Here is a 110590-nt window from a genome sequence, read left to right as displayed (position 1 = left end):
TTATTAGAATCCATTAATCCTAAGTGGAGGTATGAACCTACATGACTCTATAGACAGAGCCAGGGCTCTCTTCAGAGCTGCCTTATAGGAGGAGCTCAATAAATGGTGGCTGATGATGATGATGACAAAATAGATGGAAGATGTTTGTGTTGACACAAGAGGGAAGGTTGGGTTGAAGATATTTATCAGGTTGCAACCAATAAAACATCAGAAAGCATGATCACAAAGGACTACAATTGCTTGTGCTAGAGTATTTAGTACTGGAGTACTAGATTTAGAATGGGAACTAGGAGAAAGAAGTGGGAAGGGGCAAAGACTGAATGAGGCTGAAGTTTGGGGTAGTAGCCAACACAACCTTGCCACATGATAGGGTCAGTGAATGTTTGCAGATCTGATGTTATGGAGAAGCAAATTAGAGAAGAGGGAGAGACTTGGCAAGCAGAAATAAAAACACTCTACCATTTTATCTGAGTAATACGGTACAAAGGTCTTGGACTTGGGTCCAACTTCTCTGGGAGGGCCTTTATACTAGTGCTAAGCAGAAGAGCTTCATTTTATTTGTGTTTATTGTGGCTGTCAGCTTGATCGGGAAATTCTGTTGAAGGTAATTTCTTTTTTCTGATTCTTTTCTAACACTCATTATTGTTGTTAGACCTTTAAATGAATTCACCAATGTTTAGGTTTTCTTAAAGCAATAGTTGTAGGTCAAGTCTAAAATGTAGGTCAAGGCTAAAATGAGTTCTCTTGAACTAAAAGGTCATGAACCAGGAGGAGGTTTTTCACAGTTATGTTCAAATGAGTCCCTCCATCCCCACAATCTTAAACTTCTATAATCAGGAAATGTTGGATGCTTTACTACAATTATGCTACCTATTTAGCTGTAAAAATCTGCTTCCAGAACGCAGGGCTGCCCTTAGATTTTGGGGTTTTTTTGTATGGAGTCCTAAAAAAAAATAGTCAAACTAAAGTTTGCTCTCTTTTTCATGGCTTCCTCTGCACAGTTTCCTAATACCTAAAAACCTTTCCCAATGATCAGTGAATTTTAACTATGAGTATCCAAATCAGTCAGTTGATCAACAAGAAAAATAGCCTGCAGTAGAGATAGTAGAGAGTTGGCAATATGAGGACCAAGGTTCAAATATCACCTCTGACACTTAATTGGTGTCTAGGCAACTCACTTCATTTCTCTGGGTCTTAGCTTCTTCATCTGTAAAATGAGTTAGATTTAATGACCTCTGAAGACCCTCCCAGCTCTAAATCTGTGATCCTGTAATCAATTCCAAGTCTTATGTTGCTGAAAACAAAGATGGCTCTTTCACACTTTTGTCTCCTGGGATGGTAGGAAAGGAGGGCAGTGGATAGAACCCTACCTTTGGAATCTGGGCCCAGCTACTTAATACTTATGAGACACTGGTGAAGCCATTTCATCCTTCGAGACCTCCGTTTTCTCATGTGTAAAATGAGAGGGTTGACTAGATGAGTTTTGACATCTTTCCTGCTCCAAATTTATGATCTTATCTATTTTGCTATATCCTAGGACGAAGGAGTTTGGCATTCATTCCTTCAATAAACATCTATTAAGTCCCTACTCTGTGCCAGACACTATACTAGGCTCTGGGCATACAAAAAAAAAGGCAAAAGATAGTCCTTGTTCTCAAGGAGTTTACAATGTAGTGGGCAAGACAACATGCAAACAAATATATACAAAGCAAGCTCTGTACAAGATAAATAAGAAATAATTAACAAAGGGAAAATACTAGAATTAAGGATTCTTAATTCTAGAATTAAGAATTAGAAAAGACTTACTGTAGAAAATGCGGTCTTAGTTGGGACTTAAAGCCATGGAGGGCAATGAGTATGGAACTTACCTTGACTTTTGCAGGGAAAAACAAAATGATCAACAAATTTGGAAATGCTGTCAAGTTACCTAAGGGAAAAGAATGCAGGGGAAGTAACCAGACCATATACCCTGTGTGGTAATGTTACCCAAAGGAAACACTGGGGAGAGAAAAGAAGTGGTGAATATTGGGGAGAAAACCATCTCTTCATGTTCTCCAGATTCCATCTGGATTGCATGACTAGTTGTTCCCCAGCCTGCAAATTCTCACCTGTCTGCCTTCCTCCAGGTTGCTGGTCCCCACACCTGTCTGGAATTCACTTTCTCCCCAGCCCTGTTTGCTCAGAGAGCTGCATCTTCCTTAAAGTTGAGCTCCAGGGGCCAAATGGCCAGGAACTTTTCCCCCACCCTCACCATTCCTTCCTCTAGTCATGCTGAGGGTTCCTTCCCCTTATTTACATGGTACATCCTCCAGTAATGTAACTGTAAACTTCTTCACCCCAGGTGCTGGAGGGTACAGTGGAAAGAATCTGGATGTAAATTCTGCTTCCAACCTGGGTCACTGGTTGTTGTCTTGAGCAAGCCAATGAGTCTTTCTAGGCGACAGGTTCCTCCTCTGTACAATGATAGGGCTGGAGGACAGAGCCTTGGAGGTAGCATGACTCTGTGGTCAATTCCTTGAATATACAAATTAAATATGAATTAATACACTTAATAATAAACTAAGACACGCCTACTAAACAGAGTTAGTGTTTTTGGTGTTTAGTAGGTCTGTGTTAAACTGAAATAGGTTTTGTGGCTCTATAGCGACTGTAATATAATCCTCAACAAATGTGTCTAATTTTGGTAAATCTGACTTGGTGTCCAAAACTCTTTAAGAATGGAAAGTATTAAGAACAAGGCCCTAGATAGGGAGTGGTGTACCTCAGAGGCAGACCTTGCAGAGCTGCTGATTTTCCCTGAAGGGAACCCTAAGCATGGCATCTCTTGGATCTGCTTAAATTGTTTACTACTGAGGTCCCCTTTTTTACTTCTCATTTCTAGCATACTTTGTCATGGGATGTATCTTTTCTTTGAGGCCAACCAGCTCAGTAGATCTAAATACCAATTTTGCATTTTCTCTGAGAGAGAACTCAATTTCATTCATTCCTTTTCACAAACCCATAAGCTGCTCTGTGCCACCTTTAGGACTGGGGTCTTCCCTGTCTATAGTTGATTAAGATCACTTTCTGGGGCTCTGTTTCCTTCTCTGTGAAGTAGGGGTTTAAGACTAGATTATCTAAAGTTCCGTTCAAACTCATTTGGCAGGCCTTTATCAAGTGCTTCCTGTGTGTCTTTGTTTCAAGTACTGGAGACCGCAGACTAAAATGAAACAATCCCTACCCTTAAGGAGCTTATATTCCAGTGGGAAAAACAAGATGTCCCCAGATAACTGGGAGAATCAGGAAAGGTTTCTTGTAGGAGGGGGGCTCCGTGTAAGAGGATGAGCCTGGAAGGGGCTGAGTCGTTCCAAGAGGCAGACGGTTGGAGAGGGCTTGGCATAAGGGACGGAGTCAGGAGACGGAATATTGTATATGGGAAACATCAAGTCATTCGGTTTGGTTGCAAGGGAGCCAGGGGAAGTGTTGCCTAATGAGGAAGTTTCCGTTTATACCCCGTTGGGCTCCAAGCCTTTCTCCAAACCGTGCTCAGAAGTGCGTGTACAGCAGGGCTTGGATGGGGAAAGCCTAGCTGCAGAGACCCCACTAAAGCAGGCGGCCCAGCTCCGGCCGGGGTTCTGCAGTGGGGCCCTGGAGGCCGGCGAGCCTGGGGAGCCGGACCCCGCAGGAGGTGTAACTGACAGGTCACGTGGAGGGTCCTCCCTCCCCTGCCCGACCTCGGAGGGAATGACCAGGAGTTCGACTTTGGACTTAGGCTGTTAGGTCTAGAGCCAGATCTAGCATCTGGCGCTCCTCTTACAAATGAGGAAACTGAGGCACAAACAGGCGGGACTTGCCCAGGTTACAGCAGAGGCTGGATTGGAACCGGGTCTTCTTGCTTCAAGAGCCGGTGCCCTTAGGGAATGCCCTTCCTCCCTCCCCCCGTGAGGGAGCTGGAGCGCCCACGGGAGGGGAAATTCCAAGGGACACATCCAGCAGGCAGAGGGTGACGCGTCCCTCGGATATTCAAATCTCAGAGGCGGATGGGGCCAACCCAGAGCTAGGAGGAGGAGGCAGGCTCTGGGCCGAGCCTCAAGTGACGTCAGAGCCCCACTCCCCCCACCCCCAGCTCTGGACACAGGCGGCGACCGGCGGAGGGCGGGGAGGCTGGGCGGGGACTCGCTCGAGCACGTGGCCTCCACAAGCCAATAGGAAGGCGGGGTGGGGGCCCGCCCCTCGGGCTTGGGCTCCGGGCCTGACGGTGACTGGCGCCCAGGAGCCGCGGAGCCCGCCCTTCCCTCTCACCTGCGGCCTCGGGCCCCACCCCCTCAAGGTCTGTCCACGGAGTTTGAGGCTGAGCGTGGGGGAAGAAGGCGGAGAAGGGGCCGGAGAAGGGCCGCCCCGCCCCAGGCCCAGCCTCGCTCCTGACGCCGGCCTCTCCGGGGGCCTGCCGTCCGGTTCTGGTCTCGTGCAGGGCGACGCCATGGAGCAGCTGGTATCGCGCGTCCGGGCGGCCTTCCAGACGGGCCGCTCGAGGCCACTGTCGTTCCGCCTGCAGCAGCTGCGGGCCCTGCAGAGGATGGTGCAGGAGTGCCAGAAGGAGATCCTGGGGGCGCTGGCCCAGGACCTGCACAAGGTACGCGAGCTGGGGGGTGGGGGGACCGGGGCCGGACTGGGCGGGCCCAGGAGCGGCGCAGTGGAGGAAGCCCCGCCCTCCTCCCTCTCCCCCGTCCCCGCCCCCCTCCGCCCCCTCCTTCTCCCCCTCCCCCGCTCCCGCCCCCCTCCGCCCCCTCCCCCGCTCCCGCCCCTCTCAGCCCCCTCCTTCTCCCCCTCCCCCGCTCCCGCCCCCCTCCGCCCCCTCCTTCTCCCCCTCCCCCGCTCCCGCCCCCCTCCGCCCCCTCCTTCTTCCCCTCCCCCGCTCCCGCCCCCTTCCGCCCCCTCCTTCTCCCCCTCCCCCGCTCCCGTCCCTCTCAGCCCCCTCCTTCTCCCCCTCCCCTCCCCCCCAGCTCTGCGGTGCACTGATTTCCGGCCCGGCTTCCCACCCCCGTCCAGGAGACGGAACCTTCCCTTCTCGGACCGTCATTGGTTCACTTCTAGGGGAAGAGAGGAAGGAAAACTGTCCTGGGATGGAGGGGAGGCCCAGGACGAGGAGTTGGACCGATCGATCCCAAGGCCGTGACACCCCCCCCATTCCCCCACCCCCGCTCCCATCCCCACTGGGGGCTGCCCCTTCATCACGTCTCCCTTAGGAGACCAGGCTAGGGCTGGGCCTGGGGAGAGGGTACCAAAGGAATAAATGGTAAGGGCCTTTGGAGAGCTGTGCTGTGGTGTACTGGATAGAGAGCTGGCCAGGGAAGACCCGGGTTCAACTCTCACCTCCCCAGCATCCTGGCTAGGTGACCCGGAGCAAGGCGCAGCGCTAGAAGACTAAAAGCTGTAGAGGGAGTTCCCTAATCAGTCCTTGTCCCTAGGAGGGGGAAGGGAGGGAGGGGTCCAGATCCACAGAGAACCTGCCTTGGACCCAGTTACACTTTAGTAGGTGGAGAGAAAAGGAGAGCTATGAAAAAAAGTTATCAAGTATAAGTTATGGGCAAGTGAAGACTGAAAGTTCAAAGGGTGCTCAAATCCAGTGGATTTCAGGCCTTTTGCCCCAGTTAAATTTTTGGCAAGTTTGTATAAGTGATTGGTGTGAGTAGGAGGGAGATTAGAGGGATTTCAAGGTCGGATAAATTTGCTACGGCTGGAATGGAATTTAGCAGGGGTTTATGGAACTATAAAAAGTTGCACAGTGGGAACTGTCAAACAGAGTGTATTTCCTGTCAGAGACTTAAAGCTGCCTGTCACTTTAGATTAACTGTGATTCTGTACTGTGATAGAGTGAATTCAACGCATATAGTCAAGAAGTTGTCAATGTTCTTGGAGAGCTTGACCATGTGCTGGACAATCTCCCTGAGTGGATTACCCCAGAGCCAGTTAAAAAGAATTTCCTGACAATGATGGATGAGGCCTATGTCCACTCAGAGCCTCTTGGAGTGGTGTTGATTATTGGGGCTTGGAACTACCCCTTTGTCCTAAGTATCCAGCCATTAATAGGAGCCATCGCAGCAGGTATGGTGTAATCTTTAACTTTTTTTATACTTACTTTCTCAAATTAATTTGCAGATTAAAGATAGAAGTTATAAATCATTTTCAATGAAGTCAAATTGAATCATTTCTTTCTAGTGAATGGTCATTCATGTTTGCCAGCCACTTAGTCTTTACTTTTCATAAACATTATTTAATGATGATAGAGACTTTAATTAGATCTAGTGACTTTCTTAGAAAGCTCTTGGGGAATCCACACACTGATTCAGACCAATGGGATTTATAAAGGCCTCAAAGGTCAGTCCACAGATTAAGAGTAAACCGAATGGGATTGTGGCCAGTTGGCTAGAATCAGAGGCCTTGAGCAAATCAATTCTGTTGTTTTTGGTATACTAGTTATCATATTAGACATTGCACTATACTCCCAAAGTACTGATTAATCAACACCAGGAACTTTTTAGTTCATTTACATGGTATCTTAACAGACAATTTACTGATTTAGTGTCAGTCAAACCTGTTTGTGTGTTTGGTGTTGCTTGAAAATTCCAGGGCAGGGAGGAAGTTCAAGATCATGGAGAATAGTTTCAGAAAAGAAAATTAGGCAAGAGATGTTCACTAATATCCCTTATATCTCTGACAGGCTGAATCTACAGAGTGAGTTAATTGGAAATTTATGAAAACTTGTTCCCAGTGAACATTTTAAAAAATGATGAAAAGGCTTGAGGAGCAGAAAATAAGTTACCTGTTTTAGAAGTACTCACTGCTGCTCCAGAAACTTCTCTTTGTAGCCATGTTAGAAATGTTATCTATACAGTCAGATTAGGCAGAGAAAAGAGCTGAAATCGAATAAGTGAACCCACAGCTGAAGGCAAGCATAGGAAGCTGGTTATTTTGAAGGGAGTAGTCAGCATGTGGCAAGGAGAATTAGAGTTTTTCCCAGAGAGGTGCTAGGGGAGAAGGAACTAGAACATCCCCTTCTCATATCCCTCCTCTGGAACCCCTAACCAAGTCTATATTTACCCTGCAGTCATCCAGGGTTGGGAGGGATCTAGAAAGTAGAAGGGTGAAAGTCATCAAGATTTTCTCAAGGATTTATACCATTTCAGAAAGTGAATTAGAGTGGAGTATCAGTTACCAAAAAGTCAGCTGGAGTGCCTGGGTCCCCCAATTCAACATTGGACTAATAGCTGTTGAAGTGATTCAGGGAGTAGATATGATTCTTTCATGTTTTGTATTGCCCAGGAAATGCTGTCATAGTCAAGCCATCAGAATTAAGTGAAAAGACAGCTACTCTCTTGGCCAAGATCCTCCCTCAGTATTTAGACAAAGTGAGTATTCCTTGTTTTTATTTTTAACGCAGATTTTAAAATGTTTATTTTTAGGTTTTATTAGTGTTTTAAGAAAATTATCATCACCTCACTGAAACCCTCCCCCTCTTGCCTCATAATAAATAGAGTTAAGCAGAATAAATCGGTGCATTTTTAGGCCTGGCCAGTGTTTTTCTCATTCTGTGTCTGAGGTGGGATGATCATTTCACTATGAGCCCACTGAAATCATCATTGGTCTCTGGGTCCCTGATCAACCATCAGGGTTCTGAAGTCTTTTGTGTTTCTCTTAACACTATTGTGGTCCCCATGTAAATTGTTCTTCTGGTGCCGCGTACTTTCCTCTGCATCGTATCAGCAGATATTTACTCATTCGATTTGTGTATGATGGCAAAAACAAATTTGTACCTCCCTTAAGCCTCAGCATGCATTTAAACAGAGAAACTGTCCAGAGCTGGACAAGAGCCTAGGCTGTGGAGGGGTACAGCTTCTGGACTCAGTAGTCTGACAGTTTACCCCTTTCCTTTCTGTAAGGCTGCTGGATGTTCTTGATTTGAGAATGTCATGGCACCATTTTGTCATTATTCCCTTAGAATATGTTGTGGCCCAATAGCAAACGCCTTGTAAGCACCCAAAGGAATAATCCTTAAGGAGACATCATTCTAATAAGAGAGATGACATGGACATATGTAAAGGCACAGAGAGTATATACAAACTGAATACAAAGTAACCTTGAGAGGGAGGATGCTAGCCACTCCAGGGATCAGGAAAGACTTCAGGTAGAAAAGGGGCACTAAACATGGCGTCTGCAAGCTGAATTTGTACAAGAGATTTTGCTAACTCCTTTCCAATAGAATTGGTTCCCTCTGCAATCCTATGTATTTTATGATAAGCTTTTTCCAAATATTATTCTTTTTTCTTTTTTTAAATTAATTTGTTTTAAGCTTTCTACAATCACTTCCATAAGTCTTAGATTTTCTCTCCCTCCCTCCCATGCAATCTTATATGGGTTACACATACATTCTTATTAAACACTTCTTAAATATTAAAAATGACATTAGTCATTTCAAATATTATTCTGAAGAGGGTTCTATAGCTTTCACCAAACTGCCAAAGGGGACCCCTGACTCACAAAAATGGTCAAGAATACCAGATGGTGCTCAAGTGGTACTTGGGTTGCGTTTTTGAAACAAGCAGAGATTCCCTGTCAGAAGTGAGACGGGAGAGCATTCCAGATTCAGAAGACCATAGATTTGCTTGGAAGGGAGGAATATATAAGAAGAGTAGAAAAGACCCAGGACAGACTTTTGAGGTGCTGCCGCATCGAGGGGCCAAGATGTGTTTCATGATCAAGCAAAGGAGAATGAGAAGGTATCGTCTGACAGGTGGTGGAACCAGTAGAGCACATTGTTATGAAAACTCATCCAGGGTCAGAGGGAGAGTAGTTAACAGTGACAAATGCTGCAGAAAGGTCAAGAAAAATCAGTCTTGTGGTTCATTCCATTGGTTATAATTCTTCTTTGCAACATGACTAATGTGAAAGTATGTTTAATGTGAGTGTATATGTAGAGTCTATCTCAGAACCTGTAGCAGATTGCATGCCATTTTGGGGAGCCAGGGAGGAGAGAGAGGGGAAAAAATTTGAAACTCAAAAGCTTGTGAAACTGAATGTTGTAAACTAAAAACAAAGAAATTTTAAAAAAGAAGAATCAGAGTTTATATGAAAACATCAAATTTGTCACTTGGGTTAGGGAGCATGGGTAACTTTGAAGAGGGCAGCATCCTTTGAAGAGTGAAGTCAGAAGCCATGTGGCCGAGGGTTTAGGAGAGAGTGAGAACAAGTAGAGGCATTGAGTGTTAGCTTTTTCAAGGAGAAATCTATGCCAATATGTATATTTTTCTGTCTGCACACACACACACATACACACACACACACACACACACACACACACACACACACACTTCTGTTTTTATACACACATACATCCTGAACATAAACAAGATGATAGCCTAGAAGAATAAGAGGATCTAGGACTGGTACGGGCTCTGCTCTGCCTTTGTTGTTAAGCGTCCAGAAGACTTGGGTGTGTTTGTAGGCAGCAGTTGAGAAGGAACCAGCAGATAAATAAGAGAGGGAGTGATTAATGAATGGAAAGCATTCTGGAGGAGCTGGGAGGAAAGAGGATTAAAGGTATTTGTAGAAGAGGAAGGTTCATATCTTCAACAGAGATTGCATTCAAGATGGCGTGGGAGGGAGAAGCAAAATCTCAGCAAAGGAGAAAGTAAGATCCTCAGGGAAAGAGCTGCTGGGGGAGGCTTCAAAAGAGGCTTGGAACAGTGTTTGAGAAGAGTGATCGAGGCAGTCAGGGATAAAAGTCTTGCCTTGATGCAGAGAAGACTCAGTTGAGATTAGATAATAGAAAGTAGCACTTGCCTGATTTTGTGCAGCTCTTTAGCAGTAGTGGAGTGGAGGGAGGCAGAGAATAACGAATGGTCTTAGCTAGGCTTGGGGTTGGGCAGAACATAATTCCAGATCTTTTCAGATTTCTTTAGTTTACTGATCAGCTTTGCTGATTTTTTTGGTTGTTGTTTAGTTGTTTCAGGTGTGTCTGACTCTTTGTTATTCCATTTGGGATTTTCTTGGCAAAGACACTACCGTGGTTTGTCATTTCCTTCTCCAACTCATTTTACAGGAAATTGAGTCAAGCAGGATGAAAGTGACATGCCCAGGGTCACACAGCTAGGAAGTGTCTGAGGCCAGATTTCCCTTTCACTTTTTTACTTCCCCTTTTTTTTTTCTTGAAAAAATATCTGTTACATGGGATGGCTTTCTGAGAGAAGGAAGGATACTGGGAGAAACTGGCCATGTAAAAAACAAAAGATATCAATAAAAATTCATTTTAAGAATTAAAAAAAAGGAAAGGGAGTGGAAAACTTCCCCAATCTGATCAGGCCAAGGCTGGATTTTCATCTGGCTCTTAGAAATGCCCCTAATGCTCCTTTGGTGGTGCTGCCGTGCAGAGACCAGGGTTGGTGAGTCCCTCTGGTTCTGTCATTGGGAACCAGCTTACCTCAGACTCTGTAGAGCTGATGCCTTTTAAAGAGCTACCATAGATAAGAGACCTTTCAAAGGGTAGGAATTTGACCGACAGTAACTCTTTAAAGTCCATAGGACGAGTGATAGGATTCTGTGGGGTCAAACCCTGTTAACTTCACCTTTTCCCTACTGGCCATTACTTCCTATCTCCTTTCCCCATGGGTCCTGCTGGCTTTGACCTTTGACTTTTTCCCTCCTCTTTCCCTAAATCAATCATAAAACAGGAATTTAGTGCTGATTATACTTTATGGAATAGAGTTTACTGGTTATTTTAAAAGCAGGAAAGTTAAATATCTGGTCTCTTTCTTGAATGGTGCAAAGCATCATTAGTGAGATGTTTTTGCTTTGGGTGTGCATGTTAGGAGTCCATATCCTTATCCCTGGCCTAGAATACCACTAGTTTGGCCTTGTACCTTGCCAGCCTTTCCTTTACCGTTCTCTGCCTTTTAGAGCTTCAGAGTTATTATCACTTATCTGGAGAATAACTAAAATGTTTTTTTTTCCTTCCCATGAGGATAGTTCCTAATGGACCTGCAGGGTACCACTCATGGGATTTTTCTTCCTTATAGCTCTGTAGCTGCAGTAGTATCCACACTGATTTTTATTTTTGGAAATAGCTTTAAAAAAAAATCTTGCACTTAATTAGTGCTATTCTCTAGTATTTTGTGTTTGTTTTTAAATTTTTTCCAGAGTTTTCCAAAGCACAGCTTTTGGTTTTGTTTTTGTTTTACAATTTTTTGCTGATTAACAAGTATTTTTTTTTTTTCCCTCCCAAGCCCAGCTTAGGGATATATAACAATTGCCATGCAGTCCACTTTTGCCAGTTCTATGTAGGCTTTACTGCCACCCCAAACCTCCATAGGACACCTGCCATGGAATAGACCACTGGCCCCTGAGCTGAAGTGGCATTTTCTGTGCTTTGACCTAGGCCAGGTTTTAAAACATGGTTCCCTTATAAGAATGACTTATTTGCTCCGTGTCTTTGCAGAAGGCATCAGGTATTCCAGGACCATGATGTCTGAATTTCTGGGCCTTACTGAATTTCTTAAAACAGGTCCCCAGAAATACCAGCCTCTCCCTGGCAATGTTTGCTGCCAGCTTAAGAATCTTCTGCCATAGTAAACTCAGCCTTTACAGAGCCAGAAGTAGCCAGTCAGTGCCATCGGATGGGTGCTTATGCAACTGAAATATTTTGAGTGTCTGGAATAAGGTCTAGATCTCCTCTTGTGACAGGTCCACATCTTCCTCTTCTCTGGAATTGGAGCCTCTGTCTCGGTGGCCAAGAACAGTTGGACCCAGATCTTAGTACTCTGGTCCAGGGTGTTTCCTACTCGCCTGTCTTGAATCTTTGTTGTCAGTAGCAAGGGGATAGCATAGTCTGTCTCCTTAGAATTGTCTTTGCAGCAGTGAAACTTGAAACATTTTTAAAGCCTAGTAGAAAAGGAAGATGTCTTTAAGAATGGATGTGGGAAGCTTATGATCATTTGGTAACCCAGTCTTGTTCTCGCTCATCTCTTCCTCTAAGGAACTATACTGCGTTATTAATGGTGGTGTTAAGGAGACCACGGAACTTCTGAAGCAAAGATTTGACCATATTCTCTATACTGGAAGTACTGGAGTCGGGAGGATTGTCATGGAAGCTGCTGCCAAACATTTGACCCCTGTGACTCTGGAGCTCGGAGGGAAGAGTCCATGTTACATTGATAAAGATTGTAATCTTGATATTGCGTGCAGGTAAGGGTGCCATTCATATTTATTTTCTGTCAAGGGAAGTTTACTCCTCTCTCTGCAACACATACTTTGACCTTAGGGCCACTGATCTTGGAATGTCACTGCTTAGCTTTGAATATTTCAGTGCATGAAGAGAGTCCAGAGTTCAAAAAAGTTTAGATGTTTTTCTAGTTTTTTGAAATTATATATCATCTAGATACTCATTCATAGGGGATGGTCCACCCTTTACCTGAAAAAGAACCTCTGATAGATGGCCATGGAGTCTCCACGTGAAGCCTTCTATTAAAGGGGAATATACTTCTTCCTGAAACATAACATTCAGAAACTTAAATCTGTTTCTGTCCCATTTCTGCCCTTTGTCCTTAGGACTAAGCATAGCATGTCTGATTGCTCACGTGTGGCTTCTCTCTTGACCTGAAGGATGCCTGTCATGTTTCCTTTGGCTCTTCATAGGGTATGATTTCAAGACCCTTTAGCATCTCACTTGGTCTCCTCTGGACGCTCTGCAGGGTGCCCAGGTTCTTTTTTTCCTCCCTCTTTTTATTAGTTATTTATTTTTTAGCATCCTTTTTTTAAAATTTTGAGTTCTATATTCCCTCATTCTCTTCCATCCCTTCTCCACCTATTGAGAAAGCAAGAAAGGTGATACCAATTATACATGTGAAATCATGCAAAATATATTTCCATGTTAGCCAGGTTGCAAGAAAAGGAAAAAAGAGAAGAAAAATAAAGTGAAAAAATTATGCTTCATTCTGCCCTGAGACTCTATCAGTTCTTTCTCTGGAGGTGGATGGATATTTGCATCATACGTACCTCGGAATTGTCTTGGATCACTGTATTGCATTCGCAGTTGATCATCTTACAATATTGCTGTTACTAGGCACAGTGATCTGTTGTGCTCACTTCACTTTCCATCACTTCATATACGTCTTCCCATGTTTTTCATGTCTTCTAGTACAATAGTACTCCATCACAGTCATATAGGCACCCCCTCAATTTCCAATTCATTGCCACTCAAAAGAGTTGTTATAAATATTTTTGTATAGAAAGGTCCTTTTACTTTTTCTTGGATCTCTTTGGGATTTACTAGTAATATTGTTGGGTCAGTTGTTGGGCACAGTCTTAAAGCCCTTTGGGCATAGTTCCAAATTACTCTCCAGAATGGTTGGATCAGTTCACAGCTCCATCAACAGTGCTTTAGAGTCCCAGTTTTCCCACATCCCCTCCAACATCTGTCATTTGTCCCTTTTGTTATACTAGCCATTCTGATAGTTATGAGGTGGTACCTCAGAGTTGTTTTAATTTGCATTTCTCTACTCAATAGTGATTTAGAGCATTTTTTTTTATTTCTTCTTCCGAAAGCTGCCTGTTCATCTCCTTTGACAGTTTATCAATTGGGGAATGATGACTTAGTGTTATAAATTTGACTCAATTCTCTATATATTTAAGAAGTAAGGTCTTTGTCAGAGACACATGCTGTAAAAAATTTTCCCCCACGTTCCTACTCTCCTTTTCATCTTGGCTGCATTTGCTTCTACAAAATCTTTTTAATTTAATGTAATCAGAATTATCCATTTTAATTCCTGTGATTCTCTTTATCTCTTGTTTGGTCATAAATTCTTTCCTTATCCATAGATCTAATAGGTAAATTTTTCCATGTTGCCCCAATTTGCTTATGATATCACCCTTTATGTCTAAATCATATACTCATTTTGCCCTTATCTTTGATTTTGGTCTATTCCTGGTTTCTGCCGAACTGCTTTCCAATTTTTCCAGCAGTTTTTGTCAAATAGTGACAAAAACTTATCCCAAAAGCTTGGATCTTTGAGTTTATCGAATGCTAAATTATTATGGTCATTTATGACTGTGTATCATATACCTAATCTATTCCACTAATGCACCACTCTATTTCTTAGTCACTACTAGACTGTTTTGATGATTACCAGTTTATGGTCTGGTCTGCTAAGCTACCTTTTTTTTTCATTGTTTCCCTTGATATTCTTCCAGATGAATTTTGTCATATCTTCTAGCTCTATAAAATAATTTTTTGATATTTTGTTTGGTATAGCACTACATAAATAAATTAATTTAGGTAAAATTATCATTTTTATTTTTATTGACTTAGCATACTCATGAGCAATTGATGTCTCCAGTTGTTTAGATCTGACTTTATTTGTATGAAAAGTGTTTTGTAATTGTGTTCATATAGTTCCTGGGTTTGTAGAACCCCCAAGTATTTTATATTGTCTGCTGAAATGGAATTTTTCTTTCTATCTCTTGCTGCTGGACTTTGTTGGTAATGTATAGAAATGTTGATGACTTAAGTGGGCTTATGTATTATACTTATGTATTTTATACCCTACAACTTTGCTAAAGTTATTGTTTCAACTAGTTTTTTAGTTGATTCTCCAGGTTTTTCTAAGTATACCATCATATAATCTGCAAAGCGTGATAGTGATTTGCCTATGTTAACTCCTTCAGTTTCTTTTTCTTGTCTGATTTCTATAGCTGGTATTTCTAGTACAATATTGAGTAATAGTTGTGATAATCCTTGCTTCAGCTCTGATCTTATTGGGAAAGCTTCTGGCTTATCCCCATTACAGAGAGTGCTTGCTGATGATTTTAGATATTTTAGACATATCATTTTAAGGAAAGCTCCATTTATTCCTACACTTTCTTTTTATTAGGAATGAGTTTTGTATGTTGTCAGATGTTTTTTCTGCATTTGAAATAATCATATGATTTCTGTTGGTTTTGTATTGATATGGCCAATTATGCTGATAGTTTTCCTAATATTCAACCAGCCCTCCATTCCTGGCAAAAATTTCATGTGGTCATAGTATATGATCCTTGTGATACAGTGCTATCTCCTTGTAAGTATTCTAATTCAAATTTTTGGTCCACACTGTAATTTTCTTTCTCTGTTTTTATTCTTCCTGGTTTAGGGATCAGCACCGTATTTATATCATAAAAAGGAATTTGGTAGTACTCATTTTTTGCCTTTTTTCCCAAATAGTTTATATAGTATTAGAATTAGAATTAATTATTCTTTAAATGTTTAGTAGAGTTCACTTGTGAATCCATATGGTCTTGGGGATTCTTTCTTAAGGAGCTGATTTATGTCTTGTTCAGTTTCTTTTTCTAAGATAGGGTTATTTAAATATTCTATTTCTTCTGTTAATCTGGGCATTTTATATTCTTGTAGATATTCATTTCACTTAAATTGTCAGGTTTATTGGCATATAATTAGGCAAAATAACTTCTAATAATTGCTTTAGTTTCCTCTTCATTGGTGATGCATTCACCTTTTTTCATTTTTGGTATTAGTAATTTGGTTTTCTTTCTTTTTAAAAATCAAATTAGCCAGCAATTTATCTCTTTTATTGTTTTTTCCCCTAAAAATCACCTTCTAGTTTTATTTATTAGTTTAATGGTTTTTTTTAACTTTCAGTTTTATTAATCTCTCTTTTGACTTTCACTATTTCCAATCTGGTATTTAATTGGGGATTTTTTTCTAGTTTTTTTAATTGCATGCCCTTGCCCAGGTTCTAAAATGCGGTACCTAGAACTAAACACAATATTTGACAGAGATGTGGTTTGATCCCAGCAGAATACAACAGGGATATTACCTCCTGTGTTTTGGGTGTTATGCCTCTCATTATAGCTTATACTCAAGTCTCAGTGCCATTTTAAACCTTAATAACTTAAAACAAAAGGCAGGTTTGTCATATTTGGATACCACACAAAGCTAGGAAGGAGAGCAAACATGCTGTCAAGAAAAGCCCACATCCAAAGAGGTTTGGACAGGCTAGAATGATGAACTAATTTAATCAGTTAATCTTTAACACCCACACTTTTGGGGCATCCTTTGTAGTCTAAGATAACATTAACTGTGTGACCCACTATGTTCTTCTGGCATTTCACACTGAATAGGCAGTCTGCTAGTCCTGTTTCTCTTCCCACCAGATCTTTTTCAGGTGTAGAGGACATGGATTGTCTTTTGTCTTTCTTTGTATCCGCAGATCTTAGCATAGTACCTGGCTTATAGTAGGTGCATAGTAAATATTTGTTGATGGACTCTCTCTCATACTGTTTTTATGGAGTTGATTTTTGAACCTCATTATAATAATATCTATTAATAAATTAGTCCATCATTCTAGTTTGTCCCTCTTTTGGATGCTGTCTTTTTCCACTAGTATTTATTCTCCTTCTTAGCTTTGAATGATCTGCAAGTTTGATAAGAATGCTATCTTCTTGAAGTCATTAGTCAAATTGTTAAGTAGAACAAAAGCCAAGACAGATCCCTGAGTCACTGGACTGGAGACTTCTTACCATGTTGACATCAATCTATTGACTTTGGGTCCAGTCATTCAGTGAGATCTGAATTCACTTAACTCTACTACTCTCTCACCCATGTCTCTATCTTGTCCATAAGAAACACAGGAAAACTTTATCAGATACTTTTCTGGAATTTGGTTTTACTTTGTCTACAGTGTTACTCAGATCTGTGAGTCCAATGACCCTGGCACAAAAATGGAAATCAGGTTTTGTAGACTGGCTGCCTAACACTCCTTTCTCAGTCCCACTCCTGACTCTCTGGACTTCAGCACCATGTCTCAGTTACCTTACTGGAAGATCCCTTCTGCCCCATAGCCCCTCCTCTTCCCGTTGGGAAGTTCCTTTTGGAACCTCTGTTTTGAGGAAGTCATAGCCAACCATCCTGGCCCTGATGGGATTCTCTTGACTTTGCCAGCATTGTCCTGGATGCAGACCTCATCCCTCATCCCTGCTGCATCTCAGTTTCTATCCCATTCCCTCTCCCTCTTATTAAAATGAAACCTCCTCAAGGACTTTCTCCTAGTGTTTGTATTCTCTGCTCTCAGCACAGTGCTTGGTGCATAATAAGCACTTAATGACCTATTCTTGATAAAATCAGGTCAGCTTTTGGTGATTACTTTGCTTTTTAGATGTTCACACACTATTAGTTTACTAATATGTGCGAGGAATTTCCCAGGAGTTGATGCCAAGTTCATTGACCTCTAGTTCCCAGACTCTGCTTTAGCTAGATTTGTAGAAAATTGAAACATTTGACTTCTTCAAATAACTTGGCACTTCTGGTTTCCTAACTCTTTTGGAGTTAACTGACAGTGACTCAGCCAGCACCACCTAACCAGTGATTTGCCCTGGGATGTAGCTTAGACCTGACTCTATCTAGCTTAAGGAGCTATATTGGGATTTCAACTCCCTTTTGCCCTGTTAAGCCCCTTTTGTCTTCCTCCAGAGGTTCCCAAACTTATTTGACCTGCTCTCCCTTTTAAAAAAAACCACAACTACTCAGTGGTCCCTGGGGTTAGGTTAGAGGTTAACACTTATTTTTGTCAGTCTCCTGACTGATCCTAGTCAGGTCAGGTCCAGAACAGTTCCCCTCATCACCTCCTCCATATTCCTTTTTATTGAACCATATCCCATCCCACTGTAATATCTATCATGATTAATAAAAATTAATTCCTCCCTCTATTGATGTATGTTTAAATTCTCTTCCTCTCTGTCTCCCCCCTACATACACACACACACACGCACACACGCACACACGCACACACACTCATACCCCTACCCACCTGCTGACAAACATTCTTATCATATATCTGTACAGGGTTGCCTTTCCTTAAAATCCTAAAGATCTCCTAGGATTCCTGCTTGATAATTGTGCATTTTTCTGGGACATTTAGAATTTTCATTTGATCTCATGTCCAAAGGAATCAGGTGGTTGATCCTTGATGCTGATGGCTTGAAGTGGAGGTAGAGAAAGAACATTTGATAGTTCTAGCTTGAGTCTTACTATGAGGTAAGATCAGCAGTTGATTGCATTGACTGGTGGGATACTTAGCCTGATCTAATTAGTTTAGGAGTACCATTTGTAAGGCAGTCTTCTTTCCTGTGGCATTTCTGTTCCCTTAAACATTAAACAAAATAATAACAATAATATCCTGTGAAATTCTGTGTCCTGTTCTGATTTCTTTTTCTATTACGTATTTTATTGGGTTTTGTTACACTTGTTATCTTTCTGTAGTCATAGGCAGTATTTCTGATCATGCTTTTCTCACTGCATCATTTCATTATAAATCTTTACAAATTTCTATGTATTCTTCATATTTGTCATTTCTTGTGGCACACAGTAATATTCCATTATGCTGATAAACCATAATTCAGCCACACCTGAGTCATGGGCATATCCCTACATCTTTTAAATGAATATTGAGAAGCCACAATTCCTAATTGAATAAATGTTCTTCTCTGGTGCACCCTTTTCCCCCTTGATTTTTCACTTAAATAATCACTCTCTTCTCTAGTTGGTCTGGAATAGTAAAGTACTTTGAACAAGCGAAAGAAGTGTGCCTTTAATGTGTAGCATTTGGATTGTTGCCTTCCATTGTTGTTCTGGATTCTTTGGAAAATTTTCCTGCTTTAACCTATTTCCTGGCATTTCATAAAGGTAGAAGTGGGCCCCTTATTGTATAAGGATGACTTAGAGTGTAGATTCTTTTGTTTTCCTGTGTCCCTTTTTCCAGGCTAGTAAAGTAACCATTTGGGGCATGGTTTGACTGTCTAATCTGAAGTCGTGTTTTTGCTTTCTCCTCACCACAAAAAGCATCCCTTTGTTCACTTCTGTCTCTCCAAAGATTTCCAGAGGTGCAGGTCAGTTTCTATAGAAGAGCAGACCAAGTAGGATCAGACCACGCCCCCACAATCTGGGCCTGATGTGTGAGGCCCAGAGAGGGCATCCTTCTGGGATGCTGACCCTGCTGCACCTGAAGGAGCTTGGAGAGAACAGGTTTGCATCATTGTAGTGTAGTTCTGTTGCCTTTGGGGCTAAAAAAGCCATTTCTCTGCGGCTTCATGTCGTGTCCTGCCCACCTGCCAAAGTAAAACCACAGCATGCTGTCCTGTGTAGGGAGTGAAGGAGGAACCCGAGGAGAAGCAAAAGCTTGATTTCCAGGCCAGTGCTCACCAGGGCAGCAAGTTTGTATGAAAAGAATGACTAGGGAAAGTCATCTCATTAGTTTCTTCCTTACTGGAAGAGCTAGAGGTATGTGAGCATCCGTGTACGATATGCATATCCAAATATGAATTACCTGGCTCATAGCCACCCATTGGTTTGGACTATCCTCAGACTAGGTAAGATATGTGGTAGTCACATTCGACCCCATGTAGGCACCCTGTGAGTCACTTTGTGGACTTTTCTATGTTATCTGGACTCTGAAGCCAGCTCTCTAGACCATCTCTCTGATTCTCATTATTCAATTAAAAATAACATTTGCTAACAAGAGGCATCATGGTGGAGAGCAGTGGTGTCAACCTCAAATAGAAATGGGGACCCTTAAGCTGTTACTTGTAGGCCACAGATTAACTTAGCAGACTCAGCAGTGTTGTGGTACACACGGGCTCACGTGTTTGAGACCTATGGTATAGTGGATAGAGAGCTGACTTCTAAGCTAGGAAGACCTGGGTTTAAGTCTTGCCTCCCACACTTATTGCTTGTGCAACCCTGAGAAAGTCTCTTTAACTCCTCGGTACAGATTGCAGAGAATGCGCTGCATTCCATGGCAAAAAACCTGAATGTTTATTAGAAGAATTCATGTGAAAGGGGATGATATAGGTTTCCCAGTAGCTAGTTACTTGAACCTTCACCTTAGCACTATAACTTGATTCTGAATTTCCACCCGAACAAGCTGTTAACTTTGTGGATTTGGGTTTGTTTTTGTTCTTTGGGAGGGTGGGGAATGTAGTTTGGAGTCTAGACTTGAGATTTCATTATAAACTAATGAAAGTACACTTACCCTGAAAACATTGATGTAGACTGGCCATTTATCTATAACATTTCTATGGCCTTAGAAAGTTGCCTAGGATACTGAGATGTTGAATGGTTTTCCCATGATGAAATACATAGGTAGGACTTGAACCCAGGTCTTCCAGATTCTACAGTCACCTTTTTATCCACTTACTGTGCTACTTCCCTATCTATTCTTCTGTCTTCCCATCCCCATTTTCTCTTATTCTTTTTCTCTTTATTAATAGATCTTGTTCTTAGATAACAGATATTTCTCAACTAAAATCACCCTACCAACTCCCAACAAAGTATATTTCCTGAAAAAGTTAAAGGGTTAATTTTCAATGGAAATAAATATGTTATCTTTCCAGTTCCAGTAATATAGTTCTAATATTGACTTGTAGTTCAGTGGCTCCTAGTGTTTTTTGTTTCTTAAACCCCTTTCAACAACAATAAAAGGTTGTGAATTCCCAGGGTAATTCAATATGCCACTTCTAAAATTCTTTACACTCACATATTGCTTAATGAGCCCTTAAAGAATTTTTAGATAGCACCCCTTGGACCACTGTCAAGAACCCCTCAAATGGGAACCACCATTAGTTGATCAGTTGCCTTCCCTCCCCCTCCATGTTTGCCTTCTGTGCATATTCGCAGATGTAGTGTCAGATTCCCTGTTGACTGTAGCAGTGATGGCTAGTCACAGACAGTATATCTTGGAGGCCTGATGTCGCACCTGTTTACAATTTCAAGGCCAGATGACCATGTCTACAGGAGGACTTTAAGACTGTAGACTAATCAGCTACAGATGTGATTATCCCTCTTAGTTAAGGGAAACTAGAGATGCCTGGGGGCAAGGCTGGGGCTGGGGAGGAGGCTTAGTCCTAACCTTGAAATTGATATCCAGAACATAACTGTCCTTCCTCAGAAAGTGCCTTGGTACCATGGAGAAGGTAATGCCCTTGGTGGACCCTTAGCACTTGACCCACTATGACTCCTTGTGAAAGATTGTTTTCCTGCCATCTTTGCAAGGCATGTGACACAGCTGCTGTGCTCTGAGCACCCTGGCTGACTCCTGCACAGGAATGTATTTAGCATTCTTGTCTGCCTAGGAATTATCTATTTGGTGTGTTTTCTGTCCCATCTCAGCTCTCTTTGGGATGCAAGGCACTTTGTTTGCTTTCATTGACTTTTTACATTATCAGCTTCATTGTCTACTCATCTTTGTTGGCTTCATGATTTTTATGTCAGTTGACTCTTGGCTGCTAAAAAAGATAATGTTATTTTAGACAACATTTTACTTTACATGTTAAGGAAAAGCACAGATTAGTCTAAAAAACGTCAGCTTTGGCTCAGGATGCTACTTTATCATGTAGCCAGTGGCGTCAGATTCAAATAGAAACACACGTTGACTTAGAGAACCATAAGTTAACATTGTCTCTATTGTAGTGTAGTTTTAGTTTCCCAAATACATTTTAATCTGATTCAGCCTAGAGTTTTTAGTTTGACCTTCTCGATGTAGGCCACCCCCATTACTGCACTGGATCAGGAAGAAAAGTGGGAAACAGAGTAGAGAAATGAAACAAGGCTGTACCAGTACCTTCTAATTTGAGTCTCTACAGGTTAGCTTCATTATGTGAAGTACAGACTTTTAGAGTATCAGAGTCTGTGTTCACATGAAAATATAGAAGATTTACATGTTATGAACAACTTACTTAAAAAATGCTTACCCATATGAATAGCTGGCCTGAGGTGAGGATGGTGGTGGTGGTGGTGGAGCCCCCTTAGACATAGCTCAACAAGCCACTGAAATCCCACTGACACTGCCCAGCAGAACCCTAAGGTCATGAACATGACAGAAGCATCCTCCAGTATGCCAAAGAGCCAGCAGTCACTGGTTCTGTAGTGAGAGAGGTACATCCCCTGAGCCATCAACAATCTTCTGTCTTGCCCTTTGCCAGGTGGCCAGCATGGCTGCTCGAATAGAATTGTATTTGATGTGGGCTAGCCCTAATGTGAGGCTGGCCCTTTTGATGTGGAAACCTGATCATCCCTTTGTTTCTTTTTCTTTTCCTTTTTTTTTTTTTTATGAGGCACTTGAGGTTAAGTGATTTGCCCAAGCTTACACAGCTAGTAAGTGCCAAGTGTCTGAAGTGGATTTGAAAACAGGTCCACTGTGCCACTAAGCTGCCCCACCTCTTTGTTTCAAAGGGAAAATTTGGGCCAAATTCCAAAAAAAGGATTTTGAAAAAACTCTTGTCATTTGGGGATCCCCTGGATAGAGCAGACACATTTTTTAAATTAATTTTTTTTCCTAATTGCATGTAAAACCAATTTTTAACTCATTTTAAAAAATTTTTTAGTTCCAACCCTTTTTTTTAAGAAGGCAGAAAAAAAACATTTATTCAGACACCAGAAAGCCAAATCCATCATAGTAGCCAATACACATTAGCACTTCAGGGGACAAAGTCATTCCCAAGCCTCCCCTCTCCTCCTTGCCTTTGTTCTCTGTCCACCCTAACTGCTCTCACTCCTACTTCCAACCCTTTTCACCTCCAGCACAGTATGCAATTTGATACAGGTTATATATGTGCAATCATGCAAAATATAATTCCATATTAGTCATGTTATGAAAGAAAACAGACACTCCCCCCCCAAAAATCCTTGAAAAAAAAGTCAAAAATAATATGCTTTGTTCTGCATTCAGATGCCATTAGTTCTTTCTAGAGATATAGATAGCATTTTTTCATCACGAGTCCTTTGGAATTGTCTTGAATCATTATATTGCTGAGAATAGCTAAGTCATTCACAATTGATCTTCATGTAAGATTGCTATTAACCAGTGGTTTATCTATTTTATTTTTCATAAAACCAGCTCCTAGTTTTATGTATTTAATGCTTTTCTTATGTTCAGTTTTATTAGTCTCTCCTTTGATTTTCACTATTTCCAATTTGGTGTTTAATTAGGGATTTTAAATTTGTTCTTTTTCTAGTTTTTTTAATTTCATGACCAATTTATTGATTTGTTCTTTCTCTATTTTATTTTATTTTCCCCAAATTTATTAATTTATTTGTCTTCAGTTTTCAGCATTCGCTTCCATAAGTTTTAAATTTTCTCTCCCTCACTCCCCTTTCCTTCCACATGATGGCATGCAAACTTATATGGTCTCTACACATGCATTCCTTTTAAATACATTTACATACATGTTGCATGGTAGAGTTATAACAAATGGGAGAAACCATGAGAAAAATAGAGCAAAATGAAATATAACAAAAGAGAAAACAGTCTGCTTCATTCTGTGTCTGACTCTATAGTTCTGTCTCTGGATATGGATGGCATTGTGCATCAAGAGTCCTTTGGGAATGTCTTAGGTCCTTGCCTTGCTGAGAAAGGTCAAGTCTATCAAAATCAGTCCTCACACACTGGCTGTAACCGTATCTAATGTTCTCCTGGTTCTGCTCACTTCACTCAGCATCAGTTCATAGAAGTCTTTCCAGGTTTTCTCGAAGTGTGCCTGCGCATCATTTTTTATAGCACAACAGTATTCCATTATATTCATATACCACAACTTGTTCAGCCATTCCCTAGTTGATGGGCATGCGCTCAGTTTTCAGTTCTTGACCACCACAAAAAGAGCTGCTATAAATATTTTTGTATGTATGGGTCCTTTTCCCATCTTTATGATTACTTTGGGACACAGCTATAGAAGCAGTTTTGCTGGGTCAAAGGGTATGCATATTTTTGCAGCCCTTTGGGCATGGTTCCAAATTGCTCTCCAGAATGGTTGGATCAGCTCACAGCTCCACCAACAATGCATTAGTGTTCCAACTCTCCCAAATCCTCTCCAACATTTATCATCTTCCTGTTTTGTCATGTTAGCCAATCTGATGGGTGTGATGTGGTACCTCAGAGTTGTTTTGATTTGCATTTACTGCAAGTATTTAGAGATATAAATTTCTCCTAAGTTCTGCTTTGGCTGTATCCCATAAATTTTGGCACGCTATCTTATCATTCTCTTTAATGACATTACCAATTCTGTAGTTTGTTCTTTGACCCACTCATTCTTTAGGGTTAAATTGTTTAGTTTTAGATTAATTTTTAATCTGTCTTTTCATGACCCTTTATTGAATGTCATTTTTATTGCATTATGATCTGAAAAGGATGCATTTAATATTTCTGCTTTTTTACATTTGGTTGTGAGATTTTTATGCCCTAATACAAGGTCAATTTTTTATGTAGGTGCCATGTACCACTGAGAAAAAGGTATATATTTTTTTCTATTCCCATTCAGTTTTTTTAAGAAATCTATCAGGTGTAACTTTTCTAAAGTTCTATTACCTCCTTAATTTCTTTTTTTATTTTGTGGTTAGATTTATCTAGTTCTAAGAGGGGAAAGTTGAGGTCCCCCACTAGTATAGTTTTACTATTTCTTCTTGTAACTAATTTGACTTCTTTAAAAGTTTGAATGAAACATTGGGTGGATATATGTTTGGTATTGATATTACTTCATTATCTATGGTACCTTTTAGTGAGATGTAATTTTTTCCTTATCTTTTTTAATTAGAACTATTTTTGCTTTTGCTTTGTCTGAGATCAGGATTGCTACCCCTGCTTTTTTTACTTCAGCTAAAGCACAATAGATTGTGCTACAATAGATTCTGCTCTTGCCCCTTACTTTTACTCTGTATGTGTCTCTCTCCTTCAAATGTTTTTATTGAAAACAGCATATTGTAGCATTCTGCTTTTTAATACACTCTGCTATCCACTTCCGTTTTATAGGTGATTTCATCCCATTCATATTCATGTTTGTGATTTTTTTGTGTATTTCCCTCCAAATTCCATTTTTCCTGTCTCTCTCTCTCTCTCTCTCTCTCTCTCTCTCTCTCTCTCTCTCTCTCTCTCTCTCTCTCTCTCTCTCTCTCTCTCTCTCCCTTTTTACCCTGTCCCTCCTGGCTTCTGATTCCTGTCTCCCCTAATCTCTCCTCCCTTCTATCAGTCCTTCCCCCCTTCTCTTATCCTTCTCACCACCTACTTCCCTATAGGGTAAGATAGATTTCTGTGCCCAACGGAGTGTATATGTTGTTCCCTCTTTGGGCCAGCTCCAGTGAGAGTAAGGTTCAAGCATTACCCACCACTCCCTCATTTTCTCCTCCACTATAATAGTTCTTTTGCATGTTTTTTATGTGAGATACCGCATTCTGCCTTTCCCTTCCATGTTGTCTTAGTGTATCCCTCTTTATCATCCCTTACTTATGTTTTTTTTTTGGATATCACCCCATTATCATCAACTCACACCCATGCCCTCTGTCTATGTACACCCTTTCTAACTGCCCTAATAGTGATAAAGTTTTTAAGAGTTACAAGACTCGTCTTTCTTCTTAGGGAAGTAAACCGTTTAATCTTATTGAATCCCTTGTTTCCTCTTTCCTGTTCACCTTTTAATGCTTCTGTTGAGTCTTATATTTGAAAATAAGATTTTCTGTTCAGCTCTAGTCTTTTCATCAGAAATACTTGACAGTCCTCAATTTCATTAATGTCCATTTTTTCTGCTGAAGGATTATACTCATAATCACGGGGTAGGTGATTCTTAGTTATAATCCTATCTTCTTTGCCTTCTGGAATATTATATTCCAGATATGATATGATATGGTATGATATGATATGATATGATATGGTATGGTATTCTGATCCTTCAATGTAGAAACTGTCAAATTCTGGGTAATCCTGATTATGGCTCCACAATATTTGAATTATTTCTTTCTGACTGCTTGCAATATTTTCTCCTTGACTTGGGAGTTCTGGAACTTGGCTGTAATCTTCCTGGGAGTTCTAATTTTGGAATCTCTTTCAGGAAGTGATAGGTGGATTCTTTCTACTTCCATTTTACCCTCTGGTTCTAGGATATCAGGGTAGTTTTCCTTAATAATTTCTTGAAAGATGCTGTCCATGCTTTTTTTTTGTCATAGCTTTCAAGTAATCCAATAATTCTCAAATCATTTCTCCTTGATCTCTTTCCAGGTCTTCATTGTTTTTCGAATGAGATATTTCACATTTTTCTGTACTTTTTTCATTCTTTTGATTTTGTTTGATTGTTTCTTAATGTCTTATGGAGTCATTAGTTTCCACTTACCCAATTCTAATTTCTTCAATGAGCTTTTGTACCTCCTTTTCCATTTGGCCAATTCTACTTTTTAAGGAGTTGTTTTCTTCAGTAATTTTTGTACATCTTTTTCCATTTTTTTGTGCTTTCTTTATCAGTCTATTGACTCTTTTTTATGATTCTCTTGTATCACTTGCTTTCCTTTTCCCAATTTTTCTTTATACCTTTTTAATTTGATTTTTAAAATCATTTTTGAGCTTTCCCAGGAGTTCTTTTTTGGTTCTGAGATCAATTCACATTTTGCTTTGCGACTTTGCAGGTGTTTTGACTTTGTTGTCTTTTTCTGAGTTTATGCCTTGATCTGCCCTGTCACCATAGTACCTTTCTGTAGTCAGGTTCTTTTTTTTTTTTTTTTGTCTCATTTTTCTAGCCTATTTCTTGATTTAATTACTTGTTAAAGTTCTTCTCTTAGGGTGGAGGGGACATTCTCCCAAGCTTCAGATTTTTTAATTCTGTTCAAAAATTAACTCTTGTTTTCAGAGTTAATTCTGGGGACTTACATGTTTTCAGTTCTTCCGAGGTGGTGTCATTTAAGAGGTGTAGTCACTGCTTTTCTGGCCTGTGCTCTGATCTGTGAGCAACCACAAATACTCATTTCTGTCCTGGAGTTGTGACTAGGGTTCTCACTTCCCTGTGTTGATTTGCTGGGACAGGACCTAGTGCTGGCACCCACTGATGCCTGCGCTGAACTGTTCTCCACTCTCACCTTGGTGAGACAGATCTCTTCTGTCCTTCTGAGTTTTCTTGGAATGGAAAATTGCTTGATCTCATCCTTTTGTTTGTTCCACCACTCCAGAAATTGTTTTTGAATCGTTACTTTAAAGTTGTTTGGAAGGGAATTTGGGAGAGCTCAGCTAAGTTCCTGATTATTCAGCCGTCTTCCATGAAGACATATTCTAAAGCCAAATTGAAATGATGTGGAGATTATTGGCATCTGTTTCCATTAACAGAGATAAATGAGAATTGTCTCTATTCTGTGATAAGGCACAGAGTCTGGTTGTGAGGGTAAGATTATTTGTTCAGTACTACTTTATTTCTTCTTCCTTCTGGGAATTTATGAATGGATTCCTTGAATAACAGTAAGAACCAGTAGAGGGTAGTTTTAATATAGTTATCTCATCTTGCCCCTTGTTTTCTTTAGACGTGTCACCTGGGGGAAGTATATGAACTGTGGTCAGACCTGCATTGCTCCAGACTACATTCTCTGTGAACCATCCCTTCAGAGTCAGATTGTGGAGAAGATAAAGGAAACTGTGAAGGTGAGTGAAGACTCAGTATTTTCAGAGAATTTTTCACTTGGCTTTATTAAAATTGCCATTTGCATAAGATTAAAATGTCATGTAACTAGCCATGGCTTTGTTGTTAATGGTTAATCTACAGATTCCAGCTACATCCTCGGTGTTTATTGACACATTGATTATTTTACCTGGTGTAGCTCTTCCTCTTCTGCTCTCCGTTCTTTGATATCGAACTCATTACCTTCCTCTTCTCCCCTTTGCAAAATTCCTTTTTTTCCATCCGGCTTATGTAACCAAACCTATAGAATATAGCTTAGGCCTACTACTGAGGACCCACTGGTTTTTTATATGTGGTGGATCTGTGCTATGATATATGACACGTTTTTATATGTGTGTTTATAATAAACTAGTTTTTGCATGTCTGTGTGTTGATAAGTATGACTGTCAGCAATGTCTCTCAATGAATCCTTGGATGATTTCTGTCATATCAGTCTTTTGAACAGAATGGGGGGTGTAGGCTAGGCAGGATGATGAGAAAGGTGTGCTTCCCTGTCTTGGTCTCAGTGATTACTCATCTAATTTTGAACAATTTCAAAGAAAATTGTCAAATAGAGCTCATTGCTGTCTAGCTCAAAGAAACAGGCTGGTAATTTAACCATCTGTGGGGGAGAGGTGCTGAATTAAGTAATTAATCCATTGGTGTTCAACCTCTTGTAATTCCCTTACTAGTAATATTATTGGGCAGGTGATTGGTGAGTGCACAGTATTATGCAGACAGCAAACTATCAGACTGATTTACATGTATGAACCAATGATTACCTTTGGAATTTGGATTACCTTATTCTTTGGAATTGATCCCCTGTTGTCTGATAGGGGTCCCTCTCTAAAAGTAATAAATCATAGTGAATGCAGTACTCCAAGGGTTGGTGTTTTGACTGCTGTGGGCACTCCCCCTACAGATGCAGAGAGCAGTCCTTGCTCATCAGCCAGCCTGGGGGCTAAGCTTTTACACGTTGAACTTTTGACAGCTGACTTAACCTCTCTGTATAGAGAGGCTTCCCTAGGACATGTGGGTCTGCCCTGTTGGTGTACTGAATCCTTATCTCCCACATGACACAGAGGTGTAGTCTTCACTTTGCTGTGTGTCATTTATTTATTAAAGTGAATGAAAAACACTAGAGAATTTTGAGAAATTTGGTGACAACTCTTAAGATCATTTGATAGACCTGACATGTCATGAAACTAGGATGGAGAACCACAAATGTAAACACAATGTATCTCAGACAGCATCATCAGTTATGTGCAGAAAATGAACCTGTCTCTCTGGAGAATTCATTTATTAATTATTCAGGAGAATTTAGAATTTGCCTTGCCACTGAAGAAAGGAGAGGACATTCTCTTGACATAAAGATCACCATGAGTGAAGGCAGAGATGAGGGAATTAACAGGAAATGTTGTGAGGGGATGCCAAGGAGACTGACCTAGCTAGAAAGGAGAGCTTGTGTTAGAGGGGACCATATGAAGATGGAGTTAGATGAGAAAGTGATGGTGTCCTCTGAATCCTGTTTGGACTTTATCTGATAGGTAACATAGGGAGCTTGATTTGGGAATGAAAGTGAGATTTCAGGAAAAGGAATCTAACCTGACATTGGAGTACAAGATAGATCACAGACAGAAGCCATTGGCAGGCTGTTGAGTAATCTGAGCCTGAGTTGCTGAAGGCCTGGACCAGGTGGTTATGGAACTGGAGAGAAGGGAGCAAATGACTTCACCGAACAAGTTTCATCTGCTCTGTAGTTTCAGGAATCCCTTCATATAGTATACATTCTGAGCAGAATGAATGTCTGGCTTTTCCTGTCTCTTTCTGAAGTGTGGGGAACTTGAGGAAAGATGACACTTCGAAGGCAGAAAATGAGTCATATTTGTTACTGTGATTCCATTTGTTTTGCTTTGTCAACTTGATTCCATGTTTCCATTTCCTCTACTGGGTGGGGTGGGGGGAGGTGTCATACCACGAGTGGCTTCAGGTTCTTCCCAGGATGATTGCATACTTCACAGAAATGAGAGGTTGTGGAAGTTGGAGTCTGTGGACCATGTAAAGACTTGGGTCATCATTTCATGGCAGTCCTGGGTTTTGTATATCTCTCAAGTTGTAGTTCCCCTGTGCTTATAAGCAGGGAGGATTCCTTGGGAACCTTTATTTTTCCATGCTTGGGAGTCCATAGGTTCTCACAAAATAGACAACAAAATTTGAGGCCCTTGACATCTGTCTTCGTGGAGATGTCTGAAAGCAGAAGAGAGGTGCAAAATGGCTACGGCTCTTTAGCATCAATGATATTCATGAACTTTGATCAGTGGGGTGTCCTATCTGTGAGAGGGAAACAGTGAAGGTAGGGGCATGATTGATTCCTTTGAACTGTGATTGTGTACATGGTTGTGTAGGGAAGAATGAAGAGCCTAAAAATCAGGACTTTTATTGACTAGCATATCTTAAGTGCCAGTCTTCTCTTGGGCACCCTGGATAAAGACAATATGTAATAGCTGAGAAATTTTTATCATCTCTGGGTTTTTCCTTTTCCATCAACGGAACTTGATTCCAAACAATGATCTTTCAAAACCCCATCCATAATGATCATTTAGCTAGAGATAATACAAATAAGCAGTGTGGAGCAATGGGTAGAAATATGATGATGATTTGGGAAACAAGGTAGGTTCTTGACCTGGGTATGTTCTGGGTTCTTCAGATTAAATGGTGGAACTATGAATCTGGGCATTAAAACTAAGTACATTTAATTATTTTAAATAGGAATTTTATGGTGAAGAAATAAAAAAGTCTCCTGATTATGAAAGGATCATCAACCTTCGTCATTTTAAAAGGGTGACAAATTTACTTGAAGGACAAAAGATAGCTTTTGGAGGGGAGACGGATGAAGCTACACGATATATAGGTATTTTACATTTTTTTAATGTGGGAGATGATGGTGTATTAATTTATTTACCTGTGAATACTGTGAATGCTATTTTTAATTATTATTTTTTTAGCCTTGAATGTAATGACTAATAAATACTGGTGTAAGTGAGTTATCCAGTCTGTTTGAGAGGCAGTGGTATGGTCTGGGCCTGTGGTTTTATTTAGATGGGAGATTCCTGGTGTAGACACTGTCCTCACCAGTGGAGACTGGCACTTGTCTTTGCCTCAGAGAGTTTCCTGCAGCCCTGGTAGTTTATGAGACTTCTTCAGGATCATATAGCCAGTATGTATCAAAGACAAGACTTGAACTCAGGTCTTCCTGACTCCAGGGCTCCTCCTCCATCCACTGGGGAACCAACACACATCCTGTTTTCAACTTCTTCCCTATAACTACAACTTAAATGGATTGTACTCTCTCAAATGATATTTTTACCTGTTGCCTGGTGTTGGCTTTACAACCACCCTGGGAGGAAGGTAGAATAAGTAGAATTGTTCCTATCCTGGCACTTGGAAAACTGGAACATAAAGAAGAGATAGCGGCCCCTGACCAGGGACTGGCAGAATTGTTCCAGAAACACTTTACTGGTTCATTGTGGTTGGCTTTGTTTTTTACCTTTGAAGAACCAGGTGGCACTTCTGTTTGGCCAAGAGGCTGCCAAAATATCTTTTCTTATTCCCTCTGGAAAGGCCTTCTCATAGCAGCAAATGACTGTAGTAAATTTGTGTTTGACAAGTGTAAAGATTTAAGGTTTGCAGGCAAGAATTAATTGTTTTGTAAAAATTGTTGGGAAAGCTGGAAAGCAGTTTGGCAGAAATCAGGTATAGACCAATACTTTATACCATTTACCAAGATAAGGTCAAAATGAATTAATGACCTAGATATAGAGGGAGATATTATAAAAACATTTGAAGAACATGGAACATAATATGTGTCAGACTTATAGGCAGGTGAACAATTTATGAATAGGTGAGATAGAAAATATTGGGAAGTATAACATGGATAATTTCACAATTACATTAAATTAAAAAGATTTTGTACAAATAAAACCAACGTAGCCAAGATTAGAAGGAAAGAAGAAAATTAGGGAAAAGCTTTTTTGTAGACAGTTTCTCAGATAAAGGTTTCATATTTCAAATATATGAAAAAACTTGTCAAATCTATAATGACTTGTATTAGTCATTCCTCAATTGATAAATGGTCAAAGGATATGAACAGGCAGTTTTCTGATGAAGAAATTAGAACAATTTATAAGCTCTAAACCATTATTGATTAGAGAAATGCAAAGTAAAACAGTCTTGAGATATCATTTAATACCTATCAGATTGGCTAAAATGAAAGAGGGTGAAAGCAACAACTTTTGGAGGGGATGTGGGGCAATTGATACACTAATTTATTGTTGGTGGAATTGTGAACTAATCCAACCATTTTGGAGAAGAATTTGGAATTGTGCCCAAGAATTATAAAACTGCCTATATCCTTTGATCCAGAAATACCACTATTAGTCCTGTTGCCCAAGATGATTAGGGAGAAAGGAAAAGAACCTATATGTTCTAAAATATTTATAGCAGCTCTCTTTGTGGTATCAAAGAACTGGAAATTGTGGGGATGCTTGTCCATGGGGGAATGATAAAAGAAGTTGTGTGTAATTATGATGGAATACTGCTGTGCTCTAAGAAATGATGAGCTCGATGGCTTCAGAAGAACATGGAAAGGTTTGCATGAAACAATGAGAGCGAAGTGAGCAGAGCCAAGAGAACATTGTACACGGTAACAGCCACACTGCTCTAAGAATGACTGTGAGTGACCGAGTCATTTTAACTGTTATAAATACCCAAATTAACCAGAAAGATCCTGTGAAGGGCGATGTTGTCTGCATCCAGAGAAGTAGCTGATAAATATGAGCATGCATGGGATGGTTTTAGATAAATATACATATTTGTATCTGATGGTGGCCATCTTTGGGAGGGTGGGGGCAGTTACATGATCACTTTATTATCTATTGAAAAGGAAAAGCAAGTTGTACATAAGAGATCTGCAGTTTCAGGTGCACTCCTTTTTTTCTATTCTCCTTTGTTATGGAAGTGCTTGTTTTTTAAATTTTTAAAAAAGCTTTCTGAGCTAGTTGCAACACTGGGCCTTGCTGAGCTGAGGAATCAGATCTGCTACCAGGATGGTCTAATGAAGGCAGCAAGGACTGGGACAGATTGGTTGAACTAAGTCCCCTCTGCACAGGTCCTTGTGGCTGTTGAGGACTTGCTTAACCTTCAGGTTTCCTCATTCTCACTGGTATCCATCTCAGGACACAGATGTTGACATTGCTGTTATCACTTTTTGCAGAGTCTGGTCACGGCTGTTGAGCCTTTCACAGGTCATGTGGCCTCAGTATTGCCTGGTGTCAGAACTTGGCAGAATTGAATTAGATCATATCATGTGTGTTCACATTTAAAATAAAAGCCAGACTAAATAAAGTAGGCCTTGTTTCTTTTGTGCGTGGCATCTAGGCATTAGCTTTAAGTGGATCACCACTGACTTGTCTTGTAGTGTGGAAGAGGACTGGCTTTCCTGTAGCTTATGCCGGTCGGAGAAAGAGGACAGAGCACTGAGCTAATGTCACAAGATCTACTCTCCTCTGGCCTTAACAGCACAGGTCATTTGCTCTGTTTCTGTACCTATTAAATAGAGCTATTAATGCTAGTTCTGCCTGTCTTCCCTACTTAGAGGCTTGTTATAGGGATCAAATGAGACAATAAAGGTAAGAGCAGTAAGGCAGGGATAAAGAAGGAAAGAAGTACCTGCAGCCCTAGAGAGGAAGGCACCTACACTCAAAAGACATGCAGACATCCTGCTCTGTGCACTGGGTTGCCCAATGCAGATAACTTAGGTACAAGCACCTGCTCAGAGAGTGAGCAAATAGGTGTATGAGGAGGCATAGAGCCCAGGTCAGAAGGCAGGTGATCACATGTGTAGGTGTGGTCAGAGTGGAAGAAGACAGGAGGCTACCTCATTCCCGCAATGTTATTTGGGTATGTTTTTTTCCTTGCAGCCCCAACTGTCCTTACTGACGTTAACCCCAACTCCAAGGTGATGCAAGAAGAGATTTTTGGTCCTGTGCTCCCAATAGTGCCTGTGAAAAGTGCGGATGAAGCTATACAGTTCATAAACCAGCGAGAGAAACCCCTGGCCCTCTATGTGTTTTCTAATAACAATAAGGTGAGTGTTAGGGAATGCTTACCGGAAGTCTGGGTGCAAAATACAGCCTTCTTCTGTCAATAAGTCAGAAAGTGTTTGTCTGATTTAAAGCTAGACTTCACCAAGGAGGACTACATTATTGGATTTCTCTTTGGGTTAATGGGCCCATAGGATGTTACTGAGCTTACAAAATGCTCGTAAACTTTCCCAAACTTTTCTGACTTATAGTTGAGTCCTACGAGGGTGAATGTCCTAAGGTGTGTGACTCACAAACAACCCTGAAGTGTGATGGGGAATCATTATTTCAAGTGCAGCTTGCTTTTCTGTCCCTAATCTATATGACATCCCTGGTTAGGTGGTTGATGGGTTTCTCCATATTTAATTGGGGGCACACAGGGCAGGGGAGTAGGAAATGGACATGGATGGGGGTGGGGGAAGGACAGGGAGTTTTTGAAGTATGAGGTGTGCTTCCTCTGTGGCCTTTGTGTGAGACCTTGTGGGGCAGAGAGGTTGTGTCAGTGATGTCTTCTTCCACCTCCTGTCTTTTGGAAGCCTGTCTCATGAATGGGGAGAGTAAGTTAGCTGGTGGAATTCATTGAAGTCATTGTTCCTATTGTGGCTCACCAGGACAGCTCATCTAACTGGAAGGAGGAGGAGGAATAACTGGGAAGAGAGGAAGGAGATGTGGCTAAGAGGAGGCTGCTGTCTAGAGGCAGCCAGGATGGCCAGTGGGCCAAGAAAGACCATTCTCACTAGGAGGAATTGTTCCACCCTCAGTTGCTGGGACTAAGAACCTAGAAAAAAATGGAGGTCCAATAGGGTTATGCCCTTGCAAAGGACCAGCTCAGGTTTGATCAGTTAATAAAATGAACTTTTTTTTCTTTTTTTTAGGGAAAAAAAGTTTTATTGATGCCTTTTGTCTTTATATCAGAATTATTTCCCACCCCCAAAATGAATTCTTCCCTCATGCCAAAGAAAAGCTATTGAATACATGATACATGTACATGATACATGAAATGTCTGAGCAGCCCGTGCAGTGGATAGAGCACCAGGCCTGGAGTTAGAAAGACTCATCTTCCTGAGCTCAACTCTGGCCTCAGACACTTACTGGCAGTGTGACCTTGGGCAAGTCACTTAACTCTGCTTGTCTCAGTTCTTTATCTGTCGAATGAACTGGAGAAGGGAATAGCAAATGGCATTATCCTTTTCAAGAAATCCTTAAATGATATCACAAAGAGTCGAATACAATTGCAAAATGACTGAACAACAAAACATGAAATGTCAAAGCTTTGAGAGTGACCCTCTCTGGTAGTCAGTCCAGGCCGCCCACCCTCTGCTGTGGCGCTGCTGCCTTCTGGGACCTTCACTAGTTGGTCCCTTATTTGAAAGTAGATTTTGTTTTAGTGCCATTTTCATTATGCTGTAGTTATCATATATATTCTCTTGGTTCTTCTTGTAACAGTGGCCAGAAGAAGTATTTGTTCCAAATGTTTTGGGGGGAGCAGTAAGGAAGGGTGCCAGCTTTGAGTAGGGAAACAGAGCCTGGAAGTTGAGGGTCAGCATGCCTAGTTTTGTTTGTGCTGGGTTTTTTGTTTGTTTCTTTTTTAGTTAAAGTGGTAGAGCCAGACGGGTATTGTTGTGTTCTTTCTTCATTTTCTAAGAGGACCATGACATCAGAGAAATGATGACATGACTCGCACTTGACTTTTGAGTCAAGCTTTGAGTGAGGGAGGGCTGTGCAAGATCACACTTGAAAGCCTCACTTTCTCCTCCTGAGCCATCTGGATCCAGTGACCAGATACTCATCAAGATGACTGGAGATGGCCCATGATGCAATGGGAGACCTTGGCCTTTTAGGCTAGGGTCTTTTCAGGTACTCACTTAAAGTGAGGTAGTATCCATTCAGTGAATAGTCCTCTTTAAAAGGTAGTCAGGGGATGGGCCCTTTAAATAGGAAAGGAAAGATAGATAGGTAGGTAGATAGATAGATAGATAGATAGATAGATAGATAGATAGATAGATAGACAGACAGACAGACAGACAGACAGACAGACAGACAGACAGACAGACGGACAGATAGACAGACAGACGGACAGATAGATAAAGCTGGGAGGGGCAGGAGCCTCAGGGTTGTTGTTTGGACCAGAAGACCAGAAATAGCTCTAGGTGCTCTCCATCGCCTCCCACATCAAGGACAGAATTCCTTGACATTTCAAGCTCTTTGCTGCCTGCTCCTTTCCTCCCTTTTCAGTCTTCCACTTCATTCTTCTCCATTCCCATCACAGTCGAGCTCCACTGGCCAGTTCTTCTGTGGCACTGGCCTTCTCCATGCTTGGGGTGCTGTGTCTCTTCCCCCTTTCCTCTCGCCCCCCCATCTCTGCCTCTTAGCTTCCCTGTTTCCCTTAAAGACTCAGCTCAGTTCCTGCCTTCTCCCGAAGCCTGTCATGTCCCTCGCTCCTTCCCCCTGCCTACTCCTTTGAGGTGGCCTGCCCTGTGCACTGCATACATCTTATATACATCCATTTATTTACATTTCACCATTAGAATGCGAGCTCCTTCAGGCCAAGGACTGTTCTTGCCTTTCTTTGTATCCTCAGTGCTTAGCAGAGTGCCTGGCAGTGAGTCAGCATTTAATAAAGGCTTTTTTGATTGACTATTTTAAATTTTTATTTATTTAACTTTAGAAAATAAAACCATTTTGAAGCAAGGCCAACCTCCTTCTTGGGTGAGCTAAGCCAGTGGTCATGTGATCTCAGCAAGGCCTGATGTCAGTGGGAGAGAGACCCAGGAGGGGCTTGGAGTGAGTCAGAAGAGGTAGAAGGGGTCTGATTCCCAGAGGTGGCAGCTCAGGCTGGGATGGAAATCAAGCCAATCCTTTTTGCTGCTTCCTCTTTCCTGCCTCAGCTCCTGTTTTCTCACCAACCTCTCAAATTTGGAGATGCTTTGTAGGATTTCATCTTCAGGTATCCCTCCCATCTGCTCAAGAGGCACCAAGAGTGGGCCGCTTGAATAAGTCATGGAGCAGAGACCAGATGAACTTGGTGTAGGGAAGCCTCCTAGAGTCCAAAGGTTACGGAAGGAACACTGAGACAACTGTTCGTGGATGCTAGAAATTAAAAGGGAAGGATTTTCAGGTGCTGGCCAGAGAACAAGGATGAACTGGAGCCTGTCAGTGTAGAGAAAACATCATTGTCAACTCAACCAACATTTATTAAGCACCGACTTTTTGTAAGGAATTGTTCTGGGCACTGAGAAGCAGCAAGACAAAGCCAAACCATCATTGGCCTCAACAAGTTTACATTCTACTGGGAGAAATGGGGAAGATAAGACCTGAATGCAGTGAGTAGAATTCAGGGTAATTTGAGGTGAGAGCCAGCGTTGGCAGTCAGGAGAGGGGGAGCCAAGGAAGCTTTCTAGAGCCCATGTGTGGCCTCCAAAGTCTTCTAAGGAAGATAAGAATTCTAAAAGGTAGAGATAAGCTATGGGCATAGCATAGGGATGGCTAGGCCGGAACAAAGGTGGTATGAGGGAGAGTGATGTGAAATAAGATTAGAAAGATAGGTTAGACCCAGATGGTGAAGAGTCTTAGATGCCAGTCCTAGAGTTTTGCATTTTATCCCAGGGGTAATAGGGAGCCATTGATTGCTTTTGAGAAGAGTGATGTGATCCAACTTGTGCATAAGGAGAATGATTCTGGCAGCTGTGTGGAAAGAAAATTGGAGGAAGGGAGAGTCCTGCCCCAATGCCCCTGAGATCCCCTTTTCTTCTTGGTGATCTCATCTGCTCCCTTGGGTTTAACTTTCATATTTAGGCAGATGACTCCCAGATACATCTAACCTTCCTCTCTCTACTGAGTCCTAATCCATATGCTGTCAGCTCCCTACTTGAATCTCCAGCTGGATTCCTACAGGCATCTCCATCTCAAAATGTACAACTTATTATCTTTAAACCTTCCCCTGCCCAAACTCTGTCTTCTTTCTGACTTGGCTCTTTCCATTGAGCTTGCCGTCATTCATTCAGTTGGGACTCATCTTTCACTTCCTCTATCCTCACTTTCAGTTAGCAGCTACACTCGAACACTGTTCCTCCATGCTGTATCCTGGTTCAGGCCTCTTCTGTTTCTCAGCCAGGACTCTTGCATTCTTTCTCTCGCTTCTCTAATCCATCCTCCATAGGGCTCCTGAAGTGTGAGATTCCTAATGCCGGGGCTCCCCTTGGCATTCCATGCTCAGGAAGTCCCAAATGCTCCTTCCTGTTGACAATGGGATCTAATCCATGTGCCTTTAAAAGCCCTTCCCAGTCAGATACCAGCCTCCCTCGGCAGACTTAGTGCACACACTTGGCATTGTAGCCAAACCAGTCTGCCTGTTGTTCCTCATACTTGGTAGCCCATTTGCCATCTCTGTGCCTTTTCCTCAGCTGTTTCCCTTGCTTGGCATCTATTCCCTCCTTCCCTTTGCTGAATGGATTTCCTAGCCTCCTTCAGGGTTCACTTCCTTCCTCCAGGGTAGCCTCTTCAGGAAGCTGTCCTGATTTCTCCCATCTCCCCAGAATTTACTTTGTATCACCTCTGTAATGAGTATTTTCTCCCAGTTGAATGAATGAAAAAGCATTTATCAAGCGCTTGTCATGCAGAAAGCACTGTGCTAATTGCTAAGGATACAAAAGGGGAATCAAAAGTTCCTCCTCTCCACAAGTTCTTGTTCTGATAGGAGTCAATTGTGAGTCAGGTAGTTGCTCAGTCAATAGTACCTACCTTGTGCGAGGCACTGTGCAGAGCACTGGGAAGACAAAGAGGAAGAAGGCAGTCTTTGCTCTCAAGAAGCTTATAATTAAATGGATAATGACCCACGTGAAAGAAAGCTGAAAGGGCAGGGGAGGAGCAAGTACCTTGTATGGGAACGTGGAGGAATGGTGGAGAAGCCACAGAAGTCCAAAATGAATGTGGTCCCAGGAAATGCATCCATCATTCCTATTGATGATCATCCATTTCTAGTAATTGAGTTATTTGTTAGTGCCAAAGATTTGGTAGTAAGTACTTTATTTTCCAGGTCTTCAATAGTAGGATTCACTTCTTGGTACAGTTGAGATGGAGGGTATGGGGAGTGGAGCAGTGAGAGTCCAGGTGATGTTAGGTAATATGGGCCCAGTCAACCCAGTTGTGTGAGTTTCTCCAGTAACATATAGCAGCCAAGGAGTGAGAGCAGAAAGGGCAGGTGGCGGCTGTGATCCAGGGCCAAGAGCTACAGAAGGACAAGGGATTGAATAGCAGAGAATGGTACAGAGTGGGCCTGGTTAACTAGAAATCAAAACCTGGAGGGGAGGCAAAAGAGACCAGGCACAGCACAGGGAGCTGGAGGTTTCTATGAGGATGAAGTTCAGAAACAGGCCAGAGCAACCCCTGGTCCTGACTTCCTGGAGTGTCTGACAGGCCATATAGGGCTGAGGCTCAGCTACTCTGTAAGTCCAAATTGAAGAAGACAGAAACATGAGACAAAAAGCCACTGTTTTCAAAAGAAACCATTGGACAGGAGAAGCAGGCAGTGAATGGTAATGAGGTTTGCCCTGTCATTGTGCCACCGTGGTACATTTCATAATCCCCGTCTCCAGCTTTGAAAGGTGCCAAGAGTTGGATCAAGTTTAAATAACTGTGTTCTCCACTTTCAGCATCAAAAAAAAGTAGAATTACTGGTTTTGAATTGCCTTTCAATAGTTGCGATTCCAGTGATTATATTTTTGTGAAAGAAGAGCCTGGGCTGGGCCTGGGCAGGGATAGGTAGTAAAATAAAATGCAAAATTTTGCCAAGGTCCTGGCAAGCTGTAAAATGCTGGTAATTCAAGTCCCTTTTGTTGGCGTTTAAAGGATTTTCATTATTATAATGTCTAATTTTTAGAATATGCAAACAAAAAATTTTAAACCTGAAAAAGAAATAGATGTCAGAGGAGAGAGGCAAAGGAAGAGATTATGATCAGAGAAGGGGATTTTGAAATTCTTAATCCTGAAGGTGGCACAATTTTTTATGATGGTGAAGGCTTGACCAACCTTGTGAGTGGGTAAGGTAGAAGAGAGATGATAGTTAAGGAGATTAATGAACTGGGAGGCCAAGATGTTCCCATAAACATAATGGATATTTATATCCTTGATGGTGATGTTACTGGGGCGGGGTGAGGAGAGTGACCAGGAAATGAGTGTGATATGAGCAGGGTGATAGAGATTGTTGGAGCCAGTCTCAAAGGAGGAAATGTTGCTAAGCAATGACAGTGGGATGAAGGTCTGGAAAGCGCAGGGAGGAGCAAAGAGTAGGCAGGGGACCATGAAAGAAGGAGCATCCAGACAAATCAAGAGTGGGCCGGGAATCAGGAGGTCATCTCCAGAAAACTAGGTTTCCACAAACACAGGAAGAGAGCAAGCATTCTGGAGTGATGAAAAGGTATGTGTTAAGTAGATGGTGGATCCATGGGACCTGAGGTGAGGGTGAGGATGGGGGCAGTTTGAGCTGAATAGGAATGAAGAAAATGGTTAATGGTGAGAATGTAGCTAGTCTGGGTCCATAGGCATTAGGAGAGTGAGAGGTTGGCATTTGCTAACTTAGCCATAGGACAGGAGAAATACCACTTGATCCTCAGTTGTACAGTGAAAAGGGTGCAGGAGTGGCATTAGGTGAAGGAAGCTAGGAAGCCTGGGCAGTATTCGATTGGGACTATCTCTTAACTTTTTGTTTCTCTCTCACAGTCATCGAGATAGGCTGTTGTGTCTAGGAGATCTATGGTAATGATGGCCAGGAAGGATAGTGAGTATTAGGTGGAAATGAACCTATGTGGAGACAAGCCTTGAAATTTTTAGAAAGTGATTAAAAAGAAGAAAATGGTGGAATATAGACTATATGCATATAGGTAATCTGCCAGCACCTACAAAGAATGGGCACACCAATTCCCTATTTATAAGGGCAATGGCTGGCAGAACCATAAACTTTGTTTCTTCATGGTTATACAGCATATGTCCAGGGTAAATGTGTGCCATGGCACTTTGCAAACAAGCTGCAGACAGATAGATCTGAAATTATTAGGTAGACACAAACAACAACAAAGCGCCAGATCTAAATGAACATTTTGCCCATCTGCTGCTGCCGCTTCACCTTCCACTCTGGATCACTGGATCACCAGAGGCTCTGCCTGGGCAGAGCTAAGCTGCTCAGCTCTGTATTTCCTGAAACCTTGTGTCCATCTCTGCCCTGCCAACCCCCTTCCCACCCCCACCTACCCCATCCATGCTCTGGGAACATTGTTTCAGGGAAGTGTGTGTTAGTGGACTTAGCATCTTTGTGACTTTCCAGACTTTCCAGACACTCTTCCCTGGATACCACTTCCCTATGTATGTTGCCCTAGGATGTAAGCTTGCTGAGGGCAGAGATGTCTCCATTTTATATTTGTGTCCCTAGTTCTTAGCACAATGCTTGGCACACATTAAATGCTGTTCATTCATTCATGTAACCACCAAGCAAAAACTACTGTTGGTTCATGCAAATGCATTTCCCTTTAGATAATAGATGTTTCTGAAAAGTTTTATATTAGAGCCATGTCGTGTCAAACCAGATTGCATTTTAAATTTACTGTGGGTATAATGCACTATCAAAGAAACCCTGCAATGGGAAAAGTAAGATATGATGAAGAATCCTGTGGACAATTTACTTGCTTGGTTGAGCAGATCTTTTTAAAGCCAAACATACAGACTTCTCTGGGGATGTCCTGCCTCGGTTTGTGCCGCTGGTCAGAGGCAGTGGGGCTCTGCACTCTTGGGATCTTTGAGGACTGGCAGGGCCAGTGAGAGCAGAATGTCCTATTTTATCTTTTAGCTGATTAAAAGGATGATAGAGGAAACTTCCAGTGGTGGGGTTACTGGCAATGATGTCATCATGCACTTCACTCTCAACTCTTTGCCCTTCGGAGGAGTCGGTAAGTGTTAAGTCCGGTTACACAACGTGCTTATTTTGGAAGTGCCAAAGGCGGTGCTTTCTTGTTTTTGATTCTTCAGAGTCTTTATCCCCTAAAATTCAGAGATGTAGAAGATAGCTGTGTATGTTTGGTGCCGTTGGTACCAGCTGTCAAAAATAAGATAAAATGCTAATCTCAGTGGAGCATTGATCTGTATCAGGGTGGCAGTTTCTTGTGCTCTTGGGCCATTTTTTAGTCTTAAGCCTGCCCCATCATAATATATAATATCTCACATTTGTTGCAGTTAAATCTATCCCTTCCCCAATTAATTTGTTCGTAGACTCATCAAGCAAGAAGAAGGTGTCAGTTTCTCCTCTGTAAGATGGGGGATTGGCCTCAGTGACCTTGACAGTCCCTTCCAGCTCTACATGTAGGATTCCAGCATGGTGTCCAACCTTCTCCTTTTATAGATAAGGAGAATATGTCCCAGAGAAGGGCAGTCGCTTATCCAGCCTCTCCTGACTAGTTTAGGGCAGATGTGGGACTAAAGCCTGTCTTTCATGTCACAATGACGTCTGAATAATTTTTCCTGTTAAAGTCACTTCACCCTCTCTGAGCTCTCTGATCTTCTGTTTGAATTTATCTGTTACTTTTGTAAGGCAGTAAAAGTGAATGGGTATGTTACAGTCATCCAGTTAACGGGCATTTATTAAGAGCTTACAATGGGGAAGGGAGTCAAGATGGTGGGGTAACAGAAAGAAGTCCCGGGAACCCCATCCTCAAACTCCTCCAAACCGATCTAGAAAGCAGAACTCATCCTGATGGGAAAAGTCAAGAAACAATCACAGAGATGACATGTGGAGAGAGGTCAAGGGGGAACCCCAGCCTTGGGTGACTGGGAGCATGGCGGCGCCTTCACCAGTAATCGAGAGTTGGGACGAAGAAAACATTTGGGGGAAATGTGACATCCAGAAGGAGATGTGTGACTGCAGCTAGGGCTGGACATAAATCTGGGAATCCTTTGCCAGACAGATCAGCAATTGGGAGAGTTTGAGAAGAAAAGGGGGCCCAAGACAAGCCTTGGAAGACCTCCCTGGTTACTGGATGTGACCTGGGTGTTTGAGTCTGTGTTTGTGATTCCTGTTATTTCCACCACCATTCCCCCTCCACCCTAAAGCAAGTAAACAAACAGGTTTGTAATCCTGTCTGCCTCTACTGTCTGTTTCCTCACTGTTTACTCTGCTGTGTATGTCCTGGAAAGTGCACATGGGCTAGAAGGCTCCTAGGCCTCTAGAGTATGCTCTGGGAGAGATCTTGGAGGCCCTCCAGTCCAACCCCCTGATTTTGCAGATGAGGCCCAAGTGACCCAGACAAGGGAGGTGACTCGGTCACAGTCACACAGGTAGTGAGTGTCAGGGGGGATGGGGAGCCAGGTTGGAGCAGAGCATCGATGAGACTCAAACAGGCTTTGTTTCTGACTCATACTGACCTTATGCTAATAGCTCCAGTTTCCTGTTAGAGAGCTTTTCTTGTAACAACCTGACAAGGTAAGTCATGTAAGTTTTATTTAATTACAAACTCCCATTTTAGAGATGGGAAAACATTGTTTTAGGTTTTAAATGACTGACCTACCTGCATATGGCAGCTGGTAAGCAACAGAACTGAGAACTCTGTTGTATTCCTTCTCTTCACTCAAAACATCCATTCTGACATGTTTCAGCATAGCTTTGGGTGAACAAGTAGATACCAACCCTAGGGGTGCCTAAGCAAACAGGCAGCCACCAGAGCAGGGCCCCTGCCAGTGCTTTAGCATAGACCTAGGTAAACAGACAATTGTCAGCAACCAGACCCCCATATGCTTCATTATAGCCCCAGGGAAACACAGAAACACCCCACCAACCTCAGCACATGCCAGGCACCAGCACTGGAACCCCAGCTCAGCACCAGTTAAGCTTCCAGACCCATATGGCCCCAATTGATCAATAACAAAACCATCAGAAATCATGTGATTATCTCAATAGATTCAGAAAAAGCTTTTAACAAAATATAGCACCCATTCCTATTAAAAACTCTCAAGAACGTAGGAATAAATGGAACTTACTTTAAAATGATATTTATCTAAATATCTAAAATCATCAGCAAGCATTATCTGTAATCAGGGGTGAAGCAAGAATGCCCGTTATCCCCTCTATTATTTAAAATTGTACTAGAAATGTTAGTTATGGCAATAAGAGAAGAAAAAAAAAGAATTAGAATAGGCAATAAAGAAACGTAACTAACGCTCCTTGCCGATGACATGTTATACTTAGAAAATCCTAGAGAATCAACTAAAAACTACTTTAAATTAATAGCAACTTTAATAAAGTTGCAGGATACAAAATCCATACAAATCATCAGTATTTCTATGTATTACCAACAAAATCCAGTAGCAAGAGATAGAAAGAGAAATTCCATTTAAAATAACTGTATATAATAGAAAACACTTGGGAGTCTACCTGCCAAGGAAGTATATGAACACAACTGTAAAACACTTTTCATACAAATAAAGTCAGATTTAAATAGTTGGAAAAATATTCATTGCTCTTGGGTAGGCAGAGGCAATATCATAAAAATGAGAATTCTACCTAAACATTTGTTCAGCACTATACTAATCAAATATTAAAAAATTATTTTATAGAGCTTGAAAAAATAATAAAATTCATCTGGAAGAACAAAAGCTCAGGGATGTCCAGGGAATCAATGAAAAAAAATGTGAAAGAAGGTAGTCTAGCCATATCAATTCTCAAACTGTGTTAGAAAGCAGTAATTATCAAAACAAACTGCTACTGGCTAAGAAATGGAGTGGTAGGTCAGTAGAATAGATGAGGTACGGATTACATTATAGTAAATGACCATAGTAATCTACTATTTGATAAATCCAAAGATCCAGACTTTTGGAACAAAAACTTGCCATTTGACTAAACTGCTAAGAAAACTAGAAAACAATTTGGCAGAATTTAGGTATAGATCAAAATCTCACACTGTGTACCAAGATAAGGTCAAAATGGGTACATGATTTACACATAAAGGATGATACTATAAGCAGATTAAGAGAGCGTGGAATAGTTTGTCTGTCAGATTTGTGGATGAGAGAAGCATTTAGGATCAAAGAAGATACAGAAAACATTACAAAATGTAAAACAGATAATTTTGACTGTATAAAACCAGTAAGTTTTTGCACCACCAAAACTAATGCAACCAAAATGTAGGGAAAGCCAAAAACTTAGGGGAAGGTGGGAGGGTGGAATATGCAACAAATACTCTGAGAAAGGCCTCGTTTCCCAAATATGTAGAAAGCTGAATCAAATTTATAAAAATGCAAATCATTCCCCAATTGATAAATGGTCAAAGGATATGAACAGGCAATTTTAAGATAAGTTAAAACTATCTATAGTTATATAAAAAGTGCTCTAAACCACTATTGATCAAAGAAATACAAATTAAAACAACTCTGAGGCGCCACCTCACACCTATCAGATTGGCTAACGTGACCAAAAAGGGAAGGTGTTGGGTGTTGGAGGGCATGTAGAAAAGCTGGAACTCTAATGCACTTGTTGGATGAATTGTGAACTGATCCAGCATTCTGGAGAGCAATTTGGAACTATTCCCAAAGGGCTATAAAACTGCATACACTTTAACCCAACTAGATCAAAGGGATGCCCATCAATTAATTGGGGAAACAAGCTACAGCATATAATTGTAATGGAATATTATTGTGCTGTAAGAAATGACAAGTAGGATGATTTCAGAAAAACCTGGAAAGACTTACATGAACTGATGCATAGTGAAGCGAACAGAACCAGGAGAATGACAGAAAACTGTGAGTGGCTTCGCTGTTCTCAATGGTCCAGGACAGTCCCAAAGGACTCATGAGGAAGCAAACTATCCACCATCAGAAAAAAGAACTGATAATGATTGAAACAGACTGAAGCATGCTCTTTTCACTTTCATTTTTTTCTTTTATTCAAGTCTTGTATAAAATGACTGATATAGAAATATTTTACATTATCGCACATGTGTAGGCTCTGTCTGATTGCTTCCTGTTTTAGGGATGGAATTTGGGACTCAAAATTTTAAATAACAATGTTAAAAAATTGAAAAAAAATAAATTGAATAGTATCCATCTTCTGACTGTCATCTGTCAGCTCTTAGGCCCTACCACTCTGGTCTCCAGCTACCTCCTGGGAATTTCCTACATGATCCTACAGAAAAATACCTTCCAAGAAAAATTTTCTGATGGCTGTGAATTAAGGACTCCATTAGTAAAGTTGCCTCTGAGGCTTTGAGAAAAACATTTCTTTTTACTGCCATTTCTATGATAATGATCATTTCACTTCACATGTTTTCAGATTTCAACTCTCTCATAAATTGTCTCAGTTAATCCTCAGTACAGTCTTGTGAAATAAGCAGAAGAGATTTGGGTTTATCCCTATTTAAACATAAATTTAAGTTACCCCATTGCAACTCAATTCAGTCATAATCTAAGCTCTTGGAAGGCAAAGGTCATATCCCTTTCTTGTGTATTGCGCTCAGAATTGGATTTTGCACACAGTGGATGTGCAACAAATGCTTGTTAACTTATGGTTATTTTTTCCTTGGATTCTAGGTAATAGTGGGATGGGTGCATATCATGGAAAACACAGTTTTGATACTTTCTCCCATCACCGATCATGCCTAATAAAGAGTTTAAAGATGGAACGTGCCAACAGTCTCAGATACCCACCAAATAGTCAGTCCAAGGTAGACTGGGCAAGATTCTTCCTCTTGAAACGCTTCAACAAAGGCAGAATTGGTCTCTTCTTTCTCGCCTTCCTGGGTATCCTAGTTGCTGTAACTCTAAAAGTGAGTACTCTCTCTGTTATACAAGCATAGCTGAAGTCTTATTCTTCTCTTTAGGTGACTGGTGAATTGCTTATTTTTCTGCTTTTTCAGGATGGGTTTTTGGTCTACATCTAATGTTTTCTTTGTGTAAGCACATTGGACATTTAGAGCTTTAAAAAAATGGGCAGAGGTTGAAACTCTTGAGTCTTCTGCTCTTTTGCGGATTGAAATCGGTGTCAAATTGAGGCTCTAAGGCTGGGTGCTTATTATTATGTGCTGGGTAATTGGTATCTATGGGATAGATGGGATAGATCCAAAAGGATCTTTGAAGGGAAGGCAGAAAAAACTGCACAAAGAGGCACTTGAGCTGATTCTTGAAGCAATCAGAACTCCAGGAAGATAGGAAGGGGCCAGGTTGTGAAGAGCTTTAAATGCCAAATGGAGACATTGATATTTGGTCCTAGAGGTAACGCGAACAACTGGAGTCTGGGTGGGAGGGAGGGGGACAGTGATGTGGTTAGACACACACTTTAGGAAAATTGCTTTGTCAGCTGGGGAGGAGAGACCATTGGATAGCCCAGGTGGGAGATGATGAGGGCCTCTGCAGGGTGGTGGCAGTGTCAGAGGAGAGATGTTGGCAAGGTGGGAACTTTGGAGAGAGCAGATCCTGGTGAGGAATGAGGTTGAATGCCAGACTGCAGAGGGTTTAAAAGAGAGTGAAAGGAGAGGAGGTCAAGTCACAGCTTTTTCAGAGTTTGGCTGAGAAGGGGAGGAACTTCAACATATGATGGCTGGAGCTTTGTTGTAGTGAGGGTTAAGGATGGGAAGGACTGGTGGCAGGGGGCAGAACCAGGAGGTAGATTCTGACCGAAGACTGGAAAGAAAGGAAAGGGGTACCAGTGGGATGGTCTGCTGACAGAGGTGGGAAGAGCCGTCTGGTCATCACATATTGGAGGTAAGGAGCCATTGAACATGATGTCAGGGGAATGGGAGAGAGGAGAAAGCCCATGGTAAATGGCCTTAGTTTTGTATGTGGTGAAGTCCTGAGCTGGGCATAGGGGAGGAAAGGTGCGTCTGAATTGGCTATACAGGTAGTGATCCTATTATTTCATTTCAGCAACTGAAGTAGAGAATTCTGTTTTCAGCCAGGTTAGATTAGCAGAGGAATTCATGGAGGAGCATACAATGGCTTGGCAACTGGCTTTGGTGAAAGATGCCAAACTTCTCAAGCATGTGATCGAGTGGGATGTATAGTCTTTCTCTTTCACTCTCTATCTCTGTCTCTCTCAATAAAGCTTGATTTGGATCATGCTCTTTGTGATTGTAGTGGCAGGTGTCAGAAGCCTCACTGGACAGCTAATCTGTGCTACCCTATGAACATGAGGGCTTAAGGGAAGGGTGATTGAAGGGAAGCAGACTCGGTGCTGATTTAGGGCAGAGAGAAGCACATCCCTGACCCGACTGGTGGAGGAGAAGCTAGATAACTGTTTCATTGATGACTCAATGTTTAATAGATTTCTGTTTCTGTTTCTGTGTGTGTGTGTGTGTGTGTGTGTGTACGTTCGTGCACGTTTAATTCTGAAAGGGTTTTGACTTCCCTCACCCCATTGTACCTTTTGGGAGTGAGAGATGCAAGTTGCATTTTGAATCATTTGGGTCTTCTCAGAAATACCAAGCTGTGCTGAGGAGAAAGGCCCTGTTGATTTTTCTGGTAATTCACAGTCTTCATTGGTCCAATAAACAGTGAGGAACGGCGGATTGCCAAAGGCAGCACTGTCTGTTAAAGAGAGGTAGGCATTCCTTGTTCCTTTTTACCCAGGTGGGTTGGGGAGGGACCTCCACATAGTTCTCTAGACTCATTACACTGGGCCTTGGCCCCTGATAGTCAGATTTTCAACTTAACTACAGACTTTTTTTTTTAAACAACATACAAAATAAAAATTAGATTTGCAAAGATAACGTAGAATATGTGGACCAATATACCACTGAGCAGAGAAAGAGGAGCTTCTTACATCCAGGTGCCAGGGATCAGAAGCGCTCTGGGGCAGCAGGCTGGAGGGAAGCCTGGGCCCCATAGTGGCACTCAGCTGCCAATCTGTTAGCCTTTCTGGGGGGACGTATGTACACATAGAAACTGACATTACTGTTTATTTTTCAAACTCAATTTCTTGACCCCCTTTGAATTGTGCTATGATCCTCACCATAATTGGGACTGTTCCCTTAAAGTCTCTAGGTATAGGTAGTGTGTTCCTTTGGAAACTGCAGTTAGGAAGGCCACAGGGGCATGCTTGGCGACTGTAGGATTGGCTGTCGTCCTGTCTCCTTGGGTTTTGGGCCACTTCTGAGTCTCACTCATCCAGACTCAGTTTCTCAGTTTCAATGGTAGCTTGTTGGCCACAGGAAATCTGGAGGAAAGAAACCGTAAGGGTTCCCACATTCTTGTGGTCTTCAAACTGACCTGCACCCATTGCAGCTGCATTGTTGGCACCAGTCTATCTTTACTCCAGAAGACCTGACTTGGATTTGGCTGACTCTTTTCTTTCCTACACAAGACATGCAAAATGGTTCAGTGGAAAGCCCTGGCCTGGAGGCCGGTGATCTGAGCGCTGATTCTAGCTCAGCTCCTACTCTGCTTTATGACTCTAGGTGAGTCCTTTCACTTTCTAGGCACCCGTGTTCTTCCTTATCCCATGAGGGCCATACCCTGGATGATCCCTCCAAGGTCTCTTCCATGTTAACATCCCATGGTTCCGTTAAAATCACCCGTCGTGTGGCTTGCTAAGTTAGGCTAGTCTGGGAGCTGGCTGATGATGTGTGCTTCCTCACAGCCTTGTTCCCTCCTTGGATGTTTAATTCATCACCTTTTCCTTCCCACCATTCATTTGAAACAAATGAGTCAGGCTCAGACACTATCTACTTCATTTCCTCTTCTGCAGGGTGGCATTTATGATGGTTTCGCATTTGTCCACAATTGTTTTTCTGGAGTTTCTGCACACACTTTGGTGGATTTCAGGCCCTCCCTTTTCAGTTGGTGGAATAGGTTTGAGTGTTCTGAACAAAAAGTAAGACTTAGAGAAGCTGGAGAAGCTCGGAATAGATCGATTTGGGCTTTTTTGATTGTCACAGTGCTCTGCTTTGAGCCTCAAAGGCATGAATTAGGTTTAGTTAGTCCTAGATACATGTTTTGAATTTTAAAAACAAAAATTGCTCATTTTGAAGCTTTTCAGTTGAGAAGGAAAAGGCCGTTTTTCATTTATTGGTATAGACTTGTTCAGGGAGGCAAAGATCCTCTGGTCACTTCCCCATTGGCATCTGATCTCTAACAGTTGACAGGAAACTTAGCTTTGGGTTTCACTTAAAAACATAAAACCAACACATTTTCTACAGACATTTTGGCCTTATTTGAGAAACATTTTTAGATCCTCCTGTGAAAGGCACTGCATGGTAGAATGTTGATAAATCTTTGTTTTGAGATTAATAATGAAGTAGTTTATTTCCTTATTCAAAACGATAAATTAACCCTCATCTCTCTTTTCTCTCTACAGTTTCAATACTACTAAAGCTGGCTTGGGTTCAGCTTGCAAGTTATCTTTACTGGATTTCTACTTTTGTTACCTGATTGATGAACAAATTGATTCCTGTTAAAAATATTAATATAAAAGTGCAAAGATAATTAACCTTAAAGCAGACTGCTCTTTACTCTCCTAAAAACTTGCCATTTCAGTCATATCTCCAAGTTCTTCTAGTACTTTAGGTGAATGTTCCAGATTGAGTTTGTTATGCATTGAGATTGTTAAAGGAGTGAGGAGAAAGGGATGCTTTAGGTGGGACTCTTGACCTCGTTCCCCTTCCATCCTGCACCCACTCCCAGGCTCTGTTGGAGGAGCGGGGCAGGGTGTGGACAGGGCCTTTGAAAGAGTTCCTCAGTTACTGAGGATCCCTCATGACCCAGAGGCCTTTAGTGTGGAAACTGGTCTTCCTCAGTGTAGCTCAGAAGAGAAGCAATCTTGGATCAGTGCCTTGTAATTCCATACGATGCCAGGTTAGGGGAAGGACAGAAAATCTTCCCAGGTTTTGAGGGAATTAGAACTACAGCCAGTAGAGAGGCCCAGAGGGATGCAGGGAGCTTTACTCTTAGCCACAATCAAAGAACTGAGTCACTGTCCTGTTTGTGAACACAGGTATCTTTTACACAGTAAATAATTATGTTTGTTCCACAATCAGGGTGTTCAGAGAATAGGTGTCCATAATTTGTCTCCTGTCATGTTTTGTGTTTCACCTGGGAACAGTTTGTGCCTTAGCTTACTCCAGGCTTTGGGCAGCCAGAGTCAATGCATATGCTTTCAGTGAGGCTACCAGGTCCCAAGGAGGGGCACCCACCAACAGAGGAAAACGTATCGATCCTGCTGGTGTGGATTCTTCAGTGGAGCTGCTTTGTATGCTATTAAAGAAGCCCCCTTCACTCAGTTCCAGATCCCCAAAGCTGGGATTGGTGAACAGAGGTTTGTTTGCCACAAGGACAAACCGAGACAAGTTTAATTTCTATTTTCAAATTATGTACACCAACATGCACACAACTTGTGATTTATAATATGTTTTAAAGCCAAATTTCCATCTTTCTAAATAAATTCAAAGTGTACAATTTGAATAAAGGAAGGCACCCAATCATTTTATTGAAACTGATGCCTTAAACAGAAGGATATTATATGGTGGATGACAGCCTAGGTCAGAAACATGTTTAATGTTATAGTGTCCCAGCTCTACTAGACACAATTAATAAGCAGCCCAATCAATGAAGAAAGAGAATTCCCTAAAGCCAAGAGAATAAAAATCTGAATCTCCAGACATGAGGGAAAGTGTGGGTCAAGGGTTTATATGTGTGATCCGGAGATGAAGGGATACCCAGGGGTCAAGAAAAGGAGCAAGGAGGAAAGGGGAAACATCAGACCGATTCTCCATCTCCCAGTGTACCAGGTTGTGTGGACATGCAGTAATACTGAGAGTGCCAGCCTTCCAAGCTGGTAACTGGTAACTCCCATGACACCAGCTGCCCAAGTAAGCTCTTGCATGCTTAGAAAATTTCAGCTGATTTTATTGGGGAGTTTTTCTTCATCTGAATACATCTTCAAATTTAAAATCTTAAATCAATGGTATTTTCAGGAGAGGAATGAAATTTCCCTTAGAGGCTTACTTCATTACTTTGCTAGGTTGAATCTGTTCAAGCATAGCTCTAATCTGCTGGTAAAACCTCATGTGCTATAAGTAATCATTAGCTTGCTTTAGGGAATGGAACTGGTTAACTCAGTGGTGATTACCTTACAATGTTAGACATGGACTTTAAAACTGTTTTGACTTAGCGTATCAAAATTATGTATTGCATTTTTCTTTTTTGGTGAAACTTAACAGCTGTCTGGTTTCTATTTTAAAATCTTTGTTATAATTAATAAAACTGAGATGAATTTTAAATAGTACTCAGTATCTTTGTTTTTCCCCCCTTAGCTGGGAACCTTGGAGGCACTAAGAATATGATGAAACTTTGGCTGTAAATGTCTCCTAGGTTATTATCATCAGACACACCTCACCCAAGTTTTTATAACTGGTCCTTGTATGTATGTCAGTGCATGATACTAATATTTCTGTCATAGGGCAAGGAGAATCAGTATCTTAAAGCTCTTTCTGTAAGTCTGTGGACATGGAGGACATTGTTTAATTTGTGGTAAAAAAAATTTTGCATAAAAGTTATACACAGAGTACAATGTGTCCTGAAAGTCAGCTGTTTAAAGCTTCAAGCTCTGCCAAGACCTTTGAGACATTCTGCATTTGCATTTGTTCTGCTTGTTTGGAGGTGCTTCTAGCTGAAGCCTGGGAGGAAATCCTGCAGCAGAGCTGACCTAAAGCCAAGCAACTTGCTACCTAACCATAGTCACATCTCATGGCTTCTCTGGGCTTCAGGAGCTCACTTTGGGGAGGAGGATGAACTTTAAGTTCTTGAGCTTTCCTAGACTATACTCGAGATACCACTAAAAGATAGCACCTGTCTTTCATTGTGTCCTTTGTGTTCCAAGACAGAGTAAAGCTAGGATTTGAAACAAGCAAGCAATGTGGATTTAGGCCAACCCTGAAAGAGGATTCTTATGGCTGAGAGCAGTCCTCAGGTGACAAGTCTTTGCTGCTCTGGGGGGCATGAGAAAAAAGATGGTGGCAAAGGCTTCAGAGAATTTTGATGGACTGTACGATTAGAATATTTCTGAATGTGATGTCCAAAGGGAACATTCCCAAGACCCCCTTTGTCCCCCCAAGAGGATAGTTGTATGGACCAGAGCATCCTGAACATCCATGGTGATGTGACAAGGCCTTCTTGGCCTCGAAAGTGTGGCCCAGGAGCATGTAAACAGCCTCAAAAAGGCTTTCCAGGAGAACCCACACAGCAGATCATCTCCTGCAGAAACAGTTTCTTTAACCTGGAGACTAGTGTGTTCTGATACAAAATATTGGCGATCTGAACTCATTCACTTGGAAATAACTTGGACACATCTCAAGATTTCAGTTCAAGTTTGTTAAGTGTTTCAGATGAGCGGTCCAAGTTTGAGGGAGGGAAGCAGTTTCACCTTGACATTCCCTCCGACCATGGCAGACCTATAGAAGTTTAACCTCCTGCAAGCGAGAAGTAAAGTTGTACTGTGTTTCCATGAAGCGCTAACGGACATCAGTGTTTATAAAGAAGAGGTTTTTCAGTAGCTCGGGACACTACCTGTACTCCTGTTGGTATTGTCCCAGAGCCACTCTTCCAAGATGACTCAGTTTCCAGTAGGGCAAACCTTCTTGCTAGTGCTTGGTAGTCATGAGCTTGACCATAACCCCTAGAATCAGCACTGTGACAGCCACCAGAAAAGAAATACCCCGGCGGACAACCAGCTGCTTTAGTGACAGCACGTTGCAGGCAGCAGAAAGGGTAGACGTTGCTTCCAGAGGTGGTAAGAGGTCTGCCTGACTCTCGGTTTTTGAGTACCTTGTCAAAATAATTCCAGGGTTGCTACCTGTAGCCACTGGGGAAATAACCCAAAGAGATGGTCACAAGTAGCAGGGCAAAATGAAAAAGGCCTTGAACTGAGTCAAAACACCTGAGTTTAAGTCTGAGCTCTTCTGTTTAAGACCTACGTGACCTTGGGCAAGTGAATTCTGAGCATTGCTCTCCCTATCTAAAAAATGGGAGAAATAAGTACAAGAATCTGTGGTTTCATCCGTGTGGCTACTAAACTTTTTCTTTTTAACCAATGAAAGAATCTCAATTCCTTCTACGCTGTGATGGTCAGTCATTATAACTGAAAAAATGTGATACGTTGATCGCCAGCTCATGAGCTTCTCTGCATTTAGCCACAGTGGGCATTAGGTAACAGAGTCACTCTTGCTCCAAAGCTTTCCCACCTGGGTAGGACCCATGGGAGCTTGCACTTAGCTAGCATAGGTGTCAAGAGCCCAGAGCTACATCAACATATTCGTGAACCATGGAAGGAAGACTTTCCTGGAAGATGGGCATTTCAGGTGGCCATCAAAGAATGTTATTAGACAGAAATGGAAAGGTTTTAAGTTTCATAGATTCAGAGTCAAAAGGGATTATGGATGCCTCCTATTCTAGCCCGTTCAATTTACAGTTGAGGCAACTAAGGTGCATCGAGGTGAACTGACTTGCCCAAGGTCACAAAGTAGGTATTGTTACTAGTGATGATTTATGTCTCAACATGGTGCTGAAAATGGGATTGACATAACTACACCTGAAGGGGTGAAAGGCTCTTGTTTTCATCACTATGAACAACTCCCCCCACCAAGAATATCACAGTCTATGTTTGACTTAGCAGATAAGTTATAGGGAGTTATTGGAGTACACAGAGTTTAAAAGATTTATCAAAAGTCCCATTCCTAGTAAGAGGTCAAGATTTGAACCCAGGACTTGCTGACTCCACATCCCACACTTATATCCACCAAGCCATGGTGCCTCTCTTTATGTACACCTTTAATCTTATGCATGTTGCCATTTTATACATGGAAACATTAATTTCCCACCAGTCAGTGTTTGCTATTATTGGTGCTAACCAAGCTTTCTTGGGAACTTACAGTGTAGGACATAAAATAATGCATATCCTTTGGGTATTAGGAACTAATACCTAAGTGGAACACAGCCAAATCCTGTTGTAATCTGGGACAATACATTTGTGAGGACAACACATGGCCACACCTAATAAGATCCTCTACCAATCTACTGTTTATTGTTCCGTGCCCAAGCACTCTGAAACACTCACCGATACCTATTGTTGAGGGATGCCACTGTACCAACAGGGTCCAAGGAAAGGGTTGAGGGAGACCCTAACCCTGACAATGGGAAGTGCAACGGGAAGCTTGGTTCATAGACTTGATTCAATGACAGAGAAATGGCAAGGGAGATACAAAATCAGCCTGTTCTTAAACACTGACTGTTCCAAATGCACACGTGTGGACACATGCACACAGTTGAGGATTAGTGACCACTCTCAACTGGCAAAAATTAGAGACACGTTGGCATTCTGTTCTGTTTGAGAATAAGAAGCAGTGACTGTTACCTGAGGTAAAGACCACCTTCTCTGGCCCCTGCCCAGGGCTTGTGCTGTGGGACTCTTGTTGGTGAACTCCAGCACGTTTCTGAGCCTAGTGATTAAAATTGCACCAGGGTTAGTTAGCTAGTGAACTCTGGCTGCCCCTCGTTCCATCCCGTAACAGTCACAAGAGTATGTCCATGTGGTTAGGTTCTTAAATGCTTGTCTTAAAATGTATAAGGCAGATTGTATAGATATCATCTCCTATTTAGATGAGGACATGAGACTCAGCTTAGGTAACTGGCCTAGGAGTACACAGTTGTTAATAATAAGGACCTAGAAAAGATAAGGGAAAGGATGATCAGGTGCATGGGATGTGTTATCTAGTGACCCTTGTATGAGCCACATTGTGGGTCCAGGAGGTACCAAAAACCAAAGCATGTGAAACTTGAAGTCACCTTGGGAGGTCATTTCTTCCATCCTCCTGCCTTTAGAAAGAACTCCTCTTAAACCTTGTTTAACAGGTGCCTATCCTTCCTTAAACTTGTCAGAGAAGGCGTGCTTCATATGGTCACTTCTCCCAATGCTGAGGATCTTGGGATCCTGGATCTAGAACTTGAAAGACCTGTAGTGGTCACCCAGTCCAGCTAACTCCCTGAGACCAGGGACTGGGTCTAATCTCTAATTTGTAGCTCCTCCAAGGACTTCTGCAGTGCCTGCATATAGTAGACACTTAGGGGGAGAAAGAGAAGTCAGTGGAAAGACCACCAAACTTGTGCTCAGGAGATCTGAACTTATGTCCCAGCTCTGTGTGAACCTAGAGGAGTAGCTCAATCTTTCTGGGCCTCAGTTTCCCCATCGGTAAAGTGAGGTCAAACTAGGTGCTCTCTGAGGCCTTTTATAGCTTTAGGTCAAGGATCCTATGAAATAGTTATTGAAATTGAAGCTGCTGCTGATGAACATTTGTAGGATAAAATGAAGATGAAAGAAACTTGGGTATTCAGCAGTTAGCTGGCTTCTGCCAAATTTCCTTATCTAGTTTCATTCCTAATTAATTTAAATTTAACTTAACAACACTGTTATTAAGTGCATCCTATAGGTAGATCATTCTACTAGGAACTAGGAGAATATGTGATGCTAGGTAAGATGCAAGAGGCAATTCCTGCCCTCAAGGAGCTCATTGTCTAGGAGCAGAACAAGACACAAACTCATATAACTAATATATGATATTACAAGATAAATCTATTTGGGGGGGGGGGTATCCAGAAAAAGTCCACAGTGTCTACGTGAGACCTGAATCTGATGGAGAATGTGGAGACCAGGGGAACTTCCTGGAAGAGGAGACAGACCTCTTTTTAGCTGGGTTTTAAAAGCTGAAGAGGAATTTAATAGATGGAAAAATGTGTACTCAGGGATCCAAGCAGTGCAGTTGGATTGGATTTGCCCATTTGGCAAAGCTAGAAAGGTGCCATATAAAATGACTTTGAAAGTCAAACAGAGGAAATTAAACTTTTCTCAGCAGGCAGTGGGGAGTTACTGAAGATTTTTGAGCTGGAGTGACTTGGCCAGGTCTATATATTCAGGAAGATTAATCCAGAGGTCACATGACATACTGATTGGATGGAATGAGGCCTCCTCCCTGGAGGGTGTCTTACCTCCACCCCTCTTCCCAAGGGAAGAACCCATGACCATCTCCCCAACCTTCACGTCCCTTTCCTCATCCATGCCAGGGTCCACTGTGCTGTCTGGGAAAATGTTACATCCCGCTATTCTATACATTAGATACTCCTTCCACCCAAAACATGCCAGGAATATTTTTCTCATGGAACCTACTCCTCTTATGCGTAGTGGAGTCAATAGCCCAAGGAGGCAATTTATCTGCACTCACTCTGAAATAGCTTGGAACATGACTGACTTGATTGATTTTCTGAGGATCCTTGAAGCCATTTCAAAGGAGGTGGGGGATAGAACCTCTTGGCCCTGGGTTGGGAGCTCCATGGGCTCTCTGCCAGACTCCATGCAGCAATGGAGGCAGTGCCCACAAAGTCACTGGTCTGCTTCTCTTTTCCCCTTCCAGAAACAAAGTACCTATTATGTCATTGTGTTCATGGCCTGATTCATTCGATCAAAGTGCCCCCTGATTACCTCCTCTGAAGCCAGCTTCCAGTTAATCCTGGCGGTGTAGATGATGAAAGTAATGGCTGCCAGGATTACACAGACCAGCATCCCTAGCCAGAGGCCTGCAAGGGAAAAACTCATGGCAAATGGTACTCAGTGGTGCCCCAATCCCTCTACCTACTTGCTTCATCAGACAGTTTTCTTACCCATGACTCCAATTTTAACCACAAATACCAACACGGCCCCGATTGGGAGACCAATACCATAATAGCCTATGGCATTCACAGTAGCTCCAAAGACAAGCTTGCCAGTTCCTCTCAACACTGCACCACATACACACTGTTGGGGAAACAAAAGGGAAGGATTATGTGATTAGCAATCTAGAAGGGCCATCTAGTCCTCATTTTACAGATAAGTAAACTGAGGTCCTGTGAGTTTTGGGGACTCCTGATCCTTGGATGATAGAATGGAGCTCAGAGACCATCTAATCCAACCCCATCATCTTACAGGTAAGGATACCAAGACCCAGTGAAGTCAAACCCAAGACCACACAAGTACTAAGTAAAAGCTGGAATCTGGACAGCGACCAGTCATGGTTCTAAAGCCAGTAAGCTTTCCACTGCCCCGGGAAAGGACAAATGAGTCTTGGAATGAGCCACAGAGAAGTAATTATAATGATGATGATGACAATAACAGGCAGCCGTTATAAGACCGTCTAAAATATCTCACTTGAATCTCACATCCAACCTGTGAGGACAATGCTAGAGGTAGTTTTGCACCCATTTTACAGAAGAGAAAATGGGGGCAGAGATTGTTTAGCCTAGCTAATGTCAGAGCTGGGACTTGGGCACAGGTTTTCCTGACTTTGATTCAAGCCTTCAGGCTGTTGTGTCACACCGTTTTCTTACCTTGGCTCTGATCATACCCCATGGTATATGGTACCTGATAGAGAGGGCACATGGTACAAAGGAAAGAGTACTAAACACGGAGTACTGAACTTAGAATCAGCCATAGGACCTGAACTTAGACCCAGGGTCTGTTTCCTGGGTCATTTAAGTCCCCCCTTCCCCACTTTGGAAAAGAGCACATTGACTAACTCTGGAGTCAGAAGACCTGAGTTCAAATTCTGATTCCCAGAAGACCTGAGTTCAAATTCTGATTCTGATCAGGTCATACTAAACAGCTAGATGGCATGGTAGATAGAATATCAGAACTTAGAATCAGGCAGATCTGAGTTCAAATCCTACCTCTCTAGCTCTGAGACCCTGGACCAAGTCACTTCATGTCTCAACCTCAGTTCCCTCATCTGTTAAATGGGGACATTAATAGCTCTTTCCTCATAGGAGTATCAAATGAGATCGCATATAAAGTGCTTTGCAAACCTTAAAGCACTATTGCTGTTAGCTATTATTTTCACAGACTTGTTGTAAGGATCAAATGAAATGTTATCTTCTGTAAAGTATTTTGCAAACATTAGAGCATTTTGCCTCAGTTTCCTCATCTGCCATCAAAATGACAGGGTTTCTTAGAATGCATTGATTCTTCCCTCAGCCATTGACCAGGATCCCCAGGCAGGGTACTGGCCCTAGTTTTGAGTTATTGGTAGCTGTCTTCAGCAGGGGAGAAGTCTGTATTCCATGGCAGACACACTTTCTCCTCATGGCTTAGGGGCATCAGCAAGAGAGAAGCAAAGCTAAGCAGGGGGATTGGGTTTGGGAGCATCCCCATGGAGGCCTTGGGCAGACGGGGAAAAGGAAGGGGAGAGGCCATGTGAATAAGGATGGTTTGGGGAGGGAAATGGCCCAGAGCTCAGGGATATACTTACACAGAGTGACTCAAACAGGTTATAGACAATATACACAGGCATGACCCATCTCACCAGGGCGTTGACTTCCCTGCAGAGGAATGGGAAAAAATCATTCAGGGCTATCAAACTGTGCGCTCAGTGGCCAGGATACACCTGCCCTGCCCACTGAGAAGCACTGATGAGAGAGAGAGACATCCACATACATACATACATACATACATACATACATACATACATACATACGCATAGGTATACCTATATATGTATGCATGTGTGTATATTGTGTGTACATATGTACTTGTATCCATACATATATGTATAGGTGCACATATGTATGACAGATATATAATATATATACATGCATATATATCCAAGAGAGAGCTAGACTTGAGCCAGGAATAGATAGGATTGGGTCCCACCTGACATAGGCTGGGCAAATTATCTCACTTTTCAGGAATCTAGGCAACCTGGTAAGAAGACTGAGGTTTATAACCAGAGCTCCTTGGATACATTTCAAGGGGTCCATGAAAGATAGAAAACAATGACATCTTTATTTCAAATATAATTGACTTCCTTTGTGTACTCTTCTGTATTTTATTTCATATAATTATAGACATTGTCCTGAGAAGGGGTCAGCAGGCTGCGCCAGACTGCCAAAGGAGGTCTGAGGAGCCCTGGTCTAAGACTAGAAGTTGTGGAAAAGTTACTAACTTACATTGGCAAAAGGAGTTTCCCTACCTGGAAGTTATTACAACAATGAAATCATGATCCTTTCCCTAATATAGTGTGAACACATACCCATATCCCACCACACACACACACACACACACACACACACACACACACACACACAAACACAAACACACACACCTGTAATAGAACAGAAGCTCCAAGCAGAGACTGTCTCATTTTGTTTGTAACTCAATGCTGAGCAGAGCCTGGCCACTGACCCATAGAAAACATTTAGTAAATGCTTGTTAATTGGTTGACAGACATTAACTCCTCTAGGTAGAATATAATCTTCTTAAAGAGGAGACTGTCTCATTCTGTTCTCCCTCATTAGGAGGTGAACTTCTGGAGGGCAGGAACAATATTTTTGCCATTTTTTGCATTCCCAGAATTTTCCACTTTGCCAGTCACATAGTAAACATTTGTTGACTGACTGTATTAATATCCCCAGAACCTAACAAGGTCTAGCACATAGCAAACACATAAATGCTTTTTTTTCTACCTGACTATATTTATATCCCCCAAACCTAACAGGCTCTGACATATAGTAAGTGATAATAAATACCTTTTGGCTACCTGACTCTATATCCCCAAAACTTAATAGGGTCTGGCACATAGTGGTGACTGACTGTATTTGTATCCCCAGAGCTTAACAGTGCCTGGCACTTAATATGGGCTTGTTGAATGTTTGATGGATAGATGCTTCCATTCCCACTCCAAATACCAGCCAACACACCTTCAAATATCAGAGACAAAGAGGCAGCCAGACATACACCTTTAGTATGATATGTTAAGATGCCCCAAGGGCCTTCCCAGGACTAAGTGGGAACCTATGTGGGGTATTTACCCAGGGGTCTAGGGATATCGATTACCTACTCATCATTAGTAAAAATCCTTCCCAGGACATCCTTGAAGATAGCTAGCAGAGAGCCAATGACAATAAAGATGCCAACTGAAAAGAAGGAGTTGAGAAAAGAAGCATTAGAAATGGTCCCATGGGGCCGCAGCCTCCCCCTTTGGTGCCTGTGGCCCCTGGGACATTCTCTTCCTTGAGTTAGTTTTCCATGTCATTGATCTTGCAGACCCCCAGATTTTTTTCAGAGGAATTTCTGTTTAGGCACAGCTACACCATGAAAATGGCTCTGGAAGAGTGTGACAGTCACATATACTAAGCCAACTTTTCCCTTTGTAATGGCGAGTGCTCTGATGGAAAACTAACTTGAGTGCAATCCTTGCTTCCCAGGCTGCCAATCATTGGGAAGGGGGAGGGACTGATGGGAGGGAAGCAACAAGTTTCCGTTCCATATTGTCCAGCTCAGTCTGCGAACCTGTGATCCATAGTGGGTAGAGTGTGACGGGAATAGAGGAGTGACAAAGATAGGGTGCTTGAGGGGGAGAACAATCATGGAAGGTTTCATGGAGCACCTTAGCTCCCTTCTCCTTTTGGGAGCAAACAGTACACCATTGTCTGGCTGGGGCCTTGGTGGAGAAGCAGGGTAGTATATAAGGGACAGAGTCATACCTTCAAAGACAGACCTACATTGAGTTTCACTTCAGACACACAATGTGTTTGTGGTCCTCAGCTAGCCTCTCAATGCCTCAGGTAACCCTCAGAGAAAGACTGAAAGCTACAGAGCAGGGACTCATTGATTCGTCTTTGTTGAGGGAGTTCCCTACACCAATAGAATCACAAATTCTGGATTCCCTCCAATTGTGAGAGGTAAGAATTCCCCATAAATTGGGAGCAGAGTGATGGGATTGGATCTGGGGCACAGGGGGAAATTACAACAGTCATTCCATTAACCCCAAATCCATCCTGGAACATGGAGAAAACTAGAGGGCAAAGTCCTTGCCCTATTAGACAGTGCTTGGCTAGGTCTGTACAGGGTATCTGCCCAACGACAACAATGATTGAGAAGATTGATCCTGACTCATGGTCCAGAGGCAAAAACTGGGAGTGGACTGGGAAGTACCCATTTACATACCAGTGCACAGTACACCAGTAACAGCAGATCTCTTAGCTGCGTGGATGTCCCCAGCACCTAATGCATTCCCCACTCTGACACACACAGCAGAGCCAAATCCAAGAGGAATCTGGAATCAAAGAAGTCAAGCTGAAATTAAAAGAGCCTGTGTGGCCTCCTTCTTTTCTTTGCAGAGGTACTTATGGGTATGGACATTGCACAAACTATTGGGCTCAACAGATGTGTTGGTTGGTTTTGCTGAATGCTTTCCCCTTTCCCCTTTTTTCTTCTGTTACAGTGGCTGGGGGAGGGGAGTTTTGTTTGGAAATGAAGATGATATTAAAACAGAAGTTATCAATAAAAATAAATCAAAGCAAAAGTATCTGTTTCTGTGAGCATGTGTGCTTTAGAAAGACTCACAAAATTGCTGTAGGGTAGAGTTTTTAGGATGCTTTTTCCCCCTGGGAAAGGCTGCATGTTTTAGATAAAGTGAAGAATTGGTAGGAAGGAGAAAACCCAGAATATGGACATAAAACAGGCAGGTGAAAGGGCAGGTGCAGCTGTAGGAGGGGAAAAAGATTGTGAGAAGGAGCTAGGAATGCAGATGGCATTATCTATCAGCTTCAAGAATGGTGGCTAAAGTCAACCTACAGAGAGGTCTCTGATAGAATGCTCCAGGGATCTGTCCACAGTGCTGATCTGTTTTAACGTTTTTCTCCCCTCATGAATGGATAAAGGCATCACAGCATGGTTATTAAGTGTTTGGATAACAGAAAGCTAGGAGAGAGGGAGAAAAGGGGAGGGTAGGAAGAAGGGATTTATATGGACATGGTCTGCTAGTTCCTGATCCCATGCCCTAATGGCAAAATTTACGTCTGCCTTAAAATGATCAATAAATATCATCTGTAAGTTCACCCATCACTGTCAGCCTTGGAAATGCACTAATTTTAATTATAAGTAGGATGATATTTTAACCAATTTGAAATATTTAAACCAATTTTAAAAGATTTAAACTGGAAAAGAATACAGCATGAATTTTTAGCCCTTTTTAAAAATGCCCTTGATCGCTTTGGCAGGATGGTCAAACCTATGGGCCCCTTCTCAGAACAGTATTCTTAAATGCATAAAACAAAACACAAAAGAAGCCAATTATTTTAAAGTAGCTAAAAAATATCTTTTGAACAAACTCATATTGCTCTAAAGATAGGCAAGAATGAGCCCTGGGTGTCCTAGAATATGACCCTCTCTGGGCCTCAGTTTCTTCTTCTGTAAAAGGAGAGTTGAACCAGACAGTTTGTAAGGGATTGTAAGGGCTCTAAGTCCTCTGATTCTAAAATCCCCAAGGATAGCCAATAGGAGCCAGACTGGGAAAGTTTACAAGGAGAAGGGGGAGAGATGATTCTTAAGGTTTCTTGCCTCTTCGCCCAGAAGGGACAGGTTTTCACTCACCATGTATGTAACGGTTGACACCTCATAAATTATGGACTGGGCAGACAGTTCCACCACACTGAGCAGACCTAGGAGAGAATAACATGTGGAAGAAAACTGAGATGGTGTCAGCCCTCCCCCAGTGTACCAGATACAGGCCAGCCACCCCCTGGAAGAGGGGCAAGGGAAGGGAAAAGGTGCTGAAATCTCAATTAATGGATGGAACTCTGAATCTGGAATCAGGAAGATCTGAATTTAAATTCTACCTCAGATATTTGTTGCTGTGACCCCAGGCAAGTCACTTAACCTCTTCTTCAGTTTCCTCATTTATAAAATGAGGATCAGAATAGCACCTACCTCCCAGGGTTGTTGTAAGGATCAAATGAGATCATATTTGTAAAGTGGTTTACAAACATTAAAGGGTTAAGTTCTTAGTGGCTCTTATTTTCCTGTGACGCTATAATACTTCCCCAGGAAGCCAGTCTTACTCATGGACAGCTCTCATCATGAGGACATTTTCCCTGCTATCAAGACTAACCCTACTTCTAACATCCACTCTGCTCCTGGTTCAGCCTTCTGGCAACCAGAACAAAGCTAATCCATCTGCCACCTAGCAGCCCTCCAAATAGGTGAAGACAGCTCTCCTGTTCCTCCTCCAGTTCCTCCAGTGGCGCTATGAATGGCAAAGTCTTACCTATGAGCAAGCTCCCAATCTCATAGGCCCACCACTCAATACATATCATGAGCATGCCCGGAATGGCCAGAGACAAGAAGGCTTCCCACTCCTGTAGGCACTGGAGGGACCAACCTGAGAAGAGAAAGGAGAGGAGGGGGCTGGAGTGATGTCATGCAACATAGCCAGGTCGGACCTCTGTCTTCTTTTGGAGTTCCACTTCCTGCCTCTTACCCCCAGTATTAGCCAGACCCAGTGGTTTAAATCCATTGGCCCAGGGCTGCTCAAAGTAAGTCCTGAGGAGGGCCAATTTGGGGGTTCCTGAACAGTTTCAGCAAAGCTAATCTTACATGAAAGTAGTTAATATGATCAAAGGGCCTCTGAAGAAGCAATATGGCACAGAGGAAAGGTCTAGGGCCATTGGACCCAGAAGTGGGGATGTGGGTCAGGGTGCAAGTCCAGTAGCTGAGGCAAGTTTAGTTGAAACAATGGAAGCGCTAAGGCATGATCATTTCCTGCACATGCATGACTGAGATAGGTGAGTCACAGGTCATGGGAGTTGAGGAGGCTGAATAACTGGGAAGTCAGGGTGATGGATCATAGATTTAGAGTTGGAAGGGGGTTTGGAGGTCAATGAGTCCTCACTTAACAGATGAGGTAACTGAGGCCAGACAAAGCCAGGATTGCACATCTGGTATCTAAGATGGGACTTTAAACCCAGGCCTTCTTTCAAGATCATCACTCCTACCTTCTATAACTATAAGCTCAGTTCTGAAGCTGCTGGGGAAGAGGTGAAGTGACCTGAGGGGCCTGGGTGACAGCAATAAGAGTCTGGACAGATGGCTCACTTGACAAGAGTCAGAATGTCAGGCAGTTGACCTGATCCTCCCCCTTCCCTCAACCCAAGTGTCAGCCCTAGCTTTCCCAATTCATATATTCTTCCAATCTCTCTTTCTGCTGGATCCTCTGAAATCTTCCTCAATGGTGAACCACTGGAAAGATCAGGAGATTTGGAGTCAGAAGACCTGAGTTTGAACCCCAGCTCTGTTGTCTCCTACCTGTGTGACCAGGTAAATTATTTTTCATTTCTCTCAGCCTCAGTTTCCTCAGATGTAAAGTGAAGGTATTGGAGTGGATGATTTCTAAGGTCCCTTCCAGCTCTAAGTCTAAGGACTATAAGGAGAGGTGATGGCTGAGTAATGGTGACAGAGAGAGGGTCTGGAAGTGAGGGCATGCTAGGTCTTCTTCTTGGCCTTGTGTAGCTAGGGGAGGAGCAATCATCCTTGTAGGGGGGTGTCAAGAGCTGGTGAGAAAGCTATCATGAAAGGATCAGAGCATTATAGATCTAGAAATAGTAGAAGTCAAAGGGAAGATTTGAATCCAGGCTTTCTAACTCTAGAAACAGAGATCTTCCTACTATAATGCCCTCTTTTCTAGAAATGCAAAAGAAAAAGATCTAGGGTGAGGGAATCCTAAATTTGAAGGTTACAAGGATCTTAAAAGTCATCTAGTCTAATACCAATTTTACAGAAAGAGAGAGAACACTGTACCTCCCCATGTTTCCAGGTAGAGTTTTCTCACCACGATATACAGGAAAAGGATGATGGCCTGGCAGTACTGGGAAATGGTGTTGGCCAAAGCAGAGCCCCTGGGAAAGAAGAAAAGGGAAGGAAAGGAAGGTGCCAGGTGGGGAAGATTTTCTTGGAATCCTCTGTCTCTGCTTTCTGCCCCCATGCTACAGGTCTGAAACTACCCCCTTAGGTAGGTGCTAAAACCAATGATGATAATGAGAGTAGTGGTGATGGTGGTAGTAGTGGTAGCAGTAGTATTATAGTAGTAACATAGTAGTCACAATAAGAGTAGTGGTAGTAATGGCTATGATAGTGGTGGTGGTAATAGTAGTAGTAGTAGTAGTAGTAGTAGTAGTAGTAGTAGTAGTAGTAGTAGTAGTAGTAGTAGTAGTAGCAGTAGTAGTAAATGCATACACAGGCTACCCCTGAGGCAGCCTGTTCTCTCCAGGAGCAGAGTCTGCTGTTGGGCTTGAGCCCACATGATACAACCAGGGGGGTTACCCTAAAACAACTCCCAGGAGGGAGGGAGGAGACTCTCTAGATCAGGGCCATTCTCACCACAATGACAGCTGCTCACAAATGGAAATCACAAGCCAGACTCCTGGGTTGGTTGACTTAGTTTAGGTGATATGGTGCAATCCTTGGGCAAGTCAATTCCCTTCTCTGGGCCTCAGTTTCCTTTCAAGAAGTTGAACTAGATGATCTTGGAGTCATAGGAACATAGGATCATAGCTTAAATATTGAAGGAACCCGTATGGTCATTGAGTCCAATCTACTCATTTTACAAAAGAGAAAACTGAGGTTCACAGAAGAAAATTGAAAGGATCAGGGTCTATTAAAGTATTAGGTGTCTGAAACAGGATTTGAACTCAGAGCTTCCAAGCTTGTAGATTTGTCACAAAGTCATCTTGTCAGAGGACCCAAGTTCAAAATCTGCCTCCACTGCTTATTACCTGTGTGATCTAGAGCAAACCACTCTCTGGGCCTCAGTTTACTCATTTATAAAATATGGGGATTGAACTAGAGGTCCTCTTAGGTCCCTTTCAGCCCTAAAACTGGAGTCCTATGCTTTCTGAGTTCCTTTCCATCTCTAGGTCTCATGACCTTAGGGACTCTTCTCATTCCTTTTTCTGGGTGACCCACCTGCCCCTCCCCCTCCTCTGTCTCCATCTGAAAAGCCCCTCTCTCTGCTTATTCAATCAGTGAACCTCCATCCCAAGTATGAGTATCTGGGATCACCACATTTGAAGGTGATCGATGATTGATCAATGATTGAAAGAGAAAAGGCAATCTAGAACTCTGAGCTGCTCTGGGGTACACTCAGGAGGGGAGTCAGGGCTTTACTACACTTATCTGTCCTGAGGTCTGACATGTCCTGAGAGGTGTCCCCATCACTTGTCTTTCCTCTCCCTTTCCTTCTTTAACCCTCTTCCTCAGGTTTTGCCTCTTAGCAGTAGGTATGTAACTCCTGCCCTTTGCCCAACAGCTCCCAATGGGAGATCATTCCCTCCATCCTTGACCCCATAGACTGGAGTTCAAATCCTACCACAGACACTTACTAGCTGTGTGACCTTAAGGAAGTCACTTAGCCTTTGTCTGCCTCAGTTTACTCATCTGTAAAGCATTTATTAAAAATCTACTATCTTCCAGGTGCTGTGCTAAATGCCTAATATCACCTGCCTCCCAGGGTTGTCTTGAGGATCCAATTAGATAATATTTGTAAAGTGTTTTGCAAACCTTCAAAGGCTATACAAACATTAACTACTATTATCATTATTTCTGTTGTTATAGTACCAGGAAGATTCTTCCTGCCTTTGTAATGCCCACTTGCTACTTACGGCACTCCCATATTCAAAGCGTAGACAAAGATGTAGTTAGCCAACCCATTGATACCATTTCCCAGGATACCGCTGAGAACCTGAGGCCAGACAATGCCCTGAAATACAGGAAAACAGGAACCTAGCCACAAAATACTCAGACTCCCTGCTCTTCTTCTTTGGTACCATGATTTTTGTGGGTATCCTCTCTGCAACTGGGTACCTGGAGAGAGAGGATCTGTGAGTATGAGTTCTTGTGACTGTGTCTGAGGTTTGTGCAGCTTCAAGCCTGTCTATGAGTGTGTCTGGATGAGAGTGTCTCATGTATCTATGTGACTTATTTCTGCGAGTGTGTCTGGCAAGGTCCAACAGAGGGATGAGGTGTCATAAGTCTCCCAATGTCAGTATCAACTTGACTGTGTGTGTTGGTGAATGGGTCTTTATGTCTTTGGAGTGACTCTGTGACCATGACTTATGAAGGAAATAGTGAGGATGGAGGATGTAAATCTGGGGAAGGTGGAGAAGCCCTGAGTTCTGTTACCAGTTTTTCTACTGACTGGCTGTGTGACCTAAGGAGAGTTACTTCCTTCTCTATTTCCATTTTTTGTTAAATGAGGGGTCAGACTTGATGTCGGACCTTGTAGAGTCAAGATTCCATGAGTTAGTGATACCAGTATGCCCACCCCTACCTAGAGCACCAAGCCAGAAGCCTGGGATGAGATACTCTTCAGGAACACACAAACTCCCATGACCAGGACAGGGAGCCAGCCACCTCTCAGTCTGTGTCCCTTCTTACCAATTGTGAGAGATCATTTGAGGGTCATTTGCCTATAAGGAGGGGCAGCAGAGAGCAAGCATGTGCCTTAAAGTTAGGGTGGGCAGGGGAGTGGGCCTGCCCAGTGAACCACCTTGGGGCTGGCCCAGGAGACCCTGATTTCTTCCACTGCCCAATTTTCCCCATTCCTTCTAGCCTAAGTTTTAGAAGCACATTTTAGGTTGACCCCATAAAACCACACAGCACCAGCAGAGGACAGGACTCGGTGGGAGCTACTGGCAAGGAGGACAGCTGTTTAGATAGGCCTACATAGAGTGAGAAAGTCACCATACCTGGTTTTGTAGATATTTCACTTCTAAGGAATAAAGGAAAATGGCCTGGAGAGAAATATACAAGTACACATTAAGACTGATCTTGGATGGCTAACTATGGGTAAAATTCCAAGAAATGGGCCTCTGCCTACTTCATTCAAACGTCCCTCCTCTTCCCTATTCATCAAGTGCCCGGCTGTTCTCTGTACCTTGCTAGTCTCTATAAAATAGCACCTGTCTGCCTCAGGTCTCTCCCCACTCCATTCAGCCACCAAAGTGATTTTCCTAAAGCACAAGTCTGACCTTATCACCCCCCAACTCAATAAACTCCAGTGATCCCCTGTCACTTTCAGGATTGAATACAAAATGCTCTCCTTGGCATTCAAAGTCCTTCATAACCTAGCCCCCTGCTACCTTTCTAGCCTTCTTACACCTGATTCCTCAACACATACTCTTCAATCCAGTGCTCCACCAACCTGGCTTTTCCACAAACAAAACACTCCTTCTCTTGACTTCAGGCATTCTCTCCAGTTATCCCCCATGACTGTAATGCTATACCTCCTCAATTCCACCTACTGACCTCCAAGGCTTTCATTAAATCTCAACTTCCTTTTAGCCTCCTACAGGCAACTAACTGCATGATAGGATCACGGAGGTGAGATCTGGAATTGATGGCTTCTCTTTCCTTCCCTTGTCGTTGGGATTTGGACTTTCTGCCTGTTGCACAGATGCAATCTGATCCAGCATCAGATTGAGACTACCAAATTTCTAGATGAGTGAGAACAACACAGGACTGACACAATAAAATATAAGCAACTAGAAGTTTTTTGGGGGGTGGTGGTTCCCTTCCACTGTACCTAGAAGCAGAGAAATAACTACTTACCCCCCTTTAGAGCTGAGAGAGAAGGGGAACTTACAGGCAGAGCAGGAATGAAGATCATGACATATTCCTGGGTTATCCTACAAGGAATGGAGAAAAATAAATGACATTTTAGCAGAGTTCTACAGTGATGAGCAGAGCCCTCTCCCGGTTCCATTTTCCTAGCTATGATCTGTGTCAGTCAGTCAAGGGATAAGCATCTAACAAGTGCCTATCATATACCAGGCACTGTGTGGAGCTCTGGTCATACACGTACAAAGAATGAAACGATTCCTATTCTAAGAAGCTTACATCCTAAAAGGGGAAACATCAAAGGCATGTATAAATATGTACAGCATAAATACAAAAAGAATTCATGGTTATATCAGTGTGAGAGCATGAGCAAAGGATATGAACAGATAATTTTTTAAAAAGAAACTCAAATTGTTAAACATCACTTGACAAAAGGCTTAGTTTCACTAATAATTGTAAGACCTCATGTCTAGAGATGAACAGGACTTTGTAGATGGTCTGGTTCAGCTCTATCATTTTACAGATGAAGACACTGTAGCCCTGAAAGATGAAGCAGCTTGCCCGAGTTTTCATAGGTAGTAAACGAAAGAGCTAAGATCTGAACTCAGGTTCTCTGACTCAGAGCCAAAAAGTGCAAAGTAAAATAACACCGAGGTACTGCCTCACTTCTGTCAAATTAGCAAAAATAATTAAAAGCAATGAAATTCTGTGTTGGTAGATTGTGGAGATACAGGTACCTATTCATCAGTGATGGAATTGCAAACTCCTAGAATCTTTTTTTGGAGAATAATCTAGCAATATTTCACTAAAAGTTACAAAATTAAACATATACTTTGACCCAAACTTGGGTATACTTTGATCTAAAACAAACCCCCCAAAGTGCTCTCTGTTCAAAGATTTTCCTAGCAAATGAGTGGTACAGTGGATAAAGACAGCATTTTTTAAGATCTGAGGTCACCCTTTAAGACTCTAAGTGGTAGAGGAGGTGCTACTTGCATTGGTGGAGGGATTTTTCTCATCTGGGGAAGACAAGAAAACCTGAGTTCAAATCCCACCTCAGACATTTACTAGCTGTGTGATCCTAGGCAAATCACTTAGCCCTTTTGCCTCAGTTTCCTCATCTATAAAATGAGCTGGAGAACAAAATGGCAAGCTTCTCTAGTATCTTTGTCAAGAAAACCCCAAATAGAGTCATGAGTCAGACACAACTGAAATGCCTGAACCACAAAGATACTGTAATAATAATATTTATATAATGCCTCCTATGTGCCAGGCACTGTGCTAAGAGCTTTACAAATATTATCTCATCTGATCTTCACAACAACCCTAGGAGATTGGTGCTGGTATTTGAAAGCACCGAGTACTTGGTAGCCTGAGACCTCAGCAGGACAGAATGTCCCAAAAGTCTTAGTGCAGTTTTAAACCTTAATAGTTTAAATACCCTGTCTATAATTTAGAATTTAGAGATAATGCTAACATGGATGCTTGTCATTTCTAAGCAAAAGATAAATCATGCAATTAAAATTCATTAACAGAGTAAGAGGGAGACATAATCCTTACAACAGATTTTTTTTTTTTTTTGGAGTTGGTGACAGGGTTTTTAAAAAAAATAATTAATTAATTAATTAATTAATTAACTTTTAACATTCATTTTCACAAAATTTTGGGTTCCAAATTTTCTCCCCTTTTGTCCCCTCCCCCCCCAAACACCGAGCATTCTAATTGCCTCTATCACCCATCTGCTCTCTCTTCTATCATCCCTCTCTGCCCTTGTCTCCATCTTCTCTTTTGTCCTGTAGGACCAGATAGCTTTCTATACCCCTTTACCTGTATTTCTTATTTCCTAGTGGCAAGAACATTACTCGACAGTTGATCCTAACACTTTGAGTTCCAACTTCTCTTCATCCCTCCCTCCCCACCCCTTCCCTTTGGAAGGCAAGCAATTCAATATAGGCCAAATCTACAACAGATTTTTTAATGGATAATAAATTAGTACATACTTGCATCTGAGATATTATCCCTGAGAAACAAGTCTAGCCGGCCTCTTTCTCTCAGGTGTTTGTCCTTACCTCTTCGGAACATAACTGCTGCTAGGTGTTAGCTGTGCACACAAATATTAGGTTGTTTCTTTCAAGTTAAAACTACAATTAAGAGTTAGTCCTGAGGTATAACCCTTCTAAATTAAAAATTGTCTCCCTTGTGTAGAGGTAGTCTGTCCATGGAATGTTATTCTTTATAGTCTTTGTTGGGATGGCATTCCTTAATAAATGCTCATCCATCCATCCATCTATCCATCCATCTAACCATCCATCCATCCATCCATCCATTCACCCATCCATCCATCCATTCATTCACCCATCCATCCATCCATCCATCCATTCACCCATCCATCCATCCATCCATCCATCCATCCATCCATCCATTCGTCCACCTATCTATCCATTCACCCATCCATCCATCCACCCATCCATTCACCCATCCATCCATCCATCCATCCATTCATCCATCCATCTATCCATTCACCCATCCATCCATTTATCCATTGATGTTGCTTGAAACTAGCAAAAAAAAAGCAGCATTAATAACCTGAAAAATCTGATAAAGGTTCCTAGCCACCCATGTTCCTTTTACTTCCTTCATGCTTCAAGAGTCTGTTATTTCATTGCTGTGGGTCAGTCCTTCACCCCTGTGCATGCAACCCGGCTCCTATAGTAACTGATTAAACAATACTGAGGGTTGTTGCTAGGGGAAAAAAATCCACCCTGTTGTGAGCAGCTTCATGAACCAGAAGGAACCCAAGGGGTCATTTGCTCCAATCCTCTTACTTCATTCAAGGATCAGGAAACCAAAGTCCACAGCAGAGAAATGACTTGCCTGAGATCACATGGGTAGTGAGTGGTGGTCAGAATTTGATGGGAGCTGGGTGGTACAATGGATAGAACACTGGGCCTGGAGTCGGGAAGACCTGAGTTCAAGTTTAGCCTCAGATCTTACTAGCGGTATGATCCTGGGTGAGTCACTTAACCTGTTTGTCTCAATTTGCTCATCTATAAAACGGGGATGATAATAATAGTACCCACTTTCCAGGGGTGTTGTCAGGATCAGATGAGTTAATAATTGGAAAGTGCCTGGCCCATGGCAAGTACTGCATAAATTATTATTATGTAGTCCCACTGACCTATCCACTGTTCCATGATATTCCAAGGTTGGCCCTTAGATGACAGACTTTTCTGTCCTGCATTACATATGCCAAGGCTCATTTTTAGGAGGCAGAGCGTTCACGTAGCCAAGACTGAGTGACCAGAAAACACTGGTGGGGGCTTTCTGTCACATGCCACATCTAGATGCACAATGCCGAATACCATTTACATCAAAGACATCAACTTAAAATGAAAGTGCTCTCTGGGAATAGCCAACGTGCCTCCCACCCACTATTTCCCAGAACCCACTTGGGACCTTGCAGACCTCAAGGTCACCAGCCTCACCTACACACATCAGGGTTTTGTCTGAGGAGGAGAAGAATCTGTTCAGTATTAAGGAAGAGGGCCCAGCAGGGAAAGCAGCTGAGAAGCAGGATCAAGATTCCCCTTTGCAGAATGACCCCCACATGCTTTTTGTTGGCACTTCCATAAGTCTGGAAAACAGCACAATAGGGTTAAAATCCTGCCTCTGACACTATCTGGGTCACCTTGGTCAAGTCACTCATCTGTCTGAGCCTCAGTTTACCCATCTGTAAAATGAAGGGTTTAACTTCTAAGATTCTTTCCCACTCTTAATCTGTGATCCTAGAATTCTATGAACCCTGACCCAATTTAACTGAACAGACCCTGAACAACGAGCCAAGGAGATGCAACTGGGTAGATGCCAAGTTCAGTCCCAGAATCTCATGGAATGTGGTAGGGGAACAGAAGAATTCTAGATCCTTTTAATTAAGAAGTTGGTTTATGGGCACTGAGAAAGGGACGTGGTAATTACAAAGAACTAGGGTGATTTCATCAAGAATGGGTCATGACCTGACCTTGGAGCCAAAGAAAAGAGATGAACAGGTATCTCCTCAGCTTCTTTGCAGAAATGGGGGGGGGGGGGGGGCCTAAGACATTATATGCATGTAAAGTTGGATTTTTTTATATGTTGGTTAGTTTTGCTGCTTTCCCCCATTTTAAAAAAATTCTTTGATACCAAATCTCTCTCTCTCTCTCTCTCTCTCTCTCTCACCATCTCTCTGAAGGAGGAGGAGGAGGAATACACTGAGAAATGTAGATGAGGTAGAAAACAAAGATTTCAATCTAAATTCATTTTAAGAAAAAGGACGTCATAGCAAACTGCCTTCCTTCCTTTTTTTTATCCCTTCCTTTCCTTTTCCTTCCTTCCTTCCTTCCTTCCTTCCTTCCTTCCTTCCTTCCTTCCTTCCTTCCTTCCTTCCTTCCTCGTAGATGCAGTTAAGGAATGAATTAAGGAATGAAATGAACAGAGAGCCAGCCAGCTTTGGAGTCAGGAAGGCCAAGATTCCAGTTCCGCCTCTGATATGTTCTGTCTGTGTGACTCTGGGCAAGTCACTTCTCTCAGTGCTCCCTGACAACACACTAAGACTATAAGTCGCATAGCAGGTGCTGATCTCCATTGGTAGAGGAAGTCTCCTCACCTGGAGCAGTTTTTGTTTGCCAATAACACCACACTGTTATTTATTTTCATTATTATTTATGTATTTAATTATATTTTATAATTTCTATATTAACTTCCTATTATTACTTTATTTGATCGTTATTTAATACAAGAGCTTCTATAAAGGCAGAGAATGCAGTCATTGAATTTGCAGATCATACATACCTAGGAGGAATGGGGTAGGTGGGGGGGGGTAAGAATAATCCTTTGTATAATTTCACCGTGTGCCAGGCACTGTGAAAAGCTCTGTACAAGTAATATCTCTAACAAAACCCCCACAAGTTAGGTGCTGTTATCCTTATTTTACAATTAAGGAAACTGAGGCAGAGGTGAAATGACTTGCTCAGGGTCACATAGCTACTGTCTGGGGCCAGATTTGAACTCAGGTCTTCCTGACTCCAGGCCCAGTGCTCTATCTACTGAGCCACCTAGCTCACATGTCACATGATAGTCAAATCCAAAGAAATCTGGAACTTTGTGTTGACTCTAATAAGACAGAATTTATTAAGGATAAATGTAAAAGCTTGAGGTTCAAAAAACCAACTTCACAAATGAAAAAAGGGGGCAGGGCATAGCTAGACAACAGTTCATCTGGAAAAGATCTAAGTGATGGCAAGCTAGCACACAGTAGGTGCTTTATAAGTGTTGAGTTGACTGGAAATGGGAAGCATTTTGAGGAAGGGGTTTAAGGGATTGGTGATCCTGTTTTCTCAGTGAAATATCTGAGGGTAGAATTATAGTCGGGGGTGGGATTAAGCAGAAGAGGGAAAGAACGGAACAGCCTCAGAAAAATGAAATCTGGAAGCAGTTTAAGTTAGAAAGACTACTGAGTAGTGGCAAAACCCCATTCATAGATAGCTGGTGGCTCAGCATTCAGGGCAGGAAGACTCAAGTTCAAATCCTGCTTAAAACACTTGGACAAATCACTTCACCTCTGCCTGTCTTGGTTTCCCCATCTGTAAAATGGGGATGATAACAGTACCTCTTTCTGAGGGCTGTTCTGAGGGTCAGATCAGATGATCATTGCAAAACACTTAGCACAACATCTGGCACATATTATTCCCTCCTCAACTAAAGAGGTCATCCTAAACCACTCTACCAGCTCCAGGCTGGACCTGGCAAAGTAGGCAAAAGTCCTTTGGGGGCATCCTTTTCTGAGGCTCCTCTTTCTTCTTCCACTCCTCAGTTCCCAGGAGGTCTAGTATCCTTATGCTTCCTCCCAGCTGTTCTAGGTCCTCTGTCTTTCCCTACTCCTTTAACTTCTGTGAAAATGGACGTATTCCGTGAAAATTTTCCTTCGTGGTCCAGCTTCTGAAATGCTTAATTCATTCATTCATTGGTTCTATAAACACTTACTAAACAGTACAAAGTAGGTCAGGGGTAGATAGCTCTACCTGGGGTAGAAAAGAAGCTTGTGGGGAGGAACATTTGGTACATACCTCCATTATCCTATTTAAACATCCCCAAAGTCATAGTGACCATGAAAAAAATGTATATTGAACAGCTTTGTGATACTAAAAGTGTTATGAATAGAAGTTTTCTTTATAAAAAATTAATTTTTTTGTCTTATTTTTCAGGCACATATGTATGGCAAACACTAGAGTTTCTTTCCTGTCATATTCCAGATTGATCATAGAGCATGGGTTGGTTTTCCTGAAAGCAGAAGGACAGGAACCCTGCTCTAGAAATAAAAGATAAAAACTGAAAATACCCCTGCCTTCGAAGAACTCACGTTATACTGGTCTGTGCTGATACCTGTGTGGGCATTTAAGAGCTAATATACTATATCCCATTTATCAAGCAACCAATCTAGAGACATACTCTCTTAATCTGAAGGAGTAACTCCAATGGGCTGGCTGGTAGAGAAGATACTTTGGAATGGGGGCGGAGGGTGGAACCCTGCAGATGGCCATGGACAATTGAGTATCTGTTAATGTGTAAACAACTACCCAATACCATCACAAGATAATAGAATGAGAATAGAGGCATCCTACACAAGAAATTCCCAGCTGTTAGGGCTCTCCGCCTCCTGAAATTCTTAAACAGAGACTAATTGTTAGCAAGCTTTTCCAGATCAAGCCTCAGGTGACCTTTTTGCCACTTCTAAACACAGTTCCAGGTATGGGGTCATGCCCGATGGGACAGAGCAGAACAAGATTAATTCCTCTCCTTATCAAAACCCTATAAATACCCCAAGAAGGCTCTAATGCCTTTGAAGCCTTCTTCACCAGGCCAAACATCTCTAGTTTCTTCAATTAATCTTTCACCCCAGAAGTGTCGGGCTCACTGGTCAGATAACACTCTTCAGTGAGGCCCGAACCAGATTAAAAAGGTAGTTGGGAAATATTTAACAAACCAAATACAAATGCAAAAAACATAAGATACTATTACTATCTGGTTTTCTAAGTCAATAAGTCAAGGGATCCTGATGTCTAGCCATTCCTATTTGCATTTGACATTCCTGGTCTAGCCTACAATCCCTTAAGTACTCAGAATTAGCTTTTGCCCCAGTCTCCTAATTCTTCCTTCTAGACTCAATATTCTTGGTCTCTCACGTAGCCTGGTCTCTCATTCTGTCACTATTCTGGATGGTCTTCCTGGTTCTTGCTTAATTTGGTGACCACCACTGAACATAACTATGGTCTGGCCAAGGAAGAAGATAGTTGGATGACCGCCTCCTGATTTCTGGATACTTTTTGTATTTTTCAAATATGTCTGCAATTTCATTTATTTAGGAAACTCTTTGAAGAAATCCGCCTCAGCACCTGTTCGAGAACCCTCTGGGACGGGGCCTGAGAAATTGGTGACTTCCCTGAGACTTCCCTGGAAGGCTCAGAACTAGGATGTATCCGAGATGAGACTTGGATCCCGGTCTCCCTGACACTGTGTCCTGATGCCTCTGGACTCTAGGTCTTAATTTCCCAGACATTCTGCCTCTTTCCAGGTTAGCCTAAAATGGCATTTGCTTTCTGATGCATTATCTACACCAATACCCCAATTTGTGGACTAATTCATCTCCAGGGGGCCTGGATTCAGGCCATGGGTATCTTTCTAATTAACCTGGTTCTGAACACTTCACTCAAGAGAGGAGAACAGCAGGTGGCTTATCTGATTCTTCCCTGGAGCAAATGAGAGGCGTAATCCTCAGTGTGCACTGAAGTGAAGCCAGGCCTAGAACCACCTCCTACCTGAGACATCAGGGTGTCACAAGCCGAGGCCATGCCATAACCGACTGAAACTCCGCAAATGTTGACAAACTAGAGCAAGAAAACACAAAGTTTATCAATCAATCAATCAATACATATTTGTTAATACCTTATGTTAGAATCCCTGTGCTAGAATGTAAATTCTAGTGGTGGAGACAAGTACAAATATGTTTATACACAAAGAAATACAAATAAGCCAGCACACATTTATTAATCCCCTACTGTATGCCAGGCATTGGTGGGAAAAAAAAAGGAAAAAAAGGACCATTACCTGTCCTCAAGAAGCTTATATCTAGCAGGGGAGACAAATACATATGTGTCTATATACAAATGAACATGATGCAATGGGGGATGGAGGCATTAGCAGCTGAAGGGATGGGAAAGGTCTCATGAAAGAATGAAGTAGGACTTCTCAGAGGAAGGTGGGCAGACATCCCATGTCCCTGGGCCTTGGTTATATGTAATAGGTCTTCTGCTAGGTCTAGGTGGAAGTTTCAGAGGCAGGACCTCTGAGGATTGGGGATGTCCTTTGAGGGGTGCTCAGAAATGAGAGCTCTAAGGGCAGGAGGGGAGAGGAGAGAGCAGAACTGTAGCCTCTCTCCAAGAAGGGCTGGTCTCCCCCCAAGGGAATAGGGCAGAGTACTCACCGCCACAGCCAGTGTCACCGACGCCAGCTCCAGCTTTCCCAGGTGCCCACAGAACACACTGCTCACCACAAAGATCATGAAAATCAACAGTTGGAGCAGGAACTAGAGGGTAGAGAATTAACATGGATTAAGTGCCTACTGTGTGCCAGGTACTGTGTAAGCACATTAAAAATATTATCTCATTTGAAAAGAGGGACAAGTCAAAAGATCCCTGAGTCCTGGAGGATGAGGGTGGGGGTGAGCAGACTTAGAACTAGATGAGACCTTAGACATCGTCAACCCTGATCCCCTCATTTTTTTAAGAAGAGAAAAATAAAGACCGAGAGAAGGAAGTCACTTGCCCAAAGAGGAGGCAGGATTCAAATTTAGGTCTTCTGATTCCAGATGTGGCTCTCTTTCCCCTATAGTAACTAGGCCTGGTGGACGTTCCCAGAGTAACTCTTCCCTGGGCACTTCCAGTAGGTCTACGTTCAGCTCAGTTCCATTCAACAACCACTTATTAAGCACCTACTATGTGCTATACACCAAGCCAGGCACTAGGGATACAGAATGAGACTTGGGGAAGGCTCCCATCAGCACTGAGAGGTTCCTTCGTCCCCTTCTGGTTCTTGAGGAGGTCACACATACACAGAATGAATGTCATCTGCCAGTGGTTGGAGGAAAAAATAGGAAAGGCTTCAGGAGCACCGAGAAGCAAGAGGAAGGCCCTCTGTCACTTCTGGCTTGAAACTCCTTTTATAATTAAAGCCAGTATTTACACAGTGTAAACTTTATAGAGTGTTAACGTTGCTTTACAGATATTATCCCATTTGATCCTCACAGCACAGGTAAATGCCCATTTTACAGATAAAGGAACTGAAGCAGACCAGTAAAGTGCTTTGCCTAGAGTCACACAGCTAAGAAGGGTCTGAGGCTGTGACCCTCTATCCACCTGTCCTAGGTACTTTGCTCTACTTTACCATGATGCCCCTCTGCATGCATTTGGTAGCCTGGGAAGGTTAGATGAGGGAGAAGTCCTGCTTAGAACACCAGAGGGATAATCAGACCAGGGAAATTGGGTGAGAGATTGTCTGGGGGATGCTGAGGGTCTGGGAAGCCTTCTCCCTTCCGGAGGACACAGCTGGACACATTGTGACATGGTCACTCTCTGATTCCACTGGAGAAAGTAGTGGGAAAGGGGATTTAGTTTGGGAGCGGGGGAGTGATGGACTCCACCTCAGCCTTCCCTCCCCATCCTTTCGTCTCCCACCCCATTTAGGGGTTGTCCCTGGGATGAAAGCTCTTCATCTTTTGATATTTACTATTCTGTGACCTCAAAGTCCTACCTGAGCCTCAGTTTCCCCATCTGGAAAATTAAGGGGTGGGATTAAATGGCCTCTAACCCCCAACAGTCCAGCCTACCTCTATTTATATCCAGCTCAGTAAAGCACCCGGTGATGGGAGATGGGGACCCCAAGGTGCTCTCCCCTCCTCCCCGGCCCTGACCTTACCAGGGGTCCCGAGAGTCTGAAGAGACTCCAAGCTTCTGCCACAAAGCCTTCTGGGATGATCTTCCTAAGTCCCTTCCTCGGGGGTGCCTCCCCAGGGCTCTTGTTGTCTTCAGAAGGGCCCTCATCAGTGATTCCTGGGGCCTGGTTCATTCTGACTCCAGGCTCCAGGGCCTCCCACGGCAGATGGAAAACTCTCCTTAAATCAGACAAGGGCTGTTACTTGGACCCTGTAATTAAAACTCATCAGCAAAATCTGGGAGCTGGAGAAGAGATTTCAGTGGGATCTGACAGCAGGAAACCTTAGCCCTTCTTTCTCTTTCCCTGGAGTCACACGGGAATCACTAGAAGCCAGGGTAATGAATAAATAAAGATCCGCAGCCAACCAAGGGGTGGGGTCGTACAGGGAGGGCATAGCCAAGGGGGAACTAGACATTTCTAGCTGAATGGAGAGGCTGGAGCCCTAAGGCAGGGCTGGGCGGAGGCAAAGACCTCTGAGCGGCTCCTCCCCCCTTTCCCCTACCTCCACTTCACCTGGCCTTGGCTAAAAGGACATCCATTGGTCCTTCCTCCTACAGCCTGGCCCCTCCTGGGTCAGGCAAAGCCTGGGTATTCAGTCTAGTGCAGCGCAGCTGTTCTGGACTGCCCTACCAGGGAAGCCACATGGAGGCCCTAGTTGTGTCCAAGTCATAGATATCTTCAAAGGATCATCCCTGTGACTCTGGAAAGAATCACAGAGGCTGTTTAGTCCACCCCCACCCCCACCCCCTTATTTTAGAGACAAGGAAACTGAGGCCCAAGGAAGTGAGTGACTTGCCTAAGGCTATGCCCAGGGCTCTGTCCACTATTCTACCTGTCCAGAGATTCCCCTGTGGTCCCACAGTCAGTGCATTCAGAAGCAGGACCATTCTTGGGGTGTGACAGGCCTTGCGCAAATTCGGGGTCAGTGGGCCCTGTCTATGAATAATTTAATTTTAAAATGTATTGGAAAATACCATAAATGGGGCCCATTTATCTATGAAAATTTAGTATAACTAGCTTACAACATTTTACATAAGAAGTATTATGATTTAAATGGGGCATTTAGGTTATCTACTGCATAGAACTGTGGGCATGGAGTCAGGAAGATCCTGAATTCAAATGTAGCCTCAGGCACTTACTAGCTGTGTGACCCTGGACAAGTCACTTCACCCTGTTTGCCTCAGTTTCCTCATCTTTCAAATGAGCTAAAGAAAGCAGTGGCAGGTGCTGTCCAGCTCCATAATCATGTGGGACGGTGGCTTCTGTTATGTAACCTTGCCTTAGAGGCTGGATAGTTTGTGCATGGAGCAGAAGACCTAAATTTTGTAGTTACTGTGTTTCCGTGTGTTTAAACAGTCACAAACAATGGTACAAACCCCACCCCAAAGGTTTGGTGGAATTTTTCATATGAAAATACTGTTATAAGTTTGTATTAATCTCTCCTTGCAGTTCATACTTCCAATTCCTCCTCCCCCACAAAGCAACAGAGAATGAAAAAAACATATTTCTAACTCTGATTTATTTTTAAATTTCTGAGGTTTAAAGATAGTGACTGAGATGTCCAGCTTTGGTGAGGCGGTGGAGAGTGAAGGACTTAAAGTCAGGAAAGAGAAGCTGGAATCCTGCTTTGGTCACTTATTACCCATGTGACCCTGAGCAGGTCCACTTAATTCTTCTCACCTTCAGCATTCTCATCTGTCAGGTGGGGATAAATCACCCACCTCCCTGGTTGCTGTGATGACTAAATGGGAACATATGTAAGACTGTTTTTCAGACTTAGCTCACAATGTAAATGTTTATTGTCATTATGACTTGGTCTCATTTCATGGTGTTTGGTGGGAGAAAGGAAAGGAACCCCAGATACTGGTGGGCCATTCCCACACTCACCGATATGCCTTTGGTTCCATGGATGTTCTCTGCCACAAAAATGTATTTTTGAGGAAGAACCTCTCCACAGCCAAGGCAGCCCCCTTTCCTCTGAAGAACATTGAAGACTCCCAGGTGTTCAAAACCCTTCTATGATACAATGACTCTGGTCTCCTGGCTGTTCCCAGAACAAGACACTCTATCTCCCAACTCTGGGCATTCTCATTGGCTATCCTCTCTGCCTGGAATGCTCTCCCTCCTTTTTGCATCTTCCTGGCATTCCTAACTTCCTAAGAGCTGGGTAACAGGTAGACACCAAAAGTGAATGAGCAGCCCCAGAAAAGGGCTCAGAATGCCCTCACAGCAGAGGTGTGATCCCTGAACACCCCAAGCTAATATCGTTCAGATAGTGATCATAGAAAAGAATTCTTTTCAGTCATTAAGGGGAGTGGTACCTGAAGAAACCGAGGGTTGAAAAGGTACTTTTTTATATTTAATGTACTTTAACATAAACATCTTTTCCTTGTTCAAGATCTCTTATACACATTGCTGAAATGTTCTTGGAACAGCGTCTAGTTGGAAAGTAGGGGTCACTAGGCCAGTCTGAGCATCTTTCTCCCCCCTGGAAATACTTTAGTTTCAGATTAATGTTCAATTAAGTAGAAGCGTTTCTGGCTTGCTTGACCCTAAATCACAGAGAGCATTATCGGTATTAATTTTTTTTCAATATTCCCATCTGAAGAATTTTACTATCCGTAGTAAACTGTGGCTTCTTCTTCCATCCAGATAGGATGACCTGGAGGAAAGAGGCAGACATCTTGGGTAAGCAAACTTCTCCTCGTTTTATACCTCAAAAGATCATAGATTTAGAACTAGACCGTTAGGAACCACCTCATTTTATAGATGAGGTAATGGTGGAGGTTAAGTGACTTGCTCAGGGTCACATCGCTGTGCGGGCAAGATCTGAATTCAGGTCTTTCTAATTACAAGGCCAGAGTTGGCCAGGAAATGACCAAGCACTGAAGGAACCTTGTGTTTCCTTTGACTGATAAACTTGAGTGGTCACCTGACCCTCCCTGACCCTGTGACAACAGAATGAGTGTTGGAAGGGTTTGAACATTAAACTGCTCCAGTGCAGGCTGTTGGGAGTGGGAGGAGGATGAGGAATGGGAGATGAGATTGGTTTTCTATGACTTTCCTTTGGATTTCTCTTCTGACTTCCAACAATAAACATGTATTTAGTGAATGCCTACTGTGTGCAAGGCAACATGCTACAAGATGAGGGTAAAAAGCAACAAAACACTCATTCACCTCAAGGAGCTTCTATTTGACTGCAGAGGGGGATGAATGATGTGCATAGAGAAATAATTCTCCCTCTACATATATATACATATATCTATATATACACATACATGCACACATATATGTGTATATATGTGTGTATAGTTACTTCTCTATGCACCTATATACCTGAACATATGTGTGTGTGTGTGTGTGTGTGTGTGTGTGTGTGTGTGTGTGTGTGTGTGTACTGTGTGACCCTGGGCAAATCACTTAACCCTTGCCTCAGTTTCCTCATCTGTAAAATGAGTTGGAGAAAGAAATGGCAAACTACTCCAGAATCTTTGCCAAGGAAACTCCAAATGTGGTCATGAAGAGTAGGACATGATTGAAACAACTGAACAACAATGAAAAATGTGTGTAAACGCAAGTATATAAATATAGACACGCAAAATGAATGTGAAGTAATTTTGTGCTGGGAGAGCACTTAACAGAAAGGGGGATCTTGTAGTGAGTAACAAGAGTCTGGAAGCTTTGGGGCATTTCAAGACAGGCAGGGAGAGCATATCTGGCACAGTGGATAATCTGGGCAAAGTCATGGAGGTGGGAGATGATGAAATTTTATTACTTCAGTCCACACTCTTTGCCTGGTTTGTTAGCATGGGAAAGGATGGACCCCAAGACCTGACTGAACTGTAGAAGTTCCCAATCTTTTACGGAATGGAGACCCAACAAGACAAGGCAACTGCTGCCTCACAAATATGAACCCCAGTGTTGGACGAGTCAGGTCTATGTGACATGCAAGCTAGACCTGCATCTGCTTCTTGTGTTTCTGAGTCAACAGGCTGTTTTGGGTGAGTTTGGAGCTATTGTGAATCCATCCAAAGTCTTTTCATCTTCATCCTTTCTTCAATTTGATGTTAAAGTTTGACAGTTGTTCTAACTAGTCAATGGTCTGGCTAGGTGCACAGGGCTGATTTGGAAATGATTTCCATGTCACTAACCAGTTGTTTCTTGTCTGTTGAGAGATAATTAAGAAGCAGCATGGAACAGTGGAGAGAGAACTGGGCAGTAGCATTTGGAAGATCTGGGTTCAAGTTCGCCTCTAACACACACTGGTTGAGTGATCCTGGGCAGATTCCTTCACCTATCAGTGCCTCAGGGCAACTGTGGCCTTAATTGGCAGAGCAGGTGCCACTCTTCATTGGTTTTCTCATGGGGAGTCTATACATCAATCATAGACTGCCCAGTTAAAAGAGAGAGAGAGGGAGGGAGGGAGGGAGGGGTGGAGGGAGAGAGAGAGAGAGAGAGAGAGAGAGAGAGAGAGAGAGAGAAATTGTTGATTTCATTTCTTGTGAAGTTTCTTGGTGCTTGCCATTTATAGAATATCTTAATTCTCTTCTCTAATAAAAGACTAATGATATTCAGAATAATTTATAAGACTTAAGTTTGTTATTCAGACTTAATTTATGACCATAAGTCTTAACATGTTTTCCCACCTTCCCTTAGCACTGAACTCATTGAACATCAACATACAAGTTGGTTTGAAGGACCTAGCTAAGTTTTGTGTAAAATGTCTCCACTCCTTCATCCTCCAACATCAAGGTTGGCCCCAAAGCTGGGGGTCACTCCATCATCCTTGTCCCCTTGCCTACACTTATCCTGAGTCCTATAAATTGAAATGGCTCCATGTTTATCATTGCTCTTGGGCATATAATGAAACCAATTCAGCCAGCTCCGTTTTCCCCCATCTCTCTCAGGACATCTCTAATAGTAATTGTGACCATGCCAATAGTAATAATAATAGCTAATATTTATATAGGCTTTACTATGTGCCAAGCATTGTGCTAAATACTTTATAATTATTATCTCATATGATTCTCACAACAACCCTGGGAACTATTATTATTCCAATTTTTCAAATGAGGAAACTGAGGCAAACAGAGATGAAGTGATTTGCTCAAGGGCATACAGCTAGTAAGTATCAGAGGATGGATTTGAACTCAGGTTTTTTTGACTTCAGGATCAGTGGGCCCTTCATCACCTAGCTAAACACCACTACCTAGGAGAATGATTTATATCATACCATACCATACCATACCATACCATACCATACCATACCATACCATACCATACCATATCATAACATAACGACTTGGAAAGACTTCAAAATTCTAATCAATGCAATGTCCAACCAGAATACCAGAGGACTCATGATAAAAGAGGCTACCTCAAAGAGAGGGCATTGATTCAGATGGAGAGATGTTTCAGGACACAACCAATAGGGGAATTTGTTTTACTTGACTCTACATTTTTATAACTGGGGTTATGCTCTTTTTTTCTGTCTTTCTCAGTAGGGGTGGGGAAGAGGTGATAGGAGAGAAGATAGATTTTCATTTATTAAAAAAAATTAATTAAAAAATGCTACTCATCTCTTGACAGAGAGGTAATGGGCTCAAGGTGCAGGATGAGACATATTTCTGGACATGACCGATGTGGAAATTTGTTTTGTTCAACTATACATGTTTGTTGCAAGTGTTTTGTTTCTTTTTTTTCTATTTTTTTTTCTGATGGGAAAGAGGTGATGGGGGGAGAGAGAAATAAGTGCTTATAAAATGAAAAAGCAAAAAATTAATCATTGAAAAATGCTTATTGATTGACTGTTTAAATCCTGTACTGCTCTCACTAGATAGGAATTTTGCTCCCTAGTTGGGCACGTATAACTTTTGCCAACTGGATAATCACTATCCAGTTGGATATTTCTGGTTTCTGGTTGTATCCCACTATTACGCAGAAGCACCTTTAGCATCTCCCTCTCAGTCCATTTAAGTAGATAATTGAGCTACAATAGGAACCATAGACCATAACAGGGACATATGTAGAGTGTAGGTGACTGGGGCTTTGTCCTAGGGTGAAGAAATTTAGGAGGTACCGACATCTTTCACCTCCTTCAGCATCATAGAAACAACTAAGTTCAACACCTACTTATCAAGAATTGAATTAAAATAGGAAACTGCCCAATGGGGGTACCATGCTCAGGCTAGCTCTTCTCCCCTCTCTCTGTCACCTTGGCAGGGCAGCCTGTGTCCTGGGGTCTCTGCCTCCTCTTCCACCCTCCTCACCCCCACTGAATTTCTCTTAAAATGTAGACTTAAGAGAGGTGACAACATTTCTGTAATAGTGGAAAGGAGCTGGCTTTGTAGTCTAGAAGACCTGGGTTTAAAACCCACTTCTGACTCACCATGGCTACATGACCCCCAACAGATGAGGGAGTGCCCAAAGCAACTCTGTAAAGACTATAAATTGCAGTGTGAGGTCTGGTGTATGTTGGTCAAAGGGATCTCCTCACTGAGGAATTCCATACCGCAGTTCGATGAAATCTCAAATTTGGCTTAAAAAAACCACCCCAACTCACCCCCCTCCAAATAAAACAAAGCCCCCAAAAAATAGATTTGAGGGCACTTTTGTATTGCTTGCTTTGGATTGAAAATACTCATTACATGATTTTTTACCACCTCGGGAGGAGGGAAGAAAGGGATAGAGGGAGGGAGGGATAGAATTTAGAACTCAAAAATTTAAAAATAAGACAAAAACCAAATGTTCAAATTTTGTTTTAACATGTAACTGGGGGAAATTTTATATGTGTGTGTGTGCGTGTGTGTGTGTGTGTGTGTGTGTGTGTGTGTGTGTGTATGATATATAACTAATTACAACAGTAGGTAGGAGCCACAGTTAGGTTTTCCTGCCTCAGAGCTCTACTTAAGAGCCTGTTTGGGGGGCTTCACTATGATGGGATCAAGCATTATCCTGCAAGTTTTGTCTCTATAATCCTGAGGCAATCCACAAACATTTTCAAATTACACCAAATCCTCTGTTAAATCAGTGTATTTTCCCTTTGTAGACTGCTAAGGTGGCATTAAATGAGACCCAGGCCAAGTCCAGATGGCCTCTGAGAATCTCACTTCCCACCTGCGCTCAGACATATGCTTATATGTTAGAAGTCTAGTTTCTAAAATAGGGAAACGTGACTGTGTCACTGCAGCAGTAGATAAGAGTGATGGAGTTGGAGTCAGGAAATCCTGCATTCAAATCTGGACTCATACTTACTAGCTGTGTAACCCTTGACAAGTCACTTAACTTTTCTCAGTCTCAATGGACTCCTTTATAAAATGGATCTAATAATAATAGTACCCACCTCCTAGGGTTGCTGTGAAGATAGAAGGATATATTTATAAAGTCTTTTGCAAAACTCAAAGTGTTATATAAATGCTACCTATTACTTAAGAATGAACTTTTTTTTTGCTTACAGGTGGCTACCAGTTATCTCCACTTAAATACTAATTACATCTTCTATGCAGCAAGCAAGGCTGTCAAAAAACATTTTGAAGCCTATTAAGTGAACCAAATATGTGTCCTTTAAATTCTCTTGCTGAGTTTCCAAACTTGGGCCCCAAATGCTTCTTTGTAGGAGGTCTCCTCTGCTCCCCTGTGGGAAGTGGGGGATGGAGTAGGGAGGTAAGAGGCAATGGGAATTGGGGGAAAGGGAAGATGCAATCCCAACCCCCAAAGCAGCTGCCCTTTGGGCCTGTGGCACCAGCCATGAGACTCTCTTGGGCTGACTAGAGCAAATATGTGGACCCTGGCCACACAGTAACCAATTAGTCTTCTTGGCCTGACCCAAAGGCCGAACCACTGAGGCAATCTCTGTTAATCTTTTCTCTTTCAGTTATACTTTACGGGGGCTGAAGGCCCAGTCTGCCTGACCTCTGACCCTTCCTGATCCATGTTCTCACCAGAAGGGTGATGGGCAGTTATCCTCAAGTCACTAACCCTGCCTCTCATGGTCTAACATTCTACTCTTGCAGTCAGCTGCAAAGGTGACAGTTAACCCTTAGAACCTTTGGTTGGTTGTGAAATAACGGGATAAGCAACAGGGAAGGGACCCCTTGCTTTGGAGTTCCTTGTCCTCTAAGCCCATCTTTCTATCTCCCAACTTCTCCTCATCCATCTACAGAGTAAAGGTCACTTTGGGTGTTAATTAATCTTCTGTCTCCACTTTCAGCTCCACGGGCCATCCTGTTCAGTTGTGACCAAAAGCCTTCCATCCCTGACCTATTAAAAATAGCTGAAGCCTCCCCTTTCCCAAAAATAAGTGCCATTGGGGGTGGCTGGTAGAGAATGCAAAAAACAGAGAAAGCCTAGGTCCTGCTGTTGAGGTTTTAACTCTAGGACACCAAAAACTGTGGAGGTTTCATGATGTGTTGTCCTGGAATTACCTCAAAGAATTCTGGCAGATCACCTACAATCCAAGTACCTGTACTTTATAATAAATGACAAATACTGTCATTTATTGACATCGATGCCTCTCCTGAAGCCAGCTAAGTTCCATGAGGAACTAGCAATTTCAGAGAAAGCAAGATGGATATAAGTAGGGTAAAGATGAAATTACATAACAGAAATTTGTATATAGAATATAGGAATATGATTAATAATAAAAAGGCAGGAGGGGTTTGCTACGGGATTAGGTAATGAAGAGGGGTCCCATCTATGGTTTGGTGGTTAAACATTCTGGCCATGCTGCCCTCTAATTGACTAGCTATTGTGGTCCTGTCTGGTCAAGATAGATAGTTAGGTACTGCGGTCCTCTCTTGGCTTAGATGGGTGATGTGCTTGTGACTGACTACAAGAATACACATGTTTCTGTAGGAATGGGTCTGGGGAGGAGGAGGGAAAGTAGCACTGCTCTCCCTGACAAGCATGACAGTTAGGTGGCAAAGACAATTTTTAAAATTTTTAACATTCATTTTTACAAATTTTTAAAATTCCCAATTATCTGTCCTTCCCACCCTTCCCTCACCCTTTGAGAAGGCAAGAAATACAATATCAGTTACACATGGGAAATCATGCAAAGCATAGTAAGCCATATTGCAAAAAAAAAAAAAAAGAAAGTGAAAAAAATTATACTTCAATCTTCACATAGTTTATCAGTTCTCTAAGTGGATAGCATTTTTTCATCAGGAGTCCTTCCACCTAGGGCAGCTAGGTGGCACAGTGGATAAAATTCCAGATCTGGAGTGAGGAGGACCTGAGTTCAAATTTGACCTCAGATACTTACTATCTGTGTGACCCTGGACAAATCACTTAACCCGCTTTGCCTCAGTTTCCTCATCTGTAAAATGATCTGGAGAAGGAAACTGTAAATCACTCCAGTATCTCTGCCAAGAAAACACTCAATAAGGTCATGAAGAATCAGATGGGACTGAAATGGATCAACAGCCTTCAGAACTGATCAGAGTAGCTAAGTCTTTCACAATTGATCATCTTTACAAAATTGCTTCAGCAAGCATTTATTAAACACTTACTGTATCCCAGGCACTGTACTAAGGGTTGGAAATACAAATATAAGCAAATGAACAACCGAAGGACAACAAAATCTCAGGGGAATACTTGTAGGGGAGAGGAGAGCTATTCAGGATGCCCCTGATCAATCGATTTACCCCCAGTTCAACTGAAAAAGGCAAAGAAGGGGAAAGTAACAGGGATGGCCAAGTGTTTATTGTCAAATAATGTATAAAGTCCTGTGTGTATATGGCTTCCCTTTTAGAACTATATAAAGAAATATGTAAAATGTGCCTTGCATACATATTAAAACATATGTGGAAAAATATGTTTCCTGAGTCCTTCTTGTCCTCAGGCTCTTCCCTGGGTCTTTCTCATAATCTTCCTCCTTTTTTTGGATTATCCACCCTCATTTTCAGCCTCTTAGGCTGGGGCACCTCTCTCTACTACCCACCTTCGGGTTGTAGGTTGGGGCAAACAATTCGTGTATGTGCTTCCAGCAATGTAGATCATCCATGGTTGCTTTCATGAGTTGTTGTGGCAGAAGAGAATTCACCATCTTGTCAAGAACTTTCAGAAAAATACGTCTGTGGAGTCAAGAGGATTTGAATTCAAATCTGGTCTCAGACACTTAACACTTACTAGCTGTGTGACCCTGGGCAAGTCAGTTAACCCCAATTGCCTTGCCAAAAAATAAAATTAGTCTGGACAAATTTAGCTAGGCTGATCCTCAGACAAACAGAAAGTGTTGGCAGATCCATACTGGAATACTTCAGCTCGGTAGAACTTTCCAGAGTTCACATTCTGTTGGAACAGCTTTTGGAAGCCTAGAATCACTTCAATGACCTGAGGGGCATCAGAGGAGCATCTTAGTGGAAGGTTGTCCCCGTTCTCCATGATTCAGTGACCTCATCAAGAATAATAATTCAATTGAATAAGCATTAAGTACCTACTATGTGCCAGACACTGTGCAAGCGTTGGGCATATGGAAAGAGTCAAAAGATAGTCCCTGCCCTTGCAGAGCTCACAACTGAATGTGGGGTAGGGGGCCACAAAAGCTAACATTCATATGGCACCTACGGTATTAGGTGATACTATTATGCTCATTTTACAGAAGAGGAAACTGAGGGAAACAGATTAAAAAAACAGACTTGGGAATGTTTAATTCTTCTATTCAACATGACTAATTTAAAAGTGTGTTTAATAAGAATGTATGTGTAGAACCCACATAAGATTGCATGCCGTCTCAGGGAGGGAGGGGAAGAAAATTTAAGACTTATGGAAGTGATTGTTGAAAACTGAAAACCAATAAATTAATTAATTAAAATTAAAAAAAAAATTAAAAAACAAAAAAACAGGCTTGCCCAGGGTCACACAGCTAGTAAGTGTCCAAGGCCATATTTGAACTGACTTGCATCACCTACCTGTTGGTACTCCCTCCAATGACAGAAGACACTACACATTTAGGCCAGTCATTCCTGTGGTGTTCTGGTCCTGTAAATCCTCCCCATTGTGACCAGTCAAAGAGCCAGAAACTTTGTCTAATTGTCTTGACCTGATGTGTACACTAATGGAATGCTCGTTATACTGCCCCAAGCTTTGCTCATGACTGACCTACTTTCTTTCCTGACCTGCCATCCACTCATCTTACACAACTCTCAGTCGGTAATATGTCTGAACCAGCTCATACTCACCATGTGCCTCTCCCTTGTATCTTGGGTAACCTGAAATTTGAATTCATTAGAGATTTGGGAGATCCATAACACAGTCCTACTGCATCTCCAGAAGAAGGTTTAGTCATTACTTTTCTCTGGACCTGTATTTTCTAGGTATTGAGACTTCCTTCCACCACCAAGGCAAGTCCATAATTCCTTTATAACATTGTCTTAGAGAGTTGCCTTGGGATACTGAGAGCTTTACCTGTGGGCAAACAACCAGTTTGTCTCAGAAGTAGGATTTGAATTCAGGTCTCGTTGACCCCAAGGCTGATCCTTTATCCACTACCTTTCATCATTGTTGTTCATCAGTCATTGTCATGTCTGACTCTTCAAGACCCCATGCAAGCACCATAGTGTGCCAGGCCCTTCTATCTTCCACTATCTCTCGAAGCCTGTCCAAGTTCATATTCATTGTTTCCATGACACTATCTATCCATTTCATCCTCTGCCATCCCCTTTTCCTTTTGCCTTCAATCTTTCCCAACATGAGGGTCTTTTCCTATGAGTCTCCTCTCCTCATTATGTGGCCAAAGTATTTAAGCTTCAGCATCAGTATTTGACCTTCCAGTGAATAGCCTGAATTGTGTGCTCATCCTTCGTTGCCAAAGAAGACCATGCCATCAGAGAAATAATGACATGACTTGCACTTGGCTTTGTTTTGAGTGAAGGAGGGCTGTGCAGGTCACCAGTCTCACTTCTCCTCCAGAGCCATCTGAATTCCATGACCAGATATTCATCAGGATGACTGGAAATGATCCATGATGAGGCAACTGGGGTTAAGTGACTTGCCCAAGGTCACCCAGCTAGTGAGTGTCAAGTGTCTGAGGTGAGATTTGAACTCAGGTCCTCCTGACTCCGGCACTGGTGCTCTATCCACTGCACCACCTAGCAGCCCCATAGCTTGAATTAATGTCTTTAAGAATTGACTGCTTTGATTTCCTTGCTGTCCAAGGAACTGTCAAAAGTCTTCTCCAGCACCACAATTCAAAAGTGTTGATTCTGTGGCACTCGGCTTTCCTTATAGTCCAGCTCTCTCAGCCATACATGTAACTGGAAAAAAACCATAGCTTTGAATATATGAGCTTCATTGGAAAGATGATGGCTCTGCTTTTTAGTATGTTGTCCAGAGTGGTCATAGAGTTCCTTCCAAGAAGCAAGCATCTTCTAATTTCATGGCTGTAGTCACCATCTACAGTGATCTTTGAGCCCAACAATACAAAGATCTGACACTAATTCCATTTCTTCTCCTTCTTTTTGCCATGATGGGACCCATTGCCAAGATCTTAGGTTTTTTGGTGTTAAGCTTCAAACCAACTTTTACCCTCTGCTCTCTCACCTCATCAAGAGACTTCTTAATCCCTCTTCATTTTCTGCCATCAGAGTGAAATCATCTGCATATGAGACTGATGATATTTCTCTGGGCAACCATAATTTGGATGTTTGATTCATCTAGCCTGGCATTTTACATGATGCACTCTCTATATATGTTAAATAAATAAAGTGATGATATGCAGCCTTTTCATATTCCTTTTCCAATCTTAAACCAATCAGTTGTTCAGTTCTAACTGTTGCTTCTTGGCCCACAAACAGGTTCCTCTGGAGACTGAAGATGATCTGATTCTCCCCTCTCTTTGAGGACTTGCCACATTTTGTTGTGATCCACAGAGTCAAAGGCTTTAGTATAGTCAATGAAGCAGAAGTAGATGTTTTTTCTGGAACTCCCTTGCTTTCTTCATAATCCAGTGAATGTTTGTTTTTGTTTGTTTTTATGATAGACCTTTGTTTGGGGCTGAGGAGTGGGGAGGAGGCAACTAGGTGGTGTAGCAGATAGAATGCCAGTCCTGTAGTTAGAAACACCTGAATTCAAATCTGATCTCAAACACTTACTAATTACATGACCTGAGTGAGTCACTGAATTCTGTTTGCCTCAGTTTTCTCATCTATCAAATGAACTGGAGAAGGAAATGCCAAACCACTCCAGTGTCTTTGCCAAGAACACCTTAAATGGAGTCATAAAGTCAGACACAAGTGAAACAACTGAATAACAAAACTGATTCAGTGAGAAGCTTGAGGTCATTAAAAACTCAATGCAATAATGGGATATTACTGTACCAATCAATCAATCAATATTTATTAAGTGCCTACCACATGCCAGCATTGTGTTAAGCACTGGGGATACAAAAAGAGGCAAAAGACAATGCCTGCCTTCAAGGAGCTCACCATCTAATTGGAGAGACAAAAAGCTAAAAACATATACAAACAAACTCTACACAGGACAAAATGGAAATAACTAACAGAGGAAAGGCTTCACCACAAGAAACAATGAATATGAAGAGTACAGAGAATATGAAGAGTACAGGAAGATTTATATTAACTGATGCAAAACAAAAGAGTATATACTATTTTTGTTGAGTCATTTCAGTGGTATCAGATTCTTCGTGATCCCATTTGGGGATTTCTTGGCAAAGATATTGCCATGTTTGGCATTTCCTTCTCTAGCTCATTTTACAGATGAAGAAACTGAGGCAAACAGTGTTAGGTGACTTGCCCAGGGTCCCACAGCTAATAAGTAGTAGAGGCAGGATTTTGAGTCATTTTCTTGACTCTAGGTCTAGTTTCAATGCTTTGTGCATTATGGCACCACCTAGCAGCCTAATATACACAGTTACCACAAAATAAATGTACAACAAAATATTAAAAATTAAACACTAATTATAATGACCAAGTTTGGCCCTGAAAAAGAGATATGAAAGTACATCTTTCTCTCATTTTTGTAGGGGTGGAGGACTATAGTGATGGAATATGGCATATGCTGTTAGACTTGGGGAATATCTTGGTTAGTTTTGCCAAAATATTTTTTTCCTCTTTTAAAAAATTCTTTCTTATATGGAAGGATTTTCTTGATAGAGAGGGAAGGGTGATACATAGGGAATCAATTAACCAACCAAAAAGCATATATGAAGTACTTTCTGTGTTCCAGGCATTGCACTAAGTACTAGGGTTACAAAGAAATTAAAAACAGCTTTTGCACTTAAGAAGCTCACATTATAATAGGAAAGACAACATTTAAATTAACAAAGTACCTACAAGGGTAACTAGGAAGCACAGAGGATAGAGAGCTGGATCCAGAGTCAGGAAGACCTGAGTTCAAATCTGGCCTCAGACACTTACTAGGTGGGTGACATTGGACAAGTCACTCAACCCTATCTGCCCTGGTTTCTTCATCTATAAAATGAGCTGGAGAAGGAAACGGCAAACCTCTCCAGTATCTCTGCCAAGAAAACAACAAAAGTATATAAGAAATACACAGAGTAAATGGAAGATAATCTCAGAGGGTTAGGCAGGAGAGCTGAGTAGGAGAGAAAGAGAAGAGATGAAAGTGATGTAAAACCAAAAGATCAGTATATTTTTTCTAAAATAGTTATATTTTTTAAAAGCATTCTGCAGTTTCTCCAAAGATGAGCCAGCCTGCTGTCCTCTTGCCTATCAGTTCTGGTCCTAGCTCATTGTTCATGAGGAGCATCTTTCTATGGTGCAAGATCTGTTGAGCAATCCAGTGGATTTTCCATCTACCTACCAATCTGTTCATTTATCCAAGTACTTTGTATGAATTTACTGTGTGCAGAACAATAGGCTAGGGGGCCGTAGATTTAGGTAAAATCTGGGGCCTTGTCAAGATTACTGTCTCGTAGAAGAAACACAATCCAAACTGTGTATGGCAGTAATATACAGAGTAGGCTACAAATCAATCCCTTCCCAACATAAAATGTTGAGGGGGTTCATGTACCCTTTGTCTTATCCTAGATATTTCTGGAAGCATTCCTGGGTAATTTGAAAAATCATGTCCAACTGCCCCAGAGGGACTCACAATAGCAAGAGAGATAATTAGGAAGAGAGTAGCAACAGCAGCCGCCACCATCGTTGTTGTCGTCGTCATAGTAGCAATAGTAGTAGTAGTAGTAGTAGCAGTAGTAGTAGTAGTAGTAGTAGCAGTAGTAGTAGTAATAGTAGTAGTAGTAGTAGTACAACAGCAGCAGCAGCAGTAGCAGCAGCAGCAGCAGTAGTAGTAGTGGTAGTAGTAGTGGTAGTGGTAGTAGTAGTAGTAGTAGTAATAGTGGTAGTAGTAGTGGTAGTGGTAGTAGTAGTAGTAGTAGTAGTAGTAGTAGTAGTAGTAGTAGTAGTAGTATGTAACACTTCCCAGGATGCTTGCCTTTAATAACCTTCTCCCTTAATGGTCACATCTTTTTTCAGTATGCCCTCGGCACATAGAGCAGCAACCACAACAACTGGGGGACCAAGCCAGTGGACAACAGTGGACTTCCAACTGCCCACGAATGAGCTGAAGGCACATAAAGAGTATGACCATCAAGGGAGAGGGCTAGTCTGAATGTGGGGGTAGGGGTGTGTCATGTTTTAAAAGAAATCCATCGTGGAATGTTATTACACTATGAGAAATGAGAAAATAGTTCCTTTTTAATTAATTTTTTTCAATCAGGAAAAATCCTCCTTCTTCCTCCTCTTCATATCCCACCAATTAAGAAAAGAAAGAAAAACAAGACCCCAGTTATAAATGTGTATAGTCGGTTAAAACAAACGTCCATATTGGCCATGTCCAGACAAATGTCTTGTTCTGTCATTCAAGTGTTTCGCCTTTCTATCAGGAGGTGGGCAGCAGCATGTTTTATCATCAGTCTTCTGGAATGGTGGTTGATCCTCATGCTCATCATAATTCCCAAGTCTTTTAAAGTAGTTTTTCTTTACAATATTCTTGTTATTGTATACATTGTTTTCCTGGTTCTGCTCAGTTCATCCTGTATCAGTTCATACAAGTTTTTTCAGGTTTCTTTGAAACTGTCCTTTTCTTCTTTCTATAGAACTGTAGTGTTCCATCATATTCACATTCATGTAGTATAATTAGTTTCTCTATTCCCCTGCTAGTGAAAGATGGCTGAGATTCCACTGAGCTTACTTTTATGGACTGATTGGACCACTGAAGGATGACAGATGAATAGCCCAAGTGATGCATTGGTGCCCATGAAAGTGAAAAAAGCACCTCGAACAGGGAGAGGTATATATAGATCCTGGAGTATGTTTATAGGTGTAAGACATGTATATGTACAGGTTTATGTTTGCATGGAGGTGTAAGGTACAGGTGTAAGGATAGTAATATATGAATTTAGAATTACGTATAGGTGTGTGTGTATGTGTTTGTGTCTGTGTAGGGACAGGTTCATTTTAAGTTTCAGAGTATGTATATGAGTGTGTATAGGAATGCATAGGAGTAGATGTAGGTGTAGGGATAGGTTTATATATAGACATAGGCAATGCATACCAGTAAATGTTTAACAACTGGCTCTGTTTTGTTTGGTTTTTTTAATAAGTATGCATACCATACTTTTAAGTTTAAACTGCGTTATTAGTATTTTCTCCAACACTTTCTTAAGTCTAGAAATCAATAAAACAATAAATCAGCCCCCAGTTTCTTTAGTTTGCCTTGATGATTTCTGAGGTATAAATTTTCACATTGAAAATTTAATAACCAGCTCTGTTGAGCAGATTTGAGCTGTCTGAACTGCCCTGTGTGTAAGTATAGGACAGGTGTATAGAGATGCAAAGATTCCGGGGATAGGTATAAGTTGGGAAAGTAGCAGTGCAAGTCCTATGTTCTCCCAGGACAGGTAACTCAAAGTTGCACTTCAGCCTTTCTCTGCTGAGATCTCACTCTGCTACCTGGGGCAAGCCCTGGTTCTAGCCTTCCTGGTCTTCCTCATCCATCCAGGGGCAGAGGAAGTCTTACCCTTCCTTCATGCCAAGTTGCCAGTAGAGGGAGCTCCTGCCATGCCTAAACAGCCATTCACATGTCCTCCGATAAGGCTAACTCATGTCCTCTGATGCCAAGTCTCATGCTATTTCCACTGAGCCATGCTACTTCTTTCAGAGAAGATTATAAGAGGATTCCTGAGGTCACACCTAAAGATGCCTAAAGCCAAAGATGCTTCGTGGATGCAGATTGTTCCAGGGCACAGGATGGCAGTTCAGACTCCTTACTGGCAACGTCATGCATAAAGGCAATGCCAATATTCTATGGAGGGCAGGTACCCCTCTCCTCCTCCAGAGAGGAGAGGTCACCAGCCATGATCTCATGTTCCAACTAGTCCCCACTCCCAACTTTGGCTAGGAGATCTAAGGTTTCTAGGCAGGTCTGAAAAGAACCGATGGTAAATGTAGAGTTCAAAGAAAATGAAATCAATGAATGTAGCCCTCGTGTTACCAAGGACTCTTGATTCAAATTGTTCCACTCAGACTCCTTAAAAAAATCATTCCACTAAACAGTAATTCCTCTATTTGTAAGTACACTTAGCCAAGGGGTATCAAAAGGAGCTTTATTAGCAACCCCTAAAGTATTAGACACTAATTGTGTAAACAGGCAGATCTCAGTGTTCCCATCATCTAAGAACGCAGCAATTTGGGCTCTGGGGACAGGAAGGCAGCAATTCATTTAATAGGCCTATTGAGGTGAGGGCAGCAGCCTCTCTCATTCTGAGGCTGACTCAGGGCAGCAGAAAAAAGCCAGGGGAGCAAGAACCTCTGGGGTAGGTTTCTAGGCTGATCCATTATGGGCAGCATCTGTAGAGCTGATTATTCTGGAGAGAATAAGGGATAGAGGAAGAAGTGGAGGGGAGAGAAGAGGAATGGAGAGAGTGGAGAGAAGAGAGAGTGGGAGGGAGAGGGAGTCAGTTCATGGCTTTATAGACCTAGAGCTGGAAGGACTCTAGTCCAAACTGTTCATTTTAGAGACAAGAAACCTGAGGATCACAGAGGTTGAAGGACTCAGTCAAGGTCACACAGGTAGTAAATGGTAAAACTGAAATTGGAACCTCAATTCTCTGACTTCAAATTCAGCACTCTTTCCACTAAGCTATGTTTTGCATCCCAAAGACAGATGGGAGTGAGAGGGGGAGAGAGAGAGAGAGAGAGAGAGAGAGAGAGAGAGAGAGAGAGAGAGAGAGAGAGAGAGAGAGAGAGAGAGAGAGAGAGAGAGACAGAGACAGAGAGAGACAGAGACAGAGAGACAGAGACAGAGAGAGAGACAGAGAGAGAGAGAGAGAGAGAGAGAAAAGAAGAAGAATGAGGAGGAAGAGAAGGAGAAGGAGGAGGAGGAAAAGAAGGAGAAGAAGAAGGAGAAAAAGAAGGAGGACAAGAAGAAGAAGGAGGAGGAGAAGGATGAGGAGGAGGAAGAAAATGCAATGCAGCTTTAAGTGTGGAGGTCCTGGGCAGCTTCCCTTGTGCCCTGTGGCTTCCTGTGCTCTGTGTCTCCAAGGAACTCTTGGGTACTGGGTGATCCAGTGGACTGCTCAGGATCTTGGGCGTAGAGAAAATGGAGGGCTTAGGACAATGGTCACTTCATGACATGGTGATGACTGTTTTTGAATATGCCTCCTGAGTTTTCCCCCATTCTCTCTGTTATTATTAAATCCAAGGTCTTGAGATCCTGGCACCCAGCCTGCTCATCAGTTCCCTCTCCCTAGCCATCCCCACAGTAGCTTCTGCTTGTCCAGGGGCCTTTGGCATGCCTACTCAGTCTAGTAGTGTTGTTATACAGTCACTGTCCTCTGCTGGCCAAAGTGCTATCCTAGCTGCTGAGTTGGACGCTATGGGAAAATGGTATAATGAACTCTTGTCTAGTTCTCACCTGCTTTTGCTTCAATCAGAACCCAGCTCTCCTGTCATAGCCTCTGTTCTTCCACTAGGGCTTCCAGGCCTGAAAAGTTTCTTATAGCACCAGCCTGGAGACAGGAGGACCTGAGTTTAAATCTAGCCTCAGACACTAGCTGTGTGACCCAGGCGAGCTGCTTCTGTTTGCCTCAGTTTCCTCATCTGTAAAATAAGCTGGAGAAGGAAACAGCAAATCACTCCATTATCTTAGCCAAGAAAACCCATTTTAAAAAATCATGTTGACATTAGTCTCTCTTGGTTGTCTTACCTGCCAGACCTCTCCTCAGTTTCCTTAAGTGGTTCATCATTTATATCACACCCCCTTATTGTGGATATTTCTCAACACTTCATCTGGACCCTCTTCTCTCTTCATTCTCTCATTTGGTAAACTTATCAGATCCAATGGGTTTTATCATTCTATGAAGATGCTTCAGAGATGTATTTTCCAGACTTCGTCTCTCCCCTGCTTTTCAGTCCCATGTGACCAATGGCCTATTGAACATTCACTTTGGCTGTCCCGGAGATACCTCAAACTCAACATGTCCAAACTGAACTCATTACCACTCCCTCTCCTCTTCCAAATTTTCCGGTTTCTGTCAAAGACACCAGTTTCCCAGGTTTGTAACTTCAGGATTATATTGGACTCCTCTCTCACCCCACATAGGCAATCAGCTGCCATATCTTGCAGCTAGTTGACCCTGTGGCCTGGATTCAGGAAGACCAGACACTTACTGGCCGTGTGATTCTGGTCAAGTCAATTCTTTGTACCTCAGTTTCCTCATCTGCAAAATGGTGATAATAATAGTATATACCACCCTGAATTGAAAACATGTGCAAAGTACTTGGCAAGCCTTAAAGCACTTTATAAATGCTAGCTATTGTTATTCTTAAACCCTCACAACCCCTCTTGCATCCAACCCTTTCTCTCTACTCGCATAGGTGCCACCTTAGTTCAGGCTCTACCACCTCTTGCTGAGATTATTGCTACAGTCTTTTACTTGGTCTCTCTGCTGCTTGACTCTTTCCACTCCTGTCCATTCTATCTTCTGTTACCAAAATAAATTTTGTCATTCCCCTACTCAACCAACTCAATAGATTTTTTATTGCCCCTAGGATAAACTGTAAATGCCTCTGTTTAGCTTTTAATACCCTATACAACATAGTCCCAGGCTATCCTTCTACCCTTACTGGATAGGATTTCCCCTCTTGCACTCTGATCCAACCAAACTGGTCTTCTCTCTGTTCTTCATCCATAACATTCCCATCTCCTGCCTCTGTGTCTTTGCACTGGTCAGCCCCCACATTTGAAGAGTATTCCTTTCATCTCATAGAATCCTTCTGTCCCTTCAAGGTGCCGCTCAAGCACCACCTTCTACATGATCCCTCTCATTGCCAGTGCTCTCCTTCCCAACTATCTTGTATTTAATTACTTTGTATTTATTTGTGTTTGTTCTAACATGTATCCTTGTTGTCTCCTCCTTTAGAAAGTAAGGGATTGTATCATTCTTTGCATTTGTATCCTTAGTAACTGGTACTTAGTAGGTGAGTGATAAATGCTCAAATTTTGGCTGAGTTAGGAAAGGAGCTAGGTGGCACCATAGTACACAGAGCACCAGGCATGAAGTCAGAAAGGCTCATCTTCCTGAGTTTAAATCTGGTCTCAGACACTTACTGTGTGACCCTGGATAACTCCCTTAACCTTATTTGCTTCAGTTTCCTCCTCTGTAAAAATGAGCTGGAGAAGGAAATGGCAAACCGCTCCAGTATCTTTGCCAAGAAAACCCCAAATGGGGTCATGAAGAGTTGGGCATAACTGAAAGCACTGACAAACAACCACTGATTCTACTACTCAGAGGTGAGGAGGAAGAGTATTCCAAGCCTAGGAGATGTCAACTAATGCAAAGGCACACCCATAGGAGGAAGAACAAAGAAGCTGGAAGGAGGTACTTGCCATCCTTTGTTCCCTAGCATCGAGCTTGGTCAGCATAGTGGTTCTTTCCTTTCAGGTGGGTTTAACGTATTGTGTATATTATTTTCCTAGCTCTACTTCCTTCACTATGCACTGATTTGGCTTCCTAGGCTTCTCTGAATTCTTTATATTCGTTATTTCTTACAGCACAGTCATATTCTATTACATTCACATTCCATAATCTGTTTGGCCATTCCCCAAGGGATGGACATCTACTTTGTTTCCCATTCTTTGCTACCACAAAAAGCCCACTTCCCTCATTTAATCAATCAACACACCTTTAAGCACCTACCAGTTCTAGGCACTGAAGATACAGAGATGAAGATGAAACAGACCCTAGCTCTTGAGGAGCTTACATGCTAGTGAGGGGAGACAATGTGCATTGGCAACATTTATACGAAATAAATTCTAGGTAACATGGAGAATCGAGGCCCAGGGAACTGGCCAACAACAGTTATGTGGCTAGTTAGTGGAAGGGCCAAGATTTAAACTCAGCTTTCCTGACTCCTTGAGATTCTGATCAGACCAGGCCCCTTCCTCTTGGGATGAGTGTGAATGGGAATAGAAAACAAGTAGAAATAGCTAGAATGACTGAGGAGTTCAGACTGTCACTTATCTCCAAGACAGGAGACGTGGGTTCCCATCTTGGCTCTACCATTTGTTAGTGGTTTGCTGGGAAGGGGTCTCTCTAATATCATAGGGCTTTTTATTCAAAGAAAGTTTCTTCTTATACTAAGATCTGATTGTTATTGTTCAGTCACTTTCAGTTGTGTCCTATTCTTCATGACTTCATTTGGGGTTTTCTTGGCAAAGATACTGGAGGGGTTTGCCATTTCCTTCTCCAGCTCCTTTGACAGATGAAGAAACTGAGGCAAACAGTTAAGTGAAATTGACCAGGGTCATACAGCTAGTGTGAGGCTGGATTTGAACTCATGAACAAGAGTCTTCTTGACTCCAGGCCTGACACTTTATCCACTGTGCTACCTCCTGGTCTAAAAAAAGATGAGATTCAATGGACGGGAACTTTGAGCATCATAGTGAGTAGTTCTGAACACAGACCCCAGGAAGATTCTCAGTGTGGTGGATCAGAGGTGTTATAGATGTAAAGGTCACCTGTTGTTCTTGGCTCCCTAGTCCGTAACTCTCTTGTTTGCCTTTCCCAGATCTAGAGGTAAATTAATACAGCATCCTGTGGTGGAAAGGCTGGTGGACTTGGAATTAGAAGAACTAAGCTAAAATCTTTTGCCATTCAACTGCTATATAACCTTGAACAATTTACTTTCTCTCTCTGGGTTTCAGTTTCTCCATCTGTAAAATGAGGGGCTTGACCTAGATGATTTCTGAGACCTCTTCGAGCTCTGACATCCTTTCCATTTGCTAGGACCAGTGCTTCTTTCTCATCCCTGTTCCTTTCCCGAAGGGGAGGGTCCCAATTAACTAAAGAACCAGTGGGATCCCAGTGATGAGGGCTCCTTGGAAGGGGGAAGAGGTGAAGGGGACTGGCCAGATAGATAACTCTAAGAAGCAGCAGCTAACATATAAGTGCCCTGGCTACTAGCCCACCCCAGGATCCTTAAAGGGGACCATATGGGGTGCAGCAGGGCCCCCAAGTGCAGAGCTGTTTATTAGAGATTATTTTAGAGCAGGGGAGGCAAGGAAGGCAGGGATGGGGATGGAGAATGGAGCTGGAGAATTGCACAATACCCTTACCCTTGATAAATAAAACCAGACATTTTCCACCTTCTCCTCCCCATCAGCCAAGGACCAGCAACCAGCAAGCAAGCACGCAAACCTGAGGATTGCTGGAGGCGGCAGGCTGTTTGCTCGATTGACTTAAAAAGCAGCTTCTTAGAGACCTTAAATCCCTTCATGTTCCAGCTGGTTTCCTGCTTCTCCCCAGAACTATGGACCTGGCCCAACCACTCTTTGTTCCAGCAGCTGGAAAAGGTTACAAAGAAGGCCATTCACAGACCCCAGCCCTGGATTTCTTCCTCACTGCTTGGCCCACAGCACAGAACTATGGACTGGTCATAGTAACCATCCACATTTGGGTAACCCTTCAAGGTTTGCCATGATTCTCCCTCCAGCAGCTCTGCCAAGTGTGGAGATTATTGATTTAGGACAAGACTGTGCCTTGGTTTCCTCATCTGTAAAACAAGGATAAAAATCAATGTCTACTAGCAAATGAGACAGCATATATAAAGTGCTTTACACTCTTGAAGTTTTATATAATTGCTAATATTATTAATTATTAATATCTCCTTAACAGATGAAGAAACCAGGGTTAGAGCTCAGAGAATAATTTTTTTAGAGTGTATGGGTCATTCAAAAAGCATTTGTTAAGCTCCTATGATATGCTCTGTACTATGGTTGACAAAAACCAGGGTCACTGCCCCATTCTATCTGGGGAACTGCTCAGAATGCCCACAGGAAGTAGATTTCCTGCTGCTTCTCAAGGACCTTACGTTCCTGTGTTCTTGTACGTGACTTCCATGCCTGAAGTACCTTCAGTTTCCCTGGCTTCTTTAAGGTTTGGCCCACAAGCTACTCCGTGAACAGGCTTAAAAAAAAAAAATTTCTCCAGATATCATTTTTCTTTCTCATAGTCACACCTTCCACCACCAAAAAAACAGTCACTTTGAGGTTGTGTGTATCTGAGTCAAAGGTTAAGTGACTTGCCCAGGGTCACATAGCTAGTAAGTATTTGAGACAGGATTTGAACTCAGGGCATCCTGACTCCTGTTCTAGAGCTCTACTTATTGAGCTACCTCCTTTCCAACAATGTCATCCCTCCTTTCATCCCCATTTTACAGATGAGAAAGGGAAAAGTAATTGGATTTCCTGTCCCCCTCCCTCATCAGTAAATGAAGAGGGTAACCCACAGGCATAGGGTGAGGAGCAGAGGAGACAATTGTTGAAAAGATCCTGAGAAAAGCATAGTGCCCTGAACAGAAGCATTATCTGGGCTATTAATGCTATACTCAGATTTTGGCTTCTGCCCCCAAGGGGCTGTTACCTGCTAACCAGGTATGGGGATGGGGCTGACCATGCTCTCCTCTTCTAGAGGTTATTTAAGAGTCAAGGACAGACAGAAATACATAAAAACACAGACGCGCACACACATCACAATTTTTAAAAATTCTGTATTTCACATTCGTGTATACATGTTGTCTCCTCTGATATAATGTAAACTCCATGAGAGTAGGGACCAACCCATTTTTGTCTTTTTATCCCAGGTCCTTAACACTGCCTGGTACGTCGTTGACCGTTGAGAAATGCTTGTCAATTAATTCATTCATTCACTCACTCATTTACAAATATGGTTCCCAAAACATTACCACTAGATAAGAAAGGAGATGGGAAGAGACCACCAAATTGACCTTGATGAAGAAAATCGCCTGGGTTAGGTGCACTCCATCCTCAAGTATCAAAAGGATTGGTAGGTGGATTTGCTGAGCCACAGTCAGTGATGATAGACTGAAGAGAGATGAATGCTACCTCAATTTTCCAAAAAAGGGGGAGGTGGAGAGAAGTCTGAAAGCTGTGAACTTACCTTTGATTCCTGGGAGAGTTCTAGAATGGATGATTAAATGAAGATTGGTGCATACCTAGAAACAGTCAATGCAGATTCGTCCTGGACAAGTCACATCAGACCACTCATTTTTCTTCTTTACAGTTAGATGAGGGGAATCCCATGGGTTTAATTTACCCAAATTTTAGCAGAGCTTCTGATACAGTTCCTCTGACTATTCCCATGGAGAAGATGGAGAGATGTGTATTAGATGAAGATATACTTTGTATAAAATTAATTTTTTTATTTTCAGTTGCAAATTCTCTTTCTTCCCCTCCACCAACCATTGAGAGGGTAAGAAAGTCAAAGTCTTTTACAAATGTGTGTACTCATGCAAAACAAATCTCCCTTCGTTAGCCTTGTCCAAATAGAAAGAAAGAATGAAAAAGAAAGAAAGAAAGAAAGAAATAGACTTCAATTTGTGCTCTGACCGCATCACTTCTCTATCTGGAGGTAGATAGTATGTTTCAAGATGATAATCTACTTAGATGAATTCAGAACTGGATGGAAGGTGTCATTCAAAGAGTTGTCATTTAGTGGTTCAACTTGGCAGGAGGTTTCCAGTGATCTGTGCTTGATTCTACGTGATTTGACCTTTTTTTCATTGACTTGGACAAAGGCATTGATAGCATGCTCACCAAATTCGCAGATGCTATAAAGTTGGAAGGCATAATTTCAATGAAATGTGGAAAGCCATGCTTCATGACAGAATCTAGAGCCAAAAAGATTTTGACAAGCTATGGTCTGAGAACCAAATCTGGCCCACAGCTTGTTCTTGTATCACTGGTGAGCTAAGAATGGTTTTTACATTTTAAAATACAATAAAACTTTCTTCTAAAAAGTAGAAACCGTTCTTAGCTCCCCAAAATAAAAAGCTGGACCACTGGCTGTATTTTGCCATCCCCTTGGCCTCTGGAGAATTGGGTTAAATCTAATAAGGTCAAATTTAATAGGGATAAATATCATGTCTTACATATGGTAAAAGCAATCTGTTTCCCAAGTATAAGATGGAAAAGGTTTGGTTAGAGAGAAATTTATCTGAAAAAGATCTTGAAATTTCAGTGGACTTCAAGAATAATATGAGTCAACAGTGTGGTGTAACAGTTAAAAAAAACTAATGTGATCTTAGGTTGCCTTCATAGAGACTTGGACTCCAGAAATAAAAAGATGTTCAACCCTCAGTGTTCTGCCCTCCTCACACCTCATCTGGAGTACTGTGCCCAATTCTGGATTCCATGGCTTTGGAGGCACATTGATTAAGCAGAAGAGAGTCCTGAGGAGGATAGCTGGAATGGTAAAGGGCCTTGAATCTATGTCATATAAGGATCAGGAAAAGGAAGGAATCATAGATGACTTCAAGTATTTGAAGGACTATCAAAAAAAGGGATCATCCTTATTCTTCTTGATTCCAGAGGGCAGAAACTGAACCAGTGAGGGGAATGGGGCAATGAGGCAGATTTAGGCCTGATGTCAAGCAATGGGACAGAAACTGGATATCTGATTTCTTCAGTGTGTTTCTTTGATATCTACCAATGCTGGCAAATGCACTTTCCCTGCCATCCACAATCTTGGAGATTTGCCTGAAGATTTAAGAGGTTAGGTGATTTGTCCGAGGTGACTTGTCCAGTATGGCTTACATGCAGGATTTATCAGAGACAAGGCTCAAACCCAACTCATGGCACTTGGCCCAAACTTTGGCTCCGTTGGGTCATCCCAGGCATCTACCTACTTTACCCCTTTACCAAGAGTGTCCAAAACTCTAAGTCACTATTGATTAGATAAATGCAAATTAAAACAACTCTGATGTTGTTACTGCCTTACACCTATCAGACTAACATGATAGAAAAGGAAAATGGCAAATATTGTAGAGGATGTGGGAAAACTGGGACACATGCATTGTTAGTGGAGTTGTGAACCGATCTAACCATTTTGGAGAGCAATCTGGAACTATACTCAAAGGGCTATAAAATTGTGCATACCCTTTGACCCAGCAATCCCACTACAACATCTGTATCCCAAATAGATTTTTTTTGTCGGTCAATAAGCATTTATTAAATATTGTGACAGACACCTCAGAGGTGTTCAGAAATAGGGTTACAAAGATAGACAATAAAAACACACCTTGCTTTTCAGAAAGTTAAATTCTATGGGACTTGGGGAACAATTGTAAAGGGACTGAAATGAGATAAATTTCTTCTCCTGGTCTTCATTCCCTTCCATCAATCTACCCCAAATTCCACTCACATTCTGACCTTATTTTTCATTACTTTTTAAAATATTTTTTAATATTTATTTATTTAAATTTTCAACATTCATTTCCACAAAATTTTGAGTTCCAAACTTTCTCCCCATTTTTCCCCAACCCCCACCCCAAAGCACCGAGCATTCTAATTGCCCCTATCACCAATCTGCCCTTCCTTCTAACATCCCTCCCTTCCCTTATCCCCATCTTCTCTTTTGTCCTGTAGGGCAAGATAAATTTCTATACCCCATTACCTGTATTTCTTATTTTCTAGTTGTATACAAGAACAATACTCAACAGTTGTTCCTAAAACTTTGAGTTCCAACTTCTCTTCCTCCCTCCCTCCCCACCCATCCCCATTGGGAAGGCAAGCAATTCAATATAGGCCATATCTATGTAGTTTTGCAAATGACTTCCATAATAGTCGTGTTGTATAAAACTAACTATATTTCCCTCCATCCTATCCTGCCCCCCATTGCTTCTATTCTCTCTTTTGATCCTGTCCCTCCTCAAGAGTGTTGACTTCAAATTGCTCCCTCCTCCCATTGCCCTCCCTTCCATCATCCCCCCCACCCTACTTATCCCCTTCTCCCCCACTTTCCTGTATTGTAAGATAGGTTTTCATACCAAAATGAGTGTGCATTTTATTCCTTCCTTTAGTCGAATGTGATGAGAGTAAGCTTCATGTTTTTTTTCCTCACTTCCCCCCTTTTTCCCTCCACTGAAAAGTCTTTAACTTGCCTCTTTTATGAGAGATAATTTGCCCCATTCCATTTCTCCCTTTCTCCTCCCAATATATTTCTTTCTCACTCCTTAATTTCATTTTTTAAGATATGATCCCATCCTATTCAACTCACCCTGTGCTCTCTGTCTGTGTGTATTCCCACCAACTACCCAGATACTGAAAAAAGCCAAATAGATTTTTTTAAAAGGAGGAAAAGGACCTATGTGTACAAAAATATTTATAACAGTTCTTTTTATGATGGCTAAAAATTGGAAATTGAGGGGATGCCCATGAATTGGGGGATGTCTGAACATGTTGTGGTATATGATTGTGATGGAACACTGTTGTGCAGTATGCTTTCAGAAAAACTTGGAAAGACTTACATGAACTAATACAAAGTGAAGTGAGAAAAACCAAGAAAATATTGTAACAACAATATTATATGAAGCTTAACTGTGAATGACTTAGTCCTCAGCAATACAAGGATCCAAGACAATTCCAAAGGACTCGTGATGCTATCCACCTCCATAGAAAGAACTGATGGAGTCTGAATGCAGATTGAAGCAGACTATTTTTCACTTTCTTTCTTTTTTTCAAATTTTTATCTGTGTTTTCTTTTGCAACATAACTAATATAGAAATGTGTTTGGCATTCCTATATATGTATACACCATATTCAAATTATTTGCTTTCTCAATGAGGAAGGGAGGGAGAGAGAATTTGGAATTCAATTTTTTTTAAATGTTAAAAATTGTTTTTACATATAATCGGAAAAAAATATTTTTTTTAAAAGAATACCCACACTGTCCTGCCCTCTAAAGCCCTCTTCTTTTCAAAGTTCCACTCCTTCTGTCAAAGCCCCAAGCAAGACTTAGGAAATCAACCAGGAAACCCAGCTGTCATATTAATGCTGCCAAGTGAATTTCGCCAAAACATCCAATTTCCTTTGAGCATTTACAGAACCAGTAGACCTGTCTGGCCCAATAAAGATCATATGGGCAACAGCATCTGTGATAAGTAGAGAGGAATCATTGAACTGGAGAATGTCAGAGCAGGAAAAGACCTTAAAGATCACTAAACCTAGAGAGGTCACCTGATTTGCCCAAGACCTGCCAGTTATTGGTGGAAAGTAGGTCTTTTTGCTCTTAGATTAGATAGAGCTTTTTCCCATTAAGAGCATATTGAGTAAAAAAAGCCCTGGATTTTTAGTCAGAAAAAACCTAAATTCAAATTCTACCTTTCACATTTACTAACTGTGTAATCATAGGTAGGTCATAGAAACTTTCTGACCTCAAATTCCTTATCAATAAATTGGGAGTGATAATAACCTATCTTACACTATTGCCATGAGGCTCAAATGGAGTTATGCATGTAAAATGTTTTGTAATCTTGAAGTGCTATGTAATTAGTAGAATATAACTGAGATCCAAGCTTACTAATTATAAGTACTATACAACTGTGTGAACTCGGGCAAACTCTTGGGATTAGGTGTCCTCTGAGTTATTTCTAGTTCTAACATTCTATGATTCTATGACAATACGTAAAAATTAATTTATTGATTGCCTAAGGAATTATGGGATTTATAGAGAAATATTAGTGTGTATAGTTCAGTCTGTTTATCTGTCTATCTATCCTTTCATCTATCTTTCTATATACTTGTCTATCATCTAGTTAGCTAGTTACCCTTCCTTCTAATATCCATCCTTTCATTTGTCTATTCTTGTATCTTTCCTTCCATCTATTTGCCTTTTTTTATATATTATCATCTAGCTAGCTAGCTCTCCTTCCTCTTAACATCCATCCTTCTGTCAATCTAGCCACTTTTCCTTCCTTCCAAATTTTTCTCTATCATCTTGGTAGCTAGCCAGCCATCCTTCCTTTTATCATCTGTCCTTTCATCTGTCTGTCTGTCTCTCTATTACATCTCTTAACCTCAGTTTTTTCCTACCCAATGAGAGGCACTCAATTGCTCCCTAAGGCCCTCTCCATTCTCGTGTTGTTTTCACTTCCCAGCACCATCTTGGTACAGTCTGACTTTGGAACCAGATCATTGCTTTTCAGTTTCCTTTGAGGGATCTTCATCCATGCTATGCCAATTAACCCTGAGGGTTGTCCAAAGCTCTGTGGTGGGCCACCTTTTCTTCCCACTCTATGCTACCTCGATCCAATATCTCACCAGCTCCCATAGGTTCAATGATTAACTTTATGCTCAGATCTGTAGTTCCAGTCTTAACTTCTCCCTCCAGACTCCAAACCTGCATTGCCACTTGCCTTTTGGACATCTTGAATGAGTGGTTTAGGTTACTCAACTCGACATGACCCAAACACAAGTACTCACCTTTCCCCTCCCAAACCTCCTCTGTTCCCATCATGTTCCAAGTCATCCAGGCTTGCAGCCTGAGAGTCATCCTTGATTCCTCACTCTCACTCATGTCACATACACCATCAGTTGTCACACCTTGTCATTTCTACTCTAACAGAGTCTCTCATATAACTCTCCCTTCCTTCTCTCCATTCATATGGCCCCCTCCTAGCCCAGGTCCTCATGCCCTACCTGGACCATTGCCTTCACTTTCTAATTGTTATTCCTGCAAGCCTCTTCTTATCCCACTCTGTGTCCTCTCAGCTGACAAACTGTACTTCTGACCATGTCCAGGTATCCCACAAACCATCACACAGAGGACAGGCAGGTCAGCCTGGCTAAGGCAACACAGCACCCTAGGGGAGAGACAGGAGGCTGCAAGGGCAAGGCAAGCCAAACCACCACTTCCATCTTGACCACCATCTCCCCAAAGACCCTGATAGAGACAGTCCAGGACCCTGAACCCAAGAGCCTTCCAGCCCAGTGTCTACAGCCATCATCCTAGGAAGTAGCCCCTATGGAGAGGCAGCCTGGTCACTGCTCCTAAAGATCCAGAGGAGAAAAACTGAGGCCCAGAGATGGAGAAGTGACTTTCTCAAAGTCACACAATTAGATTAGTGTGACGTAGAACCCTGTTCTCCTGTTTCCTAGTCAGCCATTCTTTCCACAAGGCATCAGGCTGTCTCACCCATTAGTCACTCTTTGGGTTGACATTCAAGGCTCTAGAAATACATGATGATCTGAATCACATTGAAGAGAAAAATAAAGATTTACCCAAGGTCACAATATAAATCAGTTTCAGAGCTGGCCCTTGAACCTAGGTCTCCTGGACTAGTAGGCAGTATGGAAGGAGCATTGTATCTAGAATCAAAGGGCCTGGATTCACTTCCCTCCTGGAGCGCTCTCGCTCTCTCTCTCTCTCTCTCTCTCTCTCTCTCTCTCTCTCTCTCTCTCAACAAAGAAGGGTCTAACTCAAGATTATCTCAGGCCCCTTCTGGCTCTATGCACTCATGACCTTTCCATGACATCAAAGAGATTGGAGGCTCCTCAGATCACTCAAGGCTCCTTTCTTCTCTGGCCCCTTCTCTGGGAGGGGGAGAGGGCAGGTTGGAGCAAGGTCTCTTTGACTGCACAAACAATTTCTGTTTGCTTCAGTAATGAAGTTCTCACAAGCCAAGTCCCTGAAGGCAGCTCAAAATTCACCAGGAAATGAATGGAAGTAAACAGCTCTTGGGTTATATAACCTTCTTGGCCATGAAGGCAGCATCTCCTTTGGGCAACCATGGGGATGAAATGAGCAGAAACCATGAGTGTCACTCCGAATGGTGCCTGAGGCCAGGACAGAGGACAGTAGTGACTTGGTTATCTTTAGGGTTTCTAGAAAATGGGGGGATCCCTGCTAGGTCTTTTGTCTCACTGTGAGAGGGTGTCGTGGTTTTTCAACCCTTCCCCCAACTCTGGCTGTTTTCATGTTATTTCAGGAAGCTCCTTATGGTCAGATTGTCCAATGGTTAGAGCACTAGGCTTGGAGTTGGGAACACCTGAGTTTGAATCCCATCTCATATTTACTAGTGTGATTCTGGGCAAGTCATTTCATTTCTCTGAAACTTGATCTCTTCATTTGTGAAATGAGGTTAAAAACAGCTCTTCCCTTATAGGCTTACTATGAGGTTCATCTAAAGTAATGTCTATAAAGTGATTTGCAAAATTTTAAGTTCCATAAAAATGTCCACCCTTC

General features: G+C 42.2%; 2 protein-coding genes and 1 long non-coding RNA gene across 10 annotated transcripts; 1 reads left to right on the top strand and 2 right to left on the bottom strand.

The window, feature by feature from the left end:
* Positions 1-501: 501 nt before the first annotated feature.
* Positions 502-51856, top strand: ALDH3A2 (aldehyde dehydrogenase 3 family member A2). Of its 7 annotated transcripts, none has more exons than XM_072640003.1 (12): positions 502-604; positions 4451-4612; positions 5853-6084; positions 7303-7388; positions 12008-12216; positions 27341-27458; positions 30244-30385; positions 33453-33619; positions 41452-41551; positions 46176-46411; positions 48057-48180; positions 49936-51856. In XM_072640003.1, exons 2-11 carry the CDS (start codon positions 4460-4462, stop codon positions 48135-48137), a joined length of 1524 nt encoding a protein of 507 aa, XP_072496104.1. In that variant the 5' UTR covers positions 502-604; positions 4451-4459; the 3' UTR covers positions 48138-48180; positions 49936-51856. The 7 variants fall into 7 exon arrangements, with proteins under 7 accessions (XP_072496104.1, XP_072496102.1, XP_072496108.1 ...); XM_072640004.1 differs by lacking the exon at positions 502-604 and adding an exon at positions 4292-4309; XM_072640001.1 differs by lacking the exon at positions 502-604 and having other exon boundaries at positions 4192-4612.
* Positions 51039-79465, bottom strand: SLC47A2 (solute carrier family 47 member 2). The gene is made up of 17 exons (XM_072640000.1): positions 79048-79465; positions 77558-77659; positions 76893-76961; positions 72528-72676; positions 69068-69110; positions 68172-68216; positions 67086-67183; positions 65227-65324; positions 63698-63811; positions 63025-63092; positions 61597-61705; positions 60488-60563; positions 58901-58970; positions 57282-57414; positions 57103-57197; positions 54985-55069; positions 51039-53436 (listed from the first exon to the last, which is right to left on the bottom strand). Exons 1-17 carry the CDS (start codon positions 79195-79197, stop codon positions 53216-53218), a joined length of 1725 nt encoding a protein of 574 aa, XP_072496101.1. The 5' UTR covers positions 79198-79465; the 3' UTR covers positions 51039-53215.
* A 975-nt stretch (positions 79466-80440) lies between these two features.
* Positions 80441-90161, bottom strand: LOC140523463 (uncharacterized). 2 transcript variants are annotated; one of them, XR_011973403.1, is made up of 3 exons: positions 89976-90161; positions 89006-89138; positions 80441-83454 (listed from the first exon to the last, which is right to left on the bottom strand). It is a non-coding gene; the product is annotated as an uncharacterized lncRNA (long non-coding RNA). The 2 variants fall into 2 exon arrangements; XR_011973402.1 differs by having other exon boundaries at positions 80441-81727.
* Positions 90162-110590: the final 20429 nt, after the last annotated feature.

Source organism: Notamacropus eugenii, chromosome 2 (genome assembly GCF_028372415.1).
Source record: "Notamacropus eugenii isolate mMacEug1 chromosome 2, mMacEug1.pri_v2, whole genome shotgun sequence".
Lineage (NCBI taxonomy): Eukaryota > Metazoa > Chordata > Mammalia > Diprotodontia > Macropodidae > Notamacropus > Notamacropus eugenii.
Note: the sequence above shows the minus strand (reverse complement) of the source record. Positions and strands in the feature narration are given on the sequence as shown.

Bases quoted from the DNA above. Each gene is read 5' to 3' on its own strand.
- ALDH3A2 (XM_072640003.1), top strand. From the start codon at position 4,460: ATGGAGCAGCTGGTATCGCGCGTCCGGGCGGCCTTCCAGACGGGCCGC. The intron at 27,459-30,243 runs GTGAGTGAAGAC...TATTTTAAATAG, and splicing joins AGATAAAGGAAACTGTGAAG to GAATTTTATGGTGAAGAAAT. The intron at 46,412-48,056 runs GTGAGTACTCTC...GGGTCTTCTCAG, and splicing joins TAGTTGCTGTAACTCTAAAA to AAATACCAAGCTGTGCTGAG.
- SLC47A2 (XM_072640000.1), bottom strand. From the start codon at position 79,197: ATGAACCAGGCCCCAGGAATCACTGATGAGGGCCCTTCTGAAGACAAC. The intron at 65,325-67,085 runs GTAAGTAGCAAG...CTTCTTTCCCAG, and splicing joins GCTTTGAATATGGGAGTGCC to GGGCTCTGCTTTGGCCAACA. The intron at 61,706-63,024 runs GTGAGTGAAAAC...CTTTGATTCCAG, and splicing joins TGTCAACCGTTACATACATG to ATTCCTCTTGGATTTGGCTC.